Below are 117,375 nucleotides of genomic sequence, written 5' to 3'. Positions count from 1 at the left end.
TGACTATTGATTTTGGCATTTTTTCACAGTACATAAAGCAACTTATGTGTTTTGAAAAGTATCGTCAAAATATATTTAAGTGGGGTCTTGTTTTGAAGTTCTCCTCGAAAGAGATACAGTTGCGCAATCAGAATTTGAATTTGATATATGGTTTAAGAACTACAACTTTTTTAAGTTTTGAGGTCGTTTGTACGTGTCATGCCCCGCACGGTGGAGGGTTAACTTAGACTGCCGTGCAGTAGTGTAAATATGATTTCGGTGGGATAGCTCACGGACATGGCCCCTGATAAATATTGCGTGTCCGATCGAAGATGGACAGCAAATTTTGGACGCCGTGCAGTCGAGCAAATTTACAGCCGGCCGCAAGAAAGTCTTTACCAAGACAAAATTAACAGAGTGAATGAGTGATCATTGTTAACTTTTGTGTCGTGGTTGATAAAGGAGAACATACTACGGTATCTTGCATAATGCCATCAGTCGATCATGCCCTCATCATCATAGGTTTTGTGGGTCCCTTTGTGATGTTTAATATATGTTCCCGGCATCAGGCAGGTACAAATTTCTTTTTCAAAGACATTCTTGTGTACTGCCGGGGTCATTGCCCTTTGCACGATAGTGTCACCAACGTATAGTAGTTTTCATATGATTCCAAGAATTTCATTGGGTCGGCTAAGCCTATAGTAACTATGGCTAGCTCCGCCCCGCATACATATATACATTAATATTCAAGGGGAAAACAAGTGTGTATAGATGTTAAAATTAATAAAAATCACCACATGTATCTCGTAGTCGACCTGTACATATATAACCTACCATTATTGAAACAATAATTAGCTATAAATGCGATCAACGACTCGAACCCTCATGGATACCAGAATATATTCAACCATAAGAAATCTAGCCAACTGAGCTACACGTACTCTATTATATTGCTATTGAATATATGGGCATCTGGTGTTGTGGGAGGGAATTAATATTTATGTGCTGCCTGAAAACCACTGAATTAGGACCCGTGTACGATCACCCCCATGTGTACACTCGTTGGGATATATTGTTTTGATTCTTCCATCGTTAATGTAAAAAAAAACGGCGGTACGAAGGGTCAAACAGGCTTCTTTTGTGAATTATATAGAAAGTAGAATAATGGGTTCATATTGCTTGCGCGCCTTGGCAGCCACGCAATTGTGGTTTGAACCAAGTTGCTATATAGAACGAGCAGAGCAGACAAATCAAATCAAATCTGCCATGAACTTGTTTCCGTGCCGCTCAAGTAGCCGAGAGCATCCGGTGCATTCTTAATACGAACACGGACGGATCAGTCAATTGGAGTCTCCTAAAACAATCGTGCTTTCGTTGGCCAATTGTCCATCTCGTCGTCGTTTCCGGTCGGTTTCGTCCTGACTCCTGAGGTGTCGTGCAACGATCGACGTCGACGCTAGTGGCCTAGTGCGATCCGACGTGCACGTACAGTCAGCCGAAGCAGTTACGCACGCACGCACGCCCACCGTGTCCTCACTCGCTGTCTTTTTGTTCGCTCTGTTTTACTTTTCTTTTCTTTCCATTTTGTTTGTAGAATTTATTCTGTTTGTAGAATTTAGAGCACTCAGACACGTGCAAACCAAGGAAGGCATGACCAGAGTCTAGTCGTCAGCACTCATCAGGCCCAAGCGAGAGAAATGTCGATTCGAATCAAATTGTTTTTTTCATTTTTATATTAAAAAAAACAAAATTTCAAAAATATATGCCGAATAGGGAAATTTTCAAAAATGGACGCCTGTCGCCCCGACAGGGTGCCTGTCGCCCATCCAGTGGGCGACAGGACCTAAATGTAAAAAAATTACATTTAGGTCCTAGCGCACAGGGCGTATTAAACAGTGAACTTGTAAAATCGATATAAAATTGTAGAAAAAACAAAAAAAAATACAAACTCAACTGTTATGGATTCTATGAAACAATATCTATAACTTTTGTTACATAAAATTTTTCATTTGATCAACGTATCTTGCTCTATTTTAAATATCAGTTTAATGCACTTTTATTTAAATCTCAAGATCCATCCTTTGGATGCATGTCATCTTTGTCCAGAGTGTTGCATATGGTGAGCATAGGCTTGTACGAAATTGGTAGGCCCAGAAAACATTTTTAGAATAAGTTTTTAAATTAGATCTTGCAATATGTCTAGTTTAAATGAGTTATTTATCTATGCTGCTGTACTGAGTATTAGAAGCCATAACTTTTACAGTACCATTATTTTATTTCCTAAGAGCTATAAAAAAAGTTTGGTAAATTTTAGATAAGCACAACTAGACCAAATGAATTATTTCTGATTTTTCTAGGTACAAGAACTATTTTTCTTGATTTAGATACATTGATCAAATGAAAACTTTATGTAACAAAAGTTGTAGATATTATTTCATAGAATTCAGAACAGTTGAGTTTGTATTTTTCCAATTTTTCTACAATTTTATATCGATTTTACAAGTTCACTGTTTAATGCGCCTTGGGCGCCAGGATCTAAATGTAATTTTTTTTTATATTTAGGTCTTGTCGCCTATTGGATGAGCGACAAGCACCCTGTCGTCCATTAGGAGGCGACAGACACCCATTTTTGAAAATTTTCCTATTCGACATATATTTTTAAAATTTTGTTTTTTTTAATATAAAAATGAAAAAAGGCCGAATCAAATGTACGTGCTCCTGGGCCTTTTTGTATCCAAACAAGGATTAAGGACAGCCATATCGGCCCAGCAACGGAACGGGGCACCGGCGGTTTTTTCTTTTTTATATTTAAAAAAAATTAAAATTTCAAAAATATATGTCGGTTTTGGAAAATTTCAAAAATATACCCCGGTCGCCCTATGGGGGGCGACAGGGCTCAAATGTAATTTTTTTTTCTTCAAATTTGCAACGAAGTCCCTGGAGAAAAAAAAAGAGGGGGCCTGTCGCCCCCCCAACGGGCGACAGGCCCCTGTCGCCCACCCCAGGGGCGACAGGCCCCTGTCGCCCGTTGGGGGGGGGGGCGACAGGGTCCTGTGTTTTAAACCCAGGCCAACAAAGCCTAGCCTATTGAATTGCATAAAATTGCTCCAGCGTCCGAAGATTTATTGTGATATATTTGCAGAAGGATTTGGAAATCGAGTTCGAATTATCATGAAATTTACGGAAGGAGTCGGATGTCAATTTTGGTGGGCGATGCGGCCTCTAAAGGATGACACTAGAGAAACTACTTTTCATGTGATTTCGAATTATAAACTTTTTTGTCAGCGCGGATGTCTGGTAGATGCAGATTTTATGTTGATTTACACAAACCTATAATGATTAGAAACTAAAAACGAGATCTCGAAGCAATTCGGACGATTTTGATTATCATTTATATGTACTTATTAGTTACTTCTACCAATAGAGCTTAGAAGTTCGAAGTAATAATTTCTTGGTTGATTGTATCCTTAACCATTTCTTTTTTTTTGACACGAGGAACTCAACATGAATCCACTAATTGCTGCTGCTTCCGTTATTGCTTAAACCCTGGCCACCATTCGCAGCCATTCCCTTTGTCATTTGAGCCTAAAAATTCAGAAAAAAAGAGAGGGGTGAGGAGAAGAAAAGCGGCGAAACTCTGCCGAATTGCGTACTCCTGATCTACAGGTAACTTAAAAGCACACATGTAATTAATATAACGATAAGAAATAAGAACTAATAAATGCATTACGTAATGTGAACCACCAAATTTTACATCATAATACAACGATAATGAAACACACATCACACATGCAGTGGCATGTCAGAACCCGTTGCAAACTACGGTAAACAGATTCCGGACTAACCTAACATGCCTTAGGTAATTTAAAAAAACAGAATAAACACAATGATGCAGCATGTCACTAGCACTAGGGTAGTCCTAGTAGCCGTACCCCCACGCAGCAAACTGCGTTGAGCCTTCTCCGCAGTATCCACCCATTGCAGGTGGTGCAGGCGGTGGTGTCGGAGGCGCATGGCCCTTCTTCTTGTGACAATGGCAGTTGCAGTAAGGAATAGTGCATGGTTCATCCTGTGAACCGGCTGCATTGCTGATATCATCAACTTCGTCGTCTTTGTTACCCTCGCTCACTTCCTCATAATGGTTCACCTTACATTCCAGATCAAAGATCTTTATCTGGAGGTACTCGATGAACTCCTGAACAGAATCAATTGGTGCAGGATCTACCCACCTTGTAAAACCACAGTTTTCTGGTGCATCGGAAGACTGCAAAACAAATTCCATGTAAGGTGTCTCATTGAAGATAAAGAAATGAAACAACCGAGTATTACCCATTCGTGTGGACATTTAAAGAAACGCCGACCGCCATCCATCCCGTCGGTGCACATCTGCACTAAGCAGTCCTCACCATGTCTGCATTTTGGCCACGGTTCTCTACGGTTATCGTATTGTCGAAGAGGAGTTTCATTGGTAAATTCACTCTTGTGCTGTGGCGGAAACTCAAACACTGGTTCCGGAAAGGAATCAGGTCCAAGAGGCCCCTCCCATATTATGGGGTCTCCCTTTCTTCCCCCTTTTTCTTTCCCAAAACCATAGTAATTCTTCCTGCTAGACCCACCTCCAGACATTGGGTATACAATGAGGTTTGATGTTTGAGTTGTGCTGGGAGTTCACAAACTTGGGAGTATTTATAGGCACACAAAGGTCTGATACCCGGAGTGTGGAGTGTAAATGCACCTAAAAAACCTACATGACAACACAGTGAAGAGGCTAGCTGACCTAACACTGAAAAAGCTAGATTCGATTCTCGAAATGACTACTCATGCATCTCTGTGCATGCAGACTCACAGCACTGCATTACTGCCGCTCGGTCGATCGCGCCTAGATGCCGCCTTCCCCACTACACGCCACCGACCTTCGCTGTAGAATGACAGGTCCGTCGTCCTCGCCAGCGAGACTGCTTTGAAGGTGAGCTGGTGTGGTTGCCGTGTTGTCACATCTTTTTGAAATGTTGGAAGAGCACTGCTATTGGGTTGTCGTATTTTGTCACGTATGTTTGGGCAAAGAATGCGACATTTGGGAAATCCGTGATCGCCGTGCTGAGCAGTGGCAACCTGTGATCTCGTACTCGCAGCTAGATACACTATGGTTCCTATTTTGAGCTATTCGAGCTTTTTAGCAGCAGACCCTGATGTATTTCTTAGTTCTTAATTCTTATCGTTATATTAATGTGTGTTTTTTAGTATTCTAGTGACATGAAAAGCTCCGAAAATATTAAGGAAAAGTTCAAAGATTTCATAGACTCCCGGCTACAACTGCAAATTAATGGTAAAGGCTACAACACACAGAGTTAAGCTCTCAACTTAAAACACAAACAACTAATTGCAGTGGCATGTGCACGCGACAAGATAATTTCTTGTTGCATCTAAACCTACCATGCCTTATGGAATGTAAAATGCCGGGATTACATGGTACTACTCTACTGAGTGCACCTAGGATATTTGCCCTTCCTAATTGCTTCGGGCCCGGCTTCCTTCGCACGGCGTGCCCTCTCTCGCTTTCTCTCCCTGTCAGCTTCACGTTCGGCCGCCGCCTTACGATCCACCTCCTCCATCCTCTTGCGGATCTCTTCTTGCTCTTTGTTGCGCTTCTCCTCTTGCTGTTCCTCGTGCTTCATTCGGCGCCAACGTTCTTGTAAGGAACATGGCACCATTTATGCCATTTCATGTGATTTTGGTGATCGAATGACAACACAACACTTGGACTAATATGATTGTTAAGATGATCATTCTCAGGCTTTTAGGTTCAAGTGATGACAAAGAGAAAGAGAAGATAGGCATAGCAAGGCCCGAAGGGCTGCCCCTACGAGGGTTCCGCTACCCGGTTAGCGGACGGGGGTCGAGGGGGAGCCGCCCCTCGCGGGTCTCAGGGCAGCGCCCTGAAAGCTCTTCGGTTCAGGAGCACCGGAAGAACCGACGCCAGGGCATCGGAGCATCCGGTGGTAGTCGGAAGAACCGACGCCATGATGTTTGGTGCAGGATGGAATCGAAGCCAAGTCAGTCTTTAGGCACCGGTTGAACCGACGGTCCAAGAAAAGGGCATCGGTGCATTGGCAGTCCTTTGTACCAGAGACGATGTCAAGTGCCCAGAAGAAATTTCTTCAGCACCGGTTCAACCGACGGTGCATCGGTGCATACCACCGGTGTAATGACGTCAACGTCCAGGAGAAGATTCCTTCAGCACCGGTTGAACCGGTGAAGCATCGGTGCAAAGCATCGGTTCAACCGGTGGTCTCTGCGTCAGCCGACAGGAGTCCAACGGCTACTTCGTGTTATGAGTGACCGGATGAACCGACGCTACCCCACCAAGAGGCATCGGTTCTTCCGGTGGTACGCAGATTTTCAGCTAACCGTTGGAGCAACGGCTACAAGACTTGGTGGCCTATATATATGCCTCACCCCGGCCATTTGAAGAGTGCTGGAGTTGCTGGACATCCCACACACACCCAAGAACATCTCCAACCACCATAGAGCTTCATTGTACATCATATAGGCTTAAGCACACTTGTGAGAGTGCTTAGTGCTTGCAATAGGGATTAGTTCTTGCGAGAGCTCCTTTGAGAGAAGTCTTGCTGCGGCAAGCAACTTGTGATCTGTCGTGTGACCCTCCGTCTTGGTGTGGAGTGGCAACGACACTTTGTGCGGGGGAAGAGGCGGCCCCCTCCTTGGTGGAGAAGCTCCGTAGTGGATTTCGGCCGGGTGACCGAGAGAGACGGTGGCGGTGCACGATACTCGGTGTCTTGTGGGCACTTGCCTTTGCTTGCCGGCATCGCCATTGGTGGCGTAGTGCAAGACGGTGATCGGAAGAGCCTCGGTATCCCGTGGACGTAGGCGTTTATGCCGAACCACGTTACATGACCGTGTCTACTCGGGAGTTTGCATCCCTCTTGCACTTACCTCTTTACTTACCGCATTACGTTTCCGCACTTACTCTACCTTGCATACCTTTACTTTCCTAGTTAGTTTGATTAGGATTAGCTAGGTTGCAAGTCTTTTTAGGGGTTAGTAGAGAGTAGCATAGATAAACCTTAGTCATAACTAGCATGCGTAGGACGTGTTAGGTTTATCTTATGCAAGTAGTTTGAGCCCTAGGTTAAAAAGCGATTAGCGACCCTATTCACCCCCCCCTCTAGGGTCGGACACCCCGGTGATCCTTTCAGTTCTGCAGCCCATCTTGCTTTTTGTTCCACAATGTCCTTTGCCTGCTGCGACTGCACGGTGTCGAACCACTGCATAAAATCACAAAGAGGCGGAGGAGACTTTGTCCAACACAAGTTAGAATCATAACTCAATGTTAGGTCATATAGAAAAATAGCGTATGTTGTCCTGCTACCTTGGCCCGGTCTTTGCCATATCGCTTAGGTGGATCATATTCGTAGTTCTCATACATAAAGAACCTCATGCCGTAGTCATCTGCTAAAACCTCAGATTGCATGAACTTGCATAACGAACCGCAGAAGCACATTGGCACATCAATTCCTTTGGGTACGGTGGCTTTACATTTGCTCCACGGAATGTAGGTTGATCCTGACGAAGGCATTGGCGCTATAGTGTGGTGCGCCAAATAACAAACCATAATTTAAGCAATGCACATATCGTATACCAAATCGATGCGTGAAAATATAGGTACTGTTATAATTCTATTGTCTTATACTGCAATATCAATAAGGTACTATCATAATTCTATTCTAATGTATAATTATTTTATTTGAAAAAGTCTGTAATAGTACTCAAATTGTAATACTAAACCAGTGTTCTAAAGCATCAAATCTAATTCAGCTAATCTGCTAATTAAATTAAATTGTTATACAATATCAATGAATTTATACGAAAGTTACCGGTAGATCACAAGTGCGGAATTCGGCAGAGCTTCGCTGCTTCCCTTCTTCTCACCCCTCTCTTTTTTCTGGATTTTTTTGGATTTTTTGAGGTCAAATGAGAGGAGGGAATGAGGGGGAGGCCTTATATAGGCGGCCTGACCCGGTCGCCCGTGGGAGGGCGACAGGACCCCCTGTCGCCCGCAGGAGGGGCGACCGGCCCCCTTGGCGGGCCCACTGGCCTGTCGCCCCTGGGGTGGGCGACAGGGGCCTGTCGCCCGTTGGGGGCGACAAGTCCCCCTCTTTTTTTTCTTCAGGGATTTCGTTGCAAATTTGAAGAAAAAAAATTACATTTGAGCCCTGTCGCCCCCCCCCATAGGGCGACCGGGGTATATTTTTGAAATTTTCCAAAACCGACATATATTTTTGAAATTTTAATTTTTTTAAAATATAAAAAAGAAAAAACCGCGGGGCACCGAGAACTAGGCTTTCCTGGTGGGTTGCTGGGCCACAACTGGGCCCAAGACGAAGCTCCCTGTTCGCCCCGTGCCCCCCAGATGGCCAGATTGAAGCGGGGGCCCCATAGACACAGATTGAAGCGTGAATCTAGGCAGGATCTCAATGGTAATTAATGGCCCATTCAGCTTATGGCTGATTTTGAAGGTTCAATTTAAAAAAATTCAAAAGTCATATAGTTATTGTCTGCTTGATAGCTTGGGCGATTGGTGATCTTTGTATCAGACGACGCCCTCTACTGGACAATTACAGCCACTGCCGTGAAGAGAATTACTGTGCTGGATGCAGCTTCTGAGCTTCGCACGTCTGCTCGGTCTTCGGCCGGAGTCGTCCTCACCAGAGGAGGGTGAAGACGAAGGCGACAATGGCGACGAAGAGGAGGATCCGTCGTCGCTGCGCTTCCTCTTGAGCTCATCGCTATTCGGGCTGCGAATCTTCTGCATCACGTACGGCGGCAGGTCCTTCCGTCGTACGTGCTTGACGGCCACTGCCAAGCCGGGCCTCCAGAATCCGTACGTGTACACGTCCTGCAAGAACTCCTCCGTCGTCGCACGGAGATCAAACCGCGGCTGCTGCTGCTGCTGCTGCTGGTGGTGGTGCTGTGGCGTCGACAAGCCCACGAAGAAGGACGACGTGCACTGCAGGCCGCGGGGCTCGGCGTCGTAGGCGTGCGGGCTCTGGTGGCAGAGCAGCTCGCCGGCCGTGTCCCGTTCGACCTTGGCCACCAGCTGCCGCAGCCGCGACTCCACCCACCCCTTCCACTCCCGGAGCTCGTCCTCGCCGCGAGCCACCGTGGCGTCCAACTGCAGGTAGCTCTTGTGCGCCCTGAAGAACGGGAACGGCTGGAACAGAGCGTCCCAGCCGCGGCCGCCGCCGGCGACGATCTCCTGGCAGGCGGCGTGGCCGGCCCAGATCTGCTCCTTGATGATCCGCTGGGTGGCCACGGAGACGTTGTAGGTGCAGTTCATGCACGGGTACGCCGGCGTGATGACGGGCATGAGGTGGGCCCGGTCGCGCGGGTTCCGACGCCCGTCCCAGACGGGGAGGCCGAGCTCGGCGTCGTGCTCGATGTCGCGGAGCATCACCGGGACAGGCCACCTCCACTGGCTGAGCACCTTGAAGAAGCGCGGCACCAGCATGCTGGGCGCGGCGTTGGGGTAGAACTGGCACACGCGCGCCACCAGGACGGCCCAGGCCACGCCGCCCAGGAAGCCGGACACGTTGGAGTAGACGCCCCGCGCCTTGGCCCAGTGCTTCACGCACCGCAGCGCCGTGCGGAACGCGCCGGCGTCGGGGACCAGCCGCAGGATCTCGTCGGCCACGCGCACGCCGTTGAGGCTGCGGGCGGTGGCGTGGTCGAGGCCGCGGAGCACGGACCGGTCGCCGAGGTCCAGGTCGCGGGGCACCACGGCGAGGTTGACGCTGGCGTAGACGAGGTCCACCTGCACGCCGCGGAAGCGCATCTTCATGACGGGGACGTGCGCGCCGGGCACGGGCTGCAGGTGCGTCACCGCCTCCGTCTCGGCTAGGGCGCCGGCTAGCACGACGAAGAAGTCGTGGTCGCGGTCCGCGAAGGAGGGCCCCACGACGAGGGCGTCGATGTCGGAGCCGCGGCCGTGGACGCCGAGGCGGTAGGAGCCGAAAGGGACCAGCAGGGCGGTGGCCTCCTCGACCATGGCATCGGGGTACCCGTGCTGGAAGGCGAGCTGCTTCACCCAGCGGTCGACGATGCCCTGGAGGTCGCGCAGCACCTCCTCACGGACCGTCGACTCCTCGGGGCTCTCGTACAGCCCCGCCTCGCGCAGGAGCTTCTTGAGCTCCGTCGTGCTCTCGAGGTCGGCCGGCGTCGGGCCAACCGGAGAGATGGGCTCGCCGAACATCTGCTTCGGCTGAGAAGTCATGGCGGACGAGCCGCTTGCGGGCGCGATCGTGCGAGAAAGAATGAGCTGGTGCGAAGGGCAGCGTTCCCTTTTACTTCATGAGCGCGGATCCCACTTCCGACTTCCGAGCGTTGATCGAATTCGATCTCTTGTCGGAGTCTCCGGTCTCGAACTCGCTGAATTCAATGATCGGATTCCCAGCGTGGAATGAACTGTTTTTTTTTTTTTTTTTACAGAAGCGGCAGAAGAGCTACCTGTCATATTAATATGAAGAAGGAAAGCTATACGGCTTTAAAGCCTTATAGAAGTTAGCACAAAGCAAGAAAGAGTGGAGCATAAAAAACACGCAAGTAGACTTACACTCTACCAACGAGACGTGCCAGATGCTTTGCACCAGCTACAGTCCACATCAATATCTCATTTCCGATTTTTGAGTGGAATGAACTACTTGTTCTACAAAATTTACATGCTGCCTTAAGACTGTTAGGCTGTGTTTAGTTCATTTGGCCAAAATTTTTTGAAACGGAATCTTGCAATTTCGAACTACTAAATAAAGTCTATTTGTAAAATTTTTTGTATGGATGGATTGTAAATCGTGAGATGAATCTAATGAGCCTATTTAATCTATATTTAATCCATAATTAGCAAATAGTTACTATAGCATTACTGTTGCAAATCATGGATTAAGTAGGCTCATTAGATTCGTCTCGCGATTTACAACCCATCCGTGCAAAAATTTTTAAAAATAGACTTCATTTAGTACTCCATGCATGTGTCCAATCGTGTGATGTGATGTTTTTTGTCAAATTTTTTTTGACATCTAAACAAATCCTTACTCAGGGCCATTCAAAACCATTACACGAGAAAAGCATCCTGATAGACCTTTACTATACAAATTCAAGGTCCCAAGCTCTAGCTGTCTGGTTCTTGACTATACTTACTATACATTTTCAAAATTTTACAACATATTTACATGTTAGCCTCAAAACCTACAAAGTTCATCTGTAGCAAGATCTATTGTCCATTCAAACGAGAACCTCTAGGTTCTCGAAGAGAATGCACATCATTATTTGTCATCTCCAACAGGCCACCAATCTCAGCTACCTTGTCAACAAGAAACCTCAGCAAAGGTATCGTGGAAAGTGTTCCACGTGATCCAACCATGATGAGTTTTTTTCTGCAACAGTAATCACCAAAACAAGGTAAAAAAGTTATATAGAAATGGGAATGCAGACCTATGAGCATGAGTGCCTGATGTTCACAATAAACGTGATATGCATATATTTCCACTGTACTATCTAACATTTCTCTATTACCAAAACAACAATGTTGACAGTGCTGAAGGTCACATCATATTTGTCGGGTGCCACAATTAGGGACACCCTAATTGGGGCACTAAGATCGCTTTTAAAACACGAATATCTGTTAAGGCAACTGGGCCCACGAAGGCCCCCGGCCTCCTTCCAAATACCGGAAGAGAGGAAAGGACTCAAAGAAGCCCAGCATATGGCCCATTCGCATCCCTCTCAGGCCCACCGGACAATCTCCGCCTCGCTCGAGGGTAGCGGATCTACCCTCGAGCGGGTCACTCATCTCCGCCTCGCTCGAGGGCTCCCCTCGAGACCCTCGACCGCGCAAACGCATTTCCGCCTCGCTCGAGGACAGCGGACCTGCCCTCGAGCGGGTGGCCAGTCTCCGCCTCGCTCGAAGACAACGGACCTGCCCTCGAGCGGGTGGCCAGTCTCCGCCTCGCTCGAAGACAGCGGACCTGCCCTCGAGTGGGTGGCCAGTCTCCGCCTCGCTCGAGGCCATCTCTCGGCACAAGGGACAAATGGCCCCGTCGCCCAACCGACCGCCGTACAAAGGCATTAAAGGCCATCTACTCCGCCACGGCTCAAAGAATGGGCGGCGTCAGACTGCCACTCCCGCAGTGGATGTGACCGGCGTCCCGTCCACTGACCCCGGTCACCGCTCTGCTACCCCAGTCGCTGTAGCAGCACTGTGGAGCATTCAATGCGGCACAAGACAAGTGGGCGCCGCCCCCGTTACTGTTCTGCCGACACACACCATCCAGACCATCTCCCGCTGAGGAAGGGGTCTGGCGATGTCACGTGCCCTACCGAGAGGAGCACCCTGCATGCGCGAGCGGGACCCCGGACCTCCCTCTTGTGGGGTCCGGGACTTCCACGCGCTCCCGGACCTTCTAATGCGCACGCCCGCACTCCGACCGGGGGGTCCGGGACCGCCCCTCGCCATTACTACCGCCGGGACGCTGTAGGACGGCCGCCGCCATCTCCGCGGGACCAAGGGCGAAATCTAGGATGACAGCGATGTGCGCCGCCTTCCCACAGTGTACTTCCTACAGTGTTCGACCACTGTACCCCGCGTTCAAGGGAAAACGACGACTTCCACGCCCCTACACTCATGTACACCGCCCCTCCTTACAACTATAAAAGGAGGGGGTAGGCTTCCTTTTGCTGAGGCTGATCGACGACCTCCAATCAAAGGTTGGAAGTAAGTTCTCTGAACTCCCCCTCAGAGAACTCTCAGCACGACTGAGCACTCATCTCAACCAACTCCACCTCTAGCAGAGACTTGGGAGCTTCTCTCCCTCTCTCGCTTCGCTTGTATCCCCTACTACGAGCACTTCGGGTGCAAGATAATACAGTGCCCTCGCACACCCCCTTTGCTGGACGTACGGCCCTACGGCCGGAACCAGGATAAACCGTGCGTTACTGTGATTGCCTCTTGCATCATCATCTGGGACGAGAAAACACGCAGCATTTACTAGTTGGGATCCAGGCCCCCGGGTCAGGACACCGACAGTTGGCGCGCCAGGTAGGGGCAGCGCTGCGTGACTTTTTCTCTCTTTTTCCCACTTGATCTCCAGGAATGGCGAGCAGATCGAACCCATACCCTATGGGTGTTTCGGATCCGTTTCCAGCGGGATGCGCGATCTCGTTCGGGAGCCTCGAGTTCAGGACAACCGGCAACGGTTACCTCATGCAGCTCCTCTCCTCCGAACGCAACCTCGTCACTCCGACTTCCCCAGCCCGGCGCAACAGGCGCTTGGGTCAGCGTTCGCGACGAGCACGCGCGGAGCGGCGTCGTTATGTTCGCGGCGTCGCTTTTAAAAATAGAGTTTATCTATGTGACACCAAAAAAATAAAATCTTGTCTATATGTCCCAATTTGAGTTTTCTTTGTCTATGTGACACCACCGTTATGTTCTGTTAGCAACACCGTTAGTCTGGTCACTGACATGAGGGCCCGACCTTGCTACAGAGGGGCAAGCCATGGGCGTGAGTGCAGCGGACGGTGGCGCGTACTTGCCAGCCGGTGGGGTCTCCGGCGACGACAATGGCATGGTGAGGTTCAGGGCAAGCCAACGCCGTGCGAGCGGCCGCGACGGCGAAGGCGGTAGCGGAGGCGGCGAGCTCGGCGTGGGCGCGGCATGGAGGCACAGGGCGGGCGAGGGTCGCCGGCGAGGCCGCGCACTGACGAACAGGGAGCCGAGGCGAGGGGCTGGGGAGGTCGGATACAACGCGGGGGTTCTCCCGCCGCGAAGAATTGGCTGGAAGAGCTCCGGCCTCGGCGGATTTGGCCGGTGATGCCCGCGACTGCACAGCAATGGCGGGCGGCGCGCGTGACGCTCCCGAGGAGACGAGGCGGGCGTGCTGGCGAAGACGTGCGCGGAAGGCGAGCACGGCTCGACGCAGAGCAGAGCAGCGGCACTGCGAGAGGGGTGACGAGCTTGGCGTGGGCGCGACTGCTTTCTTCTTCCTTCTCCCGCCTGGGTTGCGTTGCTGTGGGCCTGGTCTTCGCCGTCCGGGGCCTCCATCGCCCGAGCTTGGGGCCGCCCGCGCCGGCTGCGCGCTGGGCTGGTGGCCGCGCTGCGTCGGCTGCTTCGCGGCCACGCCGCGCCGCCGGGTCCCGCCGCCGGCCGCACCGGCTGCAGCCGCGCCGAGCTGCGCAGGGAGGGGTTGACAGGATCTGTGCTGGTAGTGGTGCTCAGCACCACCATGGATGCCGGTGAGCTGCAGGAGAGGGAGGGGGTAGGCGCTTGAGAGCTGAGGAGGGAGAACTGTGCTGCTGGGGTAGATGTTCGGCGGAGGCGTGCGTGAGGGGCAGCCGGCAAACCATGGATTGGGGAGAGGAGGAAAGAGAAACAAGATGACGAGCGGGGCCCATGTGTCAAACTAACCATGCTTTCTAACAGAACATGATGGCAGTGTCAAATAGGCAAAGAAAACTCAGGTTAGAGACATATAGGCAAGATTTCATTTTTTGATGTCAAATAGGCAAACGTCATTTTTTCTAGTGTCAAATAGGCGATTCTCTCTTCCTGGTCTCTACCCTGAAACAAGTTAAATTCTTCAGCATTAGCAGACCATGCAGAACGTACACCTTGTTACAGACATGACTAACAAAACGAGCAACAAAGTTCAGGGGCTCTCAAATCTCAGCGGATTTCATTAGTTAAAGGACAAAATATCTGCAGCAATGAACCGATGAACTGACCATTTTCTAGCACAAAAATAAGGGCTCCTATTTTCCAGTGAGGAACTGAGAATGATTACTGAATATAAACTTGAGAGTAAGCTTAGCTTTTTTTTGCAATATTATAAAAACACAAAAAGACATTCCTATATGTCAATTGCACACCGCTCGGTGGCCTCTCACGCTATCCACGATAGCAAAATTTTTTTACAGCGTCCGATGGTAAATCTGCGGCTGACATTCACCCCACCCGTGCAGTACTATAGCGGTATATCTTCGCGTCCGGAGTCTTCTTCCTCGTCCCCGACGCCTCTGCAGTCTCCGCTGCGGCACTACCTTGCGGCCGAGGAGGCCGGCGCTCGTGCCGGCGAGGCGGCAAAGACGCTGTTCTCGAGAAGTGGCGCCGGCTCCGGCGTCGGCATCGGCGAGGGATTCGAGCACCTTGAGCACGACCCCGCAAGTAGCCGGCCAGCACACTCCCCTTTCCCACACTCTTCACGACGGCGAAGAGGGCAAGGCGTCCGGGCGCGCCTCCCTCAGCCCCTCCCCTCCTCGACCTCCCCTCCCCTCTTCTCATGCGTCCCCAAAGGCGGCTGGTCGCACCTCGCTCAGCCCCTCGCCTCCCCGAGCTCCCTTCCCCAGTCCCCTCTCCTCATGCGTCGCCAACGGCCACGAGCCTCGCCGGCCGGCCGGCCGCGTAGGGCCGCCTGCCCGATGGGGTCGGCACGCACGGCGGCACGGCTCCGACCACGGGGTGCGTTGACGCGGCAGCTCGCGGCGGCCTGGTCGAAGCCGCTGCAGCCGTAGGGCGCGACCGGCGGCGCGGCGAGGAAGCCATGGCCATGGCCATGGTGCGCCCCCTCCCCCTTCCCCTCTCCCTCCCCAGCTACTGCGCGCAGGAGAGGAGTTGCTGCCTCATGCAGATCTTGTGGCAGAGCTTCTGGCGGTCCGGCCCTTGTGCTTCTGGAACCAGTAGAAGATGTTCTTGCCCTCCATGCGACCGTAGCAGGCTAGGTGCGCCGTGATCTGTTGGATGTGCGACGTGCTGCCCCGATACATCTCCTCCAACATCATTAGCTGCTCCGGCGTCGGGCACCAGCGCGTCGACCCCGCCACCATTGGCTGCTGCGGCTGGTGCTGCTGCGATGGCATGTTGTCGTCTACCTCTAGCCAACTCCTATCCTTGACTCTCTACATATTATACTAGGAATCTTGCTGCTCTTCTTGGGTTTTATTTCGTCTTTAAATATCTTTAACCTATGGCATTTTTATGTTTCCTGCAGTGCTTCATTGTTGGTTACTCCAGCTGGGCCGGCCGCTACTGTCACTGCTGCTTCACCTTCCGGCGCTGGTAATTTAACCATCGATAGATCTATATTGTTCCCTGCTTTTGCTCTTAGGTTCCAGCACTATTTTTTGCAGATCTAATATCTAGTTGTTTACTCCATACTACATTGTGCCCTCCTGTACCCGCAGATTTATCTGTTGCGATTATTAGTATTCCAGCTCTGCTATCAGTCCTTCGATTCCATGTGTACAGCTACATTTAACAAAGTGTGGTAGATTAATGCATTTCTTAAATCGGTTGTTTACTTAAGTAGTACTGTTTAGTTCATCTGAGACTGTGATTATTGCTTCCAATTGTTGTTTAATTTGGGCAGCTGAAATAGTGGAATGTAAAGTGCCCTCCTTTTACTTTGGTTACCATAAACTGAATTGTCCTTATTGAACTTATGGTGCTTCCGTTTTGTCATATTTCTTCTTATTTTAGTTTGGCGACTACATAAAAAAGTTCCTTTCCTATTACTTTGCTTATCGTGAAGATGAATTAGTCTCTTCTTTTGCTTTCATTTCTGCGTGGATTGCTACGGGTCATGGGGGTATAATAAGAACCTATCCAGGTTTCTTACGTAGAGGTGTCACGTTGCTCTAAATCTAAAGTTCCGGTATCAGAGGTTGCAGAGGAGGGATCAGTCTCGCAAGAATGTTCTGGTGATCATCTTTTGTCAATTTTATTGACGGAACATGCCACAACATCTCTACGTTCAGAACCATCTATTTTTCTCTTGCCCAAATTTTATGGATCTTAGTTCTATGCTGCAGCTCTTGTGCTGCCAGTACAGTGTAACATCCTTTAAACCCACTGTGGCCCTGTAGACCTGTGCTGTTTTCCTAGAAAGTAGAAACTGGCAAGGTAATGCACTTTTTGTTTCACCTAAGACATAGCCCCTGATAGTAGCTAATTTCAGAACCACCTATTTCTCTCTTCCCCAGATCTCATCGATCTTAGTTCTATGGTACAAGTTTTGTGCTAGTACTGTTGTAATCTTCTTTAAACCCACTGCAACATTGTAGACATGTGCTTTTTTCCTAGAAACTGACAAGATAATACACTATTTGTTTTACCTAAGACATACCTTCTGATACTAGCTATGCTACTGTTTAAGTTCTTTGATTGTATCTGTAGTTTGATTTTGAGCTATGCAAGGGCAATATGAGGGTTTATATATCTTTGTGGCTTATTTATTCACTTTGTGTCTTGCCACCCTTTTTTCACATGGAGGATATTCGTACAAATTATTTACTTAGCAAGAAGTCTTCTCGAATTGCTGATCTCTTGCAGAACAACTACCACCTGTTTGGTATGTTACTACTTCTACCTCAATCTATTCTTAATTTACCTTTCAGTATATGTTTCCCTAAGAAGTAGCGGATAGACATTGTAAATTAAAGATGCCTACTGGGGTTGCTTAATGTTCTAGATTGCAGATTAATTCATGCATAAACAACATTTACAGACCGAGGTCATTACAATCAATTTTAATGTGACCGTGAATGTCATGGTGTTTGTCCTGGCATTTAATTTGATTTACTGATGAAATTTGTTTACTTAATACTTGGCAGGGCATATTGAAATTGATGTTAGTTTTACTGCACATATACACTTTAGCTACAAAAAAGGTGCCCTCTGGTTCGGCTTCTGTCTCCCCGGAACAAGAAGACAAGGGTCTTCGCCCTTTAGTTTTTTTTAATTTGAGATCACTAGCTTAAGACGGAAGAAGAATTTTTTGTCAATCGAGTGAATTCTAAAGCATCACAAATAAACGAGCAGACCTTCGATGAGTCTCATTTCAATCATGCCTTGCTTGCTTTAGAGCTTCAGGATGTAGCCTCATGCATCTCAGAGGTGAATTGTTTTATGTTTATTTAGAATTTTGAGATTCAGCAAGAGCCACGGTACCTATTGGTTCCGCTTGACCAAATTATGAAAGGGACGATCTGAGTTCATGCTACCTGAAGCTAAATGTCAATATAGGATCCTTAACCCTTATAATTTTTTTGATATGCTCTTTGCTACTTTCTGCATGCTACATCATTGCCTATAGCTTAGAATCCTAATCAATGCAATCTGGATGAAAGTTGTACATACTTTTTACAAAGATTATAACTATCTTGAATTCTTTCATACATGGAGACCATATCACTGCTTGGCAGTTGGTCCTTTTTTCTTTCATACTGAAGCTAACAGAATTATTAAACACTCACTTCCCAATTTGTTTTTCTTATTTTGCAATCCCAACAGGTTAGTTACTGAACTGAACTACGTGGAAGCCTTAGCAGACCTAAATTATACTTTTTTTTTGCTGGTATCATGTTTTCATGTTATTTGTGAGATTCCTATTACCTGACATGTTCTCCCGATAGGATAGCCAAAGAAGATTGCCTGTTTAGCATAAGATTATTTTTGCATACTGCCTAAGTTAATTTTTTTTGTAAAACGATTGCAATACTACTTCTGACCATATATCATATTATAAGGCAAGAATGCCACAGCTTCTGAGGTGGTCCTGCTACTACATGGAAAGATAACCAACACCAATTTGAAGCTATGAGAGCATCTCCAGCAATAGCCCTAAATCAGACCCTCTAAATGTTAAATGAGGGCTGCCTCTATTTTTTAGGGGCTTCTAAATTTGTTTCAACTCCAGCAATAGCCCTCAATTCCAATATATAATAGAGGGCTCCCTAGAGACCCCCTGGGAATGGAGGGTGGAGGAGGGATTTTGGAGGCCTCCCCAAAATAGAGAGTGAAGTAGAGGGTCTGCTGGAGTGCATTTTTTTTGGCTTAGCCCTCTAAACTTGGTATAGGGGGCTGTTTAGAGAGTCCGCTGGAGTTGCTCTGACATGGCTAAATGGTAAGGATTATACAAATACTAATTGTGTACATAGACAAAAAAGAAGCATACTTTCCCACTAACTCTTTCCTTACCTATACCTCTCATCCTAGCAGGAACAACCAAGTCATCATATCAACATAACAGAGGAGCCTTCCACGGTTCCACCACAAATAGCACCGCTTCAAGTGCACCAACAATGGCTGCCATCCAGATGAATGCAGCTGTACAGAACACTGCTGACAAAACCTTCGCAGAACTGTGTAACCAAACCATGGATGCAGAAACTGGAATTCATTTTCCCAACACAGATTCATCCTTTTCACCTTCATTTGAGGTAGCAGCTCCATTCCTTGCCCCTTCTATCAATATTCTAGCTGCATTCACAATTAAAGAGGCACGCAGAGATTTCGGCCGTACGATCACAACCCTGCACAACCGCACCTCTCATGTGGCACCTATTTTCCAAACAATTGATAACCTACATATCTGCCAAGCTCCCACCTATACCAATTCAACCTCAATTATTTTCTAGCCATCAAACTAACCAAGCAAGACCATTCAAAAAAAGATGGAGCTGCTTCTGCAAAATATTTCATATAGACTTCTAGCCACCCTCATCTCACCAACACCAATATGGACCATCGTACTTTGGATATGTGTGTCTAATTTAAGAGGCCCCTTCACCTTAAGAGCCCAATACTCTTTTCTGCTGCAATTATTTACGCCATGCATATTATACAATGGATCATCTGCACCTACCTCCGTACCTTAGAAGCTGAAACCGATTTATCACTAATTGGAATTAAATTGCAATGGATTGCAGGTCAGAAGCAGCACAAGCATCCTAGGGACTTCACAATTACCACCGCCTGTTCCAGAAAACATGATATTCAGTAGCACTTCTGTATTAACATGTAATTATGTATTCTGTGTGAACAAATAATTGTGCTGCACCATATGCCTATTAACATTTCCAACTGTCGCATTTATGCTATATTTATACGTGTCAATGATACACTACCTTAATCTAATGAAGCCTAAGTGCGACAAGGTGCGTGCAAAGTACTCGTATCTAAATGGAACAAAAATGCATATATTCCCGTTAATTGCTAACACATAATGTTGCAAAATTGGCCATAAAAGTTTGACATAAATTAAGTTGTCAGAATAACTGTTAACTTGGTATTTATCTATTGTGTGAACCTCAATCAAACAGCTCAGTACCACCCAATGCATTATATTGGAATTCATCAAAAGTTGAAATTGATCTTTTGCCCTCATTTTAGATGTTTGCAATGCTAAGCATACATCACTAATTTATAAGATCAAATAATTTTCATTTCGGCACATTTTTCTTTCTTACTTCATCTCCGACACACAGGACTGCATGTCAAGAAGAGGGTTTTGAAAACAGTTACAAAGTACCTGATGCTTCGGGTTAGGCCACAACTTATAAACTACCTGATCAGGCCAGAGTACATACATTTAATACAAGTGATCAGGTCAGAGTACAACTACATGATGCTTCTGGTCAGGCCACAGTACTAGTGATCTGGATTAGTCACGCCGACCTGGTCCCCTTGTCCTCCGTTCCAAACAGGCGCAAGCGCGACCGGGGCTTGCCAGGGTACTAGATCCGGAGTCTGCCACGAGCCCACGACCATAGATGCAGCACGTACGCATACCTACCCGCACATCACGCTGCTGTGTTTTCAATTGTGGCCACGGTTGCCATGAGAGCCGCCATCTCTGGCTGGCGCCGAGCCGTTGGCTACAACATTTGTCTATTTATACTCTATATAGCTTTAGTTCAGGTCGATTTAAATTTTGCTGCGCGTTTCTTTATGCGAATTGTGTGTGTTCACCTTTAAGTTCGAGCTGGTTCAACAGCTCAGGATCCGTTTGTACCGCAACATGAAGGCAAAGATCGTGTTTGAGGGATTGGTTGAGAAGGCTCTCTGCGGGAATGATCAGTTCATGTTGGCACTATACGCAAACAGCTCGTTCTCACTCTGGGCCGATGTGACAAACCGGTTCATGCCACCAACAGGTAACAATATTTACCATATATATTACTATATTGTATTGGTTAGTTAGTGCATGAAACATCACATATCCTTCGGTTTCATTCTACTATAACTGTATTTCACTATTATCGATGATTATCATCAATGTCCTGGTGAGAGGCCGCAAGTGCCACGCGGCTTGCAACAACGTATCCGACATGTTGGAGGCATTAGACCTTCTTCGTCGCCTAGTCTCCTCCACTCTAGAGACGCCTCTCCCACAGGACCAGAAGGGGTCGCTTTCAGTGGAGCAGGATGACGTTGAGGCAAGTTTCCAATTATTCAAATTTTGCAATGCTGGTAAAGTTCATGTTGGGAAACAAAGAGGTCCTAATACCCACTATGCAGAGACTACACCTAAGACACACCAATTCACTCTAGAGTCGGCGGTTAGCCTTTTCAATTTTTAGCTACTTAGTGTATCTGGTCTTTTCGACGGCATAACCGCCTTCTCGCTTCCAAGTGGCAGAGACTACTAACAGATGAAGCTATCTTCCAGGAGGCAGAGCCTTCTTACGATGAAGCCCAGACCCTTTGTGATCTAGGATGGCAGAGCCAACCAACGATAGATCACAACTTATACACTAAGTACTTAGAAATTGGGAGACTAACACTTAAATGGAAACTCAAACCTTTATTCACACCTCAATTTGATACAACACGAGATGACACTTACACTCTTTATATGGCTATCCTACCATGACACCACTACACTATATGTCAATCTTGCCATCTACTACTTGAGACCTCTTATGACATGGTATAGCAAGGGGGAGGGGGACACCCCTATTTATAGGACTCCATGGTTCATATGGTGTTGTCATGTGTCCACCTTCTACACTCTTCTACATTTCTAGAATTTTCTCCATTTTTATCCTATCATACAAATATCTTTCCTCTAGAGAATTCTACACTTCACCATGAAGTATGATAACTATTACTCACTAGTCTATTAACCCGTGCTCCCGCACGAGTTAATTAGAATTAATATAAAAATAAGGTCAATAATTATAATTATCTATCTCACGCCACTTTTCATCTATTAAATATTTTAACACATACTCTAAAATATATATTTTCATTATTTAGTTACAATAGATTTCAACCTCCATATGTATTTAATATATGTTTAGTTGAACTATTTGTTTGCAAACTGGTATTCTTATCTCTTCCCATCATACATGATATATGGTGACATATATCGTGGGTAGTATTTTTATATAAATAATATATTAATAATGATAGAAATAGTAATTTTAGAATTTTATATTGGTGCACTTTAATGTATTATTATAATTATATAGTTTAGATTCAGATTTATGAGTAATTTAATTTGTAATAATAATGACATAATTGGATAATTTATATGCAAATTTAAGGGGGTATTTGTATTATTTTTATAATGGCATAGGTGAGTAATTTACACAAAGATTAGGGGGTTACTTTAGATTTTTTATAATGGCAGATGTGGGTAATTTAGATACATGTTTAGGGGTTATTTTAGTCTATTTTCATAATGGCAGAGGTGGGTAATTTATTAGGAAATATAACAGATCCGATGGTTGTTATAATTAGAGTTGTTGGATTGATGGCCGGATGTTTCTGATTTTTGTGAGAATTTATAGGATTTCTCTATTTTTTTAGAGTGTCCACCTAGGATCCTAGGTAATATTTCTCTAATTAGTAATAGTAAGATAGTTACTCTCCACTCTTCTAGAACCTTCTTACCTTGGCATGATATTATCCTCAAGCATTACAAGGTTAGTTTCCTGTGATTTCCACGATCTTTTAGAATGTTCCAAGTATGCATTGCATATTTCAAAAGTTCACTTTTATAAAATTGATTGCTTTGATTCCATGCCACATGTTGTGCTCATTGAGATAGTGAGGCGCACTCTTCGCATGGAGACAGATGTCAAGGACATGCTAAAGAATGACAAGTAGTAGTACATTGCATTGTATCTGTGTGGTACTGTACTACTGGTGGATTTGGCTCTTGGTTGAGCAGGCTGCTTATGTTTGTTCCATGTAGTACATGTGGTGTTCACTGCTCACAAGGCACAACACCTTGCTATCTCACTTACTAAAGAGCTAACCTAGCACTAACACTCTCTTTCTCTCAAGGATGTGCTAAGGACTAAAGATATTATCACTAAACTCTTGGATAGCTTGGAGATGTTCTTGGATGTGTGTGAGACTTCTAGTAACTCCAACAACTCCCGGAGAACCCATATATATAGCCCTCCAAGTTGAACTAGCCGTTTGCAGTTGTTACCCTTTTTCCTGTGAGGGCATCGGTTAAACCGATGGGGTACCTTCGGTTCAACCGGTCACATACAACTTCAAACTAGTCGTTGGCCTTCTGACACTGTACTGAGAAGCCACCGGTTAAACCAGTGCGTTGCACCGACGCCTTGCACCGATGACCACCGGTTTAACCAGTGCTGAAGAGTTGGCTTTTGCGCCTTTGACATGCTCTCTGCTCAATAGTATGGTGCTTGTACCGATGACTCAGCTTGGCACCATCGGTTCAACCGGTGCCTCTTAGCTTCCTTCACTCGGCTGGACTCATGTGTTGCCCAATGCACCGGCGCCCTAGTGTCGGTTCTTCCGGTGCTACTATTTTTGCATCCACGTGTCGAACTCGTCGCGGCGGTCATTTGGACACTACGATTTGAGTGTCTCAACGGTGGATTGGACACATCTCTACGGCAAATTGGACACATTGAATTTTAACCATGGGACCTAAAAATCTTACGAATGTGATCTCGCAAACTTGTTAGTCCCATTAATTGCGTTGTCACTCAATCACCGAAATCACAAACGATGGCCTAATGGGGGCCATGTTCCTTACACAGCCGCTACCATTGCGCCTCCCCACCACCGCCGCACCTAGATACGGGAGGAAAGGGAAGGGGTGTGTGGCAGAACCAGTCTGAATTACACCAGATCAAGTGTAAAATGCAACTTAATCGGAGTAATTCAGACTGGTTCTGCTACAGGGGGCCCCGCCAATCCCAGGAGGGAAAAGAAGAGAAAAGAGAAAGAAAAAGAAAAAGAGAGGGTGAGTGGATCAATCGTAAGTTGCAAAACTTACAATCAACCGTAGATTCATCGTTGGGGCTTGACTCTCATGCAAACACCAAGCTGTGTATGGAGACATGTAGGTGATGAACCATATATTAAATGAATGTGAGGTCTAAAAAAGAAAAGGTTAGACATGAAATAAAAAAGTTTTTTTAGACAAATAAGAGATCATTGTTGTATTCTTAGCTCTTACAACTTACTCCCTCCGTCCCAAAAAAACAAGTCACTCTAGGATTTAAAATCTGTCTCAAAAAACAAGTCATCCTACACTATTTAAAAAGTGCATGTGCATGCAAAAATCAATTAGTGCCAAATATGGATAATATATATAGGTAAACATGGTCATTTTACCTTCTTATTAAATTGTTCTAAAATTTCTAGAATGACTTGTTTTTTGGACAGAGGGAGTAACTAATAGCTAAGCACTTTCTCTATTATTAAAGGTGCTCGCGTTCCCTTTTATTTCGTGACCACGGATCCCACATCCGACTTCGGAGCGCTGATCGAATTCGGTCCCTTGTCCAGGATTCCAGAGTCGGATGTCACATGAGCGACATAGCCGAGTCCAAATCGGACTTTAAGAATTCAATGATCGGATTCCCAGCGTGGAGTGAACTGCTTGTTGCTGCCTCGAGACTGTCAATAATTACTCAGGGTCATTCAAACCATTACAGGAAAAAAAACATCCTGATAGACCTTTACTATACAAACTCAAGGTCCCAAGCTCTAGCAGCCTGGTTCTTGAGTACATTTACTATACATTTCCAAAAGAAAAATTTACAACATATTTACAGGTTAGCCTCAAAACCTACAAAATTGATCTGTAGCAAAATCTATTGTTCATTCAAACGTGAACCTCTAAGTTCTCGAAGAGAATGCACATCATTATTTGTCAAGTCCAACAGGGCACCAATCTCAGCTATCTTGTCAACAAGAAGCCTCAACAAAGGTATCGTCGAAAGTGTTCCACGTGATCCAACCATGATGAGCTTTTTCTGCAACATTAATCACCAAAACAAGGTAAAAAAAATTATATAGAAATAGGACTGCGGACTGCGAGATATCTGGCTGGCTTAACCAAGGTAGTGATATAGTTTGGCTTGTCATTGGCTGTATATAATTATAATAAAAGTGATATGCATATATTTTCACTGTACTATCTAAAATTTCTCTATTACCAAAACAACAATGGTGACAGTGCTGATGGTCTACGATAGTTTATAAAGAAGACGTCTTCAGGGAATATGTGATATACAAAATCACATTCATTGCAAGTTACCTTTGCACGTGTCAATAGAACATTGATCCTGTGCCAATCCCCAAGCAACGAAGCACCACTAGCCCTGGAATTTGCAGTGGAGCGCACAAAAGATACTACTATACATTCCTTATCCCTACCCTGCAACAAGTTAAATTCTTCAGCATTAGCAGACCATGCAGAAACCTTTGTTAAATTGTTGGAACGTACACCTTGTTACAGAAATGACTAACACAACGAGCAACAAAGTTCAGGGGCTCTCAAATCTCAGCGGATTTCATCAGTTAAAGGACAAAATATCTGCAGCATTAAAGAACCGATGAACTGACCATTTTCTAGCACAAAAAAATAAGGGCTCCTATTTCCCAGTGAGGAACTGAGAATGATTACTGAATATATTAACTCGACAGTAAGCTTAGCTATTTTTTGCAATATTACCAAATCACAAAAAGACATAACTAGATGGAATGAGAATGCAACTATTCCCATTAACTGCTAACACATTATGTTGCAAAATCGGCCATAAAAGTTTGGCATAAATTAAGGTGTCAGAATAACTGATAACCTGGTATTTATCTATTGTGTGAACCTCAATCAAACCATCAGTGCATTGCTGGATGAGATTCACTTGGGCGTTGTATGGGGTTATGATACCAATATCATCTTGAGGTACACCTCTCCTTAGCAATTCTTTGGTGATCTGCAAAAAGGGGGGGCGGTCAAGTGTCTATGTCATCAGGCTGGTATATTCACAAAGTTGCATATAAAAAAGCTCAAAAAGCATACTACATCTCCATCACAGTTGCATGAAAACAGCTCAGTACCACCCAATGCATTGGAATTCATCAAAAGTTGAAATTGATCTTTTGCCCTCATTTTTAGATGTTTGCAATGCTATGCATACAGCACAAATTGATAAGACCAAATAATTTTCATTTTGGCACATTTTCCTTTCTTAGTTCATCTCATACATACAGGACTGCATGTCTGTGTTCTAAGATGAGGGTTCTGAAAACATTTACAAAGCAAACCAGAGCACAATCACACCACCTACAGTCTCACGTGGTTAACATCGTGCCACAAATAACTAGGTGACCTGCTTGTTAACTCGGTAAGTACAAGCACGCGAACTGGTTTTGATAGCACTCAGACAAAACAAGCAATCAAGAATTATGTTCAGCAATGCACATAGCAAGCACAAGAGCACTCAGCCAGACAATAGCAGCATGTAAGCAGAGATATAGACAGAGTCATGGAATACGGTCCATACCCAAGAAATTATGTGTGCTTCTGTGGGATTGTTCACAGTTCTGTGATCCTTTGCCTCAAGTGCTGGGATTTGATCTGCGAAATTGTTCACATATTTAGCCTTGAAACCAGAAATATCAGAGTAACAGCTAATTTAACTAAGCAAAGACCTGTGTTGGCAAAGATGACAGCCCTATTAGGGTTCAAGATCTGCAATTAAAAGTTGGACAGAACTGTTAAAAGGACACTGCTTAATCGAGACCTTCATACACGATGAAGTTATTTTAAGTTGAGTAGAAATGGAAAATTTAAGGGAAAGGAATATTGCCTCTTTCAACTTCAATTGCACTGTTTCTCTACCAGAAAACTTTAGTTTGGCATTTGCAATTTCCAATGAACCACAGCACAACCTATTGCCGTAAATCAATGAATTCGACAGCTCCATGATACCGGATGACATGCGATACTGCAGCAAGGCAGACAGTGGATTCAAATGGTACAAGGGGGCTTTAGCTCAGCAGAAAATATGCATAATTGTTCAAGTATGTAACAAAGAAAAGTGTTGACAAGTACCTGGCACCGCAGTGCAGAGATTGCCTGAGGATGTGCTTCTGATAACCTCCAAAATAGGCTAACACCCATCCCATTTTCTCGAGCTTCAGAGCTCTACAATTTTTTACAAAGGAAAAATACTTAAAATGACAAGGAAATAAGAAAATGGGGTACATAAGCAAATCAGTAGATACCTGGACAAGTGGAGGAAGTTGGTAATGGTCTCCTACTAGAACAAACTTAGTTGCAAGCATCAACGGTCCCAACGATACCTGGTAAGTGTAAAACTATGTGTGTAAATGGAGAGGGACCTAAACTTCGCTGGAAACCATTTTGACAGAACTAGTTTGTCCTCCACCAAAAAGTGTAAAATATGTTTTTCCAATTATGTGAGCATCTATTTTCTTAGGTGCTCATTTTGTTTGGGCTTTCAGCTCAATGTTTTTTATTCTCTATTATATCCTTTAACACCAAATTATTAAGGACTTCTTTTGCTGACCAAAAACTACCACGTATTCCTTGTTTCATCTTACCGGTAATGTGATTTGTCCAGCTTCATCCATGATACATGTGTCAAACTTCTTGTGTGCTAATAAGGGATGGTATATTCCCAAACAAGTAACTCCAACAACCTGCACCTGATCCATCCTTGCTTTAATCGCATCTACCGATTGTACCTCAGCTGCTGTTCACAATAAATAATCAAAACATACTTTCTTTTCAAACACTGCAAGTAGATTGATAAAGCATTAGTTCTTACTTGACAAGCAGTGATCCCTGACATCAGGATGTACGGCTTCATGCCTTCCAATCCGAATAAAATCTACACCCTAAACGAGATATCAATCAGAACAGAGTGTGTTCATGTTGTAGTGCAATACAATGGTCAATGGGATACTCAACGAAGGAGGAGGCTGCTCACTGGAGTAGTCAACTGGATTGAAATGAAAGTAAAGCACAAGAAGTTTGAAGACCAAATTGAAGATTCCCCGAACCCAAGAAATGTTCAAAACAAATGAGGAAGTTGCAGTGTGAACAACTACTTTAAGGGAAGAACACAAACCTCAGTCTTCAACTTCATGAGCAGAGTATCAATAGCCGAATTAGTATATGAAGTTAGCAAAATAGATTCTCCTCTTATCAATAATGACTTCACAGCATGCACCATTGTATATGTTTTGCCTGTTCCGGGCATTCCTAATATTAGAGCATAATCCTTTGCTCCTAGAATCTGAAAAAAAAAACATATCCATTAGTACAGGGTGGACAAGAATACACAGATTACAGAACGAGATAAAGATGTCAGAGCAAATATTTACTTTATGCAATGATCTTTGTTGGTCATTGTTCAAATTTGGCAGTGACCGTATGTAGGATAGTGCGGGATCTTGGCTAAACATCCCTCCACTATCAAACCTGGGAGCCTATAAACATCCAAATTAGGAAATTCCAGACGAGAAAAAGGGTGCAGGAGATATGCTGTAACATGAATGTACTCTTATGTGAACAGACCTCAAGATCAACAATCAAGTTCCGTAGGTGAGATTTTTGTGGGTTCTGAGCGAATAGTTGGACAAGGTTGAGTCTAGCAATAGGCCAACGTGAATTCATGTTAGGGTGAATCACCCACCAAAAGGCTGGAGGAAAACAAATAAAAACAAAGACTAACCTCATTATGGCAAATGAAGAACTAAATTCATCTTTGTCTATCCGCCAAATTTCACGTTTGAGGTCTTCTGGCTCAGACAGGGAATTACTATCTGGAATTCTCAGACGGCGTGGTAAAGAGACCTAGAAGAATTCAATTGGAAATACTTATATTCAGCCTAACAACATTAAATAGCAAAAGAGCGGAAAGTTTTTTATTGCCAAGTAATACCGTTATATGGGAGCGACTGATGTCTCTTATGGATCCATTGGCAACTGCTATTCTCCCAGATTTAGTGCTAAGCACCTAGCAAGACAGCAGAGGATATGATAGAATTTATTATGGACACACAAAAAACATCGCAATAATGTTAATGCACCATCATCGTCATTATATCGAGGGTTGACATTAGTGATTAGATAATCTACAACAGCAACAAAAATTCAAACTGGTATCGTGTTTGGTTATCTTACATTGGATGAGCATATTACTGAGAACTTATAACTCTATTTAGTTCCTATTGACTTTAGTTACATAATGGTGCAAACAATAAAAATGGCATGCCCTACATTTAGAAATAATCAATAGGACAGTATGTCCAACGATGAGAGCATTTTAACAAGCATGAAATGACTCGTAACTATTTTCTATTTCATAAAGTGAATAGGACTTACCACAGGATCACCACATTTGAGGCTGAAATCTAGGCTCTCACATTGAGCATCTGACTGATCAATAGTTTCGGGCTGCGTCTTATGGTAAACAAAATTGTATATGTATCTTTTGCTTTTTCCTGAAGAATCTATCAAATGCCCATTTTTTATGTCAAGGGCAAAATAAGATGGTGTGCAATCCCCGCTTCCAGAATTTGAATGATAGGGCTGGAAGATATTCTTCTTTTTTCCCTATATTATGATAAACTGAGGTTAAGCTAGTAAACTTCAAGTTCCAAAGCACATTCAGCAAATCATTGTACCTGAGAAGCTCTAGCTTCGAGATCAATCAATCTATCCCATTGTTTAAGAAAGTTATGATGCGCGACTGTCAAGTGATTCACAAGGTTGTCAAATAGATCACCAAGACCGCTAGTTGCAGCATTGCCTCCATGTGCCTGTTGCAAAATGTAAATTTAATGTAGATAGATAAATAGTCTCTTTCAAACCAACAAAAGCTTCCAAGGGTGTCGTTAAAGAAAACCTTCATCATGAAAAAAAAAAGAATATTCAAACCTTGTGGTATATGGCACAAGAGTTCAGGTGTCGACATCCATTACAAGTTGATGGGCTCTGGTAAGAAAATAAACAATATTTAAGTTGAATTCCACAGATGAATCAGTTATGCACAACTTTCTAGTTCCACCTGTAACATTGGAGGAAAACTCTGTGAAATTGATGCCTTTAGGATCTCTGCGACAAGCTCGTTGCGGCGCATTATTAGCCCAATTAAATCAGACCTCTTTACTTTAATTCCCTAATGAAAGTAAGGAAAATTGGATAAGAACGGGGTACACAAGTATGCATATTTGAGTATCATCTTATGAAATTACCAATGTCTGGTCTGTGTGAAGATAATACAGAAGACCCGAGTCAATATCTTTACTCAAGTATCTGAAAAGGACAAGATAACTATTAAAGACTGCAGAGCAACCCAGGATCACAGAAAGTCCCTCAACAAAAAAAAAAGGATCACAGAAAGTGTTGAAAGAAATAAATGTATTGTACCTCTCTGTCATCAATAGTGTGTACAATATCACCTGAGCAGAGTGTTCCATAGCTGTCTGCATATAGATAAACATTTTCAAATGGCAATACAAAAGTAACTGAATTTATGAAAGGAATAGATGTTTATTTCCCAGGAGTTGGTTAGGTAGATGGATATATGAGAAAGGAAAGAAATATAGCGAAGTCTTCTTTTCCATAAATGAATAGTAAATCTAAAGGTAAGGCCAAGACATCATGAAACATGTAATAAGAGAAGGATCCTTATCTCACAAGATCTGGCATGCAGTGATTATTGAATCTAAAGAATGACGATGTGAAAGGACTTGACGGCACTAGGTAGTTGAGATTACCCAGACAATTGTTAACAAGTGGCATTGGAGTGCACATGAAACTACGGCAGAAAGCAATTCAAGATGCAATCAACAATCAGCTTCTGAATACACAGGACAGTAAAAAAACTAGTTCAGGATTGTTTCATACAAAAAAGTAAGCTTATATGAAACTAAGAATCAGGCACATTACCCCAGGTGAAAACTCAGTTGGTACTTTGCATAAATAATAAATCTCAATTCCAGCCACTATAAAAGGTTACCAGTAACGCCACAAGTATGGCTGGTTCCAGCATGTTATGTGAAAAATAAATAAATAAAGCATGCTAAGAATATATGTAAAAAGTGCATCTTTATTGGTGTCCAGGAATTTGCTTTACCTGACCACTAGTTCCTTTACCAGTTTTGAACTCTAGTGGCATTATTTTATTATGTGAGCCACCATTGCATGAGTTAACCCTTGATATTACAGAAGCATCGATCATCCCTTTCAAACCATATCTTGGGGCCCATGCCATTTCCTCAATATCCATCACCTAAGGCACATGTGAATTTCATTTTAATATAAAAGGGAGCAACAAATCTTTCATGCGGCACGAGATCTAGCAAGGAATTTAGACATGGGAATAGTGCAAATTTTATGAATGAGACCCATAAAGAAAAACAGATATATCACCATAACATGAGCTGCTTTCTTTTGGTGGCATGCACAGGTCTAAGGCCCGACCCAAGTCGTTGGTCATCTCACACGGGCTACGGTGCGGCTGTGTAAGGGTGGGGCAGGGGTTTTCTCGACCTGCGTAAGGTCTTCTTCTTAGCAAAACACTCAGGGGCTGTCTCAACCCCCTTAGGTCGAGTTTTTTTTTTCAGAGTGCTAATAGCCCAACCAAAAAATATATCATACACATCTAGCTAAGGTAAGAAGAGTCTATTCCCAACTATTGTGAGCTCAATATTATCCAGTCCTATTCCAAACTCTCGTGAACTCAATATTATCCCTACCTCAGTCACCCCAACAGTCTTTCTCCCTTCAGTATGTCCAAAATCAACACTGGAGCATTTTGAACCCTGAAATTGTGGTGTATCATTAGAAAACAAGTGTACATATTATATAGAAAAGTACAAAGCAGCAAGAGAAACTTCAACAGCTCTGGTGCAGATGTTTCACCAATTGACTTTCTGAATAAACTGCAAGGATTATGTGTAAAAAAGACTAAATCTAATACCTTCTCTTCAAAACTATAATAACATTGGTGGTGTGGCATAAGCGATTAAAGAATTATTTCACTATTTCTCACCAATAATTTTCAGGAGGAACTAGTCTATAATGGAAGATTCCTTTTGACAGAAAACAAGAGGACAAATTTGGGACTATGGTACAACCGTATAAAGTTCAGAAATCCTTGGAGTTGTTGAAGGATAAAAACAAATGGAGTTATTGATTTCAAATCTGAAAGCCAGATTCTATACCTTTAAAAAGCATTTGAGCCAGTTTAATATCTTAGGGATTACTTCAATAAGCGTGGAGTACAGGTTGCTTTCATTGACTGCATAAGAGGATAATAAAAGTTAGCAAGTTGGTGTACAAAAAGGTAACATCAAAGAGGTCATGTAAGAATGCACTCGCACCCCTACAACAACAACAACAACAACAACAAAGCCTTTTGTCCCAAGCGAGTTGGGGTAAAAGAGAAAAAAACAACAGGATTTCTCAATTGCAACATAGCATGTACGCACTTCTTGCTTCTAAAGAGAAAAAAAGGATCAAACAACATTGCAGTACCCTTTTTTTTCTAAAACATGCAGGGAAAATGTGTGTCATTGCATTGAGAAGAACAAGAATTAGAGTAAAAATAGTTCACAAATCACAACCATTGAAGTACTCAGATCAAACATGCTCATGAATGTTGGTATATATTGAGCCCATGTATAGAGCCCCATCTAGAGGCCCATTGTATAGGTACTATTTACCCCACCCTTCTAGGGTTTGGTGGTAGCGATACAATTATTCTCTCCAATATGGTATCAATAGCCTAGCATCCTCTCTCCTCCCTCTCCTCCAGCCGCTGCCGCAGCCGGCACCATGGCCGGCCGCCGGCCGCCGGCACCACCTTCCCTCTCCTCCTTCCCTCCCCTTGCCTCTTCTTCCCCTGCTCCGGCCGCTTGGCCCCGATCCGCCGCCGCCTGGCCCGGATCCGCGTGCTCTGCCATGGCCGGGACCTCCTCTTCCCCTGCTCCGGCCGCTTGGCCCCGATCCGCCGCCGCCTGGACTCCTGCTCCGGCTGGATGGCCCGGATCCGCCGCCGCCTTGGTGCCCCTTGCGCCCCAGCCCGACCCCACCGCTGCTACTGCTGGCGGTGCGGGCGTGGGGGCCGCGGGAGGAGAGGGCGCGGGAGGCAGCGTGCAGCCTCCTCCTGTGCTGCACGCGCCGCCCAGGGGCGCGGGGGGCGCGCCGCCGCCTGGGCCCCTCCTGTGCTGCACGCGCCGCCGCCTAGGCCTCCGCCTATGCTGCACACGCTGCCCTAGCCGCCGACCGGGCCGCTGGCGCCCGCCAGCGCCGCCGGGGACGCTGCAACTACCGCCGCCGCCGCTGCAGCCGCTGCTGCCGCCCATCGTGCTGCTGTCGCGGCCGGCAAGCAGCCCACCGCCGCCGCCGTCCTTCCTCAGGTGCCGCCCGCGTGGCCTGAGCCCGGGATGCCCCCCGAGGATGCGCCGCTCGCCACCGCCGCTCTCCGAGGGCAGCAGGCCGACGCCGCTCTCGCCGCGGCCCTCCTCGCCGCCAAGTCGGAGGCTTCGGCGGCCCAGGAGCGGGCCGCATGGCTGCCCTCACTTCGGAGCGTGAGCACGCCGCGGCCGATGCTCTCGCCCTCCGGGTCGCCGAGGCGGAGCACTACTTCCTCGTCTCCTCCGGCCAGCTGCTCGTCGTCCCCGAGCACGGCGCCTCTTCATCCCACCAGGCCTCGCCCGCTGGATCTGGACCCCGGCACGACCCGACCAACCCCATGGTCGCCCAGCTCCACCTCCAGGCCGCCGGCATCCAGAACATTCGGGCCCTGGTCATCGTACTCCTCGACCCCACGTCCTCCTCCTACGGACGCTGGCGGGACCAGGTTCTCCTCACCCTCCGCCGCTACGCCCTCGACGACCACGTCCTCGTCGACTTGCCAATCGAGGCGCGTGACGTGGTGTGGCTGCGCCTCGACAACGTCGCCTTGTCCTGGATCTTTGGGACCATCTCTCTAGATCTGCAGGACATCGTCAGGACTCCCGGCGGCACCGTGCGAGAGGCCTGGCTGGCGCTCGAGGGGCAGTTCCGCGGCAACTCCGAGTCCCGCGCTCTACAGCTCGACGCCACCTTCCGCACCTTTGAGCAGGAGGACCTCTCCGTTGGGGAGTTCTGCAGGAGGATGAAGGGCATGGCCGATGCTCTTCACGACCTCAGGTGTCCGGTGCCCGACCGGATCTTGGTGCTCAATGTCCTGTGGGGTCTCAACTCCACCTACGACCACCTGCGGACATGGATCAAGCGCCAGAAGCCCTTCCCCTCCTTCCTGCAGGTCCGGGACGACCTCGTTCTCGAGGAGATCACCAGGGGTCCCGTGACCGGCTCGTCCACCTCCGCGCTCGTTGCTACTCCACCGGCTTCCTCCGCCGCTCCGGCCGCCTCCCTCCTTGGTGCTGCTCCCGCCGAGCAGACCGGAGGTGGGAGGGCCCGTGGACGTCGTCGGCGGGGGGACGGGGTGGTGGTGGTACTGGTGGCCCTGCTTCTGGGGGTACCGGTACCGGTGGGGGCCGTCGGGGCGTGCCGACTCCGGCTCAGGCTCCCGCTCCCGCCCCTTCCCTTGGAGGTACGCCCTGGCCATCCTTCAGCAACCCATGGTCAGGGCGCATCTCCATGTGGCCCTTCCAGGGTCCGGGTGGGGGGCCTCGTCTTCAGCTCCAGCCGGCGGCCATGTTCACCGGTGCGGCTCCCCTCTTCGCGCCGTCCTGTACCCCGCCCGCTCAGCCCAACCAGAAGCCGACTTGGCCTGGGGGGTGGGACCAGGCCGCTCTGGTGCAGTCCTTCAACATCATGGGACTGACGCCGCCGGTCAGCACCGAGTGGATCGCCGACTCGGGTGCCTCCTTCCACACCACCCCAGATGCCGGTATCCTCTCTTCTGTCCGACTCCCACACCCCTCTTGTCCTTCTTCCATCATGGTAGGTGATGGGTCTTGCCTTCCTGTCACCGCCGTGGGTTCTGCTCCTGGTCCTTTTCGTCTTCCCAATGTCCTTGTTGCTCCTCAGATGGTTCACAACCTTCTTTCCATTCGCCAATTTACTGCTGACAATTCTTGTTCCATTGAGTTTGACTCTTCTGGTCTTACTGTAAAGGATTCGGCTTCTCAGCGTCCGCTCCTCCGATGTGACAGCTCGGGACCCCTTTACACTCTTCGTCTTCCTGCTTCCGCTGCTCCGCCTTCGACTTCTTCTTCGTCTGCTGCCTTTGCCGTGACGCCGTCTTCCACCACCTGGCACCGCCGGCTTGGTCACCCCGGGCGCGACGTTTTGGCTCAGCTGAGTCGTAGTACCGATGTTCCATGTACTAGGGCTCTTGCTGCGCACCTCTGTCATGCGTGCCAGTTAGGTCGTCATGTTCGACTTTCTTTTTCTTCCTCTTCTTCGCATGTTGCGCATGCCTTTGATCTTGTTCATTGTGACCTGTGGACATCTCCTGTACTCAGCATGTCTGGCTATAAATACTATCTGGTGGTGGCTGATGATTTTTCTCATTACTCTTGGACTTTTCCTTTGCGCGCCAAGTCTGAGACCTTCCTCACCCTCCTCCACTTCTTTGCCTGGGTGTCCACTCAGTTCGGCCTCACCATTAAGGCCGTCTAGTGCGACAACGGGCGTGAGTTCGACACCTCCACCTTGAAAGTGCATCTAGGCCCCTAATTGATTTTGGTAATTTTTGACGATCATAATTTGGAGATATGATGTTTTGAATAAAGTGTGTGCAAGATTAAATTGAGAAATTCAAGAAGAAGATGAAAGGAAGGTCTCCAATTCAAAAGTTGCATGGTGGATCCAATCGGATTTAATTTTAAATTTTCGGTTTAAATTTGAGTCTAGGATTCACCGTACTATCAAGAATTGTTATTTGTTATATTTTGTGTCTATTTCTTATTTGTTATATTTTGTGTTCTTGAGCTAATCTTGTTCCGATCTACTTGCTAGTAGCTTTCCGCTTGTGCTAAACTATTTCTCAGGGCTAGTTACTTCATTTATCAACTTTGCATTCAAAGGGAATCGTCAAAGGCTAAGTACATTTCAAATTTCGTGCAAGATTCCTTCTATAGTCGGATCATCCGACCCTGTGTAGGATCATCCGGACCTGGAAGGGCCGGATCATCCGAACAGGGGCCGGATCATCCGGGCCTGACATTTTTCCTGTCAAGTTTTTCAGAGAATTTTTAAACAAACCTATTCACCCCCCCTCTAGTCCTAGTGTCGATCCTTTCACACCTCTCGTTCTTTCTTCCTCTCTCGGGGTGTTCAGCTGCGTATGTCTTGTCCGTATACCTCTCCCCAGAACCAAAAGTTGATAGAGGTTTTCTACTTGGTTATGGTACTAACGAACACGCCTATCGTGTTTTCAACAAAACCACCGGTGTTGTTGAGACCACGGTAGATGTGAAGTTTGATGAATCCAAAGGCTCTCAAGTAGAGCAAGTTGATATGAACCTTGTAGATGATGAAGAATCTCCAAATCTAGCAATCATGAGAATGAGCTTTGGTGAAGTGAAGCCACGAGAAAAGGAGAATAATGCTACGATTGAAGTAAGAAATGACGACCCATCATCATCCACTAGAGTTGAGCCATCAAGCTCTCAAGTCCCTCAAGATCAAGGTCATGATCATGGTGACGATCAAGATCATGACATGGATCAAGGGGGAGCACAAGGTGAAGAAACTCAAGTGGAAGCAACTCAAGTTGATAATGATTATGATGGTGAACTCATTCAACCACAACGCCAAGTGTCTCATCCAAGAGTGAACCAAAGCATTCAACGGGATCATCCCGTTGACAATATCCTTGGGAGTATCCGAAGAGGGGTAACTAGTCGTTCTCATTTAGCAAGTTTTTGTGAACATTACTAATTTGTTTTCTCTTTGGAACCTCTTAAGGTAGATGATGCACTTGGAGATCCGGATTGGGTAATGTCTATGCAAGAAGAATTGAACAAATTCACAAGAAATGAAGTTTGGGAATTAGTGCCAAGACCCAAGCAAAATGTCATTGGAACCAAGTGGGTTTTCCGGAACAAACAAGATGAACACGGGATTGTAACAAGAAACAAAGCTAGATTGGTTGCTCAAGGTTTCACTCAAATTGAAGGCTTAGACTTTGGTGAAACATATGCTCCGGTGGCTAGGCTTGAATCAATCCGGATTTTGCTAGCCTATGCCGCTCATCATGATTTCAAGCTATATCAAATGGATGTCAAGAGTGCTTTCTTGAATGGACCACTCTCCGAGCTAGTCTATGTAGAGCAACCGCCGGGCTTTGAAGACCCCAAGCATCCCGACTACGTGTTCAAGCTCCATAAGGCGCTCTATGGCTTAAGTAAGCTCCAAGAGCATGGTATGAATGCCTTAGAGAATTTCTTCTCAAGAACGGCTTTGTAATGGGCAAATCCAATTCTACTCTCTTTACTCAAAAAGTAGATAAATATCTCTTTATTTGTCAAATATATGTTGATGACATTATTTTTGGTTCTACTAATGAAAAGTTTTGTGAAGAATTTAATAGGATCATGACCAAGAGGTTTGAAATGTCCATGATGAGTAAATTGAAGTTCTTCTTTGGTTTCCAAATCAAGCAAACGAAGAAAGGAATTTTCATATGTCAAACCAAGTATACATATGACATGCTCAAGAAGTTTGACATGGCCGATGCCAAGCCTATCAAGACTCCTATGGCCGTGAATGGACATCTTGATCTAAATGAAGATGGAAAATCCGTGGATCAAAAGGTATATCGCTCCATGATTAGTTTCGTGCTTTATCTTTGTGCATCTAGACCGGATATTATGCTTAGTGTGTGCATGTATGCAAGATTTCAAACTAATCTTAAGGAATGTCATTTGGTAGCCGTTAAAAGAATCTTGAGATATTTAGTTTTAACTCCAAACCTTGGCTTATGGTATCCCAAGAGCTTCACTTTCGATTTACTTGGCTCTTCCGATTCGGATTATACCGGTTGCAAAGTTGATCCAAAGAGTACAACGGGGACATGCCAATTCCGTTGCGCTATCAACCGTCGAGGCCGAGTATGTCGCAGCCGGTGCTTGTTGTGCTCAACTACTTTGGATGAGGCAAACCTTGAGTGACTTTGGTTGTGAGTACAAAAAGATTCCTCTCTTGTGTGACAATGAGAGTGCCATTAAACTAGCCAACAACCCCGTCCAACACTCAAGAACCAAGCACATTGACATAAGACATCACTTCCTAAGAGACCACGAAACCAAAGGAAATATCGCTTTGAGTCATGTGAGTACCGATCAACAACTAGCCGATATCTTCACAAAGCCCCTCGATGAGAAAAGGTTTTGTTTTCTTAGGAGTGAGCTAAATATCTTGGATTCTCGAAACTTGGCTTGACATGTTGCACATATCTTGTATTGATGCCTAGACTAGAGAAAAACTTGTTTGTGTGAGTTTTTCTAAAACTTTTGATGTTGTGATCGTTGGATCATTCCTTGACTCATATGATCATTGTTATGTATTGTTGATTGTGCCTGATCATCTTGAGTTAAGGCTCTTATATGTCCATACATAATTCTCTGAATCTTTGAATCAACATTCTATCATCAAAAAACTTCTCTTTCGGCAAAACTTTCTGGACAAACCCGGATGATCCGAACCCAAGCCGGATCATCCGGACAAGCCGCCCAAAACCTTCTGCGTCTTTCCGGATGATCCGCCCCTTGCCCGGATCATCCGGCTCACACGGTTCACAGTCTCCTGGACCCTTCTGCGTCTTTCCGGATGATCCGGCCCCTGCCCGGATCATCCGGCCCAGGCGCCCAGAGCTCTCTGGTAAAGTCCGGATGATCCGGCCCTTGCCCGAATCATCCGGCCCTGGCAGTTGCTCTATATAAGGGCCGGCGGCGGGTGTAACCCTAACACCCATTCATTTGAACCGCCGCCGCCCCCTTTGCTCCTCCAACCTCGCACGGCGATCTTCGATTTCGACCAAGGCGTTGGCACACTATCTTGTGCCTTTGATTCTCCACGCCTCGGAACATCCGGACCCCTCCGGAACTCTTCGATTTGCGCGGGAAATCCAAAGGTACTTTTCACTCAAAATCCTCTCGCCCCGATCTATCAATGTAGGAAGTTCTAGGGGATTTCCTCCGGTGAATCATCTTATTTATCTATCTAGAGGTCATGCTTAGAGTTTCATAGGTTTTTGTTGGCCAAATCCTCGGATTCATGGATTTAGGGTTCATCCCGAGCGCAGCCCGGATGATCCAGCTATGCCCAGGGATGAATTATTTCTTCTTTGAATCTTTCAATTCCTATCCATCATATCTTTAATCTTTGCAATTATTCTGGTGTTCTAGATGGTGAAAACCAAGATTAGCAAGAAGAAGGCCCGCTCCTCCACCGAATCCGACAGTGATGATTCATGTAGGGGGAGTTCTGAGGAGGAAGCTCAGGCAAGGCCGCAAAGCACCAAGAAGGGTGCTTCCAAGAGGAATGTCAGAGGCCGTGGCTCAGGCAACCCTCCAGGGCGAGGCAGAGGTACATCTAGAGGTCAATCCAGCTCTGCTTTGGCTGATCCTTTGCCAGACATAGATATTTCACATCTAGAGACTGTTCTGGCCACTGTTCAACCACCTCATCGTCACCACCTTGATACTCCAATGGTAAACTACAAGAAATGTGGAAACTCTATTGAGGACTTGAGGTATAGAGAGGATCCAGCTGAGCTTGAGAAAAGCTTTCGGGGTGACATACGTTTCTGGTTTCCTCACCAAGCTGATTGGTATGAGTCGGTCATCATGACAATGAAGCGTGTCACCACAGATGTAAAGTGGATTGAGTGGAATTATCTTAAGAGCTTGGCTTCACCTCTCAAGGAGGTTGTTGATGCAGTATACAGCAGATGTCAGGAGATGGATCTACTTGAGATCATGAGCTTCAGATGTGACTGGAATGAGGAAGTGGTGGCCCAATTCTATGCTACACTTCATATCAGTAATGATGACAGGAACTTCCAGTTTCTTATTGGAGGGAAACGATTCACTTATGATATGACTCAGTTCAGTTGGTTGTTTGGACACCGTGGCAATCGTATCTTCTATGGAAACAGCTGGGTTGTGAATCGTGACGATTCAAAGGTTGATTTGCATGCAGGTCATGAGTTTGATTCTTCCAGAATGCATTTCATGTATGACAAGGCTTATGGAGATGTAGTGCTTGGGCATGTCAAGGGTCTCACTCCATATTATAGGCTGCTCAACACTTTGTTCCGCTTCACTTTCACTCCTAGAGGGGGTGACTCAGACAACATATCACATAGAGCCAAGAATTTGGTAGTTGAGATGGCTCCAGGGAAGCGCAAGTTTGCAGTGATGGAATTCATATGGAATGAGATAGTTACTTGTGCTTCAGACCCTTCTAGTGCCTGTCACTATGCTCCATATATTTTTCATATGATCAAGACTGAGACAAAACTCAACATATTGCGTAGTACGGTTCACCTGTCTTATCACTCCAACAAGGGAAAAATTGAGCAGTCTCTTCACATTGGCAGGCATAGCACTGGGATTGAGCCTCTTGGACCTTTTCCTGGTGATTACTCATCCACCTTTACTCCTGGTGCATCTTCCTCTGGAGCAGCTCCACCACCCTCTAGTGGAGCTCCTTCATCTTCTCGGGCAGCACCTGCAGCACCTACAGGTCCTTTCACCTCACATGGGCGACGTGCTCCAAAGACCAAGAAGGGCAAGCTGGAGTACATAGCTCAAGGTATATTTGCTTGCTTCAACATGTGTCGTCAAATCTCTCAAGAAAACAGTGAGCATAGGAGGCATGTGGATGCGGAGCTTCTGAAGCTAGAGAGGAGGCAGAAGGAACTTATGGCCAAGGCTGATCTTCCATACTCTCCAGTGCGTAAGCCTAGAGACTATCCTACACCTCCTAGAGTCTACAATCCTTGGAATAAGTATGTGCCCCAAGATGAGGACATTGAGCTTGACTATGGCGGTCAAGAGATGCCCGGCCAAACTCATGAAGATGAGGAGGAGGCCGGAGATGACGAGGAGACCGAGTCCGACGGCGATGGCGATGGCGATGGTGACGACGACGACGACGAGTATCTCCCTTTTTGGCGCTTGATGCCAAAGGGGGAGTGAATTTGGCGCTTGGAGGCTCCTCATTCGCTCGCTCGCTTTCGCTTTAGCTTTATCTATCTCATTTAAGTATCTGGACATGTAAGAACCTATTTGTGTGATGGTGTGATGTTCACATGAACTTATGTCGTTACTATGTCGGTTTGTAAGAACTAAATTTGCTAGTGTGATGTTGAACCTTTATTTATCTATGGTGTGATGCTTATGAATGGAGTATTGTTTTTCTTACTTTATTGTTGTGATGATCTTGTCATATGCATCACGGATTTTATATCCCACAAAAGCACAAGTATGCCATAATGTAGGGGGAATTCAGTTAAATATGTGCACTGGCATTTGAGACCATTTTGAATTTTTTTCATGCACATATTTAGGGGGAGCTCTCCTATCTCTTGTTTAGAATTCTTGAATTTTATTCTCCCTTTTGACCCCAAATTGGTATTGTCATCAATCACCAAAAAGGGGGAGATTGAAAGTGCATCTAGGCCCCTAATTGATTTTGGTGATTTTTTACGATCACAATTTGGGGATATGATGCTTTGAATAAAGTGTGTGCATGATTAAATTGAGAAATTCAAAAAGAAGATGAAAAGAAGGTCCCCAATTCAAAAGTTGCATGGTGGATCCAATCGGATTTAATTTTAAATTTTCGGTTTGAATTTGAGTCTAGGATTCACCGTACTATCAAAGGGGACGTTTTCGTATGAATTTTTGGTTGTTAGAATGCTTCATTTGAGATGAAACACTTGAGAGAAAAATTCACTCACAAAAACACTCCACAGCACAAGTTTCAGCACTGGGTCGGATGATCCGGCCCTAGGCCGGATGATCCGGCGGCACAGTAAAAAACCTTTCGGAGTAAGTCCGGATGATCCGACCCTGGGCTGGATGATCCGGACCTGGTGATCTGTGAACGTCCAAAGTGACCCAAGTCGGATGATCCGGCCCTGTACCGGATGATCCGGACCTGGGATTTTCAGAGTGTGTTCTAGCCTTTTCTATTACTACCCCGGATGATCCGAGGATACCCCGGATGATCCGGGCTCCACCAGAAAACACACAACAGTCACTTTCGGGGGTGGGACTATATATACCCCTTCACCCCCTTCATTTACTCCTCTCTCTCTCCCCGACCAACTTCGCCTCCAAAGCATTAAATCTTTCACTTCCCTCCATCCTAAAGCTTGATTCTTGCAAGAAAACACTTAGAGATTGTGAGGAAGTGAGATTAGAGGCAAGATTGGAGAGCACTCCGTGAGCTAGCACTTGTTCATCTCAAGAAGCATTTGAAGCAACCTGGATTCATCGTTCGCGTTTGTTACTCTTGGAGCTTTGCTCCTAGACGGTTAGAGGTGCCGGTGAGCTTCCATTCCTTTATGGTTGAGCTGCCGGAAGTTTGTATTACCCGTCCTTTGTGGACTCTTACTAGTGAGCACCTCAATCCTCCTAAGTGGTTGATTGAGTGAGGAAAAGGGTTAAAGGACAACCCTGCTCTTTGTGAGCACCTCAACGGAGACGTAGCTCCTTTGTGGAGTGAACTTCGAGATAAATCTTGTGTCTATTTCTTATTTGTTATATTTTGTGTTCTTGAGCTAATCTTGTTCCGATCTACTTGCTAGTAGCTTTCCGCTTGTACTAAACTATTTCTCAGAGCTAGTTACTTCATTTATCAACTTTGCATTCAAAGGGAATCGTCAAAAGCTAAGTACATTTCAAATTTCATGCAAGATTCCTTCTGTAGTCTGATCATCCGACCCTGTGTAGGATCATCCGGACCTGGAAGGGCCGGATCATCTAAACAGGGGCCGGATCATCCGGGCCTGACATTTTTCCTGTCAAGTTTTTCAGAGAATTTTTAAACAGGCCTATTCACCCCCCCTCTAGGCCTAGTGTCGATCCTTTCACACCTCTCGTTCTTTCTTCCTCTCTCGGGGTGTTCAGCTGCGTATGTCTTGTCCGTATACCACTCCCCAGAACGGCAAAGCTGAGCGGATGATTCGCACAACGAACGACGTCGTGCGCACCCTTCTGATCCGGGCCTCTCTACCCCCGCGCTTCTGGGCCGCGGGCCTTCACATCGCCACCTACTTGATTAACCGTCTTCCGTCCACTGCTTCTCCTGCTCTCACTCCACACCACGCTCTCTTCGGTACCCCACCTCGGTACGACCACCTTCGGGTCTTTGGGTGTGCGTGTTACCCTAACACCTCCGCCACTACTCCTCACAAGCTGGCGCCCCGCTCGACTCGTGTGTTTCTTGAGTACTCCCCTGACCACAAGGGATACCGATGCTTTGACCTCACTTCTCGCCGCGCCCTGATCTCCCGACACGTCGTGTTTGACGAGTCGGACTTCCCCTACTCCACCTCCTCCACACCTTCTCCTGACCCCGAGTTGGAGACGTTGTTTCCGACTGACCCGGTGGTTCAGCCACCTTTCCCTGTCTGTCCTTTCCCTGCAGGTTTTCCCGGTGCACCGGCACCGCTTCCGGTGAACCCTGCTGCGCCTAGCGTGGCCCCGGTGCCCACCGTCGCGCCACGCGCAGCCCCAAGACCTCCTGTCATGCCGTACGCGGCCCCGGGGGTCTCCAGCTGTGCCATGCGCGGCCCCGGTGCCTCCTCCTGCACCTGCGCCGCCGCGGTACGCTCAGCCGGTGCAGGTGTACCGGCGCCGTTCGACGCCGACGCCGGCGCCGCCTCCGACTCCGGAGGCTCCTGCGACGCCTACAACGGAGCCGTCGCCGCCGCCGCCTCCACTGACTTGCTCTCGAGTCGAGCCGGAGGTGTACCACCCGCCAGTCGTCCATCGAGATCCTCGACATATCGACCCCATGGTGACTCGGCGGATGGCGTCTCAGGCCGCGACTCTCTCCGCCACCGAGAGGGAGCCGGGGGTCTCTCCGGTACCCTCTGTCCGCGACGCCTTGGCGGACCCTCACTGCCGTCGCGCGATGGAGGAGTACGCGGCTCTTCTCGCCAACCAGACGTGGGACCTTGTGCCACGTCCGTCTGGTGGCAATGTGGTCACAAGCAAGTGGATCTGGACGCATAAGCGTCGGGCTGACGGCACACTGGAGCGCTACAAGGCTCGCTGGGTTCTCCGAGGTTTCACCCAGCGGTCTGGTGTGGACTATGATAAAATCTTCAGTCCAGTGGTGAAGCCCGCTACGGTGCGCACGGTCCTCTCGCTTGCGCTCTCTCGCTCTTGGCCTATGCACCAGATGGATGTGAAGAATGCGTTTCTTCACGGCACTCTGTCAGAGACTGTCTACTGCTCTCAGCCAGCGGGATTTGTGGACTCGAGTCGTCCGAATATGGTCTGCCGGCTCAACAAGTCCCTCTATGGTCTGAAGCAGGCTCCTCGGACTTGGTACTCTCGGTTCGCCACGTTCTTGCTGACTTTAGGGTTCACCGAAACCAAGGCTGACACTTTACTGTTCATCTACCGTCGTGGGGATGAGACTGTCTACCTGCTGCTTTATGTTGATGATATTGTGCTCACCACTTCCAGTCAGCAGTTGGTTGAGCGCGTCATCTCCTTTCTGCAGCGGGAGTTTGCTATGAAGGATCTTGGTCAGCTCCACCACTTCTTGGGCGTTACTGTTGAGACTCGCCGGTCTGGCATGTTCCTTCACCAGCGGCAGTATGCACTCGACATTCTGGAGCGGGCTGGGATGACTAATTGCAAACCATGCTCCACTCCTGTCGATACTCAGGCAAAGCTGTCTGCTGATCTGGGTGATCCCGTGGCTGATCCTACTGCCTACCGGAGCCTCGCCGGTACCTTGTAGTACCTCACCTTCACCTAGCCGGATCTCACATATGCCATTCAGCTGGTCTGTCTTCACATGCATGATCCCCGGGAGTCTCACCTTGCTGCACTGAGGCGTCTCCTCCGCTACGTCCGTGGCACTGCTGGCTTCGGTTTGGTTCTTCACCGTTCTCCCACCTCTGAGCTGGTGGTCTACACCGACGCTGACTGAGCTGGCTGCCCGGACAATCGCCGCTCCACTTCCGGCTACGCCGTCTTCCTGGGCGGCAACCTTGTCTCCTGGTCGTCCAAGCGGCAGCCGGTTGTCTCCCGCTCCAGTGCTGAGGCGGAGTACCGGGCTGTCGCTAACGGCGTGGCAGAGGCTTTTTGGCTCCGACAGCTCTTGGCGGAGCTCTACAGCCCGCTCGCCAAGAGCACGCTCGTCTACTGCGACAACGTCAGCGCCGTGTATCTCTCCACCAACCCCGTCCAGCATCAGCAGACGAAGCATGTGGAGATTGACTTGCACTTCGTGCGCGACAGGGTCGCCGTCGGCGATGTTCGGGTTCTCCATGTCCCGACCACCTCCCAGTTTGCCGACATCTTCACCAAGAGTCTTCCCTCCTCGACGTTCTCGGAGTTTAGCTCCAGCCTCAACGTAGCCGGTGGCTAGTTGTGGCTGCGCTGGGGGGTATTTGCCCTTTGTACTTTCTTCCTGTCCAGTCTTGAAAACCGCTGCGACGGTTGTTCAGACTGCGGGGGGTGTTGGCTTTCTTGTTGTCCAGTCTTGAACACCGCTACGCCGGTAGTTCAGACTGCGGGGGGGTGTTGGTGTATATTGAGCCCATGTATAGAGGCCCATTGTATAGGTACTATTTACCCCACCCTTCTAGGGTTTGGTGGTAGAGATACAATTTTTCTCTCCAATAATGAACAATCCAAACCATACTCTTATTCAGCATGACCTCTGATATACAAGATTATTTTGTCCAGGATCTTACCTTCACATGCATATAAACTCTCAATGTTTTTTAGAAGAACTTCTTTTGCTTGCTGTTCCAAGAATTGCTGTGAAGGAGCATCCTCAAGTAGCCCAGCCTGAGACACAAATGAAAGGAATGTCAATCATCTCCACAATTACTGTATCAATTGACCGAAACGTGGTAAAGTTAGCACATCTAGTGTAGAGAACCTGAAAGACTTGATGAAGAAGAGTACCAATCAAGGCACTGGTTGAATATTCATTGCTTTTCAGTCTGTGATCCAGTACAGATCTTCTAGGGCAATGGAAGCTGGAAGCAACCTAAAATATATTAATTGTCAAAATATGCAGAAGGAAATGATGAACACATGCCTTTTGTTGTAGAAAATTTTGATAATGTGCAATTTATGACTAGGTCATAATAAACTGTCTTATCATCCAGGTTAATGTAGATGTTGGAGCATGGAACAAAATATAAGGACAAGGGATAGTACTAACCCGCGTCCCAGAAATGAGTAACTCTGGATGGACGATAACAAGATTGTTGTCATGATCAACAATACATTTTCCTTGATCACTAAATTCTCCAATGACATTCACTGTATCACCAGGCCCAACAAGACTATGGAACCTGTAACAGTTTGAGCAGAAGGTTCAAAAGAACTGATGTTGGTGGAGCATGTTTCTTTGAAAAGAATCAAACTAGGAAGGGGGAGTATGATGCTAGCTAGCTTGAGGCAGTAATATTTTGTACTGACCACTCATCAAGCAAATGCACGGCACATTCTTTCCCAGAGTGTTCATTCAGCAGGCGCAGGACCTGAAAAACAATTAATGACTTGGCAGAATAAGAAAGGCTATCACATATTTATCTCATGCATAAAGGCAAAGAAGGCAGAACGGCAGGCACCTTAACAGGATAGCAATCACATGCTGAATCACCAGTTTTATGTTTTTCTGAGACCTGAGAGGGAACAAAAAAAAACTTGTTTCTTCACTAAGAGAGTTTTTTCACCACTAAGAGAGTTTTTTCACATTAACCCAAAACCAACAGGAGGAAGTTAAAAGGTAAACCTCCAATACAAGAAAACTATCCAAGGGTGGGGCATCAGCAGTTTTCGCAGATGGGGTAGTTAAACCAACATCGGCAACAGAAGAACAGTTATTGTTGGTATTATCCTCATTTGTCGCTTGCCCTCCTTTATTTCCAATATCAACAGGCAATTCTTCTTCCATAATAGCATCCTCAACTTGATCTAAAAGATCAAGTAATGCCTGGAAAAAGAAAAGTTTCACAAAATTTCAGAATTTGTTTAGTGTGAAATAACTACTCCCTCAGTTCGAAATTTAAGATGTTTTAGTTTTGTCCCAAGTCAAAATTTTCTAAGTTTGACTAAGTTTATTAAAAACACACCAACAACGTCAAATTAATTGAATTAAATCCACCATAAAATATGTCATGATAATGCATTATTTGGTATTGTAGATGTTAATATGTTACATATTTTTCTATAAATTTCAAAGTTAGAAACTTTTGACTTCGGAGAAAACTAGGACGCTTTCATTTTGAAACGGAGGGAAAGTAACTAGAGTACTAGTCTACCTTTTTGTGCTGCCCTGCTCCCAACGGTTCAAGTCCTCCCGCAGAAGTAGCACCACTGTTCAATTGCTGCTCACGGAACAAAAGGATTATCCGAAGAAATGACTAGCAATCGCATTTAGCTGACAAAATGCACAATAACAAAGCCCATGACGAATGTACCTCACTGCAACCATAGGAAAGCGATGGCGGAGTCCGGAATGGGCTCTGAGAATCCTCAACACCATCACAGCCAGCTAGAGCGGATCCAATAACACCTGAATTACGCCCTGAAGCAGTACACCTCGACAAGCCCAACGGAGATGAATGCCACTTCTTCATAGCCTCTAGCGAGGAATTTTTCTACCATATCAATTACACACGCGAAGCGGTAATCAGACAAAAACGAAGAGTTTCACATGCCACACCCACTGGTTATACAGGAGCTCCAGCAGACGCCCAGAAATTAGTGTACCTCGTTGTTTGAGCACGGATGAAGCGACACCCCCAGAAATGGCCTCGACTTCGCCGTACCCAGGCGATGGTTCACAGGCGAGACCTTCCAAGTCACCACCTCCGCGGCCCCATCGTCCTGGCTCTGCTTAATCAACTGAACCGCGCAAAGAACTCGTCAGACCAAGCATTTTAAGGAGTCCACCCAAACCGCCTAAAGAAGACCGAATCTGAGTGGTCATAAGAAGAAGACTCGTACTCACCATTCCGGGCGAAAACCTGACCCGCTTGGGCGCCAGCGCCTTGGTGACCTCCGGCGAGACCTCCGACCGCTCCTCCTCGGGCGGCGGCGGCGGAGGAGGAGGAGGCGGGGGCGGAGGGGGGTCAGGCTTCTGGCGCTTGGCGTTCTGGGAGGCCTGGGTCTGGCGCTCGAAGAAGTGGAGGATGCCGAACTTGGCGGGCTGCGATGGCTGCGACGGCGGCGGCTTCTTTGAAGAGGCGGCGCGCTTCTTCGGAGGCATTGGCGGTTGGCGATTGATGGCCCCTAGGGATTTGGGTTGGGTTCTTGGTGGGCGGCGCGGCGGCGGCGGAATAATGGGGGGATCGGATTGGGGAGAGAAGGGGAGGAGAGGGAGAGGGGAATGGGGAGAGGAATCGGCGGGGCTCTGGGAAGTGGGAGGCGGGTGGTGGTGGGGTGGAAATTGGAATTCCCGCGCGGAGCAATTTTTGGCGGAGAAAAAAGAAAAGACTCTCCGAAGAGATAAAGTTGCTTCGGCCCATTTAAGTAATTGGTTCATCGAAGCCTGCTGACATTGGGCCCTTCCTGAAGAAAAACTAAACTATGGGCCGATTTTCGGTTAGGCCCACGGGGCATTTTAGCTCCAGGCTTTGCTAATGCCAAGCCCATCATAGTTGGCGCGGCTGCTGTGGACAGGTGGTTGGTTTTTCTCCACTTTCTTGCGTGTTTACGACGAGACAGATGGCAAATAGCACGAGTTTGAAGCGCAAGGCCTCTGCCAGTATTTTTCGAGATCACCGAGCAGTCGAGATTACCAGTCTTTCTGTCTTGCCTCGCGATGCTGGCCTCGGCGGACGAGTTTCGCTCTCGATCGAACGAAACCGGCGCTGTGCAGTGCTCCAGGATCTGGAAGGCCGAGCTGTTTCGTTCGTCCCTCGCCACCTTCCCCAAGACCTGCGTGTCCGTACGTCCATGTCGCTAACCGGCAGGCCGCGTTGCCTGTTTGTGCAGAAGATTGGCAGAAGCATTTTTCTTTTTTACCGGTAGTTGGGAGGCTTGGGAGCTGGGACGAGGACGATCAAGGCAAACAGATGAATGGAGTAATTAATGGCTAATTAGACCATCAAACTCCAATCCCTTCAGGTTACTACTAACTCCAACCCTCGGTTGCTCACGCTAATCCTACCACTCGCCTTTTCCTCCTGACTTTCTGAGAGAGCCCGATTGCTTGAGAACTTTCGGCGGCGTGCCTGTGCCGCGAGTCCGTGACCGAGCGGCCCGCCTGTGCGACGCTGCTGGTGGCCACGCCGGCGAGAACGAGTCAGGCCGGCCGCTTCTGGAACCCCAGGGGCAGGGCATCCGTGAACGCCGGCGGGCGCGCGGCGGGGTTTTGGTCACGCCTCCTTTTCGCGGCCGCGGGGGTTAATTGCAGTTGCAGGTGCACGAAGGTTCGGCGCGGCTCGGACGGTCGGACCTGCTTGCGCCACGCCAACATGCCCGCGCCGGGCGCCCGTGCCCCTGCCGCACCGTGGACTCGTCGTCGTCACCAGTTCGTCAACGACTTGTTCCGCGGGGGGGCGATCAACTTGACGACGGCGAGAGGTGGTGGGGAACGTCGGAGGTGGCCGCCGGCCCGTCGCTCCGAGCATCACGGGCGGCGCGGCGTAGTACGCGGTAAGCCGAGCCGGCCGGGCCGGCGGCATCGTTGCTCGTACAGGATACGGCGCCGTGCACACCTCCGGGCTCCGGCCGGCGGCCGTGGACAGTACTCTGTACAGTGTCGCTCCGTGCATAGATCTATACGATGAGCAGTACACGGCCACCTCAACGCTGTTCTGTTCATCCGACCAAACGATTCTGCACGACACTAGTACTAGCCCAGTACACTATCCGTCTGTCCGGACAGGATTAGGCCAGCCCAAGTGCCCAAATGCGACGTCGCGTCCCTCCATCCACCATCCTTCCCGCACGAGCCAGTGGCGCTTTGCGTGCACGCGTGCACGCGCAAACTAGCGGGTGCCCGTACTCGTTTCATGCGGAGCCGAGCACGGTTTAGAGGCGTTTAGTTTTCAAAAAAAATTACGTAGTGTCCGTCACATCGAATTTTTAGACACATACATGGAGTATTAAATGTAGTTGAAAAAATAACTAATTACATAGTCTAACTGATTTCTACAAGATGAAATAATGATACTAATTAATATATAATTAAATATTAATTATCAAATAACAACGAAATATAATACAATAGTCAAATCCAAACTTTTTCACTAAAACACACCCTTACTTCGAACACCCACACTTTCTTCCTGGCGCACACGCCTTTTCACACGATCCGGCCACATTTAAACACGACCCCCGAGCTCCCGAGGAATCGAAGTTTTCCAATCGCGTCGCGCTCTCCCAGCACTAGCAAGCAGAGACACCCCAGGCGAGACTACCAGGAGCTGAGCTGACCAGCCTCGCCACCATAAAACCACAGGAAACCTGCCGAGATAACAGGAAGAGAGCGAGTGGTCTCTGCCGACTCTGCGTGCCTCCACTGCTCCTCCCGCTCCCGCTCCCGGAGATCGCAAGAGGTGAATGGCAGAGGCGGCGCCGGATAGGGGAGAGCCGTGACCATGAGGTGCGCCAGGCACCCGTACGAGGGCGGGCCCGGCGTCTGCGCGCCGTGCCTCCGCGGCCGCCTGCTCGCGCTCGCCGCCGCGCAGAACGAGGCGTCCTCGCTGCCCCCGCCGGAGCCGGAGCCCGAGCTGCTGTTCCCGCGCTCGGTGTCGCCGTACGTCTGCCGCCGCAAGTCCGACGCCTCGGCGCCGCGGGGCCGCCCGCCGGGCGGCCTGCTCTTCTTCCGGACGCCGCAGGTGGGACCCGCGTACGGCGGGGGCGGGGGCGCGGGGTTCGAGGAGGGCGACATCGGGTTCCGGAGGCGGCGGCGCAGCGGCAGGTTCTCCGTGCTCGCCGCGCTCTTCGGCCACAGATCGTCGGAGAAGGACAGGGACGGGGGCGGCAAGGAGCGGAGGCACCGGCCCTCCTGGCTCACAGGGATGCTGCAGCGCGGCCGCCGGAGGAAGGAGGCGGCCACAGCGTCCCCACCGCCGTACCCGCCGTGGCGCGGGGCCAGCGACCGGGGGCTCTCCCCGGTGCGGTACGCCGACGGGTACGGCGACGAGAGCGCCTCGCCCGCGGAGTCGCCGTGGCTGCCTTCGCCTTCGCCGTCGCTGTTGCGCCAGACCCCGGGCCGTCGCCGCCTGGGGCTCGGAGCCCTCGGGGGCGGCGTCTCGGGGTTCGCGGTGTGCGTCAGCCCGCTCGTCCGGCCAGGGCTGGGCAGGCACCTCCGCGGGGGCCACCCGCCGGACGCCGTCTCCAGCGAGCTTCGTCCGTCGCCGCTCCACCCGCTCACCTCCAGCGCCTCGCTCCACCACTGCCGCTCCTGGAAGCTCGCCGACGGCGGCCGCTTCCGGTGAGCTCGTCAACTCTCCCCTTTCTCCCCCATTTTTCACCCCACAAAAAAATTCCACGACCATTTTTACATCTCGGGGGGTTTACTTTTTCCTTTTTTCTTTTTTAACTTGACGTGAAAGCACGAGGAAAAAGCAAGTGTGCCTCGCAAGCTGTTCCACTGACATGTGGGCACCGACATTTCTTCCAAAGGTGCTGTTTGTCAGTTGAACATGTTGCAACTTGCAACGCTGTAAAAAGGAAAAAAAGAAAAGCTTCCCGTGCTCGATGCTCATGTACATACAGTACTTTCTTCTGATCCGTGCTCGAATTTTTATCGCGTCCTCAGATTCTTTCTTCGGTCAATAGATTTAAGTGGTGTCTGGTTGGGCGGTCTAGAAGTCATGTGGTGGAATTAAATGCTAGGATTATTAATGGGAGGGGGATCTCAACTCTGCTCAGGCCTGCTGTGCGCGTCGTGCGATTCCTGCTGTAGCATTACTCCTGCAGATTTCATTGCACAGCAGGAATAGTCTTGTTCATAGCAATAGCTATCAGAATTCAGAATACAATGATCAGTGCAAGTAATTCAGTTGATTGAGGAAGAAAATAAACCCTCTGCCAGAGTGAGAAACCTGAACATCCGGTGTCTGAAAAAAATGAAATCCAATCCATAATTCCATTTGGTTGTCAGAGACCCTTCCACAGGGAAGCAAACAAACAATCTTGTGGTGCCTGTGGGCTCCCCGTGGACCAGAGCTTATGCTTCCATCTTCGTCCCTTCAGGGCCAGAGGCCAGATCCGGAATTCCGTCATCATTCCGGTTGTGGCAAACTTGCTTCGACCGGACGATAGCACTGTAGATGCCGATCTCGCAGCGCAATTTGATGCCCGCTCGTACGAGAATTTGATGCGTTGCTTCCCCAGCTACAACACTACACTACATAATTTTCAAAAAAAAACACTACACTACACACCCGTAGCAGCTTCGACCCTTCGCGTAAGATCAGCACAAACACTACGTTCGGCAGGCTGGAACTGGAATGGTGTGAGAGAAAAATATTATTGGGCTGGCTGGAGCTGAAGCTGGTGATTGGAGCGGTGTGAGAAGAAAATACTGTTAGGCTCCACGCAGTGTTTGATGGGCTCCAAAGGTCAAACTCGCCCCATCCTACATCGCCGCTAGCACAGTAGGACCGGTGCCGAAACAAAGTCAACGACGAATCTAGGAGTGCACAGTTGGTCCGTTGTTCTCAGCGAACAGCCGCAATGAATGGACGCTTTGAAAGCTGGCAATAATGGGCGCCTGCTGCTGCTGAGCTAGAATCCACCCGGGGGCCTGGGGAAGGAGAGGCTCGAGCAGCTCCGCCTGGGGCTGCAATCGGGATTCCTGACTTGCCTTCACCAAGTCAGGGAATATTGTTTCTATGACTTTTGAGTCTATGTGGACTGTTCGATCTAAGATGGATGGATAGCATCGAGCGATACAGTACTCATGCTACAGTGAAAAACAATGCCCTATCGAACATGTTATGTGAACAACAGTACCTGCTACAATGAATCACGGTAGAAAACACTGTTTATTCAGACTCAGAACATTGTTCATCTTTGTGACCTCGCTTCACGAAGTCAGAGAAGTTGAATCGGGCTGGCTGTGCCCCGCAGCTCCGCTTCGCCCCCGGACGGGAACGTAAAGGCGCGCAATCAACAATCATGGCAGGTGCTCGTCTTCGCCGCGGCTGGGAGCCCGGGAGGGGAGGGGAGAAAGCGCGACCCCTTTCCGGTTTAAAGCCAGCGGTGGTGCCGGTGGCGGACCTGCAAAAAAAGCTCCGATTCGGTGAATCGCGATGAGCTGGGCGCCGTGAGTGACCAGCATATGGAACGGACCAAGTGACCAACCGGGCTTCATCAAAGCGTAAACATCGCGTCTTATGCGTACCGCACCCTAATGACTTTTATTTGATTATGGAGTAGTAGCAAAAAAAAAAGGTGATGATTTCGCAAAAAAAAAAAAAGGTGATGAAGATGAACTGAAATGAAAAGGGGACAAAAGGGCTATTATTTCCATGAGGAAGATGGAGCTTTCGATTTTGTGCTGCTTCGCTGGGCTGGCTGTTTGTGCAGACTTCACAAGCCCACATGTGCGGATGTGACTGTATTGATCAGCTATTATTGGCAAATAGGGGGGATGAACGCTCAATTTCCATTGGATTTATTAGGCCAGCAAAATACCGACACCCTCATGATTGGATTCGTTCCATTGAACGAAAAAGATCGCAAATTCATTTCAAAAAAAAATCGCAAATTCCCCCAGCACTCGCTTGAATGGAACCCTGACAAGGATTTCAGACGGAACTCAGCCAGAACCTTGATCAGACGGCAACAACACAAAACGAAAAAAAAATCGAAGAGTTAGCATCATTTTCCAGTGCTGATGAATGCAGGCGTCGGCAGTGACAACAGGTGGTGGTACTAGACTCGTTAGGCATTTCGATCCCAACAGCATTGCACGCCCGTGTCATGTACGATACGAATATACGATGAAGCACAGCGTCTACGAAATGCGGAGTCGCTGTTGAGGGGTGATGAATGCGTACGCCACCAAGCCGTTGCTTCTGCGTGCCCGTCTCACATGTCGTTTCTGCGGGGTTAAGATTGGACTACTTCTGTCTGTGCCCCAGGCTTCGTCAATCATCTTAACCCCTTGGTGAGGAGCAGGAAGCCAGGAACGTGGATGTATACCATACCTTGCAGGGGTTTGACTTTTGAGTATTTGACCATTTTTTTCCTTTGGCTTATCACACTATCTAAGGTTGTAGCTTTGTTCGCTTTCATGGAGTTGGTTCCATCGACTTGGCGGTGCAGCAACAGCGGGAGCTTGTCTGGAAGTAGCAACAAATGAATGCAAACTAGGATGAGCTGCGCGTTTTGCCGCGCCCGGGAAGTTAATTATGTATGAAGAGTAATTAGGTTTAAGCTGTCGTGACAACTAATAAATGGGATAGGACTGGTCTAATATGAGATATGTATGGCATCGTAGTACAAAGTACATATATGAATTCAACTAAGACTATAGAGCATACACATAATTTATTTTAGATAAAAATAACATATATTTTTTCTATGTCCGAAGATCTCTTTTTGTAGAGGGTACTTAGACTTGGGTAGTATCATAGATTGCTTCTTAGCAAGAAATAAAAAAGTAAAAGTAAACTGGAGGCTCCTTATTTAAAGTTACATACATAATTGAAATATAGTATTTTAAAGTTGATGCATTATATTTTAGAGTTAATCTTCATGTTGTTCAACTCGAAAAACGGCGCAGACTTCATAGTAGGAATGATTGGTCCCTCACATCAAAAGATCACCTTCCCGGGTGAGAAATAATGACAAGGCATCAACTGATTATTATATGATGTCCAGACCAGTCTTGAGGCCTTGTTTAGTACACGAAAATTTTCGGGTTTTGGTACTGTAGCACTTTCGTTGTTATTTAGTAATTAATATCTAATCATGGACTAATTAGACTTAAAAGATTTATCTCATTATTTAGTTAAACTATGTAATTAGTTATTTTTTAACTACATTTAATGCACTATGCATGTGTCCGAAGATTTGATGTGATGAGTACTGTAGGTAAATTTTTGGAAACTAAATGTGGCTTGAGTGGAAGTTTCACGAGTTTTGTATGTACTATTAATTTTTATGCCACATCTGCAATTTTGTTGATATAGCAGCTGAAGAAAGAGGAGGGAGAGTTTTATGAGAGATGAGATAGGAGTTCCATCCCATGATACTCATCCAATTTGGTTACTAAGTTCTCTATCTTGATAATTGTACAATAAAATTATACACTAAAACATGCTTGGGAGGAAAATCAATACTGATAGAAGGTCTTTTATCATCTGTCTGGCTCTTTACTTGTTGCAGACTTCACTACACAAGTCAATGGCAGCGTTACAAAATGGTAGGGATACAATAACGTCACACATGATAACCCAACACGGACTTGGCTCGATAGTGAGAACAGTCCAATAGAAAAGCAGGCTGCAAAACAGCCCATAACACACAGCAAAAAGTAAAGGGCGGTAAAAAAAAGAGTAAAGTCCATTTTTTGCCATCCAACTCTTGCCTCGGTTTGGTTTTGGTCATCGAACTCTAAAACCGGGTATGCTTGACCATCTAACTCTCAAAACCGTTCACATTTGACCATCTTGGTGGTTTTGGGTATGGTTTTGCTGACGTGACTGCCACATGTCGGTGGGACCCACCTATCTTTTTTTATCTCTCATATTTCTTTCTTTCCTCCCCTCTCTCCTATTTCTCTCTCCGGCGCGTGCGGCGCTGACGGCGAGGCGCGCGCTCGGCCGGGAGCGGCCCCCGCGCGGTGCAGGCGGCGAGGCAAGCCGCGGGACCACGCCGCCCCCTCCCATGCTCCCTCGGCCGGTGGCCTGCGCGGCGCGGGCGCGGAGGCCGACGCGGGCAGGCGGCGCGGCCACAGTCGAGCGCGGCCTTCCACGCCGGCTCTGTGGCGGCGGCGGTGGCCTTACTCCTCCCACATCGGCCTTCCTCCTCTAGGAAGAGGACGTCGCGGCGGCGCGTGGCCACGGCGCGGAGCTCGAGCGCGCCGGATCCGGCGGCCATGGCCCCTGCTCCCTGCGGCCGTGCGACGCGGCGCGCGGGCGGCCGCCCGTCGCTACCCTGACGGAGCAGCGAGGCAGCGCGTCGAGCTCGCCGGCCTCCCTACCTCCAGCGGCGCTCGCGGCCCCTGCGCGTGGCACGGTCGGCGCGGCCCCTGCGCGGCAGTGCGGAGCGGGGCGGGCTAGCGCGCGGCGGCGAGGCCCACGTGCGGCGTCACGGCCTACGCGCGGCAGCGAAGCCCGAGCACGGTGTAGAAGCCGGAGTCCGCCATCGGGATAACAACGTCGGCGCCCGGGGCCAGAGAATCCTCGGCGAGAACGCGGTCGAACGCGGTGCGGCGGTGGCAGGCGTGTGCGCGGTCGAGCCGGCGCGTTGCAGTGGCGGCGGCGGCGGCGGCGGCGGTGGGCGCGCACGTGCCGTCCTCTTCCTCCGGCCTCGAGCTGGATCTGCGCGCGGCTCGGCGGCCTGTGCGAGCCACAGCCCCCTCCTCTCCATTGGGCGGCGCCGGGCGTGGGGGCGGGGCCGGGCGAGTTACGCCAAGGCAGCGGCGGCGGCCCGCGCGGAGGCCAGCTGCGGCGGCGGCTCCATCCCCGGCCGGCTTCTCCCTCCCCTGTTGGCCTCCAGCAGCACGTCAGCAAAAAAAAATATGGCATGTGGGTCCCACTGACATGTGGCAGCCACGTCAGCAAAACCACACACAAAATCACCAGGATGGCCAAATATGAACGGTTTTGAGAGTTAGATGGTCAAGGATACCCGGTTTTAGAGTTCGATGGCCAAAACCAAACCGAGGCAAGAGTTGGATGGCCAAAAATGGACTTTACTCTAAAAAAAGATTGCCACACATGGCAGCATCTAATACGTTGAAACGGCAGGGTGACTCTCGTGCCTCCTTTTTCTTCCAGGATAAGAAGGTACATATTTGGCGCTTTAAAAAAGAAAGAAAAAAAGAGGAAAAGAGGGCCTGGCCCAGTGCTAATGCAAGTCCAAACAAACGATGGGCCGTGAAGGAGTGGAGTTAGTCCATCTCGGAGTCGCCGAACGAGCGAGAGTCAGGCAGAAAGAAAACGGGTCTACGCAAATAAGCCCAAAAATGGTTTTGCGCCGTTAGGATATTCCCAGGGCCCAGACAACGGACTCAGAATGCCACCGAGTACTGTAACATTCACCTCTTCGGAAGCCATCCATCGCGGGGCCAACGGTTAGTTCTTGATGAACAGTGTATGCGACACAGTAAAAGCACCCTGCAACAGTAATTTCGCTGCAGTACCGTAGCTACAGTATTTTCTCCGAGATCTAACCATTGCTCCCGCGATGGACGGCTCCCAGAGGGGTGAATGTTACAACTACAACACTCGGTGACATTGCTTCACAATGTCACCGAATCTGAGTCCCCAGACAACCCAATTTTCTCCACGAGAGAGAGATCATGAGTCATGACACGCTGACAAATGGAGCCGACTCTTAAGGCCATCACTTGGTCAAATGTTTGGCCAGACAGTCCAAACTTTCCATCTCAAGCGCAGGTCAAATTATTGTGCAGCTCCGTGCTGTGCTGTTTGGTACGTATATAGCTAGCCCATACGTACAATAAACGACCCAGTACTATACATGTCTATTTCATCGCTCAAAAAATAGAAAAAATAAAATAAAAACATCAGCCATGCCTTGGATCATCTTGTTCAGCAACTCCCGGGGGAGGCTCAAGCGGGCAAACCCGCGTCGCGCGCGGCGCACACGCGGCACTCGGCCTTCCCGGCGCGCCGGCCGTCGACGTAGTTCTGGTACACGTACGAGAGGAACCCCCACACGGCCATGAGCATGGCCACGACCTTGATCCCGGTCATCTTGTCCCCGAACAGCGCCACCGCGAACACCGGCACCAGCGGCAGCGCCAGCGTGCCCGTCACGTTCGCGAACAGCGACGACACCCTCGCGATCAGGCGCACCATGCCCACCGCCGCCGCCTGCCACGACACCGCCGTGCCGACCAGCGTCAGCACGTACCTCGCCCTCCCGTCCCTGAACGCCGCCATCTCCGCCGGGATCGTCCGCCAGTCGCCCGACGCCAGCAGCCCCGCCACGGACACCGCCGACGCCACCAGGTTGGTGTACATCTGCATCGACAGCACCCACCGCAGCGTCCGCGCCCGGATCACCCGCTCGAAGGTGGCCTCGAAGAGGGACAGGATGAGCGCGAAGGCGGCGGAGGCGGCCAGCACGAGCACGAACCCGACGGGGTACTTGCCGTGCGGCGCGCCGCCGCTGCTGGAGTCCCCGTCGGAGGAGGACCCCACGCCGAGCAGCGCGGCGGAGAAGGTGAGCACCATCACGGAGTTGGCGATCAGCGCCGTGAAGCGCTGCGCGTTGAGGAGGCGCGACGTGATGGCGTTGAAGGCCAGCTGCGAGGCCGCCACCAGCGAGAAGGTGGACACCGGCAGGTACTGCAGCGCGTACGAGTACATGAGGTTGTCGAAGCCGATCAGGACCCCGATGCCGGCGTAGATGGGCCACAGCTTGGACGCCGCCGGCCGGAACTCCTCCGCCGGTGGCGGGGGCGTCATCAGGAGCGGGACGAGCAGAAGCGGCGACCCGCCGGACTGCGTGAGCGTGGCCATCCACTTGCTGTTGCCGCCGGAGTTGTAGTACAGGCGGCCCAGGAGGGTGGCCACGGTCGTCCCGCAGAGTACCATGAACATGTCGACGGCCACCGTCATCCACCATAGGAAGCTGCCTCTTGCTGCCGACCGGCGGGTGGCGGCCTTGGATCCATCGCGGCCGTCTTCATGGGCGGATTCCTCGTCCGGAACGCCTTGGTACAATGAAAAGTAGACGTCGTGGACGCGGTTTAGTTTAAAATCGGAAAATTCACATGGATAAAGTTCACTCTGTTCTTTGCACAAACACAAAAAAAATTGCATGTTAGACACGCATCTGTGGAAAGTTCGTGATTCATTTTGATCATTGAACGCGCAGAACAAACCAAGGCAAAAACAAAAAGGAAGGTAGGACGCAAATTAGTTCGAAAGTACTACCTCTGATTTGGAGCTGGATTTCTTGAGCATGCGCCATGCTGTGGAGAGAGAGAGAGAGAGAGAGAGAGAGAGAGAGAGAGAGAGAGAGAGAGAGAGAGAGAGAGACCTCAAACTGTCACCTTGTTTTCTGACATTTCTTGCTAATGAACGATGGACTCGAAGCACCTTGGGCATCATATATATCGATCCCAACATTTAATAACAGGAAAGAGACATCGTCTATTTCCATTAGGATTGGGTGTTTTTGTTTTTCTCTCGGTGTGGGACCGGACCCCCACTCCTCGCAGAGTACAGTTCTGGACAACATACAGGTCGTCCGAATACCTATGATGATCCCGGATTCCCGGTTTTCCATGAGATCCATCATGTATGATGCGGTATCAGGTACAACATCTTCTGTCCGCATGACTTGCTGCTTGAGGTCCATGAATCGCAGTGTAGCAAGGCTGACGCAGAAGACAAAAAGATGCTACACAACACATACATCACCTCGCTTGAAAAGGGATGACCCTTTAGTTATCTTCTTCCTCGCTCTTCCTCAAGAATGTACGCCTCACTCCCCTGTCCCACTACGAGTCTCACCGGCCTCCTCTGTCTGAGCGCCGGCTCATGCCACCAGATCCACCATCACCATCACTCTCTTGTGTCAATCTAGCATTTATAAATTGTCAGTCTATACGGGTTGTTTATTAAAAAATCCTCTATAAGATTACACTTTAACAAAATATCTGACCGAGCAATTTAAGCACATCATCTCTTTTCTCTCTTTGGGTATATATAAGGGGCCTAGGAAATGACAAGTTTCCACGTCCTGTTCTGAAATAGTAACTGAAAATTTTGTTTCTCCTAAAAAAAATTATAGCAGTGTCAATCAATGTTTTATTGACCTTTTCTGAAATGAGGAGGATTACATAATGCATGAATCATGGTACAGCCTAATATTGCACAATTCGATTTAGAAAAAATAAATAAAATTTAGAGAGCTTTTAAACACTTTGTTGCTTTGTCCTCATATCCGGTGAGCAGGCATTGTCACCATCGTCGCCCTCCATGTTTTCCTCATGTGGATACTCCTATATCTCCGTGACATCTCCCCAATTGTGAACCAACGGCACACTATATAAGAATAGAAGGAAATTAACTTTGGATATGAAGTATGAACCTCGCCGCATTAGTAGATGCACGTCCACAAGGACCGAAATACGTGGTTGGAACGTCTTTCTCAAATGAAGCCCAAAACCAAAGAGTCAGATAAAGATAAGAGAGTAGAGAGTACACTTCAGTCTGAAGCCATGTGGACTTGTGGAGATAGCTAGCTACGGTAGGCAGCTCACTTATTGGTCGCGTCTACCAGGAAATTGACGTGCACAAACCACTTGCATCAGATTGATGATTAGGGCAAAGACTAGTTTCGAAAGCCGGTTCATAAAAGCCGTTATGATAATAACATACCAGTGTCGATCAGATGTGAAAGTGAGCCGGTTTGACAAGCTTAACCATTTGTCCATCTCCAGTTGCAGCTCTTGCCTTACGTTTTCTTTTTCCTTTTTTTTTTTGAGGAAATCTTACCTTAAGTTTTCGTCCGGTGGCTTTTGATCCGTGCACAGACAGAGAGATTCCTCTGATTGTCTCTGTCCTGATGTCAGTTTCAATCATCCTTCGAAAGAAAATATCAGCTTCAATCTGTGCAAACTTGACTAGTATAAATCCCTTTCAGATTTTCAGCTGCTGACATGCACGTTAAGAGTTCAGTTAAGATTCAAGAGGAAGCTGAGATCCTTGCATGTCAGTGTCTTCCCGTAAAGACCGGCGACTGCTGATCGCATTGCGCCGGCTATCTCTGACCGCTCCTCTGAGCAATGGCGGCGGCGGAGACGAATCGACGATCAGGTCTTTGCTGATACAGTGGAGGTTTAGTTAACCTTTTTCCTCTGCGGCTCCCATGATTGCATCATCCATCAGTCTGTATACTTGGTAAGGCAAGCGGCCAAGCAGGTACGCATTGGGTGATCTTTTGCTTCGAAAAGTAGGAGTATCCAGGATGCGTCATCTCATAATTGGAGGTATCCGATCCACTTGATCCAGCTTTGAACTACTGGCCATGTTTGGTTGTGGCGTGAAAATATTTTGATGAGAGAGAAATAATGCTTTGACCACTAATTAATGGTATTAAATAAAGTCTAATTATAAAATTACCTCCACAATTATGGTACTGTAGCAGTTGCTCTAGCTAATGAGGCCTTTGACCGCACTATTAGGGGATAATTGAGCGCGGTTACTGTAGCATCACTGTAGCCAATCATGATGAAACTTGGCTCATTAGATTCGTCTCGAAAAGTTACGCCCATAAAAAAATTTTGCAAATAAACTTCATTTAGTACTTCATGCGGGCATTCGTCTTTTTGTGAAATTTTGATGGGACATGTAACCAAACATGGCCACTGAACTGAACTTTTTGTCTATAATGACTGAGCTTTCAGCATTTTCCAGTGGCACTGAGTCCGTGACAGGGAATTTGAAAGGAATCGGATCGGTGCTCTAGCCTAAGAGGAGGAGGAGGGGGAATTAGGCAATTTAAAATCTTAATATATGGCTCCAACTAAATTGCACAATATTAAACTAAAACATGCTATTTATATATGCAACTAAAGTTGTTCTAGTGTGAAACCCCTATCCCAAAAAAATTTAGCAACCTATAGCCTTTCCTATCAATAAACTACTCTATGAAAATAAAGGTGTCGCTGCGGGAAATGGACGACTACAAAACTACTCGATTGCTCGTTTGTTGTGCGCTTGATCGGATATGGTCTAGCACGCAAAGACTCGAGGATTTAGACTGGTTCGGGTCTAAAATGCCATACGTCCAGTATGTGGGGTGGTGTTCTCGCTCTATTGCTCTCGAGCCCAGGTGCTCAAAGTTCACAGGGGAGCTTACAAGCTGGTCAGACAATGTCGAACCCGTGGGAGTCCAACCCTTTCCTACGTGGGGGGCTTTCCCTTTTATAGTCCAAGATGGGGCCCCATTTATACTTATCTAGCGCTGTGTCTCGGCACCTTCGGGGTGCGATTTGTCCTGGTCAGTCGTCGGGGCCCACTCGGTCGGTCGGGAGTGGGCAGGCTTGATCCTGGCGATATTTTGGACAAGGGATGATCCTAGCGATCCTTTCAGGCGACGCGTTCCCCTGGTACCGTCCCATCTTGGCTCAGTCGGGACGGCGCGACCTCTTGGCTGGTCACTCGGGGGTCTCCTCCGGTCTTGTCCGCCGGAGCTATGTTCCTTGTCTGCGGGGCTATCCCACGCCTCCCTTGCGTAGCTCTTGTCAGCCGGACGACGCTCCTGGTGAAGGGTGTCTTACCAAAGTCTGGCCGGAGGCGTCCGATCACACTCGCTGGCGTAATGAGATGGTGCGCCGAGGCAACCATCATTACGGCGAGGGGAGGCAGCGTCTGTGGACGCCCCTCCCGTTGTGTCGCGGAGCCCGCGTGAGCGGCGCTGTCCCCTTGTCAGGAGGTCCTGCTGGCTAACCACTTGCTGCAAGATAAGGAGAGCCAGTGTCTTGGGGCCTGCACGGGGCCTATCTTGGCCGGCACGCCTATCAGGAGCGCGCGGCGTTCTTGGAGCGCACGTCTTGGGTCATCGGCGCGGCTCTGGCCCGGGGCGTTAGGTCGGGGGGCTGCCACGTGTCCCGGGAGGCCGGGCTCCCGGACTCGTTGCCTTAGAAGCGAAGGCAGTTTCCCGCGCCGGTTAGTGGGCCGTCGCGTTTCATGGCCCGGCGAGCCTGCTGGGCTCCCGATCGTACGAGTCTAGCCCGCTAGGGATCCCGGGTTTATACTCCCGTCAAAATGCATACAAGAATTGCTAGTATGAAATGCGGAAGCTTAAAGAGGGAGATAGAAGGAAGCAAACTCTCGACGCAGGTGTTTATCCACAAAGGTACACCTACATCCACGTTGTTGAAGCACTCACTAAGAGTATTGCTTCTCGGTAATCAAGTCTCTTCCGCGGACTCAACCACGATCACCTTGATCCCAATTTCCACTAAGGAGCTTCTCCACAAAGAATGGGGGTCTCCACGTCCCCCGCACAAGATTGTCGTCGTCACTCCACATCAAGTCGGAGGGTCGATGACATACCGGCGAGCCACCAATGCTCCAAGGTGCCGGCGCACCGAAATCTTCTTGATGGTTCACTCAAGAACCAGCCACAAGTCACAACACCTTGTTTGCTCACTCACTTAAGAGTTAATCTAGCACTTACACTCTCAAAACTAGAGCTAAACCTAAGGATTTGATCAATATGCACTTGGGTAGGCTTGGAGGGTTTCCTGGATGTGTATGAGACTTGTAGTAACTCCAGCAATCTTCAAATGGCCGAGGGAGTCCATATATATAGGCCACCAAGTGGAGAGAGCCGTTGGGAGCCGTTACCCAACTTTCTGCGTGGCGTCGGATAGACCGACGGTAGGGCGCCGGATTATCCGGTCACTCTGCGCCCTGAAGTAGCCATTGGGTTTCCTGACACGTGACGTAGGAGGCACCAAATAAACCAATGGGATGGCGTCAGTTCATCCGGTGCGCGTCGGATCATTCGGTGCTGAAGACATCTTCGGCTGACTGCTGACGTCATTGCTCCGACGCAATGCTCCGGTGCTCGTCGAATCATCCGGTGTTGAAGACTTCGCTTCAACGCGCTTGACATGCTCTCTGGTACATCCTATGGTGATTACTCCGACGCTCCAATTTGGCATCGTCGGATCATTCGGTGCCACTTGGCTTTTCTCCCACCAGTGCAGCAAATTGCACCGACGCCTACACGTTGGTTTATCCGGTGCCAACCGGATATTCCGGTGCCCCTGCGTCGGATCATCCGGTGCCACTGGTTTTTGCAGAACTCGTCCATTTCAATCTTTCCTTGAGTTCTTTCTTCGTGTTTTGCTTTGCTTGGTCTTTTTGCTTCATCCCTGGGATCTATAATTGTTCACTTGACAAACTCATTATTCCCATTAATTGTGTTGTTACTCAATCACCAAAATCACAAAACAATGGCCTAATGGGGTCATTTTCCTTATAGAATTCCATACAGCAATTAAGGCCCGATCATCTATGACTAAATTTAGGTAACTAAATATTAAACATTAAGTGATCATCTATGACTAAATTTAGGTAACTAAATATTAAACATTAAGTAACTAAGGGTGTGTTTGGTTGAACTGTGATTTTTGAAAAATGAACTGTGAGACTGTCAAAAGCTACTTTTAAAAAGCTGCTCTGAGAGAGTTGAAAGTCTGGTTGCACAGCTGTGGTTTTTGAAAAAGCTTCTCTCGCTTACACATGGGCCCCGCATGTCATAGATAGTAAACTTATCTTCTTTCTCCGCCCCCTCCGCCAACTGGAGCTCGGGACCATGCCTCGCTCTCCTGCCGGTGCTACGTCGCCGAGATGGAGTAGGACATGAGCCCGCACCGCCACGGGGGATAGGGAGGAGGCTCGTGCTGTCGGGGCCGCTCCCTCCGTCGACCGGAGCTCGGGTAGAGGCTGCGCGTGCATGCTGAAGCTCGGGAGGAGAAGGACGAACCCGCAAGGCCCCTTAGCCTGCGGAGCAGGGCCCGCGTGCCCGCTCGGTGGTCGGTGGAGCAGGGCCGCGTGCTTGTTCCCACGCTGGCGGAGGAGGGTCTACGCGCTCGCTTGGTCCCGGCGGAGGGGTGCTGCGCAGGGGCTTCGGAGAGGAGGTGTCGGGGAGGGGCGCCGGAGCGGATGGCCGCCAGAGGTCCACCGGCGAGAAGGCGGAGGGGTGCCAAGGGTCGGAAGAGGGAGGAGATAGTAGCAACTAAAAAAAAGAACGTGGACCATTATTTACGTAACTATTGGTAGGTGGGTAATATTTTTTGACCAAAAGTCAATAAAAGTAGGGTGGGAAGGTGCTTTTGATTTGTACTATGGTGAAAATTGCTTTTGGGCAAAAGCACCTCTTGATTTTGGGTTTTTTGGTTGAGATTTTGGCCTTTGGAGGCAAAAGCCGCAGCCAAAAGACCACTTAAGGACCCTAAATATTAGTCCATGTTGTTTTGATCTAGGGACTAAACTTATAAACTTATAAGAAACTATTTGAAACATATAAATGGGTGAAATTAAACTTTAGTCAAAATCAAGTTGGTTTTATAGATTAATGGACTAAACTTTAGTTGATGGGAAACTAAATTTTAATTCAAAATTTAGTCCACCTTTTTAGATCATGTAAGAGCAGGGTGGGCGACCGCACATGCCCCCATCCTGCATGGAGCACCACCATGATGTAGCCATTAAGATATTAAACCTACCATTTACTAAGCTAATCTACAAATTAGAGCAGGCAGACATTTGGTGGTGTATCTCTTTCGGTCTTTTCTACATTCATGCGAAAATTACATAGAAATAGTATATACTAGTACTGCTATTAAGCTTGTTTTAGCATTTATGTGCAATTAGTTTTCTTATTCATGATAAATAATTTGATTGTAATTGACGAATAAAAAGATAGCTTCATTTGTATTGAGAACATATTTTCAATATTGCACAGGGCCCCATATATATCAATACGGCTTTGATTTAGACCAAAGTTTAGTCTATTAGGTGATCCAAACATGTCTAAGTAGCGTTGTGATGTGATCGTTGGTCGTGGCAGAAAAAAAAATCAAGTATTAGAGCATCTCCAAGAGTTTAGGTAAATTAGAGTAGCTAAATTCTCATTTGACTAACCATTTATCTAACCATTTCACTTTCCACGGGAGAGGCAACCAACAGTCTCTCTTAATCAAAACTCAGCATGGTCCATCCTCTGTCTTGTTCGACCATGCCGCAGGCAGAGCTCGAGTGCTCGACGCCGCACCGCAGGCCAAGCTCGACGGCGCGTCGTTGCCCGCCCATGTAGTGCCCATGCGCCGCGCCCCAGGCCGAGCTCGACGCTGCTCCGTCGGCTGATCTTTTCTTCCTCCCTCTCTCATGCTCAGCTTCTTCTTATTCTTCCTTCATACACCATTAACAGAGCTCGAGCCCAGGATGACAACGGCACTCGACGGCGAGGGCGGCCGGGACGACGCGGGGGGAGCGGACCGTGGCACCTGCGCGGGAGGCGGAAGAGGATATGGCGAGCTCGCGGCCGGCACCTGCTGCGGCCCGTCGGCGGGCGCGAGCTCCGCCGCCGTGGGTGAGCTTTCCCGGGTGGGTGCGAGCTCCTGCTGCGCACGAGCTCCGCGGCCGCGGGCGCGAGCTTCGCGGCTGCAGGCCGGATGGGCAGATATCGGACCCGCATCGTCGCCGTGCGGAGCTCTGGCCCGGCCGCCACGCTCCGGCCCCGCCGCGCCGCCGAGGAGCTCGGGACCGCCGCGCTGCCGCAGATCTCGCCTCGCCGTGCCGGACTGCTGCGCCGCCGATTCGGCCGCCGCCACGGACCGCCGCGCGAGCCCCGCCCGCAGCGCGAGCGCTCCGCCGCGCGTGAGCTCCGGCCGCCACACGAGCTCCGGCCGCCGCGCGAGCGCTCCACCGCGGGCGAGCTCCGGCCGCCGCGCGCGGCCGCAAGCGAGCTCCGCCGCGAGCGCGAGCTCGGCTGCCGGGCGGCGCGAAGGGGGAATCCGGCGAGGGAATGGGGGGAGCCGGGAGCGCGAGCGAGCGAAGAGATGGAGAGCGAGGGCCGCTCGGAGAAGAAAGCGAGGCGGGGGGAGAGAATAGCGAGGATGATAGCGACAGGAGGAGATAAAAAGTCGGTTGAGGCAGTGTTTAGATCCTTAAAAAGTGGTAGAAAGTGTCACATCGGATATTGTAGTATACTGTAGCATTTTTTATTTATTTGTGATAAATATTGTCCTACCATAGGCTAACTAGGTTCAAAAGATTCGTCTCGCAACGTACATCAAAACTATGCAATTAATTTTTTATTTACCTACATTTAGTACTCCATGTATTAGGCAAAAGATTTGATGTGATAGGTGAATAGTGAAGTTTGGAGAGAAAGATTTTGCAACTAAACGCAGACTTGGAAGACATTTTTTCTTCTCTTTCTTCAAATTTATTTAGCCAGATCAATATACGGTTCCCATGATTGCATCACCCATCAGTATGTATATTTGGTAAGGGAAGCGGCCAAACATGTACGCATAGGGTGATCTTTTGCTTCGAAAAGTAGGAGTATCCAGGATGCGTCATCTCATAACTGGAGGATCCAATCCACTTCGATCCAGCTTTGAACTAGTGAACTAAACTTTTTGTCCATAATTTTTTTCAGATAAAGAACATTTCAATATTCCAGCCTCTACGTCATAGTGTGAAATATCCAATCATTATTATAAATAGACAACCATATATGGAGAAAATATTATGAAATTAGTAAACAATTTATCATAAACAAAGCCTATTACTAAATGACTGAGCTTTCAGCATTTTCCCGTGGCCGTAAGTCCATGATAGGAAATTCCATACAGCAATTAAGACCCGATCACCTAGGACTAAATTTAGTTAACTAAATTTTAAGTAACTAAATTTTAGTCTGTGCTATTTGGATCCATGGAGAAACTATTTGAAACATATAAATAGGTGAAAACTAAACTTTAGTCCAAATTAGATGGATTTTATAAATTAATGGACTTAAACTTTGTTAAGATAACACTAAATTGTAGTCCAAACTTTAATTCACCTTTTTGGGTCATCTAATAGACTAAACTTCAGATCAGGACCGTCGATTAGCAGGGGCAAGGTGGGCGACCGGCCGATCGCACAGGCCCCACCCTGCAAGGGGCCCCACCATGATGTAGTCATTAAAGTATTAAACCTATCTTTTACTAAACTAACCTACAAATTAGAGCAGGCAGACACTTGGTGGTTTATCTCTCTGTCTACTCTACATTATTATGCGAAAATTACATAGACATAGCATATACTAGTACTGCTATTAAGCATGTTTTAACCTTTATGTGCAATTAGTTTTCCTTTCCATGATAAATAATTTGATTGTAATTGATGAATAAAAAGATAACTTCTTTTGTATTGAGAACATATTTTAATTTTGCATAGGCCCCATATATATCAATACAACCTTGCTTTATATCAAAGTTTAGTCTATTAGGTGATCCAAAAAGATCTAAGTAGCAATGTGATGTGATCGTTGGTCGTGTCAGAAACAAAAAAAAAATCAAGCATTATTCTGCGGAGATTTTTCCAGCTTGGAGTTGTTCCTCCTTGGCACGGTCGTCGAGGTAGTGTTGGTACACGTAGGACAGGAGTCCCCAAACAGCTATGAGCATGGCCAGCAGCTTCACCCCGTCCATTCGGTCGCCGAGGAAGATCACCGCGATGACGGGCGACAGCGGCGTGCCCACCGTGCTGATCACGTTGGTGAACAGCGACGACACCGCCGCGACCAGCCCCATGAGCCCCATCGTGCAGAGCTGCCACGAGACGGCCGTCCACGCCAGCGTCATGGCGTACGCCACCTCGCCCTTCCGGTACGCCGCCATCTCCCCGGCGATGCCGCGCCACTCCCCGGAGGCGAACAGCCCGGCCACGGACACGCACGCGGCCGCGGTGTTGCTCCAGAACTGCATCTCCAGCACGGTGGGGAGCGTGTCGCTCTTGAGCACCTCCTCGAAGGTCAGCTGCATCAGGGACAGGATCAGGGAGAAGAGCGCCGACGCCGACAGCGTCAGTGCGAACCCCGCCGGGAACTTCCCCTTGGGGATGTCGCTGCCGCTCCCGTCCGAGCCGTGGCTCACGCCGACGAGCGCCGCCGAGAAGGTGAGCAGCACGACGGAGTTGAGGATGAGCGCCCGGAACTTCTCCTTGTTCAGGAAGTAGGAGAAGACGGCGTTGAACGAGACCTGGCTCGCACAGATGATCGAGTAGGTGGACATGGGCAGGTACAGGAGGCCATACGAGTACATCAGGTTGTCGCCGGCGAGGAGGAAGCCCAGGCCGGCGTAGATGGCGGCGAGCTTGGCGAGCGGCGGCCGGGCAGCCGGCGCCACGGAGGAGGAGGACTTCCTGGCCCGGAAGTAGAGGAGCAGCGGGATGGCGAGCGGCGTGCCGCATGACTGCACCACCGTCTGCATCCACAGGCTCTTGCCGCCCTGGTCGTAGTAGATCCTGCCGAGGAGCGTGGCCACGCTCTGCCCGGCGAGGACGAACACGACGTTGACGAGGACCACCGCCCACCACGCCAGCCGTTTCGATAGCGCCGGCCGCGGCGCCGCGGCTGGCGGAGGACACGCACCACCGTTCCCGGCCCTCTGCACATGATCGTCTCCGCCTTCATGGCCTCGGATACCTGCACGTTCCGGCTCATCAATTCAGCTGTTTGTTTCGCTCAATCAACCGCAGTATCTAGTGCAGTGAGAGAAAGGGACCTGCGATCTGAAGCTGAATTTCACCAGCTTCACCCATCTTGAAGCTCTAGGAATGGCATGCAGGCTGCAGCGAAGAGATAGCAATCAAGATTTGTACGCTGCAAGTCTGAAGATGACAAGCAACTCGACAAGTGAACCGTCAAGGGATAGAAAGAATAGACAGTTCGTTGCGCAAAAGTCTGAATTTGCTGTCAACATTTGCTGACTCATGAGCTACGACTAGTACTGACAGATATTTTCATTTCCTCCTATGGTTCAGTGCCCCCCTGCTCGAAAAATTCAACGATGTCTGCAAAAGATTCCAAAGGAGGATAACGTTGATCGCATGGGAATATCCAGACGCAAGCAAACTTTTATCTCCCGTGGCGAAGAATACAAGCTTTCCAATTATTGAGCTGCTCGAGGATCCGGCGGTGGCACTACGTGTCCGATCTGCTCTAGAGACACGCTGCTGTACCCGAATCGTTGTTCTTGTTCCCTTGAGTCCATGGACGCCAGCCGTTGGTCCGTTGCTCTGCGCGTCCTGACGTCTCCTTCCTCTAGTTTCTATTCTCTTCTCCACGCCTCCTTTTTCGGGTGTCCTTGCTGCTGAATAGTGGTCATGGTCTCATTGACACCTTGCCCCGACGTGGCCCCCCACGGGTTCCTTTCAACTCAGCGGTGGAGGACGTCCTGTTGGGCCCCTAGAAAATCTTACCATAATTAAATAAAAATTTCTTTTAAAATCCTCACGTGGAGTCGCATGAAATTCTACGTGCACTTAAAAAAAAAATCAAAAAAATAAAAATATCCGACCATTAATCTAACAACTCTAATAATAATAGTCATTAAATTTATTATCTTTCTTACTAAATGACCCATCTCTACCATTAAGTAACTCCTAAATATGTATCTAAATCTAAATTACTCACCTCCATCATTATAAAAAAAATCTAAAGTGACCTCTAATCTTCGAATAAATCACATTGCTATGCTATTACAAAAATAATACAAATAACCACCTAAATTTGCATATAAATTATTCAATTATATAATTATTAAAAGTTAAAGTAATCCCTAAATCTAAATCTAAAAATTATAATAAATTATTAAATTGCACCAATATAAAATTCTAAATTACTATTTCTATCATTATCATATATTATTTATACTATTATTTATATAAAATACTACCCACGATATGTGTCACCATGAATTCATGTATGACGAAAAAGGTAAGAATACCAATTCACAAACGAATAGTTCGATTAAATATATGTCAAACACATATGGAGATGTAATGTAAAATTAAATCTATTGCAACTAAATAATTATATTTTAAAGTATGTGTTAAAATATTTAATAGATGAAAGAGGGCGTGAGATCAAAAATAATAATTATTATCTATAAATCTTATTTTTATATTAATTCTAATTATCTGGTGCGGAGCACGAATTGACAGACTAGTTATTAAGAAAAACAGAAAGTGGCATACGTTGCAGCCGGATAAATGCCGGATTATTAAAAATTATAGTTTGAAATTTATGCATGTCTTCAGTTCCTCACTTCGAGGTGGATAACGAAGAGCCGAAGTAAACTAACAATCATGTATCTACTATGACCAAATACGCAGCTGGAGAATGGGCCATTAGTACCGATCATATAGTTTGATTTTTACCGGTGGAGAATGGGCCATTAGTACCGATTATATAGTTTGATTTTTACCGGTTGCTTCCATTGGTACTGGCTGGCTGGTACTAAATGGAGAACAGAGGAAAAAATGCACGTGGTTGTGAGAATTCAAACCCACAGTCTCAGGCCTCGCACGGATCTTCCTTTGACATCCCACATATGTTTTTCTTTTGAAGTAACCATGAAGGCCTATGTACCGGGCCAAGACATCTACTGGCACTAAATGTCACCCTTTAATATCAGTCGATGTTATTGACTGGTACTAAATGGCCACGGCATTTTAATACCAGGCCAAAATACCAACCGGTACTAGTACCGGGTGATGTTATGATATGGTACTAAAATGTCTTGGAGGCTTTCAAATTTGAATCTGGTGCTAACTTTAGTACCAGACTAATTACCAATACTAACGTGCAGAGATAAAAGGTTATTTTTTATAGCAGTATGACGCACCATATCATATTCAACGACACACTGTTCTAAGATTCGTGCATATGAAGAGAAGACTTTATAGAACACAAAATAATCGACGTCGCATGAACTATGATACTATTTTGTTCGGGCATTTGCCGTGTAATCAGGGCGTGTTTAAATCTTTTTGGTGTAAATTTTTAGAAGAGAATCTTACTATTTCGGAGTACTAAATAAAATCTATTTACAAAATTTTTTGCACGGATGTGCTGTAAATCGCGAGACGAATCTAATGAGCCTAATTAATCCATGATTAATTTATAATTAGCAGATGGTTACTGTAACATTATTATTGCAAATTATGGATTAAGTAGGCTCATTAGATTCACCTCGCGATTTACAACCCATCCGTACAAAAAGTTTTACAAATAGACTTTATTTAGTATTCCATGCATGTGTCCAAATATTCGATGTGATGTTTTTTGGTGTAAAATTTCGGGATCTAAATAAAGCCTGCGAAATGTTATCGAGTCCCTGTTCGTTCCTTTGGTAACTGTGATTAATCAACAAATCGATAACCCTCTATTATTATTATTTATATATCATATTGTATTAGATTTATTCTAAGTTAAACTTGGTTAATTTTGAGCAAGTCTATAGAAAAGTTATAGCAACGACTATACTACCTAACATATGCGCTATCAATCCCTAAAAAGAATATGGACTATCAACATGTACTTCATGGTCGATTAAATAGATTAAATTTGGTGTTGTAAAATTTATTATTTTTCTATAAATTTAGTTAAAGCTGGCCAAATTTGATTTAGGACAAAACTAATATGATATGTAAATAAAATAAAAAAAAGTAAGACCCATAAAATTCTTCACCATCAAATCTTTCATGTTTTATTCCACAGCACACATCCTTACATAGACACAAAACAAAACAAGACCAACCGTTTCTAAGAAAAATGTTAGCATGCTAAAAAAAACTATAGTTCCCTCCTGCTGAATTGTATTTAAATTAACATAAATAATGAACACCTATTCTGCATAGATTTTTCTATCGCAAGATAATTGCAGACCAGACCCTAGGAATCCCCCCTATGCACTTCTAGCTTTCTTGTTATCAAGATAGTGTTGGTAGACATATGAATTGAAACCCCATATCGAAATTAGCATGGCTATGATCTTGACTCCATTCATCTTGTCATGAAAGACCATCACACCAAAAAGAGGAACGATAGGTAGAGCGAAGATGCTGATCACATTGGAGAACAACGACGATACCTCAAATATCAAACCCACCATCCCAACAGAAGCGACCTGCCAAGACACGGAAGTCCACACCAAGGTCATCAGATAAGAGAACTGTCCTGATTGGAACGTGTCCATCTCCCCTTTCAAATCTTTCCATTCACCACTTGCAAATAGTCCAATAAGAGAGGCAAAGGTTGCCACAAATGCAGTATATATCTGCATGTTCAAAACTGCTGAGAAGGTTTGCTTCTTGACCACATTCTCGAATGTGAGTTGCATCAGTGAAAGGATGAGTGAGTAGGTGCCTGAAGCTCCTAGTGTCAACAGGAAACCCAGAAGATACTTTCCTCTTGAGACACCGTTATATCCATAAGATTCATGATTGTCTCCAAGAAGCGAAGCAGACAAGGTAAGCAGGACCACAGAGTTCATGATCAAACCAGTGAGCTTCTGAGAGTTTAAGACGTATGAGAAGATGACATTGAAGGCAAGCTGACTAGCACAGATGAGCGAATATGTTGAGACTGGAAGATACATCAGCCCATGGGAATACATAATGTTGTCGGCGGTCATGATGAGCCCCAAGACAATGTATATCATAGCAACTTTGCCGATCGGAGTTTCGCCGGAAGATGACTTTGAAGGGAAAAAGAACAGACCGAAGAACAGTATAGGAAAGCCAGCAGTCTGCAGAAATGCTGATAACCACTTGCTGCTGCCACCTTGGCTGTAGTAGTACCTCCCCAACAGTGTTGCTGATGTCTGACCGACAATGAGGAATAACGCATCTGTTGCCACCACAAACCACCATTTGCAATTCCTGGCTTGGGAGCTCCCCGCTGGTGCTTCCTGAGCTGCTGGAGCTTCGTTTTTCGATGGTCCTGTGGTTTGTAATGGAAACCATAAAAGTCAATAATGTAAGAGAATAATTGGACAAGCAAACTGTTCTCTTTCAGGGTTTTGCATTCAACACGACTAACGCTTCTCCCTTCATTTCAGCAAAGCACAAAAAGGTGAACATGGTATACTAATAGGTCTTCAACTAGAGTGTCCCAAAGTTCCCAAAATCCCTGACACTCATGCAATTAGACATGCTAGTATGCATGGCATGGACTCTGTCTTGCTACTGACACAAAGCCTTGGTATTGTTTTGGAGGGAGAGGGCACCCTCTTGGGCGATCAACACTTGTAAGTTGTAACACTGTAAACACGTTAGCGAATACAAAAATATATAGAGTATCTGCTTTTTCTGAAAAGAAAAAGGAAATCTAAATGCAGGACTCATCTTTTCATTCTTTCAGAAAACTTATATTTGTCCTGACGGCCAGAGACTCACAGGGGGGGGGGGGGGGAATCTGTGCTCATTTTTAGCTGCATATCTACATTTAATTCACGAGATCACTGAATCAAAATGTTTGCGGAAAACACAAGAACGCGAATTAAATGCGACGATCAAACAGCAGCTAGCGAGTTGACCTGGGATCTGTATCTGAACCTCGGCCGTGTTGGTGCTGGCGCCTCCACTGTTGCTGTTGCCACCATTGTTGTCGGCCATTTTATTCGAGACACTCTAGCAGCCTCCAGTGAGATCGTCCAAGACGACAGGGGAGAAGCAGGGAGACGACGAAACTCGAGAGCAGTGCTGAAGGGAGGCAAAAGAATCGCGACGCCGCGCGCTTCGCGGTGGTGGCATGCGCCGATCGCCGGAGCGCGAGGGACGATCCGGATGGAGCTTTGGTTTGCTAATAATAGAAACCTTCCGGGATGACCCCTGTTCCGATACAGGAGGGGGGAAACACAGTCTGGTGGTCACTGGCCAGTGGAAGGGTTGAAGAGCCGGGGGGCCGCGCCCGTTAGTTCCTCGGCGGCGGGTGGCTGCGCTTGACAGTAGGAGCTGAGCTCTCGCTCGGCTCCGTGTGGCGTCTTGCCCCTCTCGTCTCCTCGTTGCCGGGAGAAGCGCGGACGCGCGGTGTTCGGCCCGGCCGGGTCGCCCGCCGCGTGCACGGTCTCGCTCGCATGCGGGTTTCCTCCACGTCCACGGCTTTTCTCTAGCTACGATCTCGTGGCCGTGTCTGCATAGTGTGCACCGGTGTGAGGATGAAAACGGATCAGATATGCATAGAAATGAATTTGGATATCTCGGATATCTGTTTTTCTGTTTTCCATCCCCTAAGATGAAAACAGATATACATGGAAACAGATTCAAATATCTCGAATATCAATTTTTCTTGGTAGATTTTTTTTTGCGAAACTCCTGGCAGATATCCTTAATTGGATCGACTCACAATACAAGTTGATTCGGTTCATATTTTAGTTGATCTTTAATTTTTCGTTTCAAAAATGGATCGCGCGTGCATCACATTCACATGGCATCCCTCAATGGAATATAATACGTATCCAGATCCTTGACATGTTTTCGAAGCACAGAGACAATCACAGCACGGGTCTACGAAAAACCATTTCTGCGCCCAAAATTGCAAGGTTTGTTGATACAAATTGTTCATTCTAACGACCTTATTACAAAACCCGAGAGAGATGAACCAAAGGATTGCAAACCCCCTAGCTTCCGCCCCTGTTTCATGTCGTCGATCAAGAGGACGGCTACAGCGCCGCCGTTACACTCAGCGCGACGGACGCCTCCCTGCCGAACTCGGCGTCCTCCGCGGCCAGCGGCGACGGCGCGTGTAGCTCCTTGAACCCTTCCTCGCAGGTCCTGGGGGCATCCAGCACCGCGCTGAGCGCCGTGACGGCGTCGCCCCGGCCGCCGGCCGTGCCCGAGGCGATGCCGGCCGCCGCGTCGCCGATCTCGGACACGGCGTCCGAGTACAGCTCGGAGCACGAGCGCAGGCACTCCAGCCGCTTCCTGTCCTTCTCGGAGGCCCGCAGGGCGGCGATGTGCTTGGCGGTGCCCTTGGCCGCTGCGCGGACGATCTTCACGGCGATGGCGGCGAGGCGGCGCTCCCCTTGTCGGCCTGGAAGAACTTGACGCAGTAGCCGTAGCCGATGTCCGGGTGCGTTGCGGCGAAGGACTTGCACGCGTCCTGTAAGACGGAAGCGTTGGACGTGGAGCAGGCGAGGAGGAAGACGAGAGGGCACAGAGCTTGCAGGATCATGGTCTCCTTGGCTTGATTTCGTTATGCAACTTGAAGTTTCTGAAGTCCAGTATGCAGGAGCACGTGTGCAGATTGATGTATATATATAGACGGCTATCTTTTGAAGTACTAACCGGATTTCATGGAGAGTATTACTTCCCAGCCATTAATGACTTGATACCGTCTGCCATATAGGAGTTGATTTCTCCTATTTTTATAACAATTTAAGCAGGGATAAAAAAGGACAGATGCCTCTCAATAGCAATTAAATCCTGCCTATTTATGTAAGCGATGCCACAAAACATCTTGTTACAGGTTGCCTATTCTAGTGGATTGTGAGTCCTTAAATTTTCTAGACAAATTTAAAACCCGGAACTCACTGAATTTGTGGGCAGAGGGAGTAAATCTCGTGAATTCAATCTCGATAGGTTATTCATATAGAGAGAATAGCCAAATTTATGACACTATGATAGTGAGTACCCATCTATCTTCCGTCCGATAAGAATCATATAGGTGTTGCACGCCCAGGCCTGTTAGAGAAATGCACAATGGCCCACTCATAACATCACAGCGCGCTCGATACGGGACAAGGACACCCAACCAATCTACTGTCACCAGGTGGCAGGTAATTTTCTTCTTTCTATTTTTTCTTTCAGCGTATCTTATTTATTATATTTTTATTATTATTTGTGACCCACTATAGTCGAATTGCAATCAACATTTTTAAAGACTAGATTCAACATTTATTCAAACTTAGTTCAACACTTATGATAAACTCATTAAACATTTTGCTTGGAAATGTTGGAGCTTGAATGTTCAAATGTTGAACCAGTACAATTGTTGTGTTGCTATTTTTTAGTATAAAGTATATTCATATCGGATCTTAATTTGTTGCATAAATTCTCAAGTGTACTATGGTTCAAACGGAATCCAAGGTTTGAAAGAAAAATAAGTTCAAAGTATCAAATTCAAAAGAAATCTCCACCAAACCACAACAGCCGCCAGTCATCCACGCCAACAAGTCCCCATCCACGCACGCGCTCACGTTGCTACCTCTCCCGCCTATTTTAATCTCGTTCGGCCATTATGATTTGCATCATCAATCTTAAACAGTGGAAGATGGATTGAATAATTTATTTCGGCCATTATGATTTGCATCATCAATCTTAAACAGTGGAAGATGGATTGAATAATTTATTTCGGAGGATGGATAGGAATCCCGACAACGTCGCATACAAAATATTTTGGGCCCGCGGAGTGCATCATCAATATGCCTTGTTGAATCGAAAGTCGCCAAACATCCCTACAGGCCCGCGGAGTGTTATTTTTTGGGCCTGCAGAAGTCCGAAAACAAGAGAAGGCCGAATACATACCCAATGAGGCCCGTTCGTGGAACTGGCGCAAGTATCCAGCGCGCTCGAAGCCTCAAACGCGGACCCGCCCCCAGTCGCCCGCGGCGACGCCCACGTCCCTCGCTTCCTGGAGGCCTGTACTTCCTCCGCCAGGCCGCCGGCGACCCAGGGTTGCGCCTGCCGGCCTGCCCGGGCTCGCTCGCGTGGTAGCAAGTTGTCTTGATGCCCAGGACTAGAGGTCGTCCAATTTCCCAATTCTGCCGAGACAAGCCGGTTGCTCAACAGCCCCAATACTTCTCCGGGTCAGAGGCATTTTTTGTTCCCCAGTCTAATTCCCCCTGTGAACCAGCTTGATTTTTTTAAAAAAAAAAACACACACACAACACATGCCGGTGTCCGTACCTGTACCGGCGTCGCGTTAGTGGCCAGACCAACCAGACCTCGTACGCGCGTGCACGCTGCTCTGCGCGCTCTGCCTACCTGATGGTATAGGTAAGCTAAACACGACGCGAAACACACCGGGCCTGTGACAGAACTCGCCCCGGAATCGTTGCACCAAACCATACGGCCGGAGCGCCGTTTGTTGCCGGATAAAAGCCAGCGCCCGCGTCGTGGCTTTTGACCACGGTTGCAGCCTGCAGGGGGAGCCGTGGTCCACCATGGATAGAGTTGGTGACCGAACCGCATCAGCCGCAGGTGGCGCACGCACCGCCGGCAGGCGGCAGGGACCCGCGACGACGACGACGACGCAGTTTGACCACCGCCCACTGTTAGCACTGGGTCAGCCGGGGCTCAAGCCCCTCTTACCCGTGCTAGAACCATGGAGTACCTCTTAACCTCCTCCTATAATCTTGTAACCATTGAATTTTGAGAGGAGTAGCTATAGGTAGAAGATGATGTAAATCAACCCCTTCTAGTATTTTTTCTAGATTCGCCACTGCCTGTCCCCTAGATCGCCGCCCCGCTGCACGGGGAGCGGGTGAGCACGGGCGATCAGGTCCCGGGCCGGCCTCCGGCTCTGCTTTCACTCGGCCGCCGCTCGTTCGCTGGGCGTGGCGGCAAAGGGGCAAGGGTCCTGGACGCACATGGAACACGAACAGGCTTGCATTGCACAGGCCCGTTCTATTTCCATACAACGCGACCTCTGCCGGCACCAAGTGGTTGTCAGTGTAGTTCCTCTACCAAAATCAGTAGGCTGATTATCAACGCGTTACTTACATCATCGATACGCCTGAATGCCTGATACTGCTACTCTGGCGACAGACACCGATCTTGTTTTCCTACTCGAGCGTCTGCAAAGCCGGAGGTTTCTGAACATTGATCAAGGATAATCTGCATATTCGCCAAAGGATTCGGAGTCTTGGCTGTTCGGTTCGCTGGGACCAGTTGCGGCTGGCTTATTCTACAGGATTTTGTGAGGGGGAAATCACTGTAGCTCCAGCCGTTTCACTATAGCTCCAGCCACACTCTCACGTTGCACTATAGATCCAGCTAGCGCTGGCGGATTTCCCACCCAGCCGAACAGGCTAGTCTCACTCTCACATTACCAACGCAGTAAACCTGCTGCCCGGTCTACGATGCCATGCCATCGCGCTGCCTTCGGGCGTTTCATGCTGGCACTTCGAGACTCTTGCCACGTCGTGAGAGTTGTGACATGATGCATGAGTACATGACAGATGACACGACCACATTGCTTGTAGAAAGGGAACGAAAAAAAAATGCAACGGAAAAAATCACAGACTATACTACTGCGAGCAGTAAACAGTTCTGCATGCACGTTTATCTTATCTCCTGGCGTTCCAAAATGCGAACTCCGAGGATCCATGATATGATATGTGCAAATGCTGATACACTCTGCTGCCGCTGACGCCTGCACCAAGCACCAGTCAACGGGAGCTTCCAAAACATTTGGATCACCTCACCTGAACCTGAACCTGAACCTGAACTAGCAACTTGACACGGAAGCCCTGGTCAGCTTTTTCGATCAGGCTTACACCCCGGCGATCCAGCGGTACATCACCATGAACGCCGTCTCCTCCTCCTCCTCGTCCGACCCCGGCGGCGCCGACATCCCCGCGGCCTCCGCGTCCCACAGCCACGGCTCCTCCTGCCGCTGATGGCCCCCCTGGCTCCACCGCGAGCTCCACCGCTCCGAGAACGTGCAGGCCGACGAGGCCAGCCGCTCCACGTACTCCCTCAGCCACCCGCGGGAGGAGCCGGCCGCCGCGGCCACCGCTTCGCCAGGAGGCGAGGGCACCGGCGCCGTGGCCGGCGAAGGTGCCGACCCCTCCTCGGCTGGGGGCTTCTCCTCCTTCACGGTGCTCGATTCTCTCGCGGCGATGATGCGCGCGACGCGGGACACCACGGCCTCCACCTCCTCGTCGATCTGGTAGTCGAAGGAGCCGAGCGAGTAGGTGCGGCTGTTCCTGTCGCCGCCGCCGCCGCCGCGGGCAGCCGCCGGGGACGAGCCGCGGCTGCTGACGGTGCCGATCTCCACGAGGAAGCTCCGCCCGGACTGGCCCCTGCTTCTCGGCGACTGCCGCGCGGCGGCGAGCATGGCGGCGGTGAGCGACGGGTGCGGGGGCGCGACGGCTTCTCGGCAGAGCGGGCAGGACGGCGTGGTGCGGAGCCAGGCGTCGACGCAGGCGGCGTGGAACGCGTGGCGGCACGCGGGGAGTAGCCGCAGCTCCGCGTCGGGGGTGAACGGCGACAGGCAGACGGCGCAGTCGGGGGAGCTCTTGGGCAGCGCCGCCAGCGCCGAGGCCATCGTGAACAGCGGCAGCGAGTCGATCAGCCGCTGCTTGTCGTCGCCCGGCGCCTCCTCCTTCTTCCCGCCCTCGGCCGCGGCCGTCGCGGGTCTCTCCGCCGAATAACCTGCCGCGCTCCCCGCCGACCCCGAGCCCGCCTCGCCGTCGCGGTGGGTCCGGGGGAGCGGCGGCCCCGACGTGGCGGAGGAGGAGGAGGTGCGGACTGCCGAGAGGAAGCGGAGCAGGAGGTGGATGGCGACGGAGGCGAGGAAGACGAAGGCGAGCAGCGCGGCGATGATCATGAACGAGGGCAGGAACGACGAGGACGCGGAGTAGGGGGAGGTGCCGCCGATCGCACCGGCGGGAGGCGGCTGGAGAGACGAGCCGGAGCCGGAGGAGGAGGACATGATGGCGAGCGAGGGTGCGGGACGATGGATTTCACCGCGCGACCCCGGGACGAGGTGTGCCGGGGCTTTTATCCGCGCAGATCTTTGGAGTGCGTGGCGCGGCGCGGCAGTGTGGCGGAAGCAGAGGCCGGGAGTAAACAGTGGTTGCCTACCCCTGCCGGAGGGCCGCCGAGTGCGCTCACCTCAGCTCGGCTCCCACTCCGACCGATCCCTCTGGCAGCTGCCGGAGGAAATGGAGGAGTTCAGGTTCAGGCAGCATCCTTGCAAACCAATCCACGTCCTCACCCCGCAACTGTTTCACCACCGTATTCCACTGACGGTCTCTCTCCACTCTTCTCCCCTAACTACTCCCGTATGGGATCCTAGCCAACCAACTACTGTAGCTCATGTCGGGACATCCTCACATCCATGCATCAACGGGGATGGAGTACAGTAATAACCAGAGCACGCACGGACCGACAGGTATTGATCGCTGTGCATCGGGCCATCAATCCGAGGGAATCCATCGCAACAACGCGTCAGAGACCGGCAGCGATTCTCTGTCTCTGTTGGTATACCTCCTCTCCGATGGGGCCGGCCGGCCGGCCACCTCCGGACCAGGATTAATTATACCGACCTGTCTGGTCAAACCGGCGGGCTCCGGTTCCGGTATACTGGACCGGTTTGATCGGCAACCGGTCCAAATCGGTTGAATTCAAATCTGAATTCAAAAGCCGCAGTGCTATCGGTTCGGACCGGTTTACTGGCCGGTTTGACTAGTGTACCGGCCGGGTTGACCGGTTTACCGACGATTTAACGATAAATTCCAACGGTTAAAAGTGGTTTCCCGGTGTGAAATAAAAAAAAATTCGGCATGAGCTATGCACGTATTAATGTAAATGACCACACCAAAGCAACAATTTATAATCATACATACAAATACAATAGTAATAAGCGTACATACAAATACCGAATCATACACTTATACACATCAAATTAAAGTTCAACGTGGGAATGGAAAGACCCCCATTTGGGACGCGGTTTGGTATTCGGCGGTGGACATCACAGCGATACCTTGCACTCTAAGCAGCTCAGCCTTGTAGTGTTGCCAAGTTTGGCCCGTCCACGCCGATGTTGTCTGCCATTCCTGAACAAACATAGTGTAAAAATGGGGGTCTTCCCATTCGTACACCCATTTGGGACTGCGAGGAATCGCTGTAGGAGGAAGAAGAGTACTGTGGAGTGTCGTAATCCGTCGGTCCAACCGTTCTCCTCTGCGATTGCGGTGCTTCATGATCGGTGTCCTGAGTAGCATGTGTGAACTGAATCTCCCTTGCAATCAACCATATATCATAATTAGTACTCAATACTCATAGTCAGAAATATGTGTGCATTTGTATGTGCAATGTATACCTGTGAAACGAACACCACGAGCACCACCACTACCACCACCACCAGCAGCAGCAGCAGCAGCACCACCACCACCACCACCAGCAGCAGCATCAGCACCGTCACTATCATCACCATCATCGGCCGAGCTGCTATTCTTGGACTCCTGATACGGAGAATTACGCTCACCTTTGCCATCATCAGTCTCAGTGTCGCTGCTCACTGGTTTTGCTGTTACTTTGCATTTTCGACGCTTCGGGTCACCCTTCGTAGATCCTTCTGCAACTTCCTCTTCCCTAGGTGAGTGTCACCCACATTTTTACGTGCCAATCGCCGATGGAATCATCCCCCGTAGCCTCACGTAGATGTGATAGGTTTATTTGATCTCTGACAATATGGGACGGGAGAGGGTTATCGCCGTCATCATCCTCCTCGTCCAGAACTGGAGCCCGGTTAGATACCATATTCCATCCATTCCCGCACCGGATTATTCTCATCATATAAAGAAATATAGGCCAGCTTGTCAATGAAATCACCTTCTTCACGCATCAGTGGGCCGGAGACCTTCTCAAGTCGGAGACGAAGGTTGTAGTTGACATAGAGAAGCTTGTTAAGTTTCTTGTGCGACAACCGATTGCGAACCTTTGTATGCAGCAAGGCAAAAGTACTCCAGTTCCACTCGCATCCACTGGACGAACAACATTATGGTACAAGTCGCATGGCAAGGTACTGCAGCTTTGGAGTGCTTGATCCGAACATCATTCACCAGAACGCTGCATGTGCAACCGAGTATGTAAGCAATATATTTCAATAGAGTACAAAACAATGTCGTATAGAATAGTTTCTTACATGGGGATGTCCTGTGGTCCATCGCCATATTCATTGCCATTTCACCGCCAAACTCGCCAACCTTCTGCCGAAACACGTCAAGCTCCTGCAATGCCTGCACGGCGCTCTGGAGATCCGTCATGCGCTGAAATATATCCTTGATTCCACGAAACATTTCTTGATTTGGATCCATCGTATATGCATACCTCGGATTTAGGACAACAACTGCAAAATATAAATCACTTCAAATAAGCATAAGATCAATAGAGCTCAAAAATAGATGACTCGTGTGTGCTTACCTGGACCCACATACGTGCCTATGAACACGTCACCCAACCTCTCGTCCACCACCTCAATATACTCCTTCAGTGTGGAAACATTTGTTCCAAAGAAAGACCGCAGCTCCCGTTTCATAGTCTGGTAGGCCATCACGACTTCGCACATGTTGGGCCTCTTGTCCTGATCAACGAAGCGGAGGAACTTGTATATTGGTTGAACCGTGTCGATGATATATTTCAATGCATCCCACCACTCCATACTTGCAAAACTTGCATGAGTAAATCTACCTTCTTCGGTATCCGCTCATTTGCTGTGTTGGAACTCAGTAGATGTCATCCACTACATGAAACGATCCCGTTTCTGATAGATGCTCTCTAGGAACATGTAGTTGGTTCCAAATCGAGTGGCATTCCACTTGACCAACTCACCACCGATTGCGTTCCTCATCATTGTATTCAACTGACCATGATTGTGTAACCAATTTGAAATTCGCTTGCACTGTTTGATCATAACACCATGTTCAGGCCTTCGAGCTATACCCTTTAACATCAAATAGACGATGTGTGCTAGACAAGATGTCCAAGCTATGTGTTCATACACCTCTCTTAGTAGTTCCTTTCATGCTTTCTTGTAGTTCAAGCCGTTGTTGGTGACTACGTGCACGACATTCTCCGGTCCAATCTCTTCCACCTGAAATGAATATGGCACCATTTATGCCATTTCGAGTGATTTTGGTGATGTAAGGATCGATGGACCAAGAGGGGGGTGAATTGGGCCTTTTTCAATTTCTAAAACAAAGTAAACCAACCTTAACCTATGCAAAGCTAGTAGGGCACCAATTCACCAACCGGATAACTAAGCTACCTACACAAGCTAAGAGAGATAAAAACAAAGTAAAGCCTAGCAAGGTAGAGCTAAGTTATGATCTCTAAGTCAAGCACATGAGTAAATTGCAATAAAGAAAATGCTTGAATAAAGAGAGTGGACAAGAGACGACCGGATTTTTTTCCCGTGGTATCGATGTGTTGGCACACACCCCTAATCCACGTTGTGACACTCTCAAAGAGTCTTGTCACCTCCCAAGTCACCGAGACGAGGGCGCTCACTAAGAGTCTCCGTTCACCATCCCGGCGTGGTGGAGATCAAGCCACGTACAATCTTCTTCTCCGGGCTCCCACAATCCTTGGCAAGCTCCGCGAGAAACACCCCGATCACCAAGATCGCCTAGGTGATGCCAATCACCAAGAGTAACAAGCTAAGGCCTTCACTTGAGCAAGAACCGATCACCAAGAACGGATGCACACTAGCTTTTCTCTACTCAAGTCCTTAATCTTGCTTCTTGATTGATTGAATGCACAAGTATGTGAATGATGAAGCTCAATGTGGCTCTTGACTATAGTATGAGTGTATGGATGTTGCCTGGTGTCAAGAGTGGGCGAAATGACCCATTGGAGGGGTATATATAGGCAGCTCACACAAATAGAGCCGTTGGAGAAAAGCTGCCAGAAAACTGCGTAGCGCCGGTTAATCCGACGTCCCTCCATTTGTCATCGTCGGTTTAACCGGTGAATGTAAACTGCCTCTTCTGAAAACTAGCCGTTACAACTTGGGCAGATTGATCGACGTACCATCGGTTTAACCGGTGAGTGTAGTTGTCCACTGATCCACTGAAAAACCAAGTCTCTGGACAACTGCACCGACGTTAACTCAAACCTATCGTCGGTTTAACCGGTGAGACAACTTTTGAATTCCTCTGAAAAACCATCTCACTGGTCAATTGCACCGACGTATTGATTTAAACAGCGTCGGTTTAACCGGTGTATAGAACTTGAAATACCCTGGAAAAACCAACTCCGGACTAATGCACCGACGTTAATTTCAAACACGTCGGTTTAACCGGTGTATTGAATTTGTCCAGACTCTGCTGACTTCGTTTAACCGACGTATAGAAAATTGATAGCGTCGGTTAAACCGGTGTATAGACTTTTTCTGATTTTGTCTTTTCTGATTTGAGTCTTGAATGAAATCCAAATATTCTTGAGATATAGTTTGAGAACCACTTATTTGAACTTCTAGAAACCTGAGTGACCATAGTGTGCATCCATTTTCAAATGATCATGTCCATGCTCAAGTTACTTAGCCTTAACCCCTCTTAATAGTGCGATCACTACAAAACTATAAAACCTATACTAACCTAAGTGTCCTTCTCAACCTTATGACACTTAGGACTAGAAAGATCCTTAGTCTTGACATAAAATTGAGTTGAATACCGAGATCGCCTTTTTGAATAATGAAATTGAGGGGTCTCTTTTGACATATGACCAAATGAGCGATAATGATCTATTAAGCTGCACAAACTCATTAGTCACAATAATGGTTGTCATTAATCACCGAAACATACCTTGAGGGCCTAGATGCTTACAATCTCCCCCTTTTTGGTGATTGATGACAACACAAACATAAATAACGAGAGAGCGAGAAAGATAAAGCAGGATAAACACAAGCAAACTCGAAAGCAGGACCAAAGAACTCAACGGCTCAAACGAAATCCATAGATATGTCTCAAAGAACGGCATACTCAAGCGACAAATGTACATATCCATGAATTAACACCAAATGTGATACAAAGAATCAAAGTCCTGATAACTACGAGCTCTCTCTAGCTCTACCCTCCCCCTAACTCTGGTGCTCCCCCTAACACCTCTCCCCCTTTGGCATCAAAGCACCAAAAGGCGAGCTACGGGTCGTGCTGTCGTGGTACGGCGACGAAGCGGTCCGGGTCGTCGTCGTCGGACGGAGAACTCTCACCCTCAGTGACAGACGGAAGCTGCTGGTCTGGGTCTGAGCTCACTGGGGGAGTAACTGTCGTGGAGGCTCTCGTGCTGGCACTGCCTGGTAGAGGATCCGTAGAAGTCGTAACCGGGCCAGCGGAAGAAGTATCAATATCCGAAGAAGTAACCGCTGAAGCTGCCGGCTGCGTCGACTGTGGAAGCAGGGACTCCTCTACTGCTCCTCCCCCTGAAGGTGCTGCCTGAAGTGAGGAAGGGAGGGCGACCGACTGAACCGCTGACGGTGAGTCCTGAAAGAGTGTGGTCGCCGGCAGTGGTGAAAAGAGCGGACGACCGGCAGACCCAAAGAGTGCTGACATTGAGAACGTGGTCTCCGGTGTCGCTGTAGTAGCTGGGGCTGCAGTAGGGGCTGGAGGAGGAGGAGCTGGTGTGACGGCAAGCTGAGGTGCTCCTACACCCTGAAGTCCGGGCTGCTGCTGCTGTGGGGCGAGTCCGGTGTGAGAGTAAAGCTGGGAGATCATCCCGAACATCGCCATCATGCCCTGCTGCATCTGCTGGAACTGAGCGTCTGTCCTCTGTGAAACTCTGTCAATGAGGCCGACAAAACGCTCCTCTATCGCTGCACGCTCTCGGGCTGCCTCTCTCTGAATAGCAGCAAGCTGAGCCTCATGGGCTCTCCTGGCCTCCTCCTGTGCAAGCCTGTCCTCTCTCTGCTGAGTCACGAGCTGCTGTAGAAGTGCGGTGAGCTCGGACGGCTGAGACACCTGAGACTCAGAGACTGTAGCAGGTGCCGGTGACTCTGGAGCTGGCTCTCTAGACCCCCCTGCCTCGTGGTCGTGACTAGCTGGGGCTGCTGCAGGGAAGTACTCTACGTCCTCGGAGGAGTCTGACTCAAGCTCAGACCAGTGTATCTCATCGTCTCCTCCGGGAAGCTGTGCCTCGGCGGCAAGCAGTGCCTCGTCCTCCTGTGCCACACGGGCCTGTGCCTCTGGTGACAACTGCGCCATGGCAGCTCTCTCTGCCTGTCTGCCCCTCCTCCGGTCCTGTGGAGCTGTTGGTCGGTAAACTGGGAACCGGGGAGCCTCGTCGTGACAGTAGGGAGCGCTGATGGGTGACTCTGCTGACACAATCATAGAACATATATAGCTGATCCAGTGTGCAAAGGGAAACTGTCGCACCACACCCATCCCGTCTGTGATCACATCCTCTATCTCAGCCAGAATAAAGTCAACTATGTCAAACGGCTCGTGAGTGAGGATGTGTAGAAGCAGGAGCTGCTGCAGTCCTGTAAACCCCTCTGGGTAGCCACTCCTCGGTAGCAAAGTCCTCCGGAGTGCCATGTGTACTGCGTATGCCTCTGGGGTCAGCAGGCTGGGAACTCTGGCGTAGGAGGCAGGGAACGGCTGGCGGAAACACTGAGAGATCGCCTCATGAGAAGGTGCAATCCCGCCAATCATCGCTCTGCGCGGTGGATCTGCATCTCCGTAAACCATCTCGTGCAGGGAGACGTCAACTAAGTCAACTCCGAGAATCCCTGCTATCGTCGCTCTCGACAAAACCAAAGACCTGGCCTCCATAAACAAAGTGTATTGCTCGACGCTCGGGAGCAATCCAGGCCGTGGCATAGAAGACTCTGACCCAGTCCTCAATATATCTGTTCTGCTCAATCTGGAGTAACCTGGGCAGGCCCCTGAAGTGAGCGAAGTGCTCTCTGACATCTGCTCCCCCTGCGGCTGTCCTCAGAGACACCCAGTCAAGCACTCTGTGCGGGAAGATCCTGTGACCCCGCCTCTAGTAGGTCTCGTAGAAACTGGCCTGAAGAAGCGTCCAGAACCTACGGTCGACTCGGCTGTCACGGGTCACGGGGAACCAGTCCTCCTCCTGAACACTCCACCTGAGCCTCTTGACCTTCGCCGCATTGGCCTTGGTCAAGTTCTGGAGCAGCACACCTGGCTCCAGACGCACAACAGTGTCCATACGGAACACTGCGCGCTCGGCCTCTAGGGCCTCGGCTCTACGAGCTGCTGCTGCTGCAGCTGTGGACCTGCGAGGCTCCTGTGGCTGGTGACCTCCTTGCGTCCTCGGTCCAGTGCGACGCTCGGTCGCTGGTGAAGTCTCTGCTGCTGGGGATGTCTGCCGAGTGCGGCCAGACCGTCGTAGAGTCGGTGACTCCTGTGTGCTCTGCCCCTGAGACTGCTCAGACTGCTCTGCCTCTGAATCTGAATCTGCAGCTGTATCTGACTGATCTGACTCTGCTGCTGCTGCCGTCGCGGCTCTGGTGGCCCTGGCACCTCTCACTCTGCCCATGCCCCTGCCTCTGCCTCTGCCTCTGGGGTCCTCCCTGATCTGGAACGGACGAGCACGGCCTGATGCCTGCTCCTCGGCGGCCTTGGCCACCATCTCGGCCCTCTCGGCCTCCTTCTCTGCACGAGTCCGCTTCCGAGCGGGCTTCTCGACCACAACTTCCTTTCCCTTCCTCTTCTCGCGACCCATCTCAATCAGACAAACGATCGAACACTTGGCGTGCACTGATCGGCTGCGGCTGCGGCGTGAATGGTGAGGAGGCGCGGCTGCGTGGGTGGCAAGGCGTGTGGGAGCGGCGGCGAGGCTGCGTGGGCTGTGAGGAAAGCGGTGGTGGCGGCGTGAGGCGCAGGCGGCGGCGAGGTGTAGTGCGGCGGTGATGGCGGCTACGCGCGCAGGCGGCGCTGGGTGAGCGCGAGGGTGTGCGGCGGCGACTTGGAGTGACGGCGCACGGCGGCGGCAAGGTGGAACGGTGGTGGCAGCGCGGGCGCACGGCGGCGGTGTGGAGAGACGGCGGCGGCGCGAAGGGAAGGCGGCGGCGGCTCGAGATGGATGCGGGCGAAAACGGAGAGGAAAGAGAGGCGGCGGCTCGTGCACGACTCATATATGACAGGTGGGACCCGCGATTTTCCTTAACGCCGGTCGATCCGACGCCTATGGTTTGAGCACCGGTTGATTGCGTCGGTGCAGTTCACCCGAGACTCTAGCAGATCTGTTTTGAACGCCGGTTGAACCGATGCTGTCAAGAGTGTACTCGTCGGTTGATTGATCAAAACACCGGTTGATTGCTAGGGCTGATTTGCATTTACTATCACTGGTTGATCCGATGCTCTGACTTTTGTATACGCCGGTTGAACGCCTGAAACTTGACTGAGCTGAGACAAACTTTAGTAACGCCGGTTAATCCGATGGGTATAGATCCTTTGAACGTCGGTTTAACCGGTGAAGCCAAAAACCCCACACTCAGCTCACTCTTCTATGCTAAGTCCAATAAACTTATAAGATTCAAATAAACTCAAGTTAATGGACTTGCATAGGCGACTTTACCCCTCAAAATAGATAGGATAGCACACTTGCTTAAATAAATTTCTTTTTAAACACAAGGAAAAGCCGCAAGAGAGACAAAACGCCAAATAAAATGTATGAGCCATGTCATAGGAATATTGAAGATAGAAAACTTCAAACTCATCATGACATTGCTCACTAGGCAATAACACACCTAATACTTTGCTCTTTTCACTTTTCATGAATTAAGATCTTGTATATGAAACAAGTCTCATTTTCATCAAGTGACCTCCTTTGTGACCCTTACGCATGCAATGATAATGCAAGCTACAACCACATGCGAAAGTAAAGTAAACATGAAGTGCACATCTATATGGCAAGAAATGCATAACAAGAAATTAAGATCTACTTGTCAAGTTTGAACCCACGGGAAGCTTCTTCATGATGAGCCTTTCTACAAGCCTAGAGGAAAACAAGTGGACCACCACCTCTAGCTAAACCCTTGCTCATCACTATCTTACCATGGTTAGACAAGTGTCCTATATGTATGCATTTTTCTATATGACATGGCAACTTACATGACGTTTGCCGCATCTAACACATTAAGCTCATTCCTTAGCCTAACAAAGATACCCTCGTCTAAAGGTTTTGTGAAGATATCCGCCAATTGCTCCTCGGATCTCACACCTTGAAGAGATATGTCTCCTTTGGCTTCGTGATCGCGCAAGAAGTGATGGCGAATATCAATGTGCTTTGTGCGAGAGTGTTGAACCGGATTCTTGGCAATTTTTACGGCACTTTCATTGTCACAAAGGAGTGGGATCCTATCTAGTTTCACACCAAAGTCCAAAAGGGTTTGCTTCATATATAGGATTTGGGCACAACATGCACCGGCCGCTATATATTCCGCTTCCGCGGTGGACAAAGCCACGGAATTTTGCTTCTTACTCGACCAAGAAACTAGAGAACGCCCAAGCAAGTGGCAACCCCCGGAGGTACTCTTGCGATCCACATGGCTTCCGGCAAAATCCGAATCCGAGTATCCCAAGAGATCTAAACTAGCGCCTTTGGGGTACCACAAGCCTATGTTAGGAGTGTGCTTGAGATACCGAAGGATCCTATTCACAGCCGAAAGGTGTGACTCCTTTGGGTTAGCTTGAAAGCGGGCACACAAGCACACACTAAACATTATATCGGGCCTAGATGCAGTAAGGTAAAGCAAAGACCCTATCATAGAACGATAGAGGGATTGATCAACCGGTTTACCGTCCACATCCAAGTCGAGATGCCCATTGGTTGCCATGGGTGTCTTGATTGGCTTGCACTCATCCATCTTGAACTTCTTCAAGATATCTTTAGTATACTTTTCTTGATGGATGAATGTCCCTTCCTTCATTTGTTTGACTTGAAAACCAAGGAAGAAGGTCAATTCATCAATCATGGACATCTCGAATTCCCTAGACATCATGGTAGCAAACTCATGGCTTAGTAAATCATTAGTTGAGCCAAAGATAATATCATCAACATAAATTTGACAAATGAAAAGATCCCCGTTGACGTCTTTTGTGAACAACGTGGTGTCCACCCTCCCGATCTTGAAGCCTTGCATGATTAGGAAGTCACGAAGCCTCTCATACCAAGCCCTTGGAGCTTGTTTGAGCCCATAGAGTGCCTTGTGCAACCTATAAACATGGTTAGGATTCCTCGGATCTTCAAACCCGGGAGGTTGCTCAACATAAACAAGTTCGTTAATAACGCCATTTAAGAATGCACTTTTCACATCCATTTGATATAATTTAATGTTATGATGTGAAGAGTAAGCAAGAAGGATACGGATAGCTTCAAGTCTTGCGACCGGAGCAAAAGTTTCACCAAAATCCAAACCTTCGACTTGAGAGAACCCTTTTGCCACAAGTCTTGCTTTGTTACGTATCACCACCCCATGTTCATCTTGCTTGTTTCGAAAGACCCACTTGGTGCCGATGATGTTCTTGTCTTTCGGAGGAGCTTCGAGGACCCAAACTTCATTGCGGGTGAAGTTGTTCAACTCATCTTGCATGGCCATCACCCAATCCGAGTCCTCAAGCGCTTCCTCTATGCTAGTGGGTTCAATACAAGAAACAAACGAGTGATATTCGCAAAATAAAGTATTTTTAGAGCGAGTTCTTACTCCCTTTGATGGACTACCAATGATTTGACCAATTGGATGATCCTTGGAGATGCGACCATGCTTCACTAGCGGTACTTGCGTGGATGCTTGTTGGGGTGGATCATGGGTGACTTGTGCTTGTGGTGGAACACTTTGCTCTTCTTGTTCTTGAACTTGGGGTGTTGGCGTTGGCACATCTTCTTGAGGTTGTGTATCATCTTTTTCTTGATCTTCATCCATTTGGGGCGCCGTGGAGGTGCTTGGTGTAGATGAGGAAGGTCCTCCCCCTTGATCATTGCCTTCATGCACCTCTTCCGGCTTGATATCCCCAATGGACATATTTTTCAAAGCTTCATCAATCTCCTCATCACCTACATTTTCATAGCCAACAACCTCCTCTTGGGAGCCATTAGATTCATCAAACTCCACATCACATGTTTCTTCAACTAACCCGGAGGTTTGATTGAATACTCTATATGCTTTGGAGTTTGATGCATAACCAAGAAAGAAACCTTCATCACATCTACTTTCAAACTTACCGAGCCTTTTCTTCTTGTAGATGAAGCATTTGCAACCAAAGACTCGAAAGTATGATATATTTGGTTTCTTCCCGGTGATGAGTTCATATGGAGTTTTCTTGAGGAGTCGGTGAGGATACACTCGGTTGGATGCATGACACGCCGTGTTGATTGCTTCCGCCCAAAATTTCTCAGATGTGCCATAATCATCCAACATTGCTCTTGCTAGGGTGATGAGAGTCTTGTTCTTTCTTTCCACCACTCCATTTTGTTGAGGCGTGTAGGTGGCGGAAAACTCATGCTTGATGCCCTCTTCATCGCACCATTCTTCAATCTTCATGTTCTTGAACTCGGTGCCGTTGTCACTCCGGATCTTCACAATTGGGGAGTTGTACTCCCTTTGAGCTCTTCTTGCAAATGTCTTGAAGAGTTCCGGAGTTTCACCCTTATCGCCTAGAAACATAACCCAAGTGTAACGTGAAAAATCATCAACGATTACTAGGCAATAGAGGTTACCACCAATGCTCTTGTATGTAGTTGGACCAAAGAGATCCATGTGTAATAGCTCGAGCGGCTTGGAGGTAGACAACATCGTCTTGATGGGATGATGTGTTGCAACTTGCTTCCCGGCTTGACATGCTTTACATAGCTTGTTCTTGTCAAAGGTGACGTCCTTCAAGCCGGTGATCATCCCTCTCTTGTGGGCTTTCTTGAGGTTGCTCATGCCAATATGAGCAATTCTTCTATGCCAAAGCCACCCAAGAGAAGACTTGGTGAAGAGGCATGTCATGGTGCTTGTTTGCTTTGAAGAGAAGTCCACTAAATAGATGTTGCCATGCCTAAACCCCGTGAATACCAAAGACTTGTCTTTTTCATAAGTTACTACAACACCATTCTTGTCAAAGGTACACGTTAGTCCAAGATCACACAATTGAGCAATAGAAATGAGATTAAAACTAAGTGCTTCTACAAACAAAACATTAGAAATAGATAAATCTTTAGAGATAGCTATTCTACCCAAACCTAAAACCTTTCCCCTTGAGTTATCACCATAGGTGACATGTTCATGATCGCCGGGGTCTTCAAGGGAGGTGAACATGCTATCATTGCCGGTCATATGTTGAGAGCAACCGCTATCAAGTACCCAATGTTTTCCACCGGCTTTGTAGTTCACCTACACACATGAGAATTCTCTTTTGAGTTTTAGGAACCCAAACAAGCTTTGGGCCTTGCACATGTGTGACAAGAGCTTTTGGGACCCAAAGTTGCTTGGGGAGCTTCTTCTTTGACTCCTTAGTGAGTTTGCCAATGAATTTGGCCTTCACCTTGCCCTTCACTTTACTCAAGAGAAAATGGTTATTTTGAAACATTGAAGAGTAATTCTTGGGTAATTTAGGAAGAGGACGTGATGGTAAAGTGCACTCCCTAGTGTGGTGCCCGGTGACTTGGCAATGTTGGCAATATGATCCAACTTCCTTGACGAAGCTAATCTTGATCTCCGGAGAAGGAGTAGTAGCTATGTTTGGCTCCGGAAATGAACCAAGACCTCTCTTGCCATAGTCATGGGCATTGTTGAAGAGAATCTCTTTGTGGATGTATTCTCCTCTTGAGAGCTTCTCCACACTACTCTTGAGGCTTGCAACTTGATCCATCAATTCCTTTTCCCTAGAAGGTGCAAGCTCGGGCAAAGCATTAGTAGCATTTGCATTAATGAGTAGGTCATCACATGAAGTAGAAGCATTGACCTTCTCAATAGTTTCATGAGCAAAGTTTTCAAGACTTGGGTCAATTGCTTCATAGGCAAATTCAAGTTCTTGATACTTGTGAGCCAACTCCCTATGCTCTTGTTTAAACTTTTTGTGGCTCTTTTCAACTTGTTTAGCAAGTACAAGTGACTCATTGTGCTTTTTGAGCAAGTCATTGTACTTACCAAGCAAATCGGAGTGGGCAAGCTCTAACTTGGCACGAGTGCTCTCAAGAACCTTGACTTTGCCCTTTTCCCTCTTGATGACGGATGTATACTCATTAATGAGGTTAGCAAACTCATTAGGGTCAAGCTCATCATCACTATCATCTTCACTCTCACATATCTTAGAGTTACCTTTGGCCATGAGGCACATTGGAGGTGGAGGTAGTGATGGTTCTTCATTTGTGAGGGCGATGGTGACTATGTCTTCTTCATCACTTGAATCTTCGCTTGATGAGACATCCGTCACCCACTCTTGTTTTTCCACCAAGAAGCTTCTCTTGGTGTGCCCTTTCTTCTTTGAGAAGAGCTTGGTCTTCTTGTCATGGCTCTTTTTCTTCCCAAGTCTCTTGTTTTTGTTCTTCCTTTCTTCTTCTTCATCATCGCTTGAATCATGGCGATGCTTGCTCTTGTGATCCTTGTTTCTTTTGTCCGACTTGGGGCAATTTGGACGGATGTGACCTTTTTCTCCACAATTGTAGCAAATTTTGTTCTTGACATCCATTGGCCGGAACATTCCCTTTTTAGAGTCAAAGTTGAACCCCTTCTTGTTGATCTTGTCATTCAAGCGGGTGAACTTTCTCATCATAAGAGCGAGCTCTCCATCATCTTCAACATCGGATGAGCTTTCATGATGATCATCTTCTTCATTGTTTGAGCTTGAATCTTACTTGATCATCTTGAGCTTGCGGGCTTTGTTTGCCTTGGTCTTTAGAGCAATTGATTTACTTAAAGTTGGCTCTTCGGACATACCAAGGATACTCATCTCATGAGCACGAATTTCGCCCATAAGTTCTCCTACTTCCATTGTGTCAAGATTCTCCTTTTGAAGCATAGCATTGATGATGTTATACTTGGGCTTCGGGAGGAGCATGAGAATCTTACGATTGATGGAGGCATTGTCAATTTTGGATATTTCAAGTGCATTAATGTCCTTGACAATGTCATTCAAGTGAGAGTACATATCATTGCAATTTTCATGAGCTAGCATTTTAAAAGAATCATACATAGCTCTAAACAAGTGATATTTTTGCTCACGAACTTTAGTGGAGCCTTCATGAATTTCAATGAGTTCCTTCCAAATATCACTTGCTAAGTCCATGCCATTAACTCTAGCAAAGACTTCCTCACTAATGGCTTCGAAAATTGCATTTCTAGCCTTGGCATTCCATTTTAATTGTTCGGTGGTGGGAGTTCCGGTGAACCCGGTCTTAGTAGGCAACCACACTTCGGGGGCAATCGCATCAAGATATGCGGCCATGCGAACTTTCCAATAAGCAAAGTTCTTGCCCTCGAAGTGAGGTGGCGAACCACCCATCTTGGCCATAGCTCTAGGCGGTGAAGTCTAATGATCCAAATGAGCAACGTGGCTCTGATACCAATTGTAAGGATCGATGGACCAAGAGGGGGGGTGAATTGGGCCTTTTTCAATTTCTAAAACAAAGTAAAGCAACCTTAACCTATGCAAAGCTAGTAGGGCACCAATTCACCAACCGGATAACTAAGCTACCTACACAAGCTAAGAGAGATAAAAACAAAGTAAAGCCTAGCAAGGTAGAGCTAAGTTATGATCTCTAAGTCAAGCACATGAGTAAATTGCAAGAAAGAAAATGCTTGAATAAAGAGAGTGGACAAGAGACGACCGGATTTTTTTCCCGTGGTATCGATGTGTTGGCACACACCCCTAATCCACGTTGTGACACTCTCAAAGAGTCTTGTCACCTCCCAAGTCACCGAGACGAGGGCGCTCCCTAAGAGTCTCCGTTCACCATCCCGGCGTGGTGGAGATCAAGCCACGTACAATCTTCTTCTCCGGGCTCCCACAATCCTTGGCAAGCTCCGCGAGAAACACCCCGATCACCAAGATCGCCTAGGTGATGCCAATCACCAAGAGTAACAAGCTAAGGCCTTCACTTGAGCAAGAACCGATCACCAAGAACGGATGCACACTAGCTTTTCTCTACTCAAGTCCTTAATCTTGCTTCTTGATTGATTGAATGCACAAGTATGTGAATGATGAAGCTCAATGTGGCTCTTGACTATAGTATGAGTGTATGGATGTTGCCTGGTGTCAAGAGTGGGCGAAATGACCCATTGGAGGGGTATATATAGGCAGCTCACACAAATAGAGCCGTTGGAGAAAAGCTGCCAGAAAACTGCGTAGCGCCGGTTAATCCGACGTCCCTCCATTTGTCATCGTCGGTTTAACCGGTGAATATAAACTGCCTCTTCTGAAAACTAGCCGTTACAACTTGGGCAGATTGACCGACGTACCATCGGTTTAACCGGTGAGTGTAGTTGTCCACTGATCCACTGAAAAACCAAGTCTCTGGACAACTGCACCGACGTTAACTCAAACCTATCGTCGGTTTAACCGGTGAGACAACTTTTGAATTCCTCTGAAAAACCATCTCACTGGTCAATTGCACCGACATATTGATTTAAACAGCGTCGGTTTAACCGGTGTATAGAACTTGAAATACCCTGGAAAAACCAACTCTGGACTAATGCACCGACGTTAATTTCAAACATGTCGGTTTAACCGGTGTATTGAATTTGTCCAGACTCTGCTGACTTCGTTTAACCGACGTATAGAAAATTGATAGCGTCGGTTAAACCGGTGTATAGACTTTTTTTTATTTTGTCTTTTCTGATTTGAGTCTTGAATGAAATCCAAATATTCTTGAGATATAGTTTGAGAACCACTTATTTGAACTTCTAGAAACCTGAGTGACCATAGTGTGCATCCATTTTCAAATGATCATGTCCATGCTCAAGTTACTTAGCCTTAACCCCTCTTAATAGTGTGATCACTACAAAACTATAAAACCTATACTAACCTAAGTGTCCTTCTCAACCTTATGACACTTAGGACTAGAAAGATCCTTAGTCTTGACATAAAATTGAGTTGAATACCGAGATCGCCTTTTTGAATAATGAAATTGAGGGGTCTCTTTTGACATATGACCAAATGAGCGATAATGATCTATTAAGCTGCACAAACTCATTAGTCACAATAATGGTTGTCATTAATCACCGAAACATACCTTGAGGGCCTAGATGCTTACAGGTGATCAAATGACAACACAACACTTGGACTAATATAATTGTTAAGATGACCATTCTCAGGCTTTTAGGTTCAAGTGATGACAAAGAGAAAGAAAAGATAGGCGTAGCAAGGCCCGTAGGGCCGCCCCTCGCGGGTCTCAGGGCGGCGCCCTGAAACCTCTTCAGTCAGTAGCACCGGAAGAACCGACGCCAAGGGCATCGGTGCATCCGATGGTAGTCGGAAGAACCGACGCTATGCAATTCTGGTGCAGAAGGGAATCAAAGCCAAGTTAGCTTATGGGCATCGGATGAACCGATGGGTCAAAAAGGGACATCGGTGCATTGGGCGTCCTATGTTCCAGAGACGATGTCAAGAGCACATGAGAAGATTCTTCAGCACCGGTTCAACCGACGGTGCATCGGGGTATTGCATCGGTGCAATGACGTCAACGCCCAGGAGAAGATTCTTAAGCACCGGATGAACCGGTGACGCATCGGTACAAAGCATCGGTTCAACCGGTGATCACTACGTCAGCTGTCAGGAGTTAAACGGCTACTTCGGGTTATGAGTGACCGGAAGAACCGACGCTACCTCAGCCAGAGGCATCGGTTCTTCCGGTGATACGCAGAATTTTGCTGACCGTTGGAGCAACGGCTACAAGACTTGGTGGCCTATATATACACCTCACCCCGGCCATTTGAAGTTTGCTGGAGTTGCTGGACATCCCACACACACCCAAGAACATCTCCAAGCCATACAAAAGCATCAAGATCATATCCTTAGCCCTTAGCACACTTTAAGAGTGTTGTGTAAAGGTTAGCTCTTAGTGAGTGTGATTGCAAGGCCTTGAGCCTTTGTGCTGTGGTTCTCTAGTGAACTAAAATAAGAGTGTGGTGCGCCGGCACCTTGGAGCGTGAAGCTCGCCGGCAACGTCATCGACCCTCCGACTTGGTGTGGAGCGGCGACGACATCTTTGTGCGGGGGACGTGGAGACCCCCATCCTTTGTGGAGAAGCTCCTTAGTGGAACCCGGGGCCAAGGTGACCGTGATTGTGTTCACGGAAGAGACTTGGTGGCCGAGTAGCAATACTCTTAGTGAGTGCTACAACAATGTGGATGCAGGTGTGCCTTTGTGGCTAACCGAACCACGGGATAAACACACGCGTCAAGAGTTTGCTATCTCCTATCCCGCTCTTTAAGCTTCCGCATTTCATACTAGCAATTTGTGTGCCTTTACTTTCATAGAATAGTTTCTTGATAGGAAAGGCTATATGTTGCTAAATTCTTTTGGGATAGGGGTTTCACACTAGAACAACCTAGTTGCACATCTAGATAGCATGTTTTAGTTTAAGTTTTGTGCAAACTAGTTGGAGCCATAGGTCTAAGTTTTTATTAGTGCCTAATTCACCCCCTCCCCCTCTTAGGCTAGAGCACCCGATCATTTCACCACCACCTGTCGAATCTCCTGTAAACAAAGACAGATTGTTTAGTAACATGTCAAAACATACTCAATGTGAATGGAACATATTTAGGGGCTACCTTGAGCAAATATGCAGCATCTTGAGTTCTTCCACTCGCATCAATAGACTTATGGAACCACATGACCTAATTGTAATATATCAAAAAGTTGATGCCACTCATCCTCGTCGGGCCAGTCCATGAATCACACATCAATGTGATGCCAAATAAGGGCCAGTCTTTTTGAAACTTTACATACCTCTTCTCCAAGTCTTGCTCGTTCTGGTCAAGGTACTTGCCATCAATATCCCGTCCAGTGGGTGATGCGATACCTTCACCTGCAACCATATGAAAATCATGAGATACAGGAATGTAAGCTCATAGGTGTCATTTCAATGAAAGAATATTTACCCCACTTTTGTGTCTCCCTGACCGCGCTGACAAAGTATGGACTGTCAGCCTGTGTTCCAGGTACTCCTGCAATATGGAAAAATTTTGACCAAGCTTTACCAATAGCTTCCTTTGTATTCTTACCCTTCTGCGTTCAGGAGCCTGTATCAATCCTTGGTTGCGTCATTCCTCTTCTCCCACCAGCTGTAAAGTTATAGTCCTCCACCACAGGACTCTCCCTCTGCGAAGTGGCCATTCGAAACATCCTCTGCATAGCATTCTCCTTCGTCGAACCACTACCCCATCCACGCTCGTATGCACCTCCTCTCTGTTCCACCCCCCCTGAAACTCTGCTTCTGCTCTCGATAGATCGATGGCACGCTTCACCTGAGCCTCCTCATCTTCTTCATCACCGAGATAGCTTCCCTCCGCTACAGACTTCTTCCGTCTCAACCTCTCTCGAGCCCGGTCAGCAGTTGCCTTCTGTACCCTATCAATGTCACGCTGAAAGAAATCCCGCACATCAGGTGGCACATTCTTGCAATGGACCACCTCCGCCCCGCGTCCAGCCAAATGTTGTTTCAATCTAGTCGCACCATCTCCTCCTTTCTGCGTACGATAATAGTTGCATCGTCATCCGGGATAAAGATTTTCACCATGTTCCCATACAACATCTCTATCTTTGCCTGCCATTGTCTATCTGCATAAATGGACAACAAAAACATATCAATCACATAAATAAAATCCTAAATCCTACACCTAAATCTTATCTAAATCCTAATTCTTACACCTAAATCTTATCTAAAACCTAAAACATATCAGCCATACACCTAACTCTAACATAAATCCTAAAACAAATCATCTAATATTCTAAATCATACACCTAACCAATTATTCTATTAAAAAAATTTCACTTCATACCTTCTCCCCCGGTCGCACCGGCTTACCGGCCGGCTAGCCGCCTCTGCGCGCCGGTCGGCGACTAGATCCGAGGCCTGGCCGGCTTACCGGACTAACTGGCCGGCTAGCCGGGTGCGGCGGGCGGCTTTCCGACTGCGGGCGTCGGTCGCCTCCTGGGGGCGGCGGACAGGGAGCGGGTGGGGGGCGGTAGGGTTCTGGGGGTCGCGCGACCCCCTCCCCCACCTCTGTCCAGAACGCTATGAAGCTCGCCAGAGCACGGTGGGCCTTAATGGCCCGGCCCATTTTTTCTTTTTCTTTTTTTATTTAACTTCAAATCCCCGCAAACTATACTAAATGAACGATTTTTTGAGAAAATTTGACACTATTAGATTCGTCGCACCTTTAAGTATTTTTAAAAAAAATTAGGAATTTTTCATTTTTTTGAATTCAAATTTTAATTTTGAATTGGAACCGGTTTGATACCGGCCCAAATCGAAACCGGGCCGGACCGGTTTGACCGGTTTCCACCGGTTTCGTTAACCCTGCTCCGGACGCGGCGGCGGCGTTACGCCTGTACGTATGTACCACGCCGTAGACGGCGTGCTGCTGTACCGTATGCTGCCACCGAACCATTAGCGGAAGGAAGCGTATCAAAGCCGTCGGGTACGGTGGGCGTACGTACACGCACAGTGCTAGGTAGCCGTGAACTGTGCAGCGCCACCGCGTGCGTGTACTGTAGACTCACCGTACGTACTTCTACTTGCCGTAACGCCACCCCGGATGTACTGGTTTTATTTGCGTGCGCGAGGTGGTTAATTAAGGACGAAGTAATAAGACACGTGGCAGGACGTGGGTCCCCCTTGCTTCCTGATGATGAGCAGCGGCGTGGCGTCAGGGGACAAGTTCTGCTGATGACCAGGGAGAGAAGGGAAACGATGGAGAGTTCGATCAGAAGATGTCACGTCATCATACGGAGAGCGTGCGGCGTTGGTAGGGGTGGGGCGATAAAAAACATCACATCCAATATTTCGACACATATTTAGAGTACTAAATTAAGTCTATTTAAAAACTTTTTGCATGGATGGACTGTAAATTGCGAGATAAATCTAATGAGACTATTTAATACATGATTTGCAACAGTGATACTACAGTAATCATCCGCTAATTATTGATTAATCATGAAATAATTAGCATCATTAGATTCGTCTCGTGATTTACAACTCATCTGTGCAAAAAGTTTTGTAAATAGACTTCATTTAGTACTTCAAATTAGCAAGATTCCATCGCAAATTTTTTTTACAAAACATCTAAACACGCGGCCTGAGTTGTGGATCCATGATTAGATCTCCGTTCGGTCACTTGGATCCACAGGCGGCAGCACATACATCGCCCGTGCAGATATATAAGGCCCCATTTAGTTCCCAAAAATTTTCACCTCTCATTTGAACACATGTATGAAGCACTAAATGTAATTAAATAACAAAACTAATTACACAGTTTGGATGTACACGACGAGACGAATCTTTTGAGCCTAATTAGTGCATGACTAGCCATAAGTGCTACAGTAACCCGCATGTGCTAATGATGCGGTCAAAGGCCTCAAAAGATTCGTCTCGGGGTTTCCAAGTGAGTTCTGAAATTAGTTTTTTAATTAGTGTTCGAAAAGTCCTCCCGACATCTGGTCAAACATTGAAGTGACACCCAAAAATTTTCACCAAAAACAACTAAACGCGCCCTAAGTGGAGTACTGATTTTTTGTACCCATCGGTAATCACTGGGTTAGAAGTACTGGTAGTTAGTTGCCACGTGACGACCATCACAAGGAATCGTAACTGGGATGCATTTGAATGGTCCGGAATGTCAGACGACTGTTTATCCTGTTTTAGTATACCTGGTTCAGAACCAGGTTGGTCATCCTGAAAGGTACTAAACCCGCAAGTTCCAGAGTTACTGATGATGACTGACAGTCTACTCGAACCATGCTTTTGTCAGCAGAAGGAATTTCTTGGGGTTGGGGAGCACAGCAGCACAAGCTCACGAGCCACTGTGGAGAGGTGTCTTCTCCTTTCGTTAGTGCGCCATAGATCAAGAGCCCCGTGCCTTTTAATCCAAAGCAAGGAATCACGAAAAGGCTTGCTTGGCTTGCACACTTAGCATGCGCCGGCCCGGCCTCCGTGTCGTCGTGGGCTTGTGGCTACAGTTGGAGAGCCGTATCCGGGGGAGGAGGGCGAGGAGGTGTAAGTGTAATGTAAAGGACGGCCGCTTTGGTGATGAATTCCATGCCTCACTGTGCTCGCCTTTTGCCGCCTCAGTTATGATGGGCATGGGGATGCAGCACTTGCGTACTGTGGTGCCATTACCGCCCTTTCCCATCCATGTTACTGGAGTCCCGCTCTCATGAACCATGATGATGCCAGGGCGCTCAAGCTTTGGCATGGGCGCTCAAGCTTTGGCATGGATGGAGATGGAGTAGCTCTCCAACTCTGACGGTGGCGCCACCGAAATGGAAGGAATGCTAGTGGACAGTCTTGTCAGAGTCTCTTTGTCGCCGGGCACCTGATTCACATGTCGACGGTGCCTTGAGGAGTTGAAGATGACAGCACGTCGATGGATGAAGTTACTGACAAGAGTAACGATCTCACACAAGACACCGCCGTACAATGGCTGCGGCCACCTAATTAAACTTTTCTCCAGACTGACATAGACCATCATCGCTTTCGCTTGAATGTTGATCCACCTGACGACGTGCCTCGGACTACTACTAGTCTACTGCTACTGATGAGTAACCAGCCCAGGCCAATGATGTAGCTTCCACCAGCACAACAAGTTACTACACCTTTCCTTTTCCAGATGAGCATGGCAAGCTACCTGAAGCTCCTGCTAATCCAACCGATCGAACCATACGTGTTCAGGTAGCGGTTGCCACTTGCCACGGGTGGCACCACACATGCGATCTCCGTGATGGCGCCGCAAGTGACCTAATTCGCGCCCGTGACATCACATCACCCGGGAATTCTGTCGCGGGGACGGCCGGCTTCCTCGATCTTGCAAGGATCCGCACGGAAAAAAACCTTCCAAGCTTCCGTTTCGGTTGGTCCACCACGAATTCTGGCCAAGCGCGGACTCCATGACGAGGAATCGGACAAATTTGTTAGCAGCTTGTGGTTCACCAAGACGAGCGAAAAGCAGCGGCAACCTAACCCACGCAATGACGCAAGTGGAGCTGAAGAAGAAGAAGAAGAAGAAGAAGAAGAGGAGGGAAGCGGAGACCAAGGTTTGCTAACGTGTCTTCCATGGGCCAAGTTATAACGGCCCATGTACACAGTTCTTCCGTATGGGCCACGCGTATTTTTGGGCCGTGACGGAGAGGACGTAGGTTTCAGTTGGGCCAGGAAGGCCAGCATCCGCTGTTTCACGTACGGGCTTCTTCGGGACGCGGCATTCGTTTTCCGCCTGCAGATAGCCCACGTGCAAAGGCAGCCCACCACCACCGCAGCGAGGCCGCAGGCGGCCGCGGCCCATCTCGCCAGCAATGCTCCGCTCTTGTTCTTTGGGTCGCACCCCGCTGCCGTCCGCCGCCACCGCGTTGTCAGGGAGCGGCGGCCGGCGGGTTGGGCCCGGCGAGGCTGCCGGTGTCGTACCTCGGGAGCTTCAACACCTCAAGCCCGTCCGTTCAGGATCGCGTAGTAGTACTCCGGCAAGGTTTTCACGTCCGGGTACAGAGCGACCCACAGGTCCGTCTGGCCAGCGCCGGGCGCCGTGACGACGAGGTAGTAGTCGGCGTACACCGGCCGGCCAATGCCCACGCTCCAAGCGATCACGTCCATGCGACCATGCCCTCCCGCGCCGTCAGGTTGTTGATGTAGATGTAGATGTAGAAGGCGTGCTGGTTCGGCTTCGTGATCGGGTACTGGTCTACTGGATCTCGCAGAAGTGGAACTGTGGAAGCGCAGGATGTAGTAGAACCCGGCGTTGACGGGGAGGATCCGGGTGAGGTTGTAGTTCAGGTTGACCTGCGCGCTCGGCCCATGGACCTCGCCGACGCGTACACGCTCTCCGGCGCCACGTACGGCGGCACGGACGGCGGGTAATTGACGGTGATCACGTTGCCATCGTCCTTGGGGTAGCTCACGCCGAAGGCCACGGCGTATATGTAAGCGGCTGAGTCCTCGTCCTTGGGGTACTGGATTGTGACGTTGCCGCTGGCGAAGGTCGGCCCGTGCTTTGTGGCGATGCCGGCCGGCACGGGCACGACCTCGATGCCGTTCACGAAAGCGTAGTCGTCGTCGTTGGGGGAGCGCGCGCCGCACGAGGCGTTCGGGCGGGAGGACGGCGCGAAGGTGACGTCGAGGCCGCTGCAGCGCTGCAGGCGGCGCTGACGTTGAGGGAGAACTCGCGCACGAGGCAGGCGAAGTTGAGCCCGAGCGCGGTCTAGGACGCGTTGAAGTCGCGGAGGAGCGCGACGCCGCCCGCGCCGCCGGCCGCCGTAGGCGCTCGGGTAGAAGAAGAGACGGAGGAACACGCGGCCGGGCCGCACGGGAAAGGAGTAGGTGTGGCCGGAGTCGAACACGCGTAGACGGGAGCGAGGGGTCCTCGTACGACGCGGCGGCCGCGACGCCGGCCGCCTTCGGCGCGTAACAGTCCCACGTCCGGCCGTCAGCGTCGGTGGCCGGGATGGACGCGCCGAAGTTTACGCGGATCTGCCCGGCCGGCGACCGTACTGGTGCAGTGGTGCTGTCGCCGCTCGCCGCTCGCCGCGGCGGCAATCGACACCGCGAGGGTGAGCCCTCAGCAGGGCGAGGCGAGGGAGCGAAGCTGCGGAGTCCATTGTGCTGTAGCCGCCAATGCTCAAAATCTCATGGGAGGTGCGGGCGTTCTTGGTCGTTTGGAGCTGGGAGGATAAATAGGGCCGCGCCGCTGCGCCGGCGACGAGACCTTCCACGCTCTGTTGTTCACGACGCGGAGCGGCAGTATATTCCGCACGCAAAAACGTGTCAGCATCAGGCCCGTGATTGAACCAGGCAGGCTTCCGGGTTTAGCAGTCGGCGAGATTTAAACATCAGGCCGTGTTTAGATGCCGTAAAGGCAAAACGTAAAATTTTTATAAATCGATTGCATGATATACTAAATGTAGTCGAAAAATAAATCACATTATAAAAATGGACTGTAAATCGCGAGACGAATCTAATGAGCCTAATTAGAACGTGATTAGACACTAAATTGCTACATTAAACATGCTCTAATGATGGATTAATTCAGCTCATTAGATTCGTCTCGTAGTTTACAGACGAGATCTGTAATTAGTTTTATAATTAATCTATATTTAATATTTTAAATATTAAAGATTCCCTGATAAAAACGCAAAAATAATACAAAGTGATCTGAACACACCGTCAGTGGATTGGTCATTTGAGTAGTCTGTGCTCTGCAGACTGCAGCAGTTCTGTTGATGAACCCAACGGAGCCCGCGACCAAGTCATTCAGACAGTGACTTGGGGATGAATTGTAAGTCACACCGCGCGGATGGCGGCTACCTCGGCATCCAGTCCAGCTAGCCGCTCACGAGGATTCGAGCACAAATCCGTGGAACGCGACGTTCCTTGCGGAGGCCAGCGTACATGTGGTACCTGTGGTTTGTCTTTGCAATCGGTTCAGCCTATACCAAAACAGCGAGAAAGGGGAGAGTAAAATGCCGCATATTGCATACACAGCCACACAGCCAACGAATAGCATAAGCAAAAGTTCAGGCTTCGGTGGTGTAACAATCTTATGCACAATCTCATGCCACGTTTATTTTATTACTAATGTCACCGTAGTACCATAGTGTTAAAAAAATCCGGCAAAACAGTTAATAAACTGTTCATGTCAAATACAATTAGTATTTAGGTAAGATTCGGAATAAAAAATGAAGGGAAAACACCCGTTCGACTATTTAATGTAGGCATTTTGGAGGAAAAAGACATAAATAAAGAGTTCACGTTTAGTTCTTGTAGCGGTGTTAATTTTGTCTAAGTGAATTAGTATTCAAGATGGCAGAGTGCATATATGACCAAATAAAGGAAGGTAAGGCTCTTGATACACATTTGGACAACAGTACTTTACACGTCCTGCTATTACAAAATGGAGCCTCCCGAAACACACGTTAGAGAAAAAAGTATGTACAAACTTGGTCATCAATCCAATAAACTCTAGTCATCACAACCATTGGATCTATTATATTTTGTAAAAAAACTTACCCACCTCTACTATTACGAAAACAATCCTAAAACTAACTGAATATTGATTGAAATCATATGGAGGCAAAAATCAAGGGGAGAAACCGTGGTGGCAGAGTTGAGTTGGAAATTGAGCATCTCCAGGAGCTGGCAGGCCTAACGCTTTGCAATTTTGTGTTTGATCTCTGCCTTCTGCAGAAGTGGCCACTACCTAATACTGTTACTTCCCAGTATTATACCCATCCAACGATGTAACAGCAAGATGGAATAAAATTAGTAATTAGATAAAGTTCGGAATAAAAAATGAAGGAAAACACCAGTTCGACTATTTAATGTACGCATTTTGGAGGAAAAAGACATAAATAAAGAGTTCACGTTTAGTTCTTGTAGCGGTGTTAATTTTGCCTAAGTGAATTGGTATTCAAGATGGCAGAGTGCATATATATATATATATATATATATATATATATATATATATATATATATATATATATATATATATATATATATATATGACCAAATAAAGGACGGTAAAGCTCTTGATACACATTTGAAAAAAAAAATTGACCTGCGGGGGGAAAGACCGCCCCCATGACATTGTATTAAGAAGAAAACCTTCTCACACATATCAGGCACATATCAAGAAAACCCCTAAGTTAGGCTGGGTCCTTGACTATGCTTTGGAAATGGGAACAGACGAGGAGATTTTTTTTTGTGTAAAGCAGGAGTCGAACTCTCCTGGAGGTTTCCATCTGGATGTCCTACCAACCGGGTTAAAGCCCTTTGCTTGATACACATTTCGACGACAGTACCCGAAACACACACGTTAGAGAAAAAAGTATATACAAATTTGGTCATCAATCCAATAAACTCTAGTCTTCACAACCATTGGATCTATTATCTTTTATAAAAAAAACTCACCCACCTTTGCTATCACGAAAAAAAATCCTAAAACCAACTGAATATTGATTGAAATCATATGGAGGCAAAAATCAAGGGGGAAACCGTGATGGCACAGTTGAGTTGAAAATTAAGCATCTCCAGGAGCAGGCAGGCCTAACGCTTTGCAATTTTGCATGTTTGATCTCTGCCTTCTGCAGAAGTGGCCACAACCTAATACTGTTACTTCCCAGTATTATACCCATCCAACGATGTAACAGCAAGAGCTAGCTAGGACGGGCAGCTTATTGACTGAAATTGCCCAGTCATGCCTGAGCTTCCGCTGTTGGATTCACGTGCACACCCGTGTTTCACTCCTCGTGTTGGATGTGGCGAGAGAGCGTGTTCCCGGGGCGCTGCTCATCGCCGACGACGCGGACGAGTGCGCCGTCTGGTCAGTAGCCGACGAGTGCACTCTGCTGCTGGCACTCCCGGTACCGGACGTGGACGTGGTGTTGCTCGGCTGGTAACCCCCGCCAGCAGGCACAGGCGGCCCGTACGTTGCCACGGGCATCTCAGGCGGGAGCTCCGGCAGCGGCGCCTCGAACTGGAGCACGTTCATGGCCTGCCGGATGGACGGCCGGGACGCGGAGTCCGGGTGCACGCACCAGAGCCCCACGACCAGCGCGCACTCCACCTCCAGCGCACCGGCCTCGCCACCGTCGAGCAGCCGCGCGTCCGCCGCGCCGAGGAGTTCGCCCCTCCCGTACAGCTCCCAGACCCACCGCACGAGCAGCACCTTGCTCTCGTCCTCCTCGTGGACGACGGGCTTCCGGCCGCAGGCGATCTCGAGGAGGAGGACGCCGAAGCTGTAGACGTCGGACCTGGTGGTGGCTCGGCAGGTCACGGCACACTCGGGGTCTATGTAGCCCCTGGTGCCGGCGACCATGGTGGTGTGCGCGTCGCGGGTGTGGCTGACGAGGCGTGCGAGGCCGAAGTCACCCAGCTTCGCGTTGAACGACGAGTCCAGCATCACGTTGCTGGGCTTGATGTCCCGGTGCACCACGCACTGCTCCCACTCCTGGTGAAGGTACAGGAGAGCCGAGCCCATGCCGAGAATGATGTTGTACCTGACGCCCAACATTGAAAGTGAACAGAGTGTCTGCATTTTCTTTTTTTTGCAAATTTATAAGCTGGCAATCAAATCAAAGAGACTTTCTCTAAAAAATCAAATCAAATAGACTTGTAGTTCATCATTTGATCGACCATGTTGGTACCTGATTGGCCACGTTAGGACGTTTGTTCTGCTGTAGAGATGGGTGTCCAGGCTGCCGTTGGTCATGAGCTCGTAGACGAGCAGGAGGTCGTCGCCCTCGTGGCACCACCCGACGAGCTGCACAAGGTTGCGATGCCTGAGGCGGCTGATGATGGTCACCTCAGAGATGTACTCCCTCCTCCCCTGCTTGGACGTCTTGGAGACCCTCTTGATGGCCACATGGAGCCCCAGATCCGGCAGGAACCCACGGTAGACTGAACCGAAGCCGCCCTCCCCGAGCTTGGCGTCGTCGGAGAATCGCCGTGTCGCCCGCGATAGTTGTCTGTAGGTGAACCTCCGAGGCCCTGTCCCCTTCTTGAACTCATCGTCCATGTCTCGTGGTGACGCTTGCCTTTGCTTGGTGCCCTTTCTTTTCTGGTACTCGCGGTAGCGGAGCCACGCCGCTATGATGAGAAGCATGACGACGATCCCAGCGGATGCCAACCCGGCAATTAGGCCTACGTTTGTTGTCTTTGTACTCTTTGATGTCGTTGTTGCTGTCATTCGAAGATAAGTTCAATCAGTAACATAGTATGGTGTAAATACTACAGGAGCGACACAACTACATAGTAACCACAAAAATTATTGCAGAGGCTTGTAAAAACAATGTGCATCTTTCGCTGATGATGAGCATGCATGCAGGATCCTCATAGAGTGTTTTTACAAGAACACATGTGTAGTGACAGGGCACAACTCAACAACGATGAACTAAGTTCCAAACTTTATTGATGAATTTTATTTCATGGAAGCAATGCATTAAATTCATGCAGAGCTTAAGATACAAATTATGAATTACTACGACCAACACAGATCATCGCTAAAGAGAAACAAGAAGAAATACAACTAACAAAAGGGGAAGCCACTTGCCGGTCTTGTTGATGGCGACAACGTTGGTGAGAGTGGACTCGAACGACCAAGAAAGGATCTGATGGCTCTCGACATAACTCCCGGTGGCCGCCGAGAACCCCACCGCCGCTTGCTGCGGCAGCCCTTCCGCCCTGAGGTCGACGGAGGCAGTGACGTTGTAGATGCCCAGCCCTGGCTGGTCGTCGAACCGGAGGGTCACGGAGAGCGTGCTCGCGTTGGCATCGTACCTGACCCACGCCGACATGATCCCGTTGAAGCACCCGTCCGGCAGCGCCGCGTACGCCGCCGACGAGATGTTGTTGACGTCCACCCCGACGTGGCTCATGGTGCTCTTGGGGTCCCAGTCGTTCCTGAACGCGTCGAACTCCACGCCGACGGTCGCCGGGAAGTAGGTGTTGGCCGGGTTGAAGGGGTTGTTGACGAGCCCGAGGAAGCCGCCGTTGGAATCCTGCGGGAGGTCCGGGGGGTACGTCCCGATGAAGAACGCCATGCCGTCGCCCTGCGTGCAGCAAGCACAGCAGGTCAGGTGCGCGTGACAAACAAATTGTGGGCTTCTAACAGAAGCTGATCAAGAAATTCTTTGGATCGGATGAGTTGCCTGAGCGCTGCTGTTGCGCGACTTGATGACGAAGGTGAAGTTGGAGGTGAAGCTGGCGACCTTGCCGGCGCTGTCCCAGAGCTGCACCGGCTGCCCGTACGCCACACGCCCCGTGCTCCAGCTCGTGTTCTTCGTCAGGTCGATCCGGTCGCCGGCGGCTGTGGCGTTGGACATGTACTTGAGGTCGGGGCTGGTGAGGGCGCCGGGAGCGGAGAAGTTGTAGCTGAAGCTAAGCGAGGTGGCATGGGAAAGGGTAGCAACACATAGCAGGTGGGCGAGGCTGAGAAGGGTCTTCGTCGGTACCTTCTTGACCATGGCCATGGCGGCTCAAGCTTTCCGGGGAAGCGCATAGTCAGGAACGTGGACAATCAATAAGTATTTATCAAGCTGTTCTACTGCTAGCTAGCTCTGGCTGCTACAGGGGTCGTCGATCGTCGCTTTGTCGATTTTGGTCTTTGTTTCTGCAAGTGAGCGTACGAACATTCAACGAAAATTTTGTTTATTCGCTAAGGACTCGCTAAATGGTGAGCATGTCCACATCATCAAGTTGCTGTCCTGGATTCTTTTTTTGGCCTTTTCTATGAAGCTCATGGGAGGTGAGAGTCCCACCTAAAGTTTCGGAGCAAGGATAATAGTCCTCGCCGGCTACCGGCTGGGAGCACGCTGGATGGTGGCGGACCCACTGACGATTAATGCGCTACAGTGAGATGAACAAGCCATTTCGCCGGCTCCGAGCCAATGTTTTACCAGACGTCCGTTTCAACTTTCTCTCTCCCACACGTTGGATCCCAGCAGGCTCTCTGCCGGTTACTTGCTCTTATTACATCAGATGGCGGCTAGCCGGTGATGGTGGTGGGTGCAATTTTCAAAGCTGATAAATGATGGGGCCCGGCGTTGCATTGGCGTGAACGAGCACGCTGGGGGCAAGCAAGTCAACTCCTCTTCATTTCCGCGCGAGACAAGGCCAACGGCCGGGCGTGTTCCGCCGCCACCGTGCTCGTGGATTCCTGGACCGACAACGGCGACAAGTCAACGTGGCCTCCCTATCCCCAGATGCCATGAAACGGGGAGTTCCTTCAGTGCATGGGCCATGGGGGCCATGTTCATCCTTAATAGTAATTTGTAAATATAATTTTTCTACATCGAGGCCCTGTTTAGTTTACAAAATTTTTCATGTGTTATAGTAACTTCGAACATTTGACCACTAATTAGGAGTATTAAATATGGATAACTGACAAAACTCATTCCATAACTCCAGAGCAAAATCGTGAGACGAATCTAATAAATCTAATATGCAATGATTAGACAATGTCGTACTAAGTAAACGACCTCTATTGATGGATTAATTATGCTTAATAGATTCGTCTCACGATTTCCCGCCCATCTATATAATTAGTTTTATAATTAGTCTATGTTTCATACTCTTAATTAGTGTTGTAAAAGTTCTCAAAAAGTTTTGCCCAAAATTTTTTGGGAACTAATTGATGGATGATGTTATAAACGACCTCTATTGATGGATGATGTTATATTTTGAGTAAAATGCACTGGGGTCCTTAAACTAGTTGAGCTGTTCTGTTTAGGTCCATGAACTTCGAAAATGCATTTTTAGGTCCACGATCTATTCAAATGTGTCACTTGAGGTCCAAAACGCCTCTGACCGGCGTTGACCGCCTACGTGGACCGCCACGTCCGATCCAACGTGGTCGTTGGCCACTGCGTGTGCCTCACAGGCGATGCAGGAGCCGGCCACCACCGCCATGGCCCTACACGGATCCGGCCGTCGCCGCCATGGCCACCGCACACAGCAGCTCACCGCTGCCGCTCGGCGTGACGCCACGGCTGCGCACAAGGGAGAGGGAAAAGGGGAAGGAAGCTGCCGCCCGACGAGGACTCCACGCCGGGCCTGGAGCTCGCCCACTGCCCCGACAATGCGGGCGGTGCGGGCCCGCGGCGCGCGCGGCGCAGGGAGCAGGGGATGGCGCTGTCGGGGGTGGGGCCCTGCTCCTCCGCCTTCGCAAGGCCCACCGTCGGGGCCCCCTGCTCCTCCGTGACCACCTGTGCTCTCCCGGCGTGGCCACCTTTGCTGGGGCGTGGGAGATGTCGGCCGGCTTGGGCGAGCTCAGCCATGGCGCGGGACACCCGGAGCTCGAGCCCTCGCCGGCGCACAGAGGAGAGGGAGCGGCGGAGCTCGAGCCCTCCCCCGTCGTCGCGCGCTCCTCCGGCCGCCCCTACTCTGCCGCCTCCGCGCCGTACCGTGTGGCTCCTCCGCCTCCGCGCAGGCTTCCCCCGCCCTGGCCGCCCGTAGCGCCGCGCCGGCCGCTCATCGCGCCGCCCGCCCGCTGGCGCCGCGCTGGCCGCCCACCCCGCCGCGCGCGGATCCGGCTAGTGAGTCGGAGCATGAAGGGGAGATGAGGGCGAGCCAGCGGAGCATACGGGGCGGCCAACGACCACGTTGGATCAGACGTGGCGGTCCACATATGCAGTCAACACTGGTCAGAGGCGTTTTGGACCTCAATGACACACTTGAATAGATCGTAGATCTAAAAATACATTTTCGAAGTTTATGGACCTAAACAGAATAGGTCAACTAGTTTAAGGACCCCCAATGTATTTTACGCTTATATTTTTTTTCTGAAAAGTTAGCAGGAGCACTGCTCTGTCATTTAAGAGAGAGGAAGCAAGTTTAAAGTCTTACAAACCTGGTATTACATAAAATAACAAAGTCTCTCGAACTCGATAAGACTAAACAATAAATAAGAAACTAAGATAACTCTGACCCGGCAAAGGCCAAATTTCTGATGCTGATTTCTACCTTTATTCCTTGCAACACCTCAGTTGGAGTCTTGTGAACACTCTTATATTCCTTTTCTTCCATAGGTTCCAGGCACAATAAATCATCATCCCAACTTTTAGCTTCCTTGTCTTCTTTGGCAATTGTAGGAGCTCCTTTTGCCACCAATCGACAATTTCCAACCCATTTTCTGGTCGACAAACTAGTTGTTGCGTCCAAACCTCCATTTTTCCCCACACTAGCTTAGCAAAGTTGCAGTGCAGTACTAAATGTGTCGCCGTCTCCTGCTCCTGGTTACATAGGGAGCAAACTGGGTTGCATGGCCATTGTCTTGCCATCAAATTATCTGCCGTTAAAATCTTGGATTGTACCAAATTTGTGTTTGCCTTCATTTCCCGCTTGCCAAATTTGTTTGCCATTGAACTGACTGTAAGACCCTAAGAATTGTGCATTGTAGGCTGACTTTGTTGTATATTCTCCATGGGCAGTCCACCTCCATGTCATTCTATCTAGTTCCGCAGTCAACTGGATGTCCTGCACCAGATCCCAAAGTTTTACAAAGTTTGCCATTTATGTGACCTTTTGCATTCCCCACAAACCTCTAGTCCAGTTCTAATTGTGCAGTTCTTCTTTAACTGTTTTGTTTTTCCTCCATGCCAACTTGAACAAATCAGGAAAAATATCCATTGGTGTCTGCCGTGCAACCAAGAGGATTGCCAGAAACCGGCCTTCTGCCCATCGCCCAGGATTACCACAGTGCTTACACGAAAGAGTTATATCCGGCCTTCTGCCCATCGCCCAGGATTACCACAGTGCTTACACGAAAGAGTTATATGTCTATTGCATTCACTGGTGGATCAATTCCTATCCATAGCTTTTCTGGAGCATCTCAATCTGACGTTGAGATACTCCATGGCTTTATAATTTTTTTGCTAGGCCATGGATAGGCACTGCGATACTCCAACTGCACCCCCTACTTTACAGGACTGCACATCGTACATCACTGTTTCTCCACCTTTCCTCTTTGGGCCTTCGGACGTTGCATTGGGCCTACTTTCCAGCCCAATCTCGCATAGAATCTATTCTTAGGTCCAGTCTTTTACTAATTTTAAGACAATAATTTGGGCCTTCTGGGTCATATTGGGCCAACATTCTAGCCCAAACCTCGCAAAGAAAATGCTGCTTAGGTCCACTATTTTCTTCAAACGATTTTTTTTCAGTGAACCGTACAGGTGAAACCACCCCGGTCCGAATTTTTACTCACAAGTCGCAACACATGAGCGTTTTTATCATCGCCCGCAGTGGTAACTGGTAACGAGTGCAGTCCGCGCGCGTAAACTGTTTGGTTGATTCCATTTGTCAATATATTTTAGTCTAAATTCAATAAATTGAGTTTTAGTGAAGTAATCCGAAGTGTATAGTATGTGCCTGTATAAATAAATATGTACAAACAGAGGTAGTACATGTATTTTAGTTTGAAGTAAAGGGCAGGAAGCATCCAGGGTGTATGACCTATGAATATCTTTTTCTGATCATAGTTTGAAGTAAAGGGCAGCAAGCAGAAAGATGCTTACCTGCTCTAATTAAATGGCAAAGCTAAATTAATAGTTCTTCCCTATCTGGTATATTAAGGAGTTAAAATGGCAAAGTTTACACAATCATCACTGCACTTTCAACAACCATTGATCTCTACAGCCATTTTCTCAGTCTACCATTGTTTCAGCTCTTTGTTGCGATATGTGAGGCACATAAGCAATTAAATTCTCCACTGCTCATTTTTGCAGCCTACCATTGTTTCAACTCTCATGTAAGAATATGTTTTTTTAGATGGTACAGATATTTTCTTGGCCAGCCAAAATGGTGAAGTTACTATTGCCAGGACAATAATATCATATCATGCATATGAACATAGCATGAATGGCGTGCTCTTAGAATATCTTACCTTGATTGTAGTAGTGCCTAGACATTTTAAATTGTGCATGTACCCATGCTTGGAAAGGTACACTTTATGCCAACATAGTAAACAGTACCATGCCTGGACATAAACTAACCGCTCTTGCAAGAAAAGGGTAGGAATGTTTAACAAAATGCAGGAACCTTTACAGACCTGTTGAACTGTAGTCCTCATCTCAAATTTCTAGAATCAAATTGAGCTCGAATGCTCACTGGACAGTAGCTGTTAAATATAATAAAATCTGGATCATATGTTCCTGACAATTCCTAGTTCGTACCTGTTTTAATCTAAATTTAGTTTTCATATAGTATCTGAATCGGCAGGGGGGGAATGAAAAGCAAATAAGGTACACTGACAAACTTTCGAACACCTAACAGGCAGCTAGCTAGCTTATGCTCTCGTGGCTTACCTACAGAGTCCCGCCGCCAGGATCTTCATGGGCAAGGGCGTCCGGCTTTGGTTCGACGGCGACGACTCGAGCGGCCAGAGCCATGTCGCGCCCTGCGGCCGGAGCCGCACCGCCTCCATGCTCCGCACGCGGATCCGCGCACGCCGCCCCACAGCCGCGGCCGGCCGGCCGGCGAGGCTTACGGCCCTTCGGAACGCAGGAGCAGAGGGGAGGGAGGTCAATGAGGGGAGGGGCTGAATGAGGCGCGCCCGGCCGCCTTGCCTTGCTTGGCGTTGCAACGCCGGTGGCGTCATGGACAGCAGCGTCGGCGGCAGGCGGCCGCCGCGAGCGCCGTGGGGATGCAGGCCGCGAGCCGCGGACGGAGGTCGACGCGAGCGGTGGCTGGCGGGAGCGCGGAGGTGACGCGAGCCGCCAGCCGCGGACGGAGGCGAGGCTAGGCAACTCCGGCAGGGGAACTGCGGATTGAGGCGGCGCAATTGGCGTGCGGCGGCTGGCGCGGGCGCGGTGGCGATGCGGGCCGCAAGCCGCCACGTAGGGAGCGCCGCCGTGTGCCTTTGGGGACGGCCACATGCAGGGCGGCGAGGGAGGCAAGCAGGAGCAGGGAGGTGGAGGCAGGGTTCACCTTACCGACGGTAAAGCGATTTTCGCCAACTAGCGGTATCGGTAAACCGGTGGTAAATCGCCGAAAACCGCTAGAAACCGCTCGAAATGACAATTCAAATTCAAAAAACCGGTAACCGTTGTTTACCGACCGGTAATCGATGTTTACCGACCGGTAACAGTCGTTTTTAACCGGTAAACACCGTATGACTTTGGAAAATTAAAAATTTTGGCAGCATTTCACTGTAATTTTGTAAATATCATTACTGATGGTATATATCAAACAATTATATAACATTTACACATACATAGAATAGAAGTTCATATCCATAAAAATAGAAATTCACATCCATAGTCCATATAGATCATCACAACAATAGTCCATGCAAATCATCACAACCATAGTCCTCATAAACCATCATCGTCAATATATATAATACATAGTAGTGGTTTCCGGTCCAAATGAACAAATGAAAATATATGTACATATTTGAAATATGAACACACATATATACATATAGCTAAAATGAACAAATTAACATCCAACTACCATGAACAAATGGATCCATATAGCTAATATGAACACATGTTTTTGAATATAGCTACACAACAAACATCTAAAAATCAATGTAAAATCAAGAAATACTCACAATGCAGTGGTTTTCGGTCCAAACGCGCCGATTTCCGCTCGGAAAACGCCGAATACCGCTCGGGATTAGAGGATACCGCTCGGGATTACCGGTCCGAAAGTTTTTTTATTTTTTTGAGTGCCCAAACAGTCAAATATTTGAACATGTTCTATATTAGAATGATGTATGTCATCTCTACTTTCTTACCATATTTTTTTCCTTTTTTATTTTAAATATTTTTGAAAATTTTAAATTCGGGCGAAATTTTTCGAAATTTACCGCCGGTATGGGTTGCCGCCTAGTAGCGGTATCGGTAAAAATCGGCAGTAACCGGCGGTTACCGATCGGTAAGGAAAACACTGGGTGGAGGCGAGGCAGCGATTGCCGAGCGGGCAAGCTGCTCGGCGCCGCCACCGGCCGCTGGTCGTGCACACAGCAGCTGATGCCGCCGTGCCGGGTCCTGCACGCCGCTGGCTCGGTCCGCCCGCGCGCAGCCTCGCTGGTCTCACCCGCGCTTACCGGTCTCCTGCTCGTGCGCCGCCTGCGCCCGCCCGAGCCGCCGTCTCCGCCGCCGCGACCAAGGCCCCCCCGTCGCGCGCAGCCGCGCTGCCCTACCTGCAGCCACGTCGGGTCTCATGCCCCGGCCTCGTGCCGAGCGCCATGCTCCGCGCTACTCGCCTCCCGCGTGCTGGCACGCCCCAGCTCCAGCTGTGCACGTGCTGACGCCTCTGCCCGGCGCCGCTCGATCCGCGCCTCCACCGACCGATTTATGGGCGCCGCCGCCAGATCCGGCCGGCCGCATCTGGCCGGAAAGGGTGCGCCGCCGGCGGAGTGGAGGGAGCTCGGGCTTAAAGAGAGAAAGACACCAGATCACTGAGAGATATTTTTTACTGCAGTAAAGGCATGTAGGAGGAGGCAACAGCCACCGTGTATCGCGGAACGGACGGTGGAAATCATTTTGGACGACATGGACGGCCTGGCCAGCCGCCGACCTTACCACGCGAGTTGTTCTGCCGTGCCATCAGAGGAAGCACCTCGTACCCTCCATACACGTCGAGATGAGTGCAACTCATGCCAGACACAGACGGACAGACCCAATCTTGTCGTCTCTTACCTGAGGTGGGGGCCTCACAAACCGCAGCCGCGTCGTGGGGCCCACGCCGGCATGGCCACGGGGAAATTGGATCAAGCAGTAGTACGAGTTTATATGCGGTGATAGTGCAAAATTTTACTATAATATCAGTAATAAAGAATTTGTTGGAGTGTACTCCTTCTGTCCCAAAATAAATACAATTTTAGGACCAAATATGTAAACCAAAGCTAGGTGCAAATTACCAAATTACTCATTGTCTTTTGTAAGAAAAATCTAGATATTGGTTTGTCTTTTGTACGAGAAGTTTCCGAAAACTCTTGTCTTTCGTGGTTACTTAGTTAAAGTTACATTTTTGTGG

At 48.6% G+C, this 117,375-nt stretch overlaps 8 protein-coding genes and 2 pseudogenes across 9 annotated transcripts; 1 reads left to right on the top strand and 9 right to left on the bottom strand.

Moving 5' to 3' along the window:
* Window positions 1-8,475: 8,475 nt before the first annotated feature.
* On the bottom strand, window positions 8,476-10,394 carry LOC120683171 (nuclear poly(A) polymerase 2-like). Its single transcript, XM_039965199.1, has one exon. The coding sequence runs from the start codon at window positions 10,268-10,270 to the stop codon at window positions 8,591-8,593; it is 1,680 nt and encodes a 559-aa protein (XP_039821133.1). The 5' UTR covers window positions 10,271-10,394; the 3' UTR covers window positions 8,476-8,590.
* Window positions 10,395-24,690: 14,296 nt separating this feature from the next.
* On the bottom strand, window positions 24,691-48,648 carry LOC120683155 (DNA replication ATP-dependent helicase/nuclease JHS1-like). Its single transcript, XM_039965186.1, has 34 exons — window positions 48,270-48,648; window positions 48,029-48,163; window positions 47,737-47,916; window positions 47,578-47,643; window positions 47,049-47,249; window positions 46,885-46,938; window positions 46,733-46,794; window positions 46,473-46,605; window positions 46,185-46,295; window positions 45,994-46,090; window positions 32,306-32,382; window positions 31,838-31,903; window positions 31,216-31,371; window positions 30,507-30,562; window positions 30,332-30,392; window positions 30,145-30,255; window positions 30,015-30,071; window positions 29,762-29,896; window positions 29,460-29,690; window positions 29,017-29,091; window positions 28,807-28,928; window positions 28,650-28,722; window positions 28,457-28,561; window positions 28,201-28,368; window positions 27,898-27,967; window positions 27,671-27,822; window positions 27,332-27,409; window positions 27,159-27,251; window positions 26,914-27,051; window positions 26,756-26,795; window positions 26,608-26,681; window positions 25,903-26,037; window positions 25,359-25,478; window positions 24,691-25,074 (listed from the first exon to the last, which is right to left on the bottom strand). The coding sequence occupies exons 1-34, from the start codon at window positions 48,525-48,527 to the stop codon at window positions 24,913-24,915; spliced, it is 3,852 nt and encodes a 1,283-aa protein (XP_039821120.1). The 5' UTR covers window positions 48,528-48,648; the 3' UTR covers window positions 24,691-24,912.
* Window positions 48,649-50,600: 1,952 nt separating this feature from the next.
* On the top strand, window positions 50,601-51,969 carry LOC120683854. Its single transcript, XM_039965955.1, has one exon. The coding sequence runs from the start codon at window positions 50,866-50,868 to the stop codon at window positions 51,706-51,708; it is 843 nt and encodes a 280-aa protein (XP_039821889.1). The 5' UTR covers window positions 50,601-50,865; the 3' UTR covers window positions 51,709-51,969.
* A 5,799-nt stretch (window positions 51,970-57,768) lies between these two features.
* Window positions 57,769-59,575, bottom strand: LOC120683167 (probable purine permease 11). Of its 2 annotated transcripts, XM_039965195.1 has the most exons (3): window positions 59,464-59,575; window positions 59,359-59,413; window positions 57,769-59,135 (listed from the first exon to the last, which is right to left on the bottom strand). In XM_039965195.1, the coding sequence occupies exons 1-3, from the start codon at window positions 59,551-59,553 to the stop codon at window positions 58,027-58,029; spliced, it is 1,254 nt and encodes a 417-aa protein (XP_039821129.1). In that variant the 5' UTR covers window positions 59,554-59,575; the 3' UTR covers window positions 57,769-58,026. The 2 variants fall into 2 exon arrangements, with proteins under 2 accessions (XP_039821129.1, XP_039821130.1); XM_039965196.1 differs by having other exon boundaries at window positions 59,359-59,526.
* An 8,768-nt stretch (window positions 59,576-68,343) lies between these two features.
* On the bottom strand, window positions 68,344-70,055 carry LOC120683208 (probable purine permease 11). Its single transcript, XM_039965234.1, has 2 exons — window positions 69,729-70,055; window positions 68,344-69,649 (listed from the first exon to the last, which is right to left on the bottom strand). The coding sequence occupies exons 1-2, from the start codon at window positions 69,763-69,765 to the stop codon at window positions 68,526-68,528; spliced, it is 1,161 nt and encodes a 386-aa protein (XP_039821168.1). The 5' UTR covers window positions 69,766-70,055; the 3' UTR covers window positions 68,344-68,525.
* Window positions 70,056-72,914: 2,859 nt separating this feature from the next.
* Window positions 72,915-74,950, bottom strand: LOC120681295 (probable purine permease 11). The gene is made up of 2 exons (XM_039962804.1): window positions 74,547-74,950; window positions 72,915-73,951 (listed from the first exon to the last, which is right to left on the bottom strand). Exons 1-2 carry the CDS (start codon window positions 74,623-74,625, stop codon window positions 72,915-72,917), a joined length of 1,116 nt encoding a protein of 371 aa, XP_039818738.1. The 5' UTR covers window positions 74,626-74,950.
* Window positions 74,951-75,543: 593 nt separating this feature from the next.
* On the bottom strand, window positions 75,544-76,205 carry LOC120680788 (annotated as a pseudogene).
* A 3,028-nt stretch (window positions 76,206-79,233) lies between these two features.
* LOC120680716 (E3 ubiquitin-protein ligase ATL4-like) lies at window positions 79,234-80,963 on the bottom strand. The gene has a single exon (XM_039962237.1). It carries the CDS (start codon window positions 80,666-80,668, stop codon window positions 79,505-79,507), a length of 1,164 nt encoding a protein of 387 aa, XP_039818171.1. The 5' UTR covers window positions 80,669-80,963; the 3' UTR covers window positions 79,234-79,504.
* Window positions 80,964-103,256: 22,293 nt separating this feature from the next.
* On the bottom strand, window positions 103,257-105,209 carry LOC120681294 (annotated as a pseudogene).
* A 1,540-nt stretch (window positions 105,210-106,749) lies between these two features.
* Window positions 106,750-109,997, bottom strand: LOC120683732 (L-type lectin-domain containing receptor kinase IX.1-like). The gene is made up of 4 exons (XM_039965816.1): window positions 109,542-109,997; window positions 108,944-109,442; window positions 108,039-108,573; window positions 106,750-107,891 (listed from the first exon to the last, which is right to left on the bottom strand). Exons 1-4 carry the CDS (start codon window positions 109,860-109,862, stop codon window positions 107,114-107,116), a joined length of 2,133 nt encoding a protein of 710 aa, XP_039821750.1. The 5' UTR covers window positions 109,863-109,997; the 3' UTR covers window positions 106,750-107,113.
* Window positions 109,998-117,375: the final 7,378 nt, after the last annotated feature.

Source organism: Panicum virgatum, chromosome 7N (genome assembly GCF_016808335.1).
Source record: "Panicum virgatum strain AP13 chromosome 7N, P.virgatum_v5, whole genome shotgun sequence".
Taxonomy (NCBI): domain Eukaryota; kingdom Viridiplantae; phylum Streptophyta; class Magnoliopsida; order Poales; family Poaceae; genus Panicum; species Panicum virgatum.
Note: the sequence above shows the minus strand (reverse complement) of the source record. Positions and strands in the feature narration are given on the sequence as shown.

Excerpts from the sequence above, each read along its gene's own strand:
- LOC120683171 (XM_039965199.1), bottom strand. The coding sequence starts at position 10,270 with ATGACTTCTCAGCCGAAGCAGATGTTCGGCGAGCCCATCTCTCCGGTT.
- LOC120683155 (XM_039965186.1), bottom strand. The coding sequence starts at position 48,527 with ATGCCTCCGAAGAAGCGCGCCGCCTCTTCAAAGAAGCCGCCGCCGTCG. Across the intron at positions 27,968-28,200 it reads TCATGAAGTTGAAGACTGAG|GGTGTAGATTTTATTCGGAT; the intron begins GTTTGTGTTCTT and ends TATCTCGTTTAG. Across the intron at positions 25,075-25,358 it reads TTCTATTGACACGTGCAAAG|AAAAAGCTCATCATGGTTGG; the intron begins GTAACTTGCAAT and ends TTAATGTTGCAG.
- LOC120683854 (XM_039965955.1), top strand. The coding sequence starts at position 50,866 with ATGAGGTGCGCCAGGCACCCGTACGAGGGCGGGCCCGGCGTCTGCGCG.
- LOC120683167 (XM_039965195.1), bottom strand. The coding sequence starts at position 59,553 with ATGTTGGGATCGATATATATGATGCCCAAGGTGCTTCGAGTCCATCGT. Across the intron at positions 59,414-59,463 it reads AACAAGGTGACAGTTTGAGG|TCTCTCTCTCTCCACAGCAT; the intron begins TCTCTCTCTCTC and ends TCTCTCTCTCTC. Across the intron at positions 59,136-59,358 it reads AATCCAGCTCCAAATCAGAG|GCGTTCCGGACGAGGAATCC; the intron begins GTAGTACTTTCG and ends CATTGTACCAAG.
- LOC120683208 (XM_039965234.1), bottom strand. The coding sequence starts at position 69,765 with ATGGGTGAAGCTGGTGAAATTCAGCTTCAGATCGCAG. Across the intron at positions 69,650-69,728 it reads AATTCAGCTTCAGATCGCAG|GTATCCGAGGCCATGAAGGC; the intron begins GTCCCTTTCTCT and ends CGGAACGTGCAG.
- LOC120681295 (XM_039962804.1), bottom strand. The coding sequence starts at position 74,625 with ATGGCCGACAACAATGGTGGCAACAGCAACAGTGGAGGCGCCAGCACC. Across the intron at positions 73,952-74,546 it reads GGTTCAGATACAGATCCCAG|GACCATCGAAAAACGAAGCT; the intron begins GTCAACTCGCTA and ends TACAAACCACAG.
- LOC120680716 (XM_039962237.1), bottom strand. The coding sequence starts at position 80,668 with ATGTCCTCCTCCTCCGGCTCCGGCTCGTCTCTCCAGCCGCCTCCCGCC.
- LOC120683732 (XM_039965816.1), bottom strand. The coding sequence starts at position 109,862 with ATGGCCATGGTCAAGAAGGTACCGACGAAGACCCTTCTCAGCCTCGCC. Across the intron at positions 108,574-108,943 it reads TGTCGCCATCAACAAGACCG|CAACAACGACATCAAAGAGT; the intron begins GCAAGTGGCTTC and ends TTCGAATGACAG. Across the intron at positions 107,892-108,038 it reads GTCCTAACGTGGCCAATCAG|GTACAACATCATTCTCGGCA; the intron begins GTACCAACATGG and ends GTTGGGCGTCAG.